General features: G+C 42.5%; 7 protein-coding genes and 1 long non-coding RNA gene across 13 annotated transcripts; 2 read left to right on the top strand and 6 right to left on the bottom strand.

The window, feature by feature from the left end:
- Nucleotides 1-11531: 11531 nt before the first annotated feature.
- foxg1a (forkhead box G1a) lies at nucleotides 11532-35407 on the bottom strand. Of its 3 annotated transcripts, XR_013121961.1 has the most exons (3): nucleotides 33835-35407; nucleotides 12918-13058; nucleotides 11607-12064 (listed from the first exon to the last, which is right to left on the bottom strand). XR_013121961.1 is itself a non-coding variant. In XM_076979083.1 (2 exons), exon 1 carries the CDS (start codon nucleotides 35075-35077, stop codon nucleotides 33857-33859), a length of 1221 nt encoding a protein of 406 aa, XP_076835198.1. In that variant the 5' UTR covers nucleotides 35078-35407; the 3' UTR covers nucleotides 11598-13058; nucleotides 33835-33856. The 3 variants fall into 3 exon arrangements, 1 of the variants encoding a protein (XP_076835198.1); XR_013121962.1 differs by lacking the exon at nucleotides 33835-35407 and adding an exon at nucleotides 18908-19086 and having other exon boundaries at nucleotides 11532-13058; XM_076979083.1 differs by having other exon boundaries at nucleotides 11598-13058.
- Nucleotides 35408-38752: 3345 nt separating this feature from the next.
- Nucleotides 38753-78103, bottom strand: sptbn5 (spectrin, beta, non-erythrocytic 5). The gene is made up of 71 exons (XM_076977724.1): nucleotides 77061-78103; nucleotides 76081-76221; nucleotides 73334-73501; nucleotides 73034-73150; nucleotides 72412-72569; nucleotides 72083-72311; nucleotides 68905-69542; nucleotides 68465-68603; nucleotides 68109-68332; nucleotides 67524-67677; nucleotides 67122-67322; nucleotides 66691-66897; nucleotides 66288-66453; nucleotides 66024-66163; nucleotides 65674-65877; nucleotides 65263-65415; nucleotides 64949-65079; nucleotides 64505-64756; nucleotides 63936-64223; nucleotides 63611-63854; nucleotides 63330-63469; nucleotides 63141-63240; nucleotides 62889-63059; nucleotides 62323-62487; nucleotides 61846-62072; nucleotides 61334-61520; nucleotides 61040-61240; nucleotides 60824-60937; nucleotides 60578-60735; nucleotides 60360-60492; nucleotides 60065-60210; nucleotides 59768-59882; nucleotides 59558-59668; nucleotides 59237-59416; nucleotides 58927-59130; nucleotides 58506-58655; nucleotides 58193-58297; nucleotides 56309-56500; nucleotides 56067-56222; nucleotides 55770-55961; nucleotides 55508-55603; nucleotides 55225-55343; nucleotides 54864-54978; nucleotides 54433-54546; nucleotides 53943-54064; nucleotides 53703-53865; nucleotides 53383-53571; nucleotides 53173-53250; nucleotides 52717-52889; nucleotides 52517-52607; nucleotides 51744-51890; nucleotides 51476-51613; nucleotides 51069-51325; nucleotides 50746-50932; nucleotides 50148-50360; nucleotides 49824-50020; nucleotides 49434-49638; nucleotides 49006-49182; nucleotides 48620-48775; nucleotides 48218-48435; nucleotides 47937-48126; nucleotides 47398-47574; nucleotides 46993-47100; nucleotides 42447-43229; nucleotides 42275-42340; nucleotides 42050-42133; nucleotides 41747-41838; nucleotides 41389-41502; nucleotides 41119-41216; nucleotides 40927-41031; nucleotides 38753-40159 (listed from the first exon to the last, which is right to left on the bottom strand). Exons 2-71 carry the CDS (start codon nucleotides 76213-76215, stop codon nucleotides 40002-40004), a joined length of 12225 nt encoding a protein of 4074 aa, XP_076833839.1. The 5' UTR covers nucleotides 76216-76221; nucleotides 77061-78103; the 3' UTR covers nucleotides 38753-40001.
- A 988-nt stretch (nucleotides 78104-79091) lies between these two features.
- On the bottom strand, nucleotides 79092-92616 carry ehd4 (EH-domain containing 4). Its single transcript, XM_076977726.1, has 6 exons — nucleotides 92171-92616; nucleotides 90927-91103; nucleotides 88862-88959; nucleotides 84365-84777; nucleotides 82935-83099; nucleotides 79092-81251 (listed from the first exon to the last, which is right to left on the bottom strand). Exons 1-6 carry the CDS (start codon nucleotides 92398-92400, stop codon nucleotides 80694-80696), a joined length of 1641 nt encoding a protein of 546 aa, XP_076833841.1. The 5' UTR covers nucleotides 92401-92616; the 3' UTR covers nucleotides 79092-80693.
- A 10-nt stretch (nucleotides 92617-92626) lies between these two features.
- Nucleotides 92627-94111, top strand: LOC143480206 (uncharacterized). Of its 2 annotated transcripts, none has more exons than XR_013121806.1 (2): nucleotides 92627-92758; nucleotides 93187-94111. It is a non-coding gene; the product is annotated as an uncharacterized LOC143480206 (long non-coding RNA). The 2 variants fall into 2 exon arrangements; XR_013121805.1 differs by having other exon boundaries at nucleotides 92627-92828.
- Nucleotides 93680-104804, bottom strand: traf3 (TNF receptor-associated factor 3). Its single transcript, XM_076977725.1, has 11 exons — nucleotides 104405-104804; nucleotides 100296-100504; nucleotides 99293-99344; nucleotides 99045-99149; nucleotides 98533-98697; nucleotides 97969-98049; nucleotides 97785-97859; nucleotides 97396-97488; nucleotides 96602-96742; nucleotides 95828-96005; nucleotides 93680-95354 (listed from the first exon to the last, which is right to left on the bottom strand). Exons 2-11 carry the CDS (start codon nucleotides 100499-100501, stop codon nucleotides 94783-94785), a joined length of 1668 nt encoding a protein of 555 aa, XP_076833840.1. The 5' UTR covers nucleotides 100502-100504; nucleotides 104405-104804; the 3' UTR covers nucleotides 93680-94782.
- A 971-nt stretch (nucleotides 104805-105775) lies between these two features.
- Nucleotides 105776-115086, bottom strand: rcor1 (REST corepressor 1). 2 transcript variants are annotated; one of them, XM_076977728.1, is made up of 12 exons: nucleotides 112908-115086; nucleotides 112751-112804; nucleotides 112051-112131; nucleotides 111718-111770; nucleotides 111382-111543; nucleotides 110663-110781; nucleotides 110322-110400; nucleotides 109477-109680; nucleotides 109252-109329; nucleotides 108991-109048; nucleotides 107846-108084; nucleotides 105776-107654 (listed from the first exon to the last, which is right to left on the bottom strand). In XM_076977728.1, exons 1-12 carry the CDS (start codon nucleotides 113062-113064, stop codon nucleotides 107613-107615), a joined length of 1326 nt encoding a protein of 441 aa, XP_076833843.1. In that variant the 5' UTR covers nucleotides 113065-115086; the 3' UTR covers nucleotides 105776-107612. The 2 variants fall into 2 exon arrangements, with proteins under 2 accessions (XP_076833843.1, XP_076833842.1); XM_076977727.1 differs by having other exon boundaries at nucleotides 105777-107654; nucleotides 112751-112810.
- A 229-nt stretch (nucleotides 115087-115315) lies between these two features.
- Nucleotides 115316-116715, top strand: ankrd9 (ankyrin repeat domain 9). The gene has a single exon (XM_076977729.1). The coding sequence runs from the start codon at nucleotides 115673-115675 to the stop codon at nucleotides 116534-116536; it is 864 nt and encodes a 287-aa protein (XP_076833844.1). The 5' UTR covers nucleotides 115316-115672; the 3' UTR covers nucleotides 116537-116715.
- Nucleotides 116716-116941: 226 nt separating this feature from the next.
- tecpr2 (tectonin beta-propeller repeat containing 2) lies at nucleotides 116942-137838 on the bottom strand. 2 transcript variants are annotated; one of them, XM_076977996.1, is made up of 20 exons: nucleotides 137662-137838; nucleotides 137040-137293; nucleotides 136815-136943; nucleotides 136414-136545; nucleotides 135490-135647; nucleotides 134379-134685; nucleotides 133981-134113; nucleotides 133150-133593; nucleotides 131576-132255; nucleotides 130525-130708; nucleotides 129713-129886; nucleotides 128299-128479; nucleotides 128073-128214; nucleotides 127504-127744; nucleotides 127124-127213; nucleotides 124318-124551; nucleotides 120793-120941; nucleotides 120303-120444; nucleotides 119387-119536; nucleotides 116942-119147 (listed from the first exon to the last, which is right to left on the bottom strand). In XM_076977996.1, exons 2-20 carry the CDS (start codon nucleotides 137256-137258, stop codon nucleotides 118996-118998), a joined length of 4041 nt encoding a protein of 1346 aa, XP_076834111.1. In that variant the 5' UTR covers nucleotides 137259-137293; nucleotides 137662-137838; the 3' UTR covers nucleotides 116942-118995. The 2 variants fall into 2 exon arrangements, with proteins under 2 accessions (XP_076834111.1, XP_076834112.1); XM_076977997.1 differs by having other exon boundaries at nucleotides 137676-137837.
- Between the last annotated feature and the right edge of the window lie 5883 nt (nucleotides 137839-143721).

Below are 143721 nucleotides of genomic sequence, written 5' to 3'. Positions count from 1 at the left end.
ATATATCCCCCCTCTCTATTGGTTAGAATTTAATTGGACCATATCAATTTATTTCACATTTTAAAATGTCATGGCTTCGTAAGAACTAACCAGATTTGCATCCTGCACAGAATGTTATTGCACAAGTGAAATAAATATATAAATCTAAATGCCAGTGTAAATGCCAAGGATTTTCGAAAGCCGCTAAAGTAGGCTTGTAAAAGCACTGTAGCCTCTTTCCTGTGTCCGCTCGTCATAAAGTTTGCCAAATGCTTTTGGTACAAGCAGTCGAGTTGGCTTAAAAGGATAGCAAACTGTGTCATGCCATTGTTACTGTTCTGACATCTGTTTTCAAACTCAAAAAATTACTCAACCTCACAAGCAAGGAAGTACAACATTGACACACAGCCAAGGAGGACAAGGGACCACCAATCTGTCTGGTAACAAACGCTGAAATATTAGCGCAAGCCCCATTCTCAAAATTATCTGAGGTCATCACATGGCAAGATGGTCACTTCACTCACTCTCCATTAATGAGCTGCAAATGTACTGTAGGAGCATGAAAATGATTTTAGCTTCAAATGTTTTTGCTTTGCTATCATCATGTGCCGACACTAACTTGTGTTAAAAGACACATAATCCCTCCGTTCCACCAGATGACACCGGCTTAAGGGGCAATCTAATATAATATCACAATGAAATGTATTTTGCAGGGCCCTTCTTCAATGTGAGGGCAAGGTCTGGAAGACTGGTATCACAGTGGACAGCGCATTTGACTACACAACCCACAGACCAACCTCTCTCCACAGACTGGAGTGAGACAGAGGAGAAAGTCTGGAGAACAAGTGAAGTTCCCTCTGCTGGCCTCCTGTGCCTCAACCACATGGCCCTTTCTGCAGCCATGCTGCCCTGGCTCCCTAGGCTCTCCCTCTCCCTCTCCCTCTCCCTCTCTCTCCGTCTTCCAGTCCATCTGGTGGGAGGGACGCTCTTCTGTTGCCTCGGAGAGCTGACTCGGCCGGGTCGTACCCCTGCCTCCTCGCTTTAGCTGCTGACAGTGGCGACATTGGCGACTCTCAGGCTTTGTACACTTGCGTTCACTTTCACTTCTCCGTGCCACTGCTCCTCGTGTCACAGCATATGCCGTTGATTTTGCATGCCCCGCCCAGCCTCTGCTAACGCGATGGCCATGCGTTCTTGTTCAAAGGTGTGACCGTTCGCTGCTTCTGTGTGTGTTGAGAAGTGTAATGGCTGATGCATTTTCCCCCCCATCACCTTATCGCTCGTGGTGGTTGCAGAGCAGTGTTTGCTTTGCGGATCACGGTGATGAGGAGGCCTAGTCCATCATAATTCCACTTAGTCCTTACAAGCCCCCTCTGTGAAGCAGTCTTAGTCTGACAGCTCCCCTGGCTGCTATAACCTCATACTCTGCTTAAGCAAACCGGGGGAGAAACTTGTATGAAAAAAGAAAAATACTGCCTGTTCAATGAGGCCTTGAATTCCAAAACAATTTATCACCAGATTAAATATCCCGGCAGAAGAGAAGGGCTTGTCCAGGGGCTGTTTGTAATTCAACGCTGCAGCAACATTGTCAAGTGCCAAGGCTCAACTAAGAGACCTATTACTCCTCTCTGACAATCCATGCCTCCAGGCCCCTCCAGGATGCCTCCTGCTTCACGGGAAAAAGTAACCTCCTGTTGTAAAACTGTTGTCTAAGAGTATTTAAAGTCATTATTGCACATTATTTACAAAACATGCCGTCAGAGGGGCTTGACATTTGACCAGCCGTTACGGCGACTGCGTACGAGTCCTGGCTGTCCAGGTGAAAAAAAAAGGCCCTCCGGAATGTGTGCAAACTCTGGGTGAAGTTTGTGTTATCATGTAGCACTCAGCAGAAATGAAGACGTGTGAAGAGAGAGATAAGGGGAATGGGAGAGCGTCCTCTCCCACATTCCGTACCTACACCTTCCAGTGGGGTACCAGCCTCGGATACACATGATGGATTACTTCAGCTGGTCTATAGCTCTGGGAAGCTCCGGCAGCTTTGAAATGGAACACATCATGGAAAAAAACGATATTAATTTAAATTAAAATTTTCAAGCAGTGAAGAACAACCTTGGGGACGATTCAGCAAGCCCCAACGCCTGCCCTGCTAAACGCCTGTCGTGAATGTTGCTCCCTCTTAGTGAAGTGGACATTCTGGGTTTATGGATTTCTTTAGGCTCAATATTTTGGGGGTCTCAGATTTGTGTTTTTCTTCTTAGTCTCATGCCTTTGATGAAGTGTTGAGGACAAATTTAGGAAAAAATAATATTTCTTCACCATCAACAAAATATTTTTCAAACATAAAATGTCCTGTTGAATGTGCCTTTTGGGGGTGACCTGATTTAGCTATAATGGTCTTATCCATACTCATGAAATCAATGAAGTATTCTAACTGTGTTTCTAAAACAGACACTCTGTACCACTGATAAGAACTTGACTCTGACATTGACTAATCAAGTAGCCGCAGGATTCTTGGTGGCAATATTATGCCATAGCTATCAAATAATATGTAATCTAGGCCTAATGAATGTTTTTAAAAATACTTTCCATTTCCTTTAGCATAGACTGCTTTAAAACGCCATGGACAGCACAAACAGGGAGATGGCTGCACCTTGAATGCGTCTGAGTTTTCTTCTAGAAAGCTATGGGTATTTTGATGGATATCCATATCTTTCTACATGGATATTTTTCCTGTAGCATGTCAGTCTTTCAACAATGTTTCTGTTCTGAAAAGTCAGTTGTTCCAGCACTAACAATTGGCCTACCAAAATTGTATTTAAAAAACAGACTAAACCAACCAAAAAGCCAACCAGAACTAAACATTTTAGACTATATTCATAAGTGAATTCCTTTACTTAGCACTGTCAAGTAAGAGGGCCGCACCCCTGGGGAAAGGAAAAGTAGCCAGTGGACATGACGGCACAGACTCCGCCTGTCAGGACTTTTATAGGCAACTCGGCTAATGCTGCACGTCAGACTGAAGAGACCTGTCAGTTTTCTGTCACCAAAGGGCTTCCCAACTGTGCTCAGCTTTTTCCTTTGTCAATCAAATGAAGGGTCTTAGTTCTCAAATCCACTATATTAGTAATGGGGTTGGGCTTTCATCACATTCTGCATTGCAGAATGCTCACTGGGGACTTTACTGTAAAGTTTTGAATTCATTTGAAATATTTTGAGGCTAATTTTCAGAAAGGCTTGCTCTGGATGACTGTAAATAGTGTGACTAGTAAAGGATACTGTCCGGGTTCTTTCCACAGTGAGTCAGCTGTGTACAGCATTAACCCAAGCTGGTTAACATTAGGCTGAATTCTCTGCCAGGCTGAAATGTAGGAAATGCGAGACAGCGACTGTACGAGGTGTCTGTCTCCAGTGCAAATAATTAGAGATCCTAAGGCGGAAGCCTCGGAAAGCTGTTACAGAAGAGACCACAAAGGTCCCTAATGAATGGGAGCCTTTGTTTTGGCCACGTTTAAAAATGAGTATGACAAAGCAACACGAATGACTCAGTCTTGTATCATTTTTTGTAATCATTTCGGAGACATGTTTAGCAACAATGCAGAGTTTGTGTCAGGGTGCTGCGAGTGGGGAAGAGGCGGCTCAAATATACTCTGCATCCGCGATATCCATCTGTTTAGAAGAAGGCTGGGGATTTAAGAGGCGGTCCGTCATAATATTTGGCCATCTCGAACCTCTCTCACCGCGAGGCCTCCCCCAACCGCCCTGGGAATCGCCCTCCATTTGCCACTACAAATAAACTCTGGACTCGTTCGCCAAGACCAGTGACAATGGGGTGTAAACTGTTGTCATCGCTTTAATAGGGAGATTTGCCTCCGCGCTCTCCAATGAAAACACTCTTTAACCAGAGCCAACCGAGCGTAGTATCAAGGAAAAACAAACAAAGAGGACCTCCTTTGTCCCATGCGTAGGTGAGGATCGGGAACCGGAGAAAATGTCTTGCTACGGGAGACGTGGTCACAAGACAGACGCACCTGTTCGTTCTTCTCTCTTTTATTCCACTCGCCTGTGCACCAGCAGAGCTACTCTGAGCGAGGGAACACTGCCCATTATTTGGTCGTCAATGGCGCTCCCTTCACAAGAGTGGAGAAATGCTATTAGCACCTTTACCGTAATTATATCCTCTCAGGTGTCATTTAAGACCTCGACTCGACATGTTTTCAGGTCTCGCCATCATGTTTCGTGCGGACTAACCCCTGTGCCGGGTGACAAAGGCAGAGGGGGTGTCCTGTGTTTGAAAAAAGTTGACGGTTCTGTGTGTTTAAAGGCGTGTTGTAATCTGCGCTGGGCCTAAGAGCATGTGAACACCCACACCTCCCCACACGCACACACACACACACACACACACACACGCACACACGCACACACACATACATATGCACACACACACACTCACAAATGCACGCACACACACATCAAGAACCTGATCTCAGCCCTTGTTTCTGTCTTTGTTTCCTCTTCTCTGACAAAGAGGCCCAACAAACCATGTTTCACCTGCAGAGAGACAATGTAAACAAGTGACTGATGGCTTCTAATAATGAATGTAAAGAACTATTGTTCTTTGTGGAGTCTTTGCCTCATGTAAAGATTTAGTGTCAGGCCCCAGGCTAGCTACCTAATGCTTGTCTCACCTTTCCTCATAAACATCAAAGAAAGCTTGTCTTCAAAAGTCACAATAAAGCCCACAGGTAGAGCTCCCGACTCTGTAGAATACTCATTCAACAGACACCCACCCATGTCACTGTGCCGCTGGGCAGACATCTTAGACGGCAGGGGATGCCCTTGCGAGGCTTGTCTGAGACACTGCCTCCTATGAAGAGCAGAGCTGCTGAAACCTGCTGGAGGAAAGAAAGAAAGAGGTTGTGTGTTTGTTGATGCAAGGAGAGCTCATCTTTTGTGGTGGTAATTGGCCAGTGTAGACACACACACACACACACACACACACTCTTTTAGGGGTTGTGAGAGTACAGTTGCATGTTTGGACTGCACTTTGTTTATCTGGTGTATAATTGCTTGTATGTGTAAGGATCTCAAAAAAAATCAAAACATGGAACTCATTTGGGAGTAGTGGAGTCCAACACAGTTTTGGATGACATAGCCAAGTAACAACATGTACATCTATATAAGGACATGTTTCTGGCCTTTTATATGTAGCTGAATTATAAAGGTTGTCGTTTCTTTTTTCAGTATTGGAAAACATTTACTAGACATGTGCATGACAGTACCATAAAAATGTGCTGTATTTAACATGGTTGATAAAGCTAATGGAACTGACGACCTCTTATTGCGGGAGGACTGTGGGTGAGGAGGGGAATAAATGCTGTCAAGTCAGAAGCAGAGGTCGCTAGAGTTCACCTCTAATCTATGCTATGGAGGACAGTTGGCTGTGGAGGCTACCTGTGTCCATGGCAACCAATGATAAGGATCATTAGTAGGGTCACCAGTTACTACGGAAACCTGTGAGATTGTGTGTGTGAGCGCTCATGTTGTTGGGGGGGTGCGATCAGATCACTGGAACACAGTACATCCTTGAGAAGATATGGTTCGACATTCCCGATATGTGTGTGCACTGTGACTGGGTAGACCCTTCCAGGTATGGCTTCTTGGAGGGAGCAGAGCACGTGGGCTGTGGTGGAGAGGGCAGAACTACACGGCCTGTGGTGGTCTCCACCTGCCCAGACATGCAGATGTGGGCAGGGCTGTGGACCGGTGCCATGCAGCAGCTCTGACAGAGACCTCACTGCAGAGCACCTGGAACGACACACAGCTTGGGAAAACACCTGCACTGTAGAGATCAGCCACACTTTGCCCTTTCTAATCAAATGCACTGGAGTGGCGTGTCTTGCTAGTTGAGTCCCAACCCTGTGGAGTTCCCAGTAGAGGCCGACTGTAGGGATTGTCTTCAGGTTTCAAGGGTGTCATTATAATATGAGGCACAGAAACGTCGGTAAGCCCACCACTGCCTCATGAAGTCTGGTAGCCATCCACCATTATGGCTTATTAACCGTTGATCAATTCTATTAAAACTTCCACTGATGTTTAGAAAGCTTCGTTATGTTGAGTTTGTATTGTTCTACAGGGTCATACTCTGCAATGCATCATCCATATTTGCGCCATTTGGGACCACATGGAATTACGGAGTCGCATGGTTTATTTCCTTTTCCCACCCGAATAAGTCACCTAGAAATGTTAACCCTGAAAAATAATGAAGGCTGGTTAGTGGAGAAGCAAATGAGGCCGTGCTAGCCAGCTCCCACTGGCACACGCTCCCCGCTAGGCAGTGCCAGTGCTCCGGGCTGCTGTGTGCCTCTATCTCAGCCTCAGTAGGGTGAAGCGTGTGCAGAAAAGCCCTCAGTGCCTCACTCCTCACTCCCCAACCTGACAGCACCACAGTGCCATGGTCTTTGTCAAGGTACAGAGTGGCACACAGCACAGACCTTCTGCCTCTCTCTCTCTCTCTCTCTCTCTCTCTCTCTCTCTCTCTCTCTCTCTCTCTCTCTCTCTCTCTCTCTCCTCCCTCTCTCTTTCTCTCTGTCTCGATTAATTTGATCCTTAAATGGATTTTCCAGTGACACAGACCTTGCAAAGTTACCATGGTGACTGAATCTGCAGCTCAGCATCACGTCAGTAAAAAGCGCTACTGACTGACAGGCGGTGAATACTACCGAAAGAATGTGAGCGAGAAATATGCACATTAGAATATGCACATAGCATTTAGCCTGTGACAGCTCCCTGATGTGTTAAACCACAATTTCCCTCCAGTTGGGAAAGAAACTGGCAATGTTTTTAAAACATGCACCCTCCAAACTAGCCGTCCATGCAATGAAAAAATGTTTAAAGAATGTTTAAAGTGAGCTAAGTCCCTGTTTAGCACAACTTTCTTCAGCTAAGAGAACAATTTTCTCCTTCACTTACAGATTGTGTTCTTCAGATAGCACAGCACATACAGAATCAACAATGAACGATTCTTTCATTCCTGTATATCGTTTTAACAACACTGTTGACAAGTGCTTCATCAGGCATTGTAACATTTGTAACTCTTCCTAACCATTTACAACCTCTATTTGTAACCTAATTTCATAGCAAATTCATTGTATCTAAATGCTTTCATGTCACTCATGGTTTCTGTTATGTTTGTTAATGAAAGATGTAATTACAGCTTATCTCAGAAACATTTTTGAACAATTCTGAGGACAGGTGGTGTCATGCACGATGCTGTCACACCCTATGCTTCATGATGAGTCTGCTTCTCTGCCAGTGCCTGTGGCCACAGCGGAGAAATGGCCTTCTTGTCTTTTTCCTGTGGGACAAAGCCTGTTGTACCTTAGAGGGTGATTTGAGGTGTATCTGGTTTCACCCCGTGCTCTCTCCCACCCATTTGTAAAGCCAAAGATCATTAGCCTCTTAGATTACTCACCCTTCAGCTACTTTTCTTTACTCTCTAAGAGCCCACTCCTCTCTCCACTGCCCTAAACAAATTAATAAACATGGTGAACGAGAGGCCATCCTGCACCTTTCCTGGAGTGTTTGTTTCCCTTCTATAACGGGGCATTGCTCCAAGGGCTCTCACTTCCTTTCTCTCGCACTCTCTCTTTCTCTTAAATGCTTGCTTGTCTTCTAAATTTGTCGAGCTGGGACTCGTAGAAATGCCACCCACATATAAGGAAACAATATCAGGGGAGGAAAGCCTTGCTTGACATGAGAACGGTGTTGCTCCCAGACCTGTGTGAGAAGCATCGTGTTATAGAGCTCCACAGTGTTCATTACAGGCAGTGTAATAGCAGCTTGCTTGGTGCTTCATGAAACTATGGTCAAGAAAGGGACCTTTCTTTTTTCCAAACAAGACCAGAAAAGACTGCGGTGTGTGGTCTGATTTAGACGGTTTTGTGATCAAGCATCACAGGTTACTGTAACAATGTTTCTCAACATCAAACCTCATCATGAGAAATGTTTGAGGGAAGAGTAAAATTCGACCCCATTACACTGGAATTGAGCTGCGTTTGTGGCCCCAAAGTGTCAGTGTTCTACTACCGAATGAAACCTATGATTTGAGGGCAGTTCTGTCCTATCAAGCTGTTAGGGTATTGGATATGTAGGAATGTGAAGGAGCTATTTGCACTTTTTGGCAGTGCCTGTGCAGTCCTGGGAACACTGATCCCTATGACGCCCTGCAGTCATAGACTTCTGTACATTCCTGGGGTCATCTCTCTGAATGACACAAAGCAGGTCAAGCTGTTTCCACTAGAGCTGAACACAGTGCTGAAGTGACACCAGCACTCCCTGTGTCAGCAGCACTCCCTGTATCACCAGCACTCCCTGTGTCAGCAGCACTCCCTGTATCACCAGCACTCCCTGTGTCAGCAGCACTCCCTGTGTCAGCAGCACTCCCTGTGTCACTATCACTCCCTGTGTCAGCAGCACTCCCTGTGTCAGCAGCACTCCCTGTGTCACTATCACTCCCTGTGTCAGCAGCACTCCCTGTATCACCAGCACTCCCTGTATCACCATCACTCCCTGTGTCACCATCACTCCCTGTGTCAGCAGCACTCCCTGTGTCACTATCACTCCCTGTGTCACTATCACTCCCTGTGTCAGCAGCACTCTCTGTGTCACTATCACTCCCTGTGTCACTATCACTCCCTGTATCACCATCACTCCCTGTGTCACTATCACTCCCTGTGTCAGCAGCACTCCCTGTGTCACTATCACTCCCTGTATCACCATCACTCCCTGTGTCACCATCACTCTCTGTGTCACCATCACTCTCTGTGTCACTATCACTCCCTGTATCACCAGCACTCCCTGTGTCACCAGCACTCCCTGTATCACCATCACTCCCTGTGTCAGCAGCACTCCCTGTGTCAGCAGCACTCCCTGTGTCACTATCACTCCCTGTGTCAGCAGCACTCCCTGTGTCAGCAGCACTCCCTGTGTCACTATCACTCCCTGTGTCACCATCACTCCCTGTGTCACTATCACTCCCTGTGTCAGCAGCACTCCCTGTGTCACTATCACGCCCTGTGTCACTATCACTCCCTGTGTCACTATCTGTGTCAGCAGCACTCCTTGTATCACTCCCTGTACCTTGCAGAGTCCGTGTATTTTATTTGCAAACAGAAGTGCACTAAGACTCCTTCAACACAAACAGTTGGAAAGGGTTCAGTAATCCAGAGTGGAATCTCGTGTTTACGCTCCGAGCCAGATTTCTGGGCCGCAAAGACACCAGGCCAAACTGCAAAATGATTTTTCCTCTTCAAAACAAAATGGGAGGACAGATGATGGGTGCGAACAGCCTTTGGCTGCAGAACGCTGAGTGCACGCGAGTGAGAGGTTTGGCGAGAATTCATGGCTTGCAACCACCAATTAATGAAACAGAATATGAAATCCCAAGCTCATTATGCCGCATCAAAGCCCAGTATGCGATCGTTAAGAGGTGCCTAAAACCATGCCTAAAAAAATAGCGTCATCAGGTGGAGCTGAAACCACGAGTGTTGCCAAATTGTACCTATATCTACACGCGCTGGTGCTTCCCAGGGTCTCAAATCTGATCAGTCGTTATGATGCTGACACGGCTGCTGAGTCTCCCAGATGCCGAGATCACGCCGAGATGGAGATGCGCTTTCCTCTAGGGAAGGCCAGGGAGGCAGGTGGCCTCTGCCAATCCAGTACTGTATTTACAGGAAAGGCCTGTGGGAACCCGGTAAACCTTTGTCTGCCTATTAGGAGGTTAATAATGAGAAGCCTGTTGTGTTCTCCTGAGGCCATGGACTCTTTCACCTGGGGTGCGAATATTTCCAATTTGTGGTATTGGAGTATTTGTTACAGTATACCACAGCCAATAGCTGGGGTTGTCTGTGAAGAAGAAAGAAAGAAAGATCTTTTTTGTTGTTACTGGTTGTCTGTTGGTCTATGTCTTTATTTTTAATCACTTTTGCTAAGTCCAATTGCAATAAAATTTTTCATTTTGGGGGTATTGTGAAGAAACAATGCATGCACCCATACAGGAAGCAAGACAAGAATATCATTATGTGGACACTCCAAATGTTCCACATATAGGAAACTACATGGGTTCAAGCAGAAGCTGGAAGTCTTTGAGAGAGCTGGGTCTGAGTGTGGGTTTATCATCAGTATGAAGTGTGATGTAGAAGTTCTTTAGCCTCTGGACTAGTGTATTTTTGCTTGTTTGTTTTGTGTGTGTGTGTATGTGTGTGTGTGTTTTTGTACCTTATTCAGCTCCTGGCCTTTGTAGAAAAGTCTATTATATTCCATGAGTAAAAAAAGAGGGATATGTGGGAATTACCATCATGGCTTCGCTAATGAGCACAGGAGGAGCAGAAAGAGAGAGCCATAGACACGGCCATTGCCCTCCAGCTATTTTCAGCGGATGGAGGAGGGGGAGGGGGAGCTCCCTCCTTGAAGGAAGTGTGTGCTTTCGTTTCAATACCTCCATCCTCAGCTTTCCATGTCCTTTCATCGCAGTCCTTGGTGGACAGGCTCAGATCTTGGATGCTCTGGATCCCTGAATGGCATAGTCCCTCTTGCTCACACAAAACCAACAAAGCCACCCTCAAAAAAGCCCCCATGACCCCAGACAATGTGAGTAAGGAAATCGTCACACATTTGCTCTTCCAGACCTTCCCTCATGGGGTCATGCCCCCTTAAGCCACTCATTTCCCCAGTGTTAGCAGCAATTAACTTGTAATGAACTGATTTACAAACAAAACCAATTAATAGTATAGGAAGCGCCCGATATGAGAGTAAAGGGTTCAGAGTTTCGATCACACCAGCACCCAACCCTGCTGCCTGTGCTCTCGGCTGAAGAAAGGAATCTGTGTGCTGTGGACGAGTGTAAATTAGTGCCCCCAATCTCCTAGTTGCCTCAAAAAGCCGATGGAACACCTTTCACCACACTCCACGTATAATGAGGCAAGCGACACAAAGCTCGGAAAAGTCTGTATAGACGCCGTATGGCATATGAATCACGAAAAACACACCATCCTTAAAAATCAGAAATTGGTTTTGCAAATGTGATAACAAATTCCTGAGAAAAATATGTTTGTCACATTTGCATTTTATTGCTCCTGAACTGTTAAATTCAGATTTATGTATCAACAACAGCAATAAGCCACAAACAAACTGTTATTCTCAAATACTAGCTTAGCATAATTCTATATCAATAAAGCATTTAATGATATTAAGTCATAATGGATTCTTAGATCTGTTGTGTAATCATTTTCAAAGCTTTTTTCAAAAGAGTTGTACTGTATCTTTTTTTTGAACAAAATATATGAAATGGTTATTTATTTAAGGTAATATGCATATCTGTGGAACGCCTAAACATTTTCAAGTCAGCCTTCTCTTCTGAAAACATTAATGCACCTCCTTCCCTGCTGTGCACACATACTCATTCTTGATCTTTGAATATTGAGTAATATAGATAAAGGCAGTCAAAGCATTTGCATTAAAAGGCACTTTATAATTTCTATGTAATAATTTATTTATACTGTATGTTCAGAACATCAAAATATTAATAGCCTAATATTAAAACTTTATTAAATTACAATACATTTATCAAATACCACTAACGTATCATACACATAGCAACACGATTCCTCAGTGATAAGATACTTGGTTGTTGCACTTGTTGTATTGTATTTAACATGCTACTGCTTTTCAATTTCAAATGGATAATTTGTGAAGAATTTTTTTCCAGGTAACATCTTTTATATTTGCAGTCTTAGCTCTAAGAAATGGGTCCAGTTTGGACAGGTGACTAGACATACTGCACATAAAATATACAATCAAAGTTCCTCAGCAAAATGTCAAATGTGCATGTTTTTAACATTTACTAATCCATGTAGTTCACTAGTTCACAGGCAAAACTACCCAAACCATGCCAGAGCTACCCAAGATGTGTCTTTCCCCGTCCCTGAAGTGGTCTTTCCCGGGTGGACGTCCCCTCGGATGTCCTCTGCCCCGTTAGCTCCTGCACCTCTCCAGGTCCATGAGTGGGACAGGTCTCGCAGCCCTAGTGTGGCCAAGTGACCTGAAGGTTAACGTGCCGATGTGGAAACGGATGAGCAGCATGTGGTTTATTTGAGTACTCTCGGTGAGGAATATTTGAGTACTCTCAGTGAGGAATATTTGAGTACTCTCAGTGAGGAATGCTGTGAATCTATGGTGAGCAGACGTTTGGACACATGGCACAGGCAGATGCAGCATGCTGTCGTCACCACAACTCCTGCTTGTGGTTGTACTGAAACAAGGAACTTTCTGACACTACCATAAATGACATTTGTGTTGTGACAGATAATTGTTAGATCTATAAGAGGTGACTGCCATTAACCAGTTGTGTAGCTTCCAGTTGAGAAAATGTCAGCTATTCTGTTCTCAGAGAAACTTTGTTTGTTTTCACTGAATTTTTGTAGATCTCGGTATTAAAGATTTAAGTGCAACTCCTCTTTTTTCTTTTTTTTACATATTTTTGGAAATATCAATATTCATCACAGTTGAAAATTAGGGTGCAAATTAAATTTCATCATTTGTTCTAAAACTTTCCCGATGGCCCCCTGGGAAGGGTCTGCTGAGCAGATAGCTAACACTTCCATTCCTGTCGTTTGAGTCTGTATGCACACACGAGGGACTGTTATTTTCAGAGCAGAAAAAATGTGTGCAAATATTAAAAATGGAAAGCAGCACACAGCCGCTCGTCGTGCGGGTTCCCATGGGGGCAGGGTGGTATTGGGCACACTACTCCAGTGTCAATTTATGCAGCCCAACGCTTCCGCCGCATCCATTCATTATGGATGCTTAATGTTGCTGAAATACAGTGTTAAGAGGGATGAAGCAATAGGAAACAGCAAGAGGGAAACTTTAATTACCAATAGCTCAATGCATGACACAGTAAGGTCCCCAGTGTGGCAGTGATGTTTCGCATGTCTGAAATGTTGTCATCTGTAGTCTTCTGAGGAGAATACGGGGCATGTTGTTAAAGAGTTCACAGAAGTCCGTTTGTCTTGAAGCTATAATAAAGGGTTAGAAGATAGATTAGTCTCAGGATGTCAGATGTAGGAGATCTTTTATTCAGTAGACAGCCATGTATTCTGAATGATGTTCAGAGCATTTCTGGTGTACTCAAAGATATATTTTTCATTTTTTTCATTTCAAGAGTGACCTTAAATTTTCTCCATTACAATATTCTTTCCCATAAAGCCAAATATCATTTATATTTCTTATCAACGGATATAAATCTACACACAACTTGGTAATAGTTATGAGAAGGATCAACAGTGTCATAGTGAGTCCAGTGCTTAAGAGAGATGTCTTTTTTCCAGAGCAACAGGGATTAGTAAAAGGTTAGTGAAAACAAGTATTAGATAAATCAGAATTATTTCTTTTTCAAATAAAGTACGCAAGCCTAAAATGCTGTCTGACTACAAAAATGAAGCTAAGTAATTGTATGTTTTCATCCTTTGAAATATTATGAAATCCACAAGAACCTTCTAGTGGCTCGAGACAGTTCCACAATATCTTGGATAAACAACAACATTTCTTATATATTTGGCATGCTATCAGGTCCCTTCATGATTCATCATTTGCATCATGCTGTATCAGAATGTTCCCTTTCCCCTTTAAGCCCTGTTTGGGTCGTCTGAGCTCTGAGATGTTTATGTCTGTATAAAGAGTCTCTGAGCTTATTTTCTTAGTGAAATCAGAGCTGTGACATCATAATTACAAATAATTGCCCAAATACTTCTCTCTGCTGATTTCAGAATAGTCTGCAACTTTGCTTCCCCTTTGACCCTTTCTTCTCAGCCATTAGCTTATCACTGGTAACAATGTTTTGCAGTGTTTGGTATCATCCTTCTCTTCTTGTTTGACGAATTCCCCACCAGAGATTTGGGAGGGGGTGTCAGGCGGCCGGCCCCAGTCTGCACCCCTCCCGCAGCCCAACCTCAGCCTGTTCTCCTCCATCAACAGCCACTCGTTCAAATCATTAGAGAGTAATATCTCACTTTACCTCCCTCGTCCTTGCTGAGCCTCCTTGCTCGGGCTGTATGCCTGGGGGCCTGGCGTGTCAGCTCCGAGTGTGGCTCTGCGCCGTGCCCCAGGTGTGCCCTGCGAGGCCGTCCTTGCACACTGTTTACGCTAAGAGTGCACGGCGAGGAGAGGACATTTAGTAACACTCGTCGGGGGCCTCTTTGTGATGCTTATGCCCAGAAAGGGCCCCTCTTCTGGACTGATGCTGGTGTTTAAGAAATGTTTGGCCAGGCACCTGAAATCTGTGTCTCAGCCTGAGCAGGGATGGGTATTGTGCTCAGTGTCCTTAGGGCCGGTTTGATGCAACAGTAAACAGTTATTATCTGGTTTTAAGAAAAGGTCTTTATAAGTTGTCCCAAATCTGTAGTGTTGCTTGTTACGCCTGTTAATTTGCTGAGCATGTCTTGTTATTTACAGGACACAAACTGATTTCCAAAACACAGCCAATTATAAACTCTGTGTTTGATTTGGAGGCCCATAATGTAGCATGTCTATTGGTGAATCATACCGAAAGAGAGAGAAAGAGTAAGCAAGAGACTCTTCCACCTGTGATCTCCCTCTGTGATGGAAAAACATTTCACTCACTTCACCTCCACAATCAGAACATGCAGAAGACTCCAATCCTTCACTGCTTTACCCTGAACATCTGGTTCCCAAAGCTGTATTTAATAACCACACAGCCTGCGGGTCCATTACATTTACATCTGGTTACAATGTGACAGCTATTTAATATAATGTAATCATATTAGACATGTACTCATACAAAGTCAATATATCAGAGCAGCAAGTCAGGAGACCAAATAATTTAGTGTTTCATAAAATGTTGCGTAAAATCTGTTTTAAATAGACGGTTGTGATATACTTGTGAACAGCACTGAGTGGTTTATAGGTGTAAAAACTATAAAAACTATAACATTAACTTTATTACCTTTATCTGCAGTGTTTGACTGGTAATACTCTCCAAGTTATATCAGAGAAAAAATATATTCTATATCTGTGATCTTTGGAGTAACGCTAGTGCATTAACATAAGAAATCTTTAACCTCTTGGATGATTGTTGTTCAGCACTAAACATTACACAATAATAAGATAGGAAATGAAAATCATACAGGATTTGTGTGCCATTTATAAGTACATACTGTAAGGTTTAAATATCGGACAGTACTAGGGTCATTTTGTGGGATATAGTATGAGGTAAAGTAAATGAAAAGAGGGTTGTTGTTACATTCTTTTCTGTGAAAAATATAAACCAAAATAATCACCCTGAAAACACTTAAAAAATGTATGCTACTTAACACCCTCAGCAGTTGTTTGGGCAACTAAATTAATTTTAGTGCCAGCAACAGTGCACTATTTCATACTGGTGACTTTTAAATATTGTGAAATTACATCTTTCAACAGTTGGGAAAAATTCTCATGTCATTCATGCAATTCATGGCAGTTTTAAAGGATGAAATGATGATAATGTATGCTCTCTCTCTCTCTCTCTGTCTTTCTCTCCTGCGCTCTATGTGAAGGCTATAAAACGAAGTGTAACAAAATGAAATGTCTTTAATGGCTCTCTCCAATAACAAAACATATTCTTCATACAATAGATTCTCCAAGTAAATCTGAATTAAGGATATTACCTGAAATTACTTTCTTCTCATAAAAAGAGTCTCCTGTCTGCAGTATGGTGTGAAAGGAAAAGAAAGCTCTTGGAATAACGGAAATTTTTGCAAATCATGCCCATTGCTCAGAACTACTGAATTATGTGCATTATGAACAATGCAAATGTTTTCAGTCTGTTGCAGAATGTTCCAAACCGACCATAACATGCATTTGTCTTTGTGTGGTTTGCCCAGAGGTATGTTGCATGAATCTTCTGTCTCACACTTAGTAAACCATCTTCGGGTCTCTGAACTTCCTCCTACATGATTTAGTCTAATGCTTAGTAGATGGTGGGCAAGTCAAACTTAACAACTTTCAATGTTGTCAAGGGATTACAAATACTTCTTGATCATTAAAATGTCATTAATTAAACATCCATTCACTGCACTTGCTTACCTCTTAGTGTGCATTTGGAAAATACACTCACTTTTGAAATGGAAAATATTTATGCTACTTCCTTGTAAAGGTTTGGTTGTGAATCTGGTGGAACTAATCAATAAAATAACATTTGTTAAATGTCCAATACAGTCGTTAGTACTACAATGGAATATATCAGTACTGCAGTTTTGATCACAATCAACCATTATCAAAGTGCGGTCTTGCTTGCTTTAATTTATGCCAAGACTGTGACATATCTCCAATAGGTGTAGTCTTTAGCCAGCTTTGCTTTACCTGTGAGCCATTTTAAAATGTGTCTACTCATTCAGTGCATCAATTCCTACTCTGATGCCCTCATCTCCAGTTTATGATCATTCTGATGTTATTTAAAACTTTATGTCACACCCAAGCACATAAAAAAACTGAGGTTAACACTGAGAATGATTGCTTTTTTATTTTACATTTATCAATCACCATTAGGGCAGATCATCATTATTATTGTGTGCGCTGTAGTTCACATAGTTTTGACTCATTGCAAATAGGTGGGTGGTTGCATGATGAGGTCCCTTTCACCATGCAATTTCAGAGCTCGGAGCCACACACATATCAGTGTCATATATCATGTGGCTGAGCTTGAACCTAATAAAACATAAATTAGCAGCCCTTCATCTGCCTGTGTGACTCTTCCTCGGCTGTGCCTGGCATGACATGGGAGGTGATGGCGAGGCAGGCTTAGCAGCTGTTGATGTAAGTAGAGGTGCTCAATAAAAAATGGGCCAACATTTTAGCTTCAATATCTAGTGTCCAGGTTGGAGGGAGCAGGCTAACGACGTCCCAGATTGATGTAAACCTGAAATGACATCCTGGCTCAGCATCTTCAAGTCATGTATTGTTCTTTACGAGTTGTGCTGCTTGTCATATTCATAATCAAATGTTTTTTGATTTGGGGAACATATGGGGATGAAATCTAAACCAAGATGTATTATGTAGCAGATTCACTTATTTGAGAACTGCTAAAGTGTGGGAAGGTGCAGCTGAATAGACTCATGTTGTATGGGCTCATACCAGGGCCGGCACCATGGGGGGGCAAAAGGGGGCATCGCCCCCTCAGGCGAGGTGTCCCACCCCCTCAATGTAAATAATAAGACCCATTTATTTTACAACAATCGCTACATGGCGTCCCCTCGCCCGCTCAACAACTTACGTTCGCCACCCCAAAATTTTCTGACGCCCCCCCACTGTATATGTTCTGGCGCCGGCCCTGGCTCATACTGTATGGACTCATGTTATATGGGCTCATGCTGTATGGACTCATACTGTATGGACTCATGTTATATGGGCTTATGCTGTATGGACTCATACTGTATGGACTCCTAAACTGATGATTCCAAAAGCCCCCACAGACGCAGAACTGCACACACTTAGTTTATCTCCATTATTTCAACTATCAGAATACTTCCAGAGCTCTGTGCTGTCAGTGCATATTTTTAGGTTTTAAATGCACTGTTTTCAATATTTTTCTGTAATGTGAAACATTGGCTCAATTGATTCAAAAGGAAAGTAACAAAGGACAAAGCTAAAAATTCATCTTTGTCTTTGGAGATATGGAAAATGAAACCTTCCAGCTATCATCATTACGTATGCTTGGTCTTATCATTACTTTGGCTAACCAGTTTTGTTCATCATAAGCACACATCACAGTCTCTTCCTCAGTCAAGAAGTCACTGTGTTTCAACTTTTGCTCCTACCGTATCAGCACCACCTCCAGAATGTCAGGTACATATTAATCTGTCAACAGTCATGTTGAAGGTCATTTAATTACTTTCTAATATATGTTTCAGTGACAGAGCGACAGATGCAAACTATTCTTATTAATGTTATTCCATTAGTGGTCTTGTGTTCCGTCCTTCCGTTAAATGCCTTTAATTACTGTGCCCTTACATCATAACCACACTGCATTGTTACTATATACATACTCTCTCTGTCTCTCTCTCTCTCACGCACGCGCACACACACACACATACACACACGCACGCACACACGAGTGTATGCTTGTGTGTGTGTGTGTATATATATATATATATATATATATATATATATATATATATATATATATATATATATATATATATATATAATGAAGAGAGAGAGATCAAAAATTGTAATAAAGTACATAAAGTTTTTAGAGAAACAGGGGGACGAGAGAGAGAGAAGGTCTATAGATATAGGACATAGGACCTCATATATATATCAGAACTCCTTGGCTTTCTTTAAATGTCCCCACTATGACCCTAAACAATATATATATAGCTATCATATATATATATATATATATATATATATATATATATATATATATATATATATATATATATATATATATATATACACATATATATATATATATATATATATATATATATATATATATATATATATATATATATATATATATATATATGTGTATATATATATATATATATATATATATATATATATATATATATATATATATATATATATATATATATATATACATACTACGGGACTTTTTGAGAAAAAGCTTTTTTAATGCTAGCGTGTCCATCTTCAAATGACCACACTTTGACCCTAAACACATTTGATTAATTCTTTGTCTATTCTACACACAGATTACTGGTATGAAAACACACACTGTGGCTGTGTATCTGAGCACATCTGCTTTGAATAAAGACATCTACTATGGCCGGCTCCGCACCATGGGGAGACTCTCCAGTCAAATCCAAGTCTAATTTTCAGTATGACACCCTGAGATATCGCTTACCGGGGTTTAGTGGAGCGGCGGCGGGTCTGTGTGGCCAGCAGGTTGACATATGAGCGCATTCCTGTCAGGGCCCAGCGCAGGTGAAAGCAGCAGGTTAAGATAATGAGCCGAGTGAAGCTGGTGTTTGTGCGCCCTGCACGTTCCTAAGCACGATGCTGCGTTGCCTTAGCGAGCAGATAAGCATCTCTAACGGACATTATATAAAATTAGGCTACGTATATATATTTAAAAAGTGGGAATCAGGTCATACGCAATAAATGACGAACTGACTAGTTTTAAAATATACATTGAGTGGGATTTCCAAGATATAGGGCCACGGTGCCTTATCTCGTGCCTTAAACCTTTGATGGTGACTAAACATAAGCACCGTACTGGCCCACTGTCTTAGTGGATGTACTCGAAGCTGTACAATGCTGAGGTTACTGAGCAATTTCGTTTGTGCACAACTGTAACCCCAACAAACGCGTCAGACAATTTCATAGTCGCAGCTGGCGTTGGTTTATCTTACTCTTATCCACGTCTTTATTGTACGCTTCATCAAAATGAATCCGTCGTGGTGTTACGCGCGTGGTTTTTTTTTTTTTTTCCTTTTTGTCCGACCAAGACAAATCGAGAGGAAACTGCTCTTGTTTTGTGGAAACCGTTCTCCCTCGTTTTCCCCGAGTCGCCAATCTTGGTGGAAGCACACAACTTCGTAAGTGAGGGGCTGCCAGCCGCCACGACGGGTAAGAGCAGGTTGCCATGGCAGCCGCAGTCGGAGGAGAGCTGCAGATTGGCAGGAAAAAGCGTGTCAACAATTGCCCTGTTGCAGCGCGAGAGGAGCCGCGTCGTCGCCTGCACTCCTGAAGGCCGCGCGCCTTGTCTGAGACACCCCATGCTGTTTAATAATATCCATTCTGAGACTGTGGATTGATCTCGGACTGTGTGGTAAAAACCAACATTTGGGGCTCCTTACATTTTCTTTCCACAAAGTTATTCTAACAAACCGTTAGGATACGGGATTTTTTAAACAAAAGGAATGCATTGCATTTATTGAAGTTATTCGAAGAAATAGGCGAGACTGGAAAATAGAACAATATAAGCATGCGTTACTAAATGGTTAAAGACAACGTGGGCTAATGTCTGCTTATTGAATAGTGACTGGGCCACTGTCGAACTTACTAAATGCTCAACCATCTAAATCAAAAGCAGTCTTTGGAGTGGCCCGCAGCAGACTAGGCGCGCAAAAATTTACTTTTCCTTTTTTTTAGGGATGGAAATAAAGAAGTCAAAAGAATGGAGGTTGGTTAATATTAAGTACTCAGTGATTCGGTGGTCTATATACTTGCTCCGAAAATTGCAACAAATATCCTTTCATGAAATGCTGACAATGAAAACAGTCAGAATGTCCCTAGAACCCGGCAATCATTTCGAATCTTTACACCTTATAAACAAAGACTGGAGGACTTTTCCTTTGTGTGCAGACAAGTGCGACTTATTTGCCGTACACCTCGTCTCTGTCTGAACACCCCCGGATGAAACTGTGAATTTGCTGTCATCGGTCTAATCACGGTGGCATTGATTTTTTTCAGGCGCTGAAGCCATGTCTGCCCTAATAGCTGAACAAACGCAATTGACTGTGGTCTGACCACGACAATCTGGTGATGTGGTTTATGAAAGAGAGGGAGAAAGAAAGAGAGAGAGAGAGAGAGAGAGAGAGAGAGAGAGAGAGAGAGAGAGAGAGAGAGAGAGAGAGAGAGAGAGAACAAAAACGTGAATCATAATTACTATAAACAACTTAGGCCTAACTATGGGTCAGTACATAAAACTGCGTGGGCTGATAATTAAGACTGTGATAAATAAGTAAACAGGTGCGTAAATGGATTTGTTTTAAGAGATAAAGCATGATCAATAGGGCTACATATAGATTATACGACTGTAATCATCAGCGGTGCTTTGTGATGAAGAATTGATCCCTGTCGCAGCCTTGGAGGGGCGCGCGGGTCTCATACAACTCCGAGACCTTCAGTAACGCAGCGGGGCTGCTGTTTGTTTAGTCAACTCCCATGAATCCAAGTAGATAATTGGTCTGTGAAATTGGTGGCAAGGGCAGCTCGGGCTCCGTGTTCCACCCAGCTGGGGAGGCGAGACAGCGTCTGCATCCTTTTATTTTCTCAAATTTTCTGAAACCGTCGCAGCACGAGCGTTGGGGAGAGAGGGGCATTTTTATTTGTTGCTCTTTCAGGTGTTAGCGCGCGGGAGAGGACTGCACAAAGGCCGCTACGGGCTGGCGGGGAAACGCGGCGGCTCAGTGGTGATCTTACTGATGAGCACAGAACAAGAGCTTTATAGCCTGACTGCTGTCCAGGTAGTTCATGGAAATCGAGAAATAGATTTTTGAGATCACAAAGCACTTTTTGCTTGATAGCAAAATTACCTTATCATTAATTATTGAGTGTTTATTTGTTTTATTTATGTAAAAGTTATAATGATTTCACACCAGGAAACTATTACTCATTTAAGATCTAAAGGCAATTCATCCACAACAGAGGGTTTGTTAGTACTGTAAACCAATCATGTGTTAGCTTGTCAGTATTCAATCTACTAATTAATAATGGAATGAAAAGCTAATTTCTTCAAAATAGCATAGGTTATTGTTAAAGACAAAATAAATATCATTTATGGCTTATTAATAAGTAAATCTAAAAATGAACATTAATTTTAATATAAAAAGTTACTTTTTTCATTTGGTCCTTCGGTGACATATGGTGTTTACGAAGAAAGCAACAAAAACCTCTCATTATCTCATTGAGAGGCAGTATCTCTCATATCCCTTTGTGTGTTAGAATGAGACATGTGGTGTTTACTTTGTTCATGTAGACACAAACTAAAAGACACCTTGAAGCGGACATCTCTAGAGATATGTCTGTTGGGAGTCAAGCCTTGGGTTGTGTAAGAGCAAACCCTTCCATGTCACATGGGCAAGCATGAAGTGGGCAGAAAAACACTTCATATTTGTTTCTTCAATGTAAATAAACACACAAAATCATGTCTCATTACAGTAGCTCCTATAACATTGATCCTTTGAGTCCTGTGTGTGTGTGTGTGTGTGTGTGTGTGTGTGTGTGTGTGTGTGTGTGTGTGTGTGTGTGTGTAGCAGTCTCAGTGCAGTGGTCCCTTGAGCTCACACACTGCAAACAACACACACACACAAACATGCACAGAAGATACTATTTAGGCATCAGTCTGACTTGTCAGTAAACTGGGAGACTTGTTGGGAAACATTGTGAATAACCCAAGAGCCTTAAAAGTGACTCGTAGATTTCACCCTTGCCAAATAAATAAATTACAACCACTGTGAAAATACTAATAATTTTCTGTTTTACAATGGAAAAAATCTTTATCTTAAAAAAAAATATCAACAACAAACTGGTAAACAAGGTAAAACTGTGTGAATGGTCATCTATGATGTGTTCAAGATAAATTAGTCCACAAATGCACAAATAGGCCTATATTATATTTAGTCCAAATCATAAAATTGTGAAAGGGACAGATTCATTTAGACATGTTCTAAAAGGATGCAAAATAACAGTCTCCGTTTTGTACAATGCCTCTGTTTTCTTTTTCTCTTCTCGTACTGACAGCAATTTAATCAAACTGTGACTTCATGCCCTACTATTTGCAAATTGTATAGCACCTCTAAAACATAAAGGCAAAACATTTCACAAACAAGTTACATGGACCTTGATTACAACTGTAAACATTCCCAGCGTGAGTGAGTAGCGCATTACGGGGTGGATTCAGGCTACTGCTGCACACACTGCCAGACATCTAGGAGGAAGACAATGACAAATTTAAGACTGTTATTTCTCTCTTTGCTTCATGCACATCTCTCTCTCTCTCTCCCTCTTTTTGGCACCAAGGAGGAATGGTGACGATAGAACAAGACAAACAGATGCTACATCGTAGATAATAGCAAGAAATGATTTACAACATTGGAGTGACTAAATATGGCTTAAAAATAGTAAGTAGGTAATTTTACGGCAGCTTTGGTTGGTGCTGAAGAAACAAAAAAAGTATTCATGTGTCAACTTATCACAGTCTAGATATTGGAACTGTGATTATAGAAAAGGGATTATTTTTTAATAAAACCTTTGGAACTACTTGGTAATAAAAAAACAATGCAAAGGTTAGTGAAGGTTCTTTTACCTATACTTAAATCTTTTATCTGCGAGAGTATGTGACAAAATATAGGAACATGGGTGTTATTTGGGTGCAGTAACTTAAATACACATTTTTTTCACTTCTATATATAATTGAAATAGTATACTGATTTTAGTTTTGAGTATATTGAGTTTAATGTAATTTCATTACATTAGTAATATTAAAATATTAATAATTAATTTGCACATGTCTTCTTCCTCATCCTGTGTAGTGGACCACTTTGTGGAAATTTTACGTTAGGTCAGAAGTATTTATGATGCTTCCTGATGGGTTTCTTTTTGATTCTCAGGACTTTAGATTTCTTGCATGATGCCTCTGTTAGAAGAAAGCCTTCTCGCACCAGTACAATTTTGCATGGGGAATTGAAACTTTGAATGCTGTTAATAGGCTAGCTCTGTGCTGTACGTCACACAGAAGTACTGTTTTAACAACAGCAATAACAATAACAACAACAACAACAACAATAATAATAACTGGTTGTTGTTCTTGTTATCTGGGTATATAAAAGTCAGCTCCAGATTTTGGTTTAAGTACAAAACATTTTCCAATTAGCCTACAAGTATTCCTGTCCCACAATGCTGTCAGGCAATTGAAGTAATGCTTGTGTTTTCCTAAACTACCCAAATTTTTTTTATATGAATAATCCTAAAAAGGGAAAGCATGTGGGGCAGATGACGTATACACATGCTGATATTGACTATAATGACCAAGTAAAATAGCCAAATAATGTGGTCTTGCTTATCGTGCATATTTGCCCCAATTATATATATTATATATATATCTATCAAATTGGGCAGTGGCTTCACATCACTTCTCTTTCCTTTTTTCTCCCTCTCCATCACTTTTTTCTCCTTGAAGTGCAATCACTCTGATAGGGATGGATGGTAAAAACTATTCAGCGTGTCACAGGCTTGTGCACAGAGCATTAGAGGGACTGAGCTTAGGTCAGGATAAGGGCTCCCCACACACCCTCCCATCCACCCAATCTGAAGACCCCAGACTCCTCGCTGAAGATAGGGACACTCTCACTTCCTCCACACACTTTCCCTCCTACATCTAGTGCCCCCCCTACACACACACACACACACACACACACACACACACACACACACACACACACACACACACACAGCAGTGTTTCCTTGAAGGCTCACATTCCTCATCCCTTAATCCAGACGCATGTCCCACTGGGCATACAGCCCTGTTTCCACATTGATATCTGCTTGATTGCTTGTGATTCTGTTGAAAGTAGATGTCACATTTTGTTGCCTTTACTGAAATCTGGCTAAGCAGCAGACACCCAGTTCACACTTGAAATCTCCTTGGGGTGTAGAATATGACCAAATGTAAACAATATTAACATTAATTATGAATACATGATTGATTTCAGACCACAGTATGTGGACAGCTCATGGCTGATGAGAAGGTAGCTATGTGAGCCGGGGTGTTTCTTTATTTCCCTCATAAAAACATATTCTTCAGCCTGGACTACTCCTTTCCTTCATCTCCTTTAATGTTGGCTACCTTTGCTTCTACATGAGGGTCCTGTGCACATCAAAACCAGCACGTCTACACTTTCTCACCATCCACCTGTTCTTATTTACCCCTAGTACCTTTCTATAACCTGGGAAAACTCCTGGAGAACAGTTCCTTCCTTTGCGAGGGAGCCCTGGATGGAGCTGGGGTTAAGGGGAGCAGTAACATGATGCAGCACTCAACGTAGGGTTAAGTGCTTCACTCAGGTACACAACAGTTGTTCTCTACACCAGGACCCTCTCATTGCCCATTCATTCTCCTCGGTGCCTCACTGGGGGAATGAGGCCGGCCTGCCTTCCGTTTGAGCTCGGCAGCCCTTCTCACAGCAAGCTAGCCGCACAGTCCAAACATGTGGACTTCCTCAGAATGCCCTTCTAATTTCATACAGTTCCTATGTCTTGTTCCCCCGAATTTAAGTCTATTCAAACTCCACTGGGTGTCTGTGCAATCTGGCTTCCAGTCCAGGTGTCCAACCCTACATCAGCATTATTAAAACATTTGAACACAGTGGGTGATGTAGAGAGACGTGGTGGGTGCGTTGGGCAGCTGGGCTTGTTTGTTGAATGGCCAGAGTCTAGTAGAGGCACCGGTTTGTGACAACGTAAAAAAGTGCCTCCTCCTCCTCCGAAGCTCATGCCCTGGTGAGATTCTCCATTGAAAAACCTCTGTCTATTCTCTTTGGATTGACATCACCACCACCATTTTACTGAACACTGCCCACTTCCAATAATCTACATCACATGTATCAGCTTCAGGAGTGTTTGTTCTGTAGCACATTTGATGTTCATGAGCTGAATCAGCAAAGTAATGTTTAAGCAGTCAACACCACAGTATATAAGATATAGTACATTGGTAAATTTAGTAAGAAATCCTTGGTATATAATTTTCATTAGACCTATAGTTAGTAATCCCAAACTTTCAATATTTTGTCTCATGACAGACAGATTAACAAGCAAACTTAAATGTACTCATAAAAGGAATGATACCTTTTAAATAAGATGGAAATCTCTTTGACTTCTAAGAATATGACAAATATGCTGTGAACAAATGGCTAACATTTACTTCTGATAATGCATTATTTACAAAGGAATATCTGATTAGCTTCACTGGACTGGCACTTCTCTGGTAAAAGCCCCACACTTCCCTCCCCGGCTTCTGGCTACCTGTCAGCTGCACCGTGTACATAACATACTGATAAAGCGGTGTGGTGGGTGAAGGTTGTATGAATGAATCTCTGTGGCACCACTAGAGAGGAATAGTCCTACAAGATCTGAAACTAATCTTGATATGTTTAACAAGCAGCTCAAGGAGAGGCCTGATGAATAATAAAGGAGCTTTTAGTGGAGCCATTTTATGAAACATTAACTGGTGGGCCATAATGGAAGTAATTAGTTTTATCTCACGTTGAATGTTATTGGACACTGCCCCCGCCGAAGGAAAACTTTTATTTTCCGGCTTAATTGTAAAGACAACGGGAGGGTAATTTTCGGCACAGGGAAAGAAGGGTGGTCTAGTATGCCACAAGGCAGCTCGAGAGATCTGGATGTTCAGGTACAACACTGTGTTTATGTAGTACTCCCAAATGTGTATCAAAGCTCGCATCCATGGAAATAAAAGAAATGTCAAACAAAACAAGCATTAGACTGCATAAAATAAAGTATGGACAAGGGGAACAGGTGAGGCTTTGTTTAGGTGGCTGAGGTAGATCAATATCTCGGCTTGCAAGCCAGGAATCTTGCCCGTTTTCCTCTAGCACTCTGCAGATCAGCTTACGGCTTGTAGACAGACTGTCGCCTATACCTCACTGACAGACAACCTGCCTCACCCCAAACGTACGGAATAGGAAAAATATCTCCATTCTTCTTCTGGGGGAGAGAAATGCAGGTTAGAGTAGTTCACCCTTTAAGAGGTATTTTGTCTTGGGTTTGGGAACACAGTAAATAAAGTGATATTTATTCAGATTAATAAATCAGTGAGGCACAATAGGTTTTTAATTATTCTTTTTTTTGTACTTTTTTTTGTATTGTATCATGCAAGATGTAAGACAAAAGGGGCAATTTAGGAGATGGTGTGCGCACATATGTAAAGAGTGGATACACATTTATGATCATACTATGTGACTAAGCCATAGTTATGGCCTATTCAAATATCATTAAATAAATGCACAAATAAATAAATAAATGGCCAACATATCGACCATTTGACTTAAGACAGAACTGAACTTGACAGTAAGTGTTTTTATATCCAAATTCAAAAACGGAATTTCAACGTAACCCAATGAGACTTCAGTTCATTTCAGTTTAACAATTGATAGCGTATCTGCAGCTCCCTGGGGTGGAAATCAAGAGGCTGAAAAACTCACTACTTGTACAAAGAGGCAAAATGTCCAACCTACAAAAAATTATCTTGTAGAGAAATCTCGTGCATAATGGCCTTGGTCTTTGTATCTGTGTTTCAGTACAACTTTAAGTAGACTTAATTAACAAAGGCTCCATGGCCACGGACTTCTTTATTTATTTTATTTATTTATTTATTTATTTTTATATATTAATGATGTCGTTGTTGTTGCTGTACAACTTAATAATAAGATATTATATTTATAGCTATAATATCTTTGCTGTACAGTATCAGAAGCTATAATTAAAATGTAGGCAATTTATAGCGTTTTTAAATATATGATGCCCGGATGTTTACAGTCAAAACATGAATAGTAATATTAAAAGAAGAGGGCTTTTATTTTTTAAACAAATGCATTCGCGTAGTTGGAGTGTGAGCCTTTCTGAAAAGAGCTTAGTCGATTAGGAACTGGGCAAAGCCTGGTTTCCTAACTATAATAGAATATCGATTAAATATTAGAAAACTCAGCATTGTAAAGCCTCGTGCCTGGTTACAGAATCTGCAGTAACATAAAGGACGCTATAGGAAGGGAGGATGGGATAAAAGATATGGAGCCACAGCTTGGACCGCTGAGGATAGTGACTTGTTATAAAACGAAAACTAAAACCCGACGTATACTACCGCATTAAAATAAGTGCTTGTTGTAATAGGTTGCTGTCTTTTCAGAGTCGCTAGAGGGAATTCATCACAATCGGGCAGGCCTTTTTGTCGGCCTGTCGGTTCCGTTTCGGACAGCCAAGCTGCACTGCGAGTGTGCAACGTGATACCAGCACAGCCGTGATTCCACGCATTGTCTCCAGGCGGCTTGCCTCAGAGTTAAAGAGTGATGTCAGCGGCAAAAAGCAGAGCTGTGGCAAGCTCAGCGCGAGCATAGTGGCGAGTTTCATAGCAAAAGCAACAGCAACAACGATTATAATAATACTAATAATACTAATATCGCTAATAATAATACATTTATGTTGCATTTTGCAGCACAACACAACTTACTGGCAATGACCATTCAATGCACGAAGCATTGAAAAATTACTTATGATGATATGGCGTCAGTATGACTCTTAAATTGATTTACGATTTGTCTGGGGGGGGGGGGGCAATAGGGCAAAACAAATCACATCAACTTTCAGATCTACTTGGTTTGTCTTGCTGAGCAGTTAAAACAACCTAAAACTGAACAGGCCAAATTACAGGCAGTAAGCAACATGCCAACGCCTTTGTATGTGGCGTAATGCTACGTAGACCTTGGCGTTTTAATAAACACATTTACAACATGCCCACAAAATTTATTCATGTCATGGATAAACAAACATGCGCACCAATAGTCACTCTCTAGTTAACATGCTGGCCTATCGTTACACTGGTTTACGCGTGTTAACAGATTTTGAAGTTGCGTATTTCGCGGTGATGGTTTTTGATTGGCATCTCTGCTAGTGATTGCACTGTATATTTTTATAATCTGAGACACCAAACGGCTGTTGAGTATTCGAGTAGCTAATGCACTGTTAGAATGATCAAGTTCAGTTAGCGCGTGAGTGAAATCGTGACTAAACGCGAGCACAGAGTGTGCTTGCGCGCGCGAGAGAACGAGCGAACAAGGAGGAGGCGCGCGCGCGGGTCAAAGGGACAAGCGGCCACTCTCAAGAGCTTCCACGTCAAGAAGTTTAAAACGAAGATAAAAGTCTCTAAAATCAAATGAATATTTGGACATGGGTATATTCCCCTTATATTGCCCTATTACTAGATCGACATCAATTATTTTGCACCACGTATTAACATTTAGGCTACCTTGAGCTTTTAAATTATGTTACAGGTTTAGTAGATTCTCTTGACCAAAAGCGGAGTAGCCAAAACATCACGATAAGGTGGATATTGTTGTATCAGCTTGCTCGATATGGTACACAATTTACCGAGTTATTTCATTTCGGAATTACATTAAATATAAAATGTATGTAAAATAAAAACACAGCATGACGACCTTAACATTGGCATATAAATCCATGTGGAATGTGGAAAACGTTTTGAGAATACTCCAACTTAAAAAAAAAAGTTAAATGATAATGCAAATCAGTAGATAGGGGGTTCATATTTGCTGTCCTTATACAAATCTAATGATTATTGTAGCTAGTATAAAACACCAAACTTTACATTTTAAATGTTTAATCGGTTTAATATTAATAGGGTTTAATAATTAAGATGTAGGCTAATGTAAAGAGTGTCAGTATACCTAAAGTTTATTTAAGAATAGAATAATATTATTTATTGTTATTGACAAAACGAACTTGTGTATGATGGACATATTGAAAGAGGCGATGAATTGGAATGACACCACTTTGCACTTAAACAATCCGATTTCGTCAGAACACACATTGTTTGTTTAACCCGACAGGTCGGTGTACCAAAGTCGCGTGATTTTCAGAGACTCATTAAAACGATTATTTACGTTCTGTCGAATGTTTTCTAAAAACGTTCACGAGAAATTCGTTTAGTGCTGGTATCGAAAACCCCCAAGTTGTAAAACAGCTTGTTGCTTCAGTGACAAAGGGACATTCAGCTAATGTTAACGGAATAGCAGCCATGATAGCCGCAGATTTTGTATAATACGTGTTGTGGAAATTACATTTTAAACTGCTACATTCATTTTGGCACACAAACATGATATATAGCATACATAGCAGATTTGAGTTAAGATGAGAAATGTTGAAATGTATTAATGTAGAACGAGGTAACGTAAACTTTGCCCTCCATCATTCTTTTATTATTAGGCTGTAATTTTTTCTTGTTAGTTGTTCTTGCAAATAATGAAATGATGCATTTCTCACAATTGTCAGCATCATCTTCCATGATAACTGCTAGTAGTGGCATCAACAATGCAAGTTGCTTATTATTGTACAGTATGTAAGATAATAATAGATGCTCGGTAACAACAACAAAAACAATACTAAAACTAATAATAATACCAATAATAATACTATGAATAATACTAATAATAATAGCATTGATTATTATTGTAGAACAAAAATATTTGTATTGCACGCTATTACCATAATTGTGTATACATTATTATTTTTGTTTATTTCCTTTCCCAATAATTAATTTCTTTACCATGCCATAGGGATAAAACGAGTTTTGGTGCATAGTAACCTGCCACGTTAAAAGGCGGGTGTCTCTAGCATTCTGTGTCACTCTAGCGCCCTCACTCTGCTTGGCTCATATTACATTAAGGGAGGGAACGTCCATTTACCATTTAGAAGGATTTGGATAGTTTACAATAATTCTCAACTTAGATTAGCGACTCTGATATATGTCCCTCTGTGGAAATGATCAGTTTACAGAGCAGTTTTCCCCTTTGCACTGGAAAGTAAAATCCATCACTAGTTGAAGAGAAATACTGCAAGGTTTAGGTCATATTTGTTAAATTAGTTTAGTCAGATTATCTAACCTCTCCAAATAATCTATAAAGATATAGCTAAGTTAAACATGTTTCTATAATTAGCAAATAAATGCATTGTGTAAGATGGTTTAGGATCGAAGAAGATCGGGTTCATGAGCAAAACGCCCCAAAAGTATTGCGCAACCATGCAAAGCGTTATTATTAGGTCGGCTCAACCAATATCCACAATAACGTATGTTAGCTGCACTTCATGTTACGCGCATATAATGTACAAAATAAATGTACTCGACAAGAGTTCTATGTAAAGTTATGTTTACATAGCGGCTGTGATTATTTTAGCATGAGAATATTAACAAAAATATGGTGCATTATAATATTTAGATTTTACACAAGATCTATGCACAACCCATAACAGATCTATTTGTATTTTCTCTTGAATTAAATGTGATTTAATTGCCTTATCCAAAATGTACCATAGTTCGGTTAGTCAGAGGACATACTGAAAACATTTACGATCATAATAAAACAGATGGTATTTACAAGGTAACTGTATTATAAAGTAGCCTATAGGTAAATACATTTCCAATCACATCACAATTCAGAACATGACCACTACAGTAAAAACAAACAAATAAGATATGTATTGCAAAAAGTCTTCTTTTTGCATTTAAATATGATTTCAATCATAATAACGAATTAATGCATTTAATTCGCCAAAAACCACTGCAGTGGTGTTTCCCTTTGTAATGCCACGCTTTATTGATTACTGTAGTGCTTTATACCGAGACTAAACCTTATGGAGGCCTATAGTGACAGTAAGTTGGCCTGGGTTGGCCAACCCTCTGCTTCCAGAGTTGGGAATCATAGGAAATCAGATATTTTTCCTTTTCCCTATATATATATATATATATATATATATATATATATAGAGAGAGAGAGAGAGAGAGAGAGAGAGAGAGAGAGAGTTCACTATCGTTTCCACGTAAATGTCTGAGAAAGAAACAAGAAACACGTTTTCCGTTTCAACATATTGTGGTCTCGTGGTCTCTGGGCCTACGACGGTACACGGAACGGTGATTCGCTTAAATCTCAATTGGTGCTTTGTTCTCGGTGTGATTGGAGGCCTAGTTTGTAGTTCAGGTACACTGAGGCAAAAAACAGGAACATGCGAACTAATTAAAACTTCAAGTACAGAGCACAACAATCACGGCTTCAAGATCATTGCTTTTTTGTCATTAAACCCCACTGACACAGGAGCATCTTCCCATCGGTGCAACGTTATTTTTTTCCACAGCTAATGTACACAGTGGCACGCACTGCGCAGGTTATACAAATATGCATGTACCAACCAACATGAAATAGAACTCGCACACCCACACATTAAACATTAATATTAGTTAATAAATACTCAAACAAGCAGCTTATTAAAAACGATAAATTTACAAATAACATTTTCTATATTTTAAACTCGCATCCACTGGTGGATTTTTTACATTTCCAGTTCTAAATTGTGTACTGCAAAGAAAAATCAGTGTGTGATTAGCAGAGTCTGGGACTATTCGCTCTGACTAAATTAAGACTAGGACAGTCTCTGTTTGAGTTTCCAAGTTCGAATGGTGCCCAAGTTTAATTACTTTAGGGGTAATAGTGTATTTCTAACATTCAGAGAATATTGCCCCTCTAAATTTAACCCCTACTCTCTTAGTCTTTGTCTTCTGAGTGGTCACCCCGTTTAACATTTGAGTGATAACATCTTGCAAGGAGATATTGAGTTCCACCGGTCCATTGTGAAAAGCAGCGAGGTTATTGCATTACAGCTGGGCACATTTAACACGATGCCTCTTTAAGAAATGAACAAATTACTGAACTAAAAGTGATGAAAGCTATGTTCTATTTGATTGCAATTGTGGTGAAACCTAAGTTCTATTTCATTGCAACGAACGACTCTATTGTCTCCTGAAAAACAAAATAATAATGAAATTGAGGACTAGGCCTATGTACTACTCAGTAAATAGTGGACTATTTAAACTATGAATACTACTAACACTATGAAATGTATTAAGCCGAAAAAAGACTAGTCTTTTTATGCCAAAGAAGCAATCGCAAGAGATTCGGGAGAATTTGGCAGAAGTCGGCGAATAGACCCACAACAAATCTCTGCGGTCACGTCAACAGTCCGCTGTATTAAGTAGCATTTAGGATATGCGGCACGTGCGGTTTAAACGGTACATTTGAGACCTTATGCTCTCCCTTGTTAGTCTATAAAATGACAAGAGACGTAACTTTGGCGGTAAAATAGGCAGATTAAAAGAATTTGGTAGGTTCACACAAATCAAGGCCGAATCTTTCGCCACCCGCAAACTGTCGCTTAAATGTCAGAACGGAGTAAACAAACATGTTTGACTCAAAGCTATTTTATTTACCTAAATTTTGGATTTGCAAAAACGACAAAATGTTCATGATAAATGAACGTAACCTATTCTTTTTATTTTGTTCGGTTAACAGTTTAAGCGACAAACACGGGCATAAGACCACAAAATCACAACCATGGAATTTAAAGACGACATAAACATTCACTTAATATTTTATGAGGCATTTACTCAACACGGTTACACTTCGCAAAGTTAACCTATAATTACAACAGGAATTGACATTTCACTAATTACAAAAATAATGTGACCTGGTGGTGACCACATACAGTACCCTAAAATATGCAAAACACAAGCTAAAAGCATTCATTCATTCTGTTCCCTTCACAATTGTCTGTCAGATGGTGAATACTGAAAAAAATGTATTTCGATACCCATTCTTTGGTCTATAAAGAAACTGTACTTCGTATAAAAGATATGTATAAAAGAATGCATCATGAATGCATTTATTCCATTAACAATAGCCTATGAAAAGGACAAAATAACAAGGAGTCATGGATTTGAACGGGTATTCTGCACTTATAGAGCACATTTATTTAAAAAAAATGAAAATAAAAATTTGTGTTAATTTGTAAAATCGTACTCCACCGGTGCGGTCATGATACGTGTAATACTGCAAACATGAAGACTGGTGGTTGATACGATGGTATTAGATATTTTTTAACATTTCAAATTAGACAAATCTGAAACCACTATTTAAATACACATTCTAATGTAATTTTACTGCCTTTCCCCCAAAAAGCTACGCTTTACCCTCTTTTTATCTTGTCACATTGCACGTTGCTGACAGTGGAATAATAAACAATTCCGCGACACTTGACGTTTGTATACAGAAATAAAGGAGAAGAATCATACAAAATACCTGGAGTTCGGCTGCTTGCATTTTCCTTTATCTCCCAGTATTTTTCCTTTAGCCTATATTTATATATATATTTATATATTACAGTGTAAATGGGTGGAAAATGTTCACTTACAGTCTGATCCTGTGGATGTTAGTTAGTGTATAAGTGGATTTGATGTTGACCCTTGATTTTGATGTGTAAAGTAGTCAGAAAGTCCGCCGGACAGTCCCGAGGAGAAACTCGGTAGGGAAGGCCTTAAAGATTCACACGGGAGCGAGGAGGCCGCTTGCGGCGACGAGGACGAGGCGGCGCGGGAGCTCATCGAAGTGCCGCTCTGGGAGGTCATGGACGGGTGAGGAACGTGGGGGAAAAAATAACTGGTTTGTCCTGCGAGAAGGTTAACCGAGCAGGGGTTCAAAGAGTAAGTCCCGGAGCAAGGTACAGAGAGCCCACATGGCACGGACGCGGCCAAAGCTGCCGCCGTTAAGTGGTGAGTAGCGTAAGGAATTTCTCCATTCACAAGTCTGTCAACACTCAGGCCATTGGAGGCCGGGAAAGAGTGGTTGTTGCCCAAACTGTTTTGAGTCAACATTGTGCTATACGACATCGGGTGACTAGGGTACGCCGACGACGTGCCATTGTAACTCAATGCACTGCTTGCCCTTGGATGATGAAGCGAAAGAAACGGCGACATTGGCCAGTATAAAGAGCCAGCTCTATCCATAAACGTAAGCCCAGTGGACGTTAGCCGTGCGCCCCGTTTAAACGCTAACTTTGCCCTGGACGTCGTGGATCTCCTCCGAAGTTTGCCCGTCGTCCCACCAATGAACACATCGTCACTAGAAGGATCAAGCATCCAGTAGTTTCCCTTGCCTGGGTCATCGTAATGCCGGGGAACTTTCACAAAACATTTGTTAAGACTCAAGTTGTGTCTGATGGAATTCTGCCAGCCCTGTTTATTCTCCCGATAGTAAGGAAAATTTTTCATAATGAACTCGTAAATACCGTTCAGAGTTAAGCGTTTCTCCGGACTCTGCCTGATGGCCATCATAATCAAGGCGTTATAACTGAAAGGTGGTTTCTCGTACTTGCCGTTTTTCTTTTCTCCGTCTTTTCCAGCTTCCCCCTCTTTGGAGTCCTTTTTGTCTTCCTGCTTTTCCTTGTCATCCGTGCAAGTCGATTCAGAATTGTCACTTTTAGCACAAGTGTTCTCCGACTTTGCATCCTGTGTTATAGGTAAAGGGATCTTTTCCTCTTCTTCCTGGATGGTTCTGTGGTGATTGTCACTTTGGACGGCTTCAGGCACCAAACTGTTTATACTGAACGATGATTTAGGAATCATTTTTACTTCTTTCCGTTCTCCCATATCCAACATCACACGTAAAGGTAGAACAGCAACAACCAGCAGCACAGTTGGATCTCAATCTCTAACGCCGCCAACTCCTTCGATAAAAAAACACAACACAACAACTATTTCATGGTCCTTGAAAACGCATCGATAAGAGACAGCTAGCTACAATTAATTACGGAGCCACAGACACTAAGCTGTAAAAAAATTGGTTGAACCTTTACAGACTACAGCCAACCACATCACCCTAAGTATTAAAGCGTCCTCCCTCCTCGCAGCCAATCATTGAGCAGTTTTTAGCGGTGTTCAAGTGCGTAAGGATACACAGGGTCCACCAATGCAATGTAGAGTGCGCTCACACAGTCAACAATGGCTCTCATTTCTGCAGCAAACTCCTACCAAGAAAATAGACCACATAACCTCAATCCATTCCACAGTTTTTGATAATTTTAGAGTGCTGTTTCAACATACCCGTACGTCCTCACATTTGTTTTCATACTGCGGGGGGAAACAAAAGGGATTCAAAGGTAGCCACCGAACAGAGGTACTACTTCCTGTATCGGACATTATTTTTAAATACAACATTCAGTGCAACATATTGCCTGCCTAAATTCATAATCTTCAGGGCACGGATTTCGCGTGCATTTTGCATTTACCCTATGTCTCTGCAGAGACATGATTGCCTAGAATAATAAATAAGTTTTTTTATTAGTAAAATCCACAAGTTTAACGCACGTTCGTTAAAATGTGTGGTTCGTTGGAGAAACAAGTCCTAATATTTAACATAGCTTAGAGATGTTTGGCTTGTTTGATAGGAATGCCCGTTATCACACAGTCACTTTGTTTTATATAGTATGCTACATAATCGTAATGTTCATCATTGAGTTATTTATTAATCAATCAATTTAACATCGGTGAAAATACTAATCCTAAAAATGTTTTTTTATTATTACAAATATATCAAAAACATATTGTTTACATGAGAACAAATTATATGGTATCTATCGACTCATAATGTATTGTATGCACAATTTTCAACTTACATATATAAATTTGAGGCTAGATTGCTTGCAATTGTAAACTAACGACGTTGTAGCAATAAAATTCTTGAACCAAGACTTGCAATAACTGCTTCTGAAAAATGTATTTTTTCCACTAATTCCGTATCTGAAAAGCAAGCGACCAACGAGCTTTTCTATCGAGAAGACGTCAAAGGACTTGAAGGACTTAAAGTATTACATGGAAAACTCAGTAATTTACCTTGTATATAAGTTCATTTTATTATGAAGTTAAGAAACCAGGGACGTTTATACTAACTTAAATACGGGAAAAATTTTGTGGTTTGATTTTTGTTGAATTTTAAATTTAATGCCCGATATGTATCCCATACGAGTCCTCCATGGGGTTCCACTGAAAGAACAAAAGACACACACACGATACACACATAATCACATGCGCCAACAAATTGTTCATTCAGAAGTGCACGCATAATAGCAAACACGCGCACATGCAAACAAGAGGTACACGATTAGAGACTACCGACACATTTGCATACTGACGTTTTTATAAGCCCCTATAGCTTGTATTTTTAATAAAAACTTTAGAAAAGGATACGCTGCAGTAGATGATAATCTATTAAAGTTTTAGAAATAGCAACACTTGTCAGTTTATTCCTATACATGTAAGTAAGTAAAATAAACGTTATACCACACGATGAAGTGGTTATTAAGATTTAATCTAATTTATTTTCTGTTGCCATTCTCTTGTACCTGCAGGAGTAGATTTGTTAAATTAGCTGTAGGTTACCAAGATAGCTAATAATTGCAGTGTACTCTAGACAAACTGAGTTTGTTATATTATTATTATTATTATTATTATTATTATTATTAGTAGTAGTAGTAGTAGTAGTAGTAGTAGTAGTAGTAGTAGTAGTAGTAGTAGTAGTAGTAGTAGTTTATGATAAATGCGTCAATATATTTTCTAGGCTGGTCGTTTGAACACAACGTGTTAGGCCCAGGATGCATACATAAACACTCTTTTGCATCAAGCTTTTGATCATCAGACGTAGGCCTACAGGAATGGTATATATTTAATATTATTTTTTGTCGCGTTTTCTTTTTTATAACCGAATACTCCAGAGGGCACAATTAAATTATAGAAATAATTAATAAAAAATTCATCTTTCTTTGAATTTTGGGAGCTTTCTCAAATAAATATGAAACATTTATGCTTTTGTGCATACTGACGTGTTGCTTTAAATACATCACATGTTTTGATATATTTATATAATTAACCACTCCTTGGACTGGAAAAATACAAGTTTGAGGTAGTTTTTGTCTTTTTTTTTTCAGGAACGCGCACGATGTCGTTGACTTTGAACGTGTTTATTCTTTTGGACGTCCAAGTGTAGTGGACGAGGGAGAAACGTTTACGTTCTCACTGAAGAAGAAAATATTTGACAAATGTAAACAGTTCCATCCTTCCCTTGCATAGTTTTGTTTCGTATGAACAGATTCGGAATGAATATTGCATTCGACTTGTGCTCATATCTGCTCTCGAACTAGAATAAATTAGATTCTAAAATGGTGTAACACATTTAATTTGTGTGTTTACCATAAATTGTGTGTTTACCATAAACCTGAACTTACGGCAAGATTTAGAAGTTTAAAGGTAGTGTTCCTTCCCAGTTTTGCGGAGAATTGGTCATTTTAATCAACATCAGGGATAAAATAAATGACTTAAAATCAGTTTCTAGCATCTGGAGGTAGGTTACAGTACAATGTGTAATATACATTTAGTATGGAACGATTCAATAATTTTTTTAAGAGCTCGAGCCGACAAAAGCCTGAATAGCAGCATCATAGCCATAGCTTACTGGCTAGGTTAATGTGCTATTTCTAGAAGAAGGCTCTAGGCCTCTATTTCACGTTTACTAACAAACAGGGAATTAGGCTTCCAGTGGTGGTAAAAATAGGCTATACTGTTTTTTTTCAGGCATGTCTCTAAATGTCAAGTCTTACTTAAATAAGAGATAACGTCGGCTCAAAGACATCGTGGACAACAGCGATGCGTAAGTTACTGGGGAGCCACTGTGTTGACCGTCCTATATCCAGTCTGACGGAAGGTTAAGTTCCTGCGCGAACTCGATATGCTCGCGCTGCACCGAGTAAACGTAGTTATAGCTTACCTCAGTGTATATACACCGAGTTGAAAGCCTTTCTCTCTGTGCGCAACTTATTTTGAAGGTTTTAAGATGTTAGTATAGTAAGAGCACCTCCCTGCGTCGAGAGCGATGACTGCATGTTGTCGTATGCGACCTGCTCGGTGCGCTCTTACATTTTGTGTGATGATGTGTGGAGTATGGAGTAAGTCGCATGATCTCATGTATTTTGAACAAAATTTTGGAATCTAAATAGTACGTATCTATCTGTGTCTATTTTATGCAATACCCGGAAATTTTAGATGTCATTTTTTTTGCGTAAATTCCACCAGCAAGAAATAATCTAAGGCATAATTACAAGTGAATTATAATAAGTCGACCTCATTAGTTAGATGAATAGCCTAAAATGTAGGTAAATTTTTTTACATTTTATAACATAAAAACCTTGGTCAGTGCGACTATATTTAAATTTATAATATTACATAAATATGATGATTCGTTTTATCTCTCCGACAAATATTACTCTGGAACACACATTTTAATTCACGTTTTGTATTTTTATTCGGCTAATGTGTTTAAAATCATGCTCAACAGTGTTAAAAAAACATTATATGCAAAACCAATTTAATATTAGCCATGAACTAGGAAAAATGGTTGGTAAACCTGCCTTTTCAAGTAATCAAGAAACATAAAACTAGCAAACAATGCGACAATTCTTCTTTTTCTTCATTATTATTAATATTATCAGACTTGTAGACTGGTAGTCCATATGTCACACAAATTACACTATATAATCTAGTGTATCCTAAAGATGGCAGGACAATAATTGATATTTTTATGATTGAATACAAATCTTCATTTATTCTGGTGTAGTTGAAATGTCACATTTGTAACGACGTGTGTAAGACTGAGAAATTTCAGAAATTGGTCGATAAAACCTCATCAACGTGGTAGGGGCAACGTACTTAGGGCAAAAAAAATCCAACATCAGCGATACGTCTTAAAAACAGAAAAATTTTAAATAAGATGTCTCCATATATCTATATATTTCTGTGCAAAGCTAACTAAAGTGAACTAGTCTTTTGAACAGTTCAAAATAAAAGCTTCAAGGCGTTCCTGGACACGTCACGATTTCCATAGTCTTTGGCGCCATCATGTGGCCAAAACATTATGTAATGTGAGCCTACAACAAGAAAAAGTCTCTGCAAAGTTAGCTGTGTAAGTAAGAGCACTCACTAATAACTTTGTTACCAAGGAAGGGAAATAAAGAAATGTCTGCATTTATGAGACTACAGGAACTGTGCCTGATTTTGTGACTTTGTGAAGAGTGTGAGGAATAAACATGGCAATATATTTACATTTGTTTGTCTAGTAATTTCAGTTATGGCAGCTGCCTGAGATTTATAATAATAATAAAAAAATTTCTTGTTATGTAATGAGGGCTGCTTTTATTATCAATATTATTATTAGAGGCTAAGGGCTATTCTTTTGATAATATTTAATGACAAAAATAAAGTTCATTTATCTCAGCATAGATCTCATGTCACATACTTGTTAACGGTATAAAACATCTGTAATTAAATAGTTCTAGTTCACATTACTCTATGATCAGTGTACAAAATATATCAGAAAACTTAAAATTGCTATTCCAAATGATTAAATGTAATATACTAATTTGATATCATCCTGCTATTATTTGATTTAGTGATCAACCCAGTAATCAGCCCAGTAATGCAATCACAGAAGTAAAGCTATGGGCTGGCACAGACCATGTTTACCAAGCAAAACTAATTATATTTTGAACAGTTTCTTGAAAACATTCTTGTTTTTGGACTTTTCCTTGCTTCCGCTTTCCTGTTGGTTTGGGGGAGGAACAGGTGGAGGAGCGTGTGGAGGCGCGGGTGGAGGACAGGAGGGTGGTTGGTTTCTATGAAGACTTCTTAACGTTTCTGAACAAAACAGTACAGATTAAAGGATATCTCAATCCATATTGCATAGCCAAAGATCGAAAGGTTTCTCAAAGGACCTTCTCTGAAGTATTTACATTACAATGGTATAAAATTCTTTATAACGTTAGAAATTATTTTTTTCATTAATTATTTTTTCATTTTATTTTTCTGGTTAACCGTTTTATGTTTAAGACATTAAGGCATACAGTATATATGTCAATGTTCTGTCCTAGAACAAATTGTTTTATATCAAATGCAGATATCTGGACCTTAAAACTCAGAGCTGAGAAACCTAGCTCACTGATTATTTGACAACAGTATAATGAAATGTGCCATATTTTTGTGCCATATTTTTGTCAATTGTGATTTTTACACCCCAATCGAAATTTGTCCTCCGCTTTTAACCCATCTGTGCAGTCAGAACGCACACACACACACACTAGTGATTACTAGGGGGCTGTGGATCACATGTGCCCAGAGCGGTGGGCAGCCCTAGCCCGGCGCCCGGGGAGCAGTTGGGGTTAGATGCCCTGCTCAAGGGCACCTCAGTCATGGCCTGTCTGGGAATCGAACCCACGACCCTCCGGTCACCAGTTCAAGACCAGTTCCCTAACCGCCAGGCCATGACTGCTCCGCAGTCATAATGAAGATGTAAACAAGCAGTTGACAAATCATAACCTGACCTGGAGCTGTGATCCTTCATAATGTAAGTGTGGTGGCTAAGAACCTGAACTTTGTAAGACCGGGAGATCCACAATTCTGCTCACCTGAGACTCCGCCCTCTCCTCCATCTGGGTAGTGGTGTTTGTCATAGTATGTGTGTGGAGGCTTCGGGGGTGGATCCCTCTCCATCGCTGAACTCTCAGTGGAATCTATAGTTGGTTCAGGCCAACAGGTTGGCGATGTGAACATGTCTACATGAGGATGCATTTCCACGCAGGCTTTGTTCAGTTCCTCACCATTTTGTAGCACTGGCTCTAGGGTTTGCACAACTATAGCATCAGCTGCAACGGTGTCCTGCTGCTTTGCTGCCTCTTCCTTTCCTACTGTGCTCATCCTGAAATGACAAAAAAAAATCATACATTTTTATAACAGTCATGAGCTGCCATAAAACTATGAGATCTTTAATCCAGTACCATATACATCTAAAAGACTTTGGCAGCTATATACATTTACACACCATACTTGGAGAGTGGCTGAGAATAGCACTTCTGTATCTGTTTGTTTACCCAGTAGGCTGTAAGAAGCTTCTCTGAGCAGTGCAGCTCTGTAACTCCTTCACCCACTTCTGCTGTTCAGCTTGGGATGATGCAGCAAACAGGTAATGGGTGCCATCATTCAGCCTTAAGCAAACAGAGCAATAAGAGTTAGGACTTTACTTCCTAATCAGAGTGGTTTACTAATATTAGTATATAACTAATAAGATATACGAGTTACACACTTATATATTCAAGTGCGGGTCAACAACGGGGCTGTTGTTTCAGTCTGTCCCGGCAACTTATAACTGGAAACACTCGTAATGGGAAATCCCAGTTGGGGTTTCCTTAACAAATGAGAACAACCACCAAATCTACTGTTTTTACTCACATCAATTTGAAAGTGTAGTTTTTTCTCCTGTAATACGTGTTATCTTTACAAATGGCTCCAGTCATAGTGATAGGTGGCCATCGGGTGCACCTCTGTAAAGAATTAGGCATATGAGATTAAATGTAAGAAATTGCCTTTAACATTTCCATAAGCTATTTTTTTCTCACAGTTGTGTTGCATTTAATACTTTATTCATAATTATGATTGCAACCTTCTCTCTTCTTATTCCTTTCTCTTCTCATTCCTTTCTTGTGTTTGCATACAAGTGGGAGTAAGTCTGTGTCTGAGTTAATTGTGCAACACCTTGTCAGCAGCGTCTTTATCTTGAAACAGGCTGAGTGTCTCTTCCTCTAGTAGTGCATAGATGGGTTCCCAGTGAGCCACACCCTGTCAACACACCAATATTCCACCATTATATCAAACGGATACTAGTACAATACAAACAAACTCCGATTACTCTGTGTATGAATCGTTGTGCTTAAGGTTAGGGCAATTAAATATGCGTTTGATATCAGTTAAATGACTTACTTGAATCCCTCCTTGTTTCAGTTTAATATCTAATGGCCCCTCCATTTTGACAAGGTCTGCTTCTGTCTAAAGAGCACAAAAATGTTTTTCCCCAAAATATAAAAGATATACTACATATAAACACTAAAGAGAAGTGTTTCCCCACAGAAAAGCAAAGAACTTCAAGCTTCACCTTGTTAGGTACAGGAAACAGCACTGGAGAATCAGCAGTAGACTCCTCGCTTACTCCCTTAGGTTCCTCAATGTCCTTCAGTGTGGGTGGAGACGATGGTGATGGTGGAGGTGATGGCGGTGGAGATGGAGGAATGGCATTCTCTGAAGCAGTACTGGAGACTGCAGGTATTCTTGCCTCGACTACAGGATCTTCTGGAGGTCCCACAATCACTTCTGTGGGGCTTAACGATCTCACCTCTCTGGGGGTGATTCTCGGTTTGTCTATATGAAAAGAGGCGAGTTTGAAGCTTTGCTCAGTTTGTTCTGAGGCATCAACTCCATGCCCAATTATGGGAGTTTGGTCTGATTCTTTGGAGAGGATTGGATGGGATCTGTAAACAGCACTAGTGAAAGCTGAAGACAATGAATTTCCTTCAGAGGAGTTCTGGCCTTCAGGAGAGTCAGAGGCTTGTTTGATAGATGGAGTATTTGTAGCCACAGCATCACTACTGTTGCCAGTGCTCCTCCTGAGTAAAGATGCCACTCGAGGAGCCGCAGAGGAACCTTCACCCTTGCCACTACTGTTTCTCCTCACAATCAATGACTTTGTTGGCATGTAAGAGGTCAGCTCTGAGCCATGGCGCCTGCCACCGCTGTTTCTCTTCATGATGGGGTTGGATACGGTAGGCCGAAAGGTTGAGGCAAGTTGATCTGATGGCTTTCTCTTTAGGGAAGTTACACGAACAGGCTTCTTCCTGGAGCCATCATCTCCTCCATATGTTTCTTTCATCTTCTGCTCTTTCTGAAATGCCACAGAGTTTGTTACTAGATTTACTAATAATGCATACTACTGTCTTCTATTCCAAAAATGTTTTTTTTTTTTTTTTTTTTTTGGAATTCTGGTTCATATAAGGTCCCTGATCATTAGCGGATGCTTGCTAACTAAATGTGCCAGAACAACCACTAAATTAGCTAACTAGGTACATAAGCACTTAGGTTAGCGAATCAAGGTAGCTAACAGTTAACTAGCACAAACTTAGTTTTAACTAGATTTTCTAGTTCACTGGTACTATAAATTAAAAACTACCACAAAATGCACTTGACTAACTAGCTAGCCAGCCATCTAAGCAATCTACTCAGCAATGTGTAATTTTCCACAAATGTTCTTTCAAATGGATTTTTAAAATGAGATCTTATTGAATTTGAGGGCGCCTGAAAGTAAGTGACTGACTATGTGTCATCATCAATAATTTAGTGTCTGTGCTTATCTTTAGTAAAATTCAGCAGTTGGCTGGGTGACTGAGTGATATTTGCTTCGACCCAGAAGAGAGGGGATAAACCAATGTCTCCCAGTATATTTTAGAGTTAAGTTCATTTTATTTCATGAAAATAATTCATTTCAATCCTGGGGGCAGCTGCCATTGGCAACAATGTGATGCAAATATCTTGGTAAATTGTACGAGTACATGGCTCTGCAGCATTCTATGGATAATTATAACCACAGATTAGAGAATCCAAAAAAATCCCTCTCTGACTTGCTTGTCTGCTGGCAAGGGTATGATTTTTTTATATGCTACTGGAAGATACTACAATGCATTCCACAAGTTATGAACATGGACATTGAGTTTTTAATATTTAATAATTAATAATGTATTGGTTTTACAGTATCAGTGACAAGGGGCAAATCAGCAATGTTTATGTTTATATCTCTGACAAGTCATGGTTGTACACTGTTGTTTGGATTGAATTTCACAGTGTAATTGAAGATAGCCAAATACAAATTGGTTGCATGTTCTATGTGTGAAGAAGAAGGAAATAAATCTCGCCTTGTCATGTCTATAGTGTAAGTGAAATACTAGAAGAAAACGACTATCTTGTATTTGGAAGCATGCTTGGATTCTACTGCAGTGATATGCTGCTAACTGATAATGGGAACTTTCACACGATTAGATGGGAGTGCTAGGGATACAATACAAGTGGCAGTCACTGGGACACTGAGAGCAGTGAACAGTTTCTTCCTGTTTGTTGATTATGTGTCTGTCATGGCCTACTTATTTTGCAACATTGGTTGTTTCACAATTAAATAAAACATTTCACAATGTTTTGCAAGACTGTAAGGCCTTTGCATTTTGTATATTCTTACAGTATTCTGTGTTTTGTTGGACAGACAATTTCAGACACACGACTTGGAGTGCATTCAGAAATGTAGGTGCTGTGTTTGTTGTGGGCAATTGAGAAAGGATTAGGGTTAAAGGAACCAAAGTGGTTTAGGGGTGAAAAGGTGCCTCCAACTAATCCATAGCAAAGTTATTTGGCAACCAAGATAGTCTTCTGATCACAGTATTACATTATACTAGTAATGTGGGGAACTACATTATATTGCCAAAAGTATTCGCTCACCCATCCAAATGATCAGAATCAGGTGTTCCAATCACTTCCATGGCCACAGGTGTATAAAATTAAGCACTTAGGCATGCAGACTGGTTTTACAAACATTTGTGAAAGAATGGGTCGCTCTCAGGGGCTCATTGAATTCCAGCGTGGAACTGTGATAGGATGCCATCTGTGCAACAAATCCAGTCGTGAAATTTCTTCGCTCATAAATATTCCACAATTAAATCAGCTGTATTATAAGAAAATTTAAGTGTTTGGGAATGACAGCAACAACAGCTGAAACGCATAGTGTGAAGAGGTCGCCAACTTTCTGCAGAGTCAATCACTACAGACATCCAAACTTCATGTGGCCTTCAGATTAGCTCAAGAACAGTGCACAGAGAGCTTCATTTTGGGCAGTTCCATGCTCCCAACTTTGTAGGAAGAGTTTGGAGTTGGCCCCTTCCTCTTCCAACATGACTGTGCACCAGTGCACAAAGCAAGGTCCATAAAGACATCGATGGCAGAGTCTGGTGTGGATGAACTTGACTGACCTCACCATGGAGTCAAGCAGACATTGCTCCAAGTAGCACTGCTAAGGTGCTGAAGGTGTGAAGGTGCTGAAGGTGCCTTACAGACTTTAAAGAACTTTAAAGTATTTATTGACTTTAAAGAGCAGGTGGTACCTGGGTTGACCAGTGCAAAAATACTACCCTGCACTGCATGGCCCATACATTAATGTCACCACATGCAGAAATGCTGGAATCTTTAGTGAAATCCAATAACGCTTTGTATCAGTGGTTCAAGGCGTTACAGACACCATGCACCCCTTAGAAAGCCAATGACAAAACAACTTATGTGCCCTTAGGGATAGGTCACTGATTTTGAATCAGTCATGATGAGATGAAGTGAAAGCCAATTAAGGTGTGGAAGAAAAAGGTCTTTATTCAGGAGGGCATGAGCACTGATGGCAACAGAAAGGCCCTCTTGTGTGGTCTGGTGGTGAGGGAACCGGTCTTGTGACCGGAGGGTCGTGGGTCCGGTTTGAAGGCCCTAGGCCATGACTGAAGTGCCCTTGAGCACCCTGGGCGCTGGGCTAGGGCTGCCGACTGCTTGGGGCACATGTGCACCACAACCCCCAAGTGATCATTAGTAGTGTGTGTGTGTTCTCACTGCACAGATGGAAAACTGTGGAGGACTAACTTCGATTGGGGTAAAAATCACAATTGACAATATGGCAACTTAAACCTTGGTAATTAATGTAGGGTAAAAACCCATAGCCATGTTGTTTTATCAGCACATGGTGGTGCCATAGCACTGGCACAAAGTATCTAAGCCCAGGTGTATCTCAGCACATAATTTAATGTGGAGTCTAACCCTGACTACGGTGCATTTTTGTTTCACAGGGTACAAGCTTTGAAAACAAAACTGACGTCCCAGAAAGGTGCTGAGTAAAGGACGGAGGGGACGGAGGAGTGCCAGGAAGCTGATCACCTTGACAACTTTCAAGGGAATATCCCATGTAAGACAACCTGAAGGCATCATAAGACATGGGACATTGAAAGAGCAAAAGACTAAACTCTGAACTGGGATGGTGCTTGTGCCTTTAACAGTGTCAGATACAATGCAATGGTACAATCTCAACATGCTGTAAAAAACAATGCTGCTCAACTAGGTAAGTTTGCTAGCACCACTAGACGTACTTAGTTTTATCATCACTGCTAATGCTGAGAGGTAGCTTTTAGCTTCCATTTTTGACGCGGATCCACAAGACTCAACTATGTGTACAGCTGCTCTTACTATCAGATAAAAGCGGTTAGCTTTTCAACTAATCCATGAAAGAAAAGTGGCTCAAAACCATGAATGACAGTTTATCTTTATACTAGACTCATAGAATTTGATTTATTTAATTGCTTTGTACCTGTAGTAGTATGATCCAAAGACAAACCTTTAGGAATAGACTGAGCTCATAATACCGATACTTAAAAAGGGCCAACTCTGAGGAAACCAGCACCAGGAATCCAAACTAACCAGTTTTGATTAAGCAGTTAGCATGGGTGGTCTCTCAAGAGAAACCAGCGACAGAAGTCCAAGCTAGTAAACACGGTGCTCTCACACATCTTACAACACAGTACAGGGTTCCAAAAGATGGAACAGAACAGAGTACAAGGTTTTGCTACTTTTTGCCTTACCTGACTTTTCTTCTCATGTAAGGTGTTAAATCGTTCGCTCTGAGCTTGTATCATGGCCTCTAGATCCTCCTGTTTCTTCATCAGCTCCAGAACATCAGAAACAGAGTCCTAAAAAAGAAACATTCCAGGTGAGTAACTACAGTGTACTTTAGTAAGATATGTAGATATGTAAAAAATTGTAGTGAAGTACAAAAGATATTTTAGATAGAGGTACATCATCAGCTGTGCAAGCAAAGTGTTTCTTAATCAATAGAAGGAGGGTTCCAAAGAAACACTTTGCTTGCACCGCTGATGAAGGACCGGTCTCTGGAAAATTTGTGTACTCTCTCCACCTCAATATATATTGAAGATTACTGATTATATATTATATTTCTAAAAACTAAAGAATCTCTGTTGCATCCTCACCCCATAATCCTTTTCACTCAGTGCATTCTCGTAGGTGTTCAGCCAGTGTTCAGCTTGCTCCAGCTCTCTCTGCAGCTGCTCCTGCTCCAGCTCGTCCTGGTACTGATCCTTCCTCTCAGCCCAACCCTCCAGAACCAGCACCTCCAGCTCCTGGAGCTCCACTATACGCTCTTCCAGCTGTAGAGCACACATGCATGTACACAGGCACACATTAAAACACAGACTGGACGCGCACAAATATGAATGCATGCACATGCACGATTGCACACATGCACACACAAACACATGCTCACATACGTGCACATAGACAGACAGACAGACAGACAGACAGACAGACAGACACACACACACACACACGCACACACACACAACCAAGCTTATTAGCGCACTACAGGCTCTGTTATAGTGGTCAAATGTAAAAAAAACAGGTTTGCTCACACACTGGACTGAGGAATACTGGACTCTCCCATCAAAGTATCACTAGAAAGTATCACCAGTCTGTTAGTGTGCTAGTAGGTGTAACTTTTCTTAAAACATACATCTTCACTCATGACGTTTCCATCCCGTATTAGACGTCTCCCCTCATTCTTCACAGTTTCTGACTTGTCCAGTTGTCGATCAAGCTGGGTACGATACTCCTCGTGCCTTTTGCTTAGCTGCGCCAAATCTTTGACCTCACCTCTGAGTTCCTCCCCCGTTACCAGAGACAGTGACTCTTTAAGCCAAGCCCTGTGTGCACATTTGGAATATTTGACAGGGCCTATGGCATATAACACCAAAGCAATAACATCACCAAATTAGAAGAAAGGCGAGGACTTGCATGAGCTCCCTCCAGTCTTTCAGATATCTCTGGACTGCTTCCATCTGCTGGAGCCTGTGTTTGCGCTGGCTGGCCCGCTCCTTCAGGCTGGCCCAGCTGTCCTCCACCTCCTGAAGCCTCTCAGACAGACTCTCCCTCACCTGGGGATGGCGCCTGACCAGATCCCTGCCCTCTTCCCTTCGGCTCTGCAGGTCTCCTTCTATGACCGCCAAATCTCTCTGGAGGAAGAAGATTGCAGGAGGTTTCTGTACTGATGTTTGTAGAACCCATCATGATGTCAGTTTGTCTTCTTACATTCTTCTGTTATCAGGTCTTTGCTGGTCTAGAGAAATGTAATCCCCAGTTGCCCATCCTCGGGTGGTCAGTGGGTTTGTTGTTCCTGTGCTAATGCTTGTTCTGTACCTCAAGGTTGGCATGTTGTCGAATCAGAGCCTGGACAGTGAGCAGGTCATTCTCCTGGTCCTCGGAGTCCAGTGCCATTTCCTTCTCACTCATCCAGCTCTTCAACTCATCCAAGTCATGGTCAAACTGGTGAATCTCGCGAGCTGACAGCAGATTCTGTGGCAACCAGTGTTAAAAATCAGAAGAACAATGCTAACATTGATGAAGTTAGTTAAAACTATGATTTAAAATATGTGTTGTGTCACTTCACATTGTTATGCATAAAATGAACAATGAAATGTCCAGGTTTTACTTATTTATCTATATTTCAAATGATAAAATCAGAACTAGTTCTGTCTGCAAATAAAATCTAAATAAAACGGTTATCTTGCATTTATTAAAGTTACCTCTGCTCGTGTTTCCACAGCTTTGTTTAAGTCCTCCCATAAATTAAGTAGTGATTTCTCTCTTTGCTGCAACTCTGAGGATTTCACCTTCTGTTTTAGCATTTGCACTGAAGCCAATTTGTTCTGACCCAAAGTGCTGACCTCAACAGCAAAATCTTCAAACTTCTTCTGCAGGGCCTGACCAAAGTGAATAACCATTAAAAATTCCAGCATCCAAAGATAATTCTACAATGCATGTTGAAGCTCAGTTTGTAATTGTATTTTTTTAGAGCTTGTTTGTTTTGAATTTTCAGGAATGTTTCCTTTCAGGAATTAAGTAACTACAGTTCTCTTCTTGGTTTGACTCGAGTGCAGATTCTATATTTGGCCACCCAATAACTTGATGTCATACATATAATACCACATATAATACCACAGGGCACAATTACCTCAACATCTTCCAGGTCATGTCCAAAGTCTTCAGATTCAGCCAGAGTCTTGTGAGAGAGGAGCCAGCTGTGGAGGTCTCGCATCTCTCTCTCAAACACATGGAGGTTGTACTGGTCCTCCAGCTGAGCACGGCGCTCTGAAGACAGCTGCACCAGGGACTCGTACCGTTCCACCATCACTGTGACACTCTTACCTACCAAGTGGCTGCAATGATGCATGTTCAGTGATGTAAATATGAATTCACAGAATGTTTTCTGTCTGCCTTTGCCTGGATTTCAAAGGTCAGTTAAATAATTTCACAATTTTTAATGCTTTTCTTCATAAATCTTTTTTTTCATAAATCCATTTTTATATTGTAGCTGGGTCAAAGCAGTCATAAATGTCTGCACCTGTATGGATGGCCAGACTGCTGCAGCTGAGCCCCAATCTCCTGCAGTGACTCCACTTCTCCACGGTGGTTCACAACCTCCAGGTCCAGTGTGTCCAGCTTTCTGAGGAGCGTTTCTGTGGCCTCCTCACTTTTCCCACAATCCCTGGACTCCAGCACCGGCAACTGCTCCTCCATCCACACTTCCTGCTCAGAAACCTACAGGAAAATATGGAGGTTGAACATAACCTAACATAATCAAACACAAATACCTATTAAGGGCAAAACCAAGTCTAAGTGAGTCTTAATAAATTACTAATATAAGATGGAGAGGTGGCTCTCTAACCTCTGAGAGAAAGGTCTGGATTTGTATTGCTTCTTGAAGCAGTTGGTCTTTATTGTTGGACTCTTTCTTCAAAGAGTTAAAGAGTTCCTTGAGTTCGGTCACTCTCTCGCTGATCTCCTGAGATGCAAAGTGCTTCCCTGCCACCAGGTTCTGTCCTGCTTCTAGAACAGCATGCACCAGAGGGGTGTGGCCCACGACTTCCTGCATCATCACCTACACAGAACAGCATTTCCCAGTCATACATGCACTACGTGTGCTTACTACCACAAAGACTTGTGTTTACGACCATGCCAGGACCTCTATACACACTATTCATTATTCAAGTTCAAGCCATCTTAAGTAATATGGAAAACTTAGTTACACATCTGGATTAAAATCCAGATTTTTATTCATTATGTGAATCATGACAAATTACAAAATTATATATTAATAAATCAGTTATTAAATTTGCATCAAATTATTACATAAAACAGGAATTTGTATGTTAACTTGCCATTATTATTCTTGCAGTAAACATGGGTATTTAAACACATCTGTATATTGCCCAATGGACAGAATATTTTGTTGTTTTAGTAAAATTATCCATTTAATTACTGACCAGATGCTTTTTGGACATAGCTTGGGCGCCTTGTGGTGAAGTGCCCCAGTCCGTTGAAGACATCGCCTGTAGCTTATCTTGAATCCACACAAGTTCATCCTCCATGTCCCTGTAGAACTGGAGCAGCAGTTGCCATGACTCCAGATTTTCTCTGCGAGCCTGCAGTGGCTCAGCCAGACTATTAAACCTGAAGGATAAACCTGTATGTAAACAATTCTAGAACTCCATAGTGTAGAATTCTAGAATCCTTCAATAAAACTTTATTTTACATTTACTCTAACCATTCTTCTCAAAGCTTAAATGACAGAAACAGAATAAAACACCTGTTGACCATGTTCCAAACTCTTTGCTGTATCTCCCCTGCCATGAAGTTGCCTTTGGAGCTGAAATCTTTGGCTGTGTCCACCAGTCCCTGGACTTTCTCCAGGTGTCCTTCCACTATTTGTTCCAACCCATTTAGTGCCTTCAGCAGCCTGCTGACCGAGGCCAGGTCCTCCCCATAATCCTCCTGATTCAATTCATCTTCTACTGAATCCAGCCAGCCTTCAACATCATCCAGAGAGCGCTGGAACTGCAAGGCCTGAGGAGATTATGGACAGAGAAGAAAATGACACAAAACATTACTTTTCAACATACCACACACCTTCAATTTGAAGTAGCGGACTATAGCAATGTTAAGCAGATTAGTAAAAGAAAAGCTAAACCAATCTAGAGTGAAATTCTTCTGCACCTGATATGCTTCCTGTAAACGCATCTTCTTTTCCTTACAGTTGAGTAAAAGCTGCTCCCAGCCATCATTGAGATCTTTGATTCTGGGTTTAATCTTGTCCTTGGCTGGATGTTGAGCAGCTAGCATCTTCTCACCTTCCTGCAGTTTAAACATCCTTGGCATTAGATTTGTAATGTTGAGCGTTCTTTCCACTTTGAATTCAAATGTCTTAGAAAAGGAGAATATTATAATAGTATGACATGTAGCCAACATCTAGATTTGACAGTACCTTTGAGAGGGCCTCCACACTATTGCGGTTGGCCAGGATCTCAGCCTCAAAGCCCTGGTGTTTCAGAAGTTTAGCCTGCAAATTGATGGGATCTCTCCAGCTCTCATCTTGAGCCACTGACTTCTTCTCATTTAACCATGAGCACACCTTAATAAAACATAAAATAGTCTACATACATTCATATAAAAAACCCAGGCTGACACACTTATGCTCCGCTAATGTTGCAGTTCCCTTGGCAACCCTGTTCCTTGTCTTGTTTTCTCCATTCCTGATCCTGTTGTTGTTTTGGTTTTCTGTCATATTAGTTTCACCTGTTTCTGAAGTCCCACACATTAGCCTGTATATAGAACTGCTGTGTTTTTCTTCATTACATTGCTGGTTTTTACTTGTAGCCTCCGTCATGTTTGTTGTATCATGTTTATAGTCTGTTGTCTGTATTTCTCAGTTTGCCTATTCCTAGTTTCCTTCCGTTACCGTAATTAGCTATCTGCATTTGTGATTATGTATTCTGGATCAGTGCACTCATAGATTTGCTCTTAATAATCTTGCTCTTCTCAGCATTTGCATTAATCTCTCAATCTCTCCTTGTCTAAAACGACAACTATTAAACATGTTTACCAAGTCAATGAGAATAATATGGACATATGAAAATACTGAAAAGTAAAATCCTGACTAAAGACTAATCCTGAGAGTTTTATTTTTTGGACTATATATACTTTATTATTTCTTTATGAGGATTTTAAAAAATCGGAAGCTCTTATTCACTTGCATACCTCAAAGCTACCTTCCAAGAATTTCTGAAGATTGAAAGATTGCTCCAAAGCTTTCTGTCTCGCTTTACTCATCTCCAGCAACTTCCTCTTTCTGGATAAAAATAACATAGTTATCATCAAGCTCATGGCGGTGCTGGACCATTAACTGAGATGGACTCCATGCTTTATGCTTCACTTGTTACGAATGGCTATTGACTGACCGGAGCCGCACAGATTTACTCTTCTTCTCGATGTTGTGCGAGTCATAATGTTTCTTGCGTATGAGCTCTTCTGCATATCTCTCCACCTCATCCACCCGCTCAAGCTGGGCGTCTAGAGAGTTCTCAAATAGAGCATGCTTCCTCTGAAGTGTCTCCACTTCTGACAGGGAGCCCTGAAGCACCAATAAAGAAAGGCATTACATTGTGCACTGTCCTAAGTACAATAGTGTCATGCTAGTTCTAATGTCTATCAAACAACAAGCTTATATGATGTATATACTCTACTATGCAGAGTGATACATAGGTCGGCTCTGGCAATCCAAAGAATTTCTAAACCATTGTTATATTATTAGTGTTTTACTATCTTCTACTAATTCTGCATCATGCCATGGTGCTTACAGTAAATTCAAATATTTCAAATATTTTTGATTGCTATCCATATAATAGAGCTCTTACCCCAAGATCTTCATTGGCCAGAAAAGCTTCCCCATTACTTAACAAGCTCTCACTTTGCTCCATATAGCCAAGAAATATCTGTATTCATTGATAATGTAAAGTTCATTACTCAAGCATGGATCTTTAGCAAATTCATTGACTTTTTAAATTATTCCTTTAAACATTATTTTATTATTTTATTAATAATGTTAATAAAGTTTGTCTGGAGACCTGAAGGTGGAGTGCCTGGTCCAGTGTGGTCTTTCTCTGGTCCCATGCTTCACACAGACCAGCTTTGGCGTCCTCGAGTTTTTTCAGAGAGTTCTTGATCTCTGTTGTATATCTATGGCCAGACTTCAGTAGATTCTGACCAAAGTGCTTCACCGAATCAATCCGCTCTCCACGTGCATCTAACTCTGCCTGTAAACACAAAGGTTGTATTAACAACCTGGAGTTAGACAGCAGGATTATGTTAACTTCTTTCTTTTCCAGCATACTGAACTGAAAAAAGTTGAAAGGCTGAGGGAGTGGAGGGGAGGGGTGGATCTTACTTTCCAGTCCTGGTGCTCTGCTAGGAGGCTTTCTGCTTCAGCTTTGCTTTTGGGCAAGCCCTTCTTTCCCATTTCAGCAGTTTGCTTCAGTGTCCAGTCCAGCAGCAGACGTTGGTTAGCCTTAAACAGCTGGAGCTGGTGGGACTCCTGTAAGTGATCCTTCCTACAATGACATATCAGGATGAATCCAATGTAGTGCCTCACCACGAAGACTTGCCCTCAATATTATTGCCTACAAACCTTAGTTTTACTTGCTTGTCCAGCTTCACTAAAGTGGCATTTACTTCTCTCTGCTTTTTTGTGAGCTTGTCAGAAAGGTCAGAATGAGACCTTAGTTTATTTTTGGTCTCCCTCTCCAGGACCTGGTTTTATAAATTAAAAGTATGTTCTTGTTAACAACATTTACAAACCACAACGATGCACTGCAAGTCCACTAATAAGACATGTCTCCATGTTTTGTAACTATACATTGCAATATGATTGCAGGGCAGCCATGGCCTGGTGGTTAGGGAACTGGTCTTGTGACCGAAGGGTCCCGGGTTCGATTCCCAGACCTGAGGCTATGACTGAGGTGCCCCTGAGCAAGGCCCTTAACCCTCAATTGCTCACTTGTATAAAAAATTAGATAAAAATGTTAGTCACTCTGGATAAGGGCGTCTGCCAAATGCCATAAATGTAAATGTAAATGATTGATCACAATCAGTTTACCAGCAAAACTTTGGATACTCACAGTGCCTCTCTCCTGAATAACCCGGACCTCCCGTTCTGTCTCTTCATGCCTGCGTATAAGGTTCTCCACACCCTCCACGTCTTCTCCATAGTTTTCACCCTGCAGCAACAGCATCTGCAAATCCACAGAAAAAACCTATTATTTATTAAACATGACTAAGGTTGTACTTGAATTGGGGCACTACAAGCATGTATGACAAAACAGGAGGGGAAATTGCTCGAATCAGATTTTCTTAACTTTTTTATTACATTTTAACATTTAGGCACACCATCAGTACATGCTTAGAATCTGCCTCTGCATTAAACTTGAATAAATTTAGGTAGGGGTAGTAATTTACAATTTAAACTTCAAAGATCATACATATCCAATAAAGAAACTTGAAGACAATGTTGTATAACAATTGCATTGTATGAAAATCCAGGTAAAGGTACCTTTTCATTTGCCCTATCCCTGACTTCTGAGAGGTCACGGATCAGAGAGTGAACCTCCAGTGCCGATTCCAGCTTCCTCTTATAACTGTTCAGGTTTCCATGGAAATTACTCCATCTGTCATCAATGATAGCGGTGAATGAACAGTTAGCAAGGTCTAGTTATACAGGGAACAGAATATATTTGGTATACTCATTAATGAGAAGAGTAACACAGATCTTCACCAAATGTGATCATGCTGTTTATAATGACTGACAGCCAGAGGGGACCAGTTGCCATTATGCAAATATCCAGTGTTCAGAAGCTTCCAGCCATTAGCCATCCTAGCATTTGTGACTGAAGTTAATATGATGAAGGTGAGACCTTTCATTCAGCTGCTGCTTGCGTTTCTTCACAGTGACCAGGTCATCACAGTTTTGCCTTTCTAGTCGAGCTGCCAGGCTGTTGATAGTCCTGATGTGAGCATCATCTACGGTCACATCCTGAAAGGTGATTCATTCTTTATAGCTTTAGCCATTTGATTCATCCTCACTATAACACTCCCCAAGGTTGATTTTCAAGGATAGCAAGTGTTTTCATAAGCCAACCAATATTATAACGCATCATTTGGGGCAGGTTGTTAAAAGGACAGTTGTAATGCACTTACCCCAAGGCTGGAGCCTCCAAAATCACTCAGCTTCTTCAGTAGTTGTAGACCATGCTCATAGTCCTCCCCAAGATCTCCCACATTAATCATAACCTCCTATAAACCAAAGCCAGGGTGGAAATTGAGACGTCAACACTACTTTATATTCTCAATCATTGTCATTGAATGGAATTTGAGTACAATTTGATTTTTACAATTTTGATTTTTCTTTTTTTCTGATAAAATGTTGATAAATCAAGATTCTAAGAGTACATTTTCTTACTCTCTGTCTGATCCACACTTCAACCTGCTCCACTTTCTGAAGGAACTCTAAAAAGTCTCTGTGGTCTTCTAGAACTTTTCCTCGGGCAGAGACAGCTTGTTTTAAAGCATCCCAGTGAGAAATTAGAGCAGAGACACTCTGTTTCACCTCTTTCGACTTGGGATGATGAAGGGTGACCAGTTCATCTCCTGTCTGATGAAGGTGAGGGAATGATCATCAGTCTAAAGAAGCTCTAGGCACAGTCAGCACAACTCAACATGAAACCCACAGAATGAAGATCTATGGAACAACCATCACCTGCTGGACAGATTCAATAATTTTTCCATGGGCCAGAATCTCTGCCTCAAACACCTGATGCTTCTGCAGTAGCTTCATTTTGGTTTGAAGGTCGCTCAGGTCCGCCTTTGAATCCTCCTGCATCTTCTGCCTGCGTTCCAACACCCATTCCTGAGCCTGTGGTACAAACAGTAGCAGATTAATTGCCTGATTACAGAATTATTTTTGGTTCAGCTAGGGTTGCAGCAGAGAGATGGCAATACCTCATCTGCATCCCGATTGAAGATGCAGAAAACTCGGGATCTCTCAAGCTCCTGCCTGCGTTTTATGGACAGATCTTTGATGCGTTCCCTCCTGTTTCTGAGAGCCTTCATCTTGCTTTTGAGGTGACTGGTTTTCTCTCTTGTCAGGCCCCCTTCTTTCAAACTGTCAGCCAACTTCTGAAGAGCAACCATCTGCAAACATGCAAACCAATTTATTCAGTATTACTTGTAAGTGTATATTTTGATATTTAATGCTATATTGCTGTAGGTCAGGCTGAACATGGACATATCTAATTGGTGAGAAAATTCAGTGCAGGTCTACGAAATGTACATATGCTTGCAGGCATGTGAAGGTGAATGTAATTAGCATGGATAATGGGTAAATTAAATTTAGATGAAACAGTCATACTCATTATGCTCTTCAGAAAAGTGTTCACAATTCCTAATATCCTTCAGTTGGTGTCATACCACACAACTTTTGAATATTATCACAAGGTTGTTCTTATTTCTCTGGGATCTTGGGAATCCTGGTCACAACTGGCTAGTAATGGATATATTTGGTCCTGTTTTGCCATACATTTTTGCAGAGGAATTTAGTTAGGAGCAATACATTTCTGACCCTTCAGTATATTGAGTAATTTTATTATTAGCATACTTGTACCAAGTTTTCAACCCCAAATTATATTCATTTTTATACCTCGTTGGTTGACGTGGTCCTGTGACATGAGGCGTGTTTTCCTTGGTCTGGAAAGATGGTATCCTGCACCATTGTACATTCCCTTTGTATCTTTTTAGGGTACATAAAAGATGCTTTTGTTTTGCTTTTATTTTGTATTTATATGTCACATCTGGTTCTGCCCCATCTGTCAGGCTGGTTGTCATGTTCTGTTTAGCCCCTCCTCTGTCTGTCTGTTTTGGTTTTCCCGTGTGTTTCTCCTGCTACACACCCTGTCATTTGTAACGCCGCCCATCCTTATTGGTTTCATGTGTTCCTAGTTTAGTTCCTTGTCTAGCTGTGTATTTATACCCTGTGTTATGTCTCCCTGGTTGCAGTTCATTGTTCATGTGCTTTGTTCTTAGTCCCTGTTGGTCTTGCCCTGGAAACTGCCCAAGTTAAGTACTGTATGTCTAGCCGTTGGGTTTGTCACTAGAGTTGGTCTGTTTCATGATCCCTCGTCTCAGTTTGTTTTTACTTTTCTCTCAGTTATCTGGTGTTTGCTTTGTTTAAGTCATATCTCTTCATCTCGGTTACTGTTCTGTGTCTGATCCCTATCCCAATATGACAGGACTGGATTTAAGGACTCTGGTTTTGGATTTGCCCATAATAAATCTCGCTCTACTCAGCATAGACACCCACCTACTTATTGCTCAATGCCCATGGCGCCACGTCATACTTACTGTGGTACTACTTTGTTGAATTAAATCTTGTTTTTAAAATGTTTGGTCATTTGGCTTGATAGTTCCTCTTAACAGCTTATATAGCATGAGTTAACTGTTAGTACACAAGCTATAGCTTTAATTAATGTACATATTTTTACTCCAATTGTGTATAAATACTTCCTTTTCTACCTGCCGCTGGATGTGTGAACTGAATATTAGCTTATGTGTAGATTCTTTGTATGCTTCAACATTAGATGTTTTTTAATCCAAGGTAAAAACGTACTTATTTGAACTGGCTTTTGGTTAGTGTAGGTACCGTATTTTATAGCCTATTTTATTTATCTTTTACTTATTCTTATTTTATTATTTATTTTCTCTCAGTTTCCAGTTTTATTGCTTTTTATTATTATCTTCTTTAATAATTTTATCATTTTATTTTTATCCATAAATAAAACACACTCTGCACCAACTATAACTGTAATGACCATGACATGAATACTGAACCTTGTCGTCCTGTGTGCTAAGAAGCTTTTCAAAGGCCTCATGACGTTTGATTAGAGTGTCTGTCTCATCCACTGTTGTCCCCACATCACTGCTGTTGAGCTGCACCTGCAAAGTTTCGATTAAATTTGTGTTCAGTCTGGAAAATGATCCATTTTCTTTTTTTGCACATTAAAAAGGCTATGAGATTCATTATTTGTTGTAAATTAGTAAAGGCGTATGGTGACTGTTAAAAGCAATCTATTTTCTTTTAAATCTGTCTTTATAACATTATTTTAATCTGTTTCATGTAATTATGTTTTTTACAGGCACTGACCTCTTGGGAGTTGGTGATCATCTCCATATGTTCAATGTCTCTATACAACACCTGCTCCGAGTAAGTGTTTTCCAGCCATTTCTGCTTAGATTCCCAATGATCTGACATTTTCTCCCTCTCATCCTGCAATGCTCTCAGTTTTTCTTGAACCTGATGATCAATATGCACATTTACGGTGCCCAGCTTTGATTATTCACTCAAAATGACCTCTTTCTATATTTCTTTTACTAGTTTTAGCATTTCCATTTACAAATATAGTAAGATATAACTATTCCTGAGCTATATTTTACTTAAGGTGCTATGTGTCTGATGTCATTAATGTTAATTTAGTGACTATGCCCTTCAGATGGGTAACTCCAACAATGACTTTGAAAGTGACAGGTGGCAAATATACTAATACATCTCCCATCTGCACACTCACCTCCCTAGTGGTATGGCTGTCCTGCTCCTGTAGGTGCTGACCCATGGCTACAGCCTTGGAATAGGTCTCCTCATGGGCCACGATCTCAGCCCGCAGTTGCTGATGCTGCAAAAGTTGCAGGTTGCATGTGGCCACATCACGAATGGACTCCTCTGCCTTCATCCCACTCAGGACATGAGCACACCATAGAGAATAGTCTTGCACCTACGGGAGCACAAAGGAAATGTGGCACAGAAACTGAGTTATGATGGATGACTATAATCATAATGATGAAAGTAATCATGGCTGTGTGTGTGTGTGTGTGTGTTACTGTGTTGAGGAAGAAGTAGCGTTGTTTAGCAAGCCTGAGCTGCTCCTCTCTACGCTCCATATGCGTGCGGAGCGTCTCCCAGCCCTCCACCACTTCCTGTTCCTGAAGTGACATCCGTCCTCTTAGTTCCGGAGAGCACTCATCCAAAATGGAGTCTGCGGCATCCAGCAGCTCCTGCAGCTGTTAAACAGACAGCAAACACAGATCAAAAACTGTAACACCATCAAAATGGCTGCCAGTCCAGGAGATATTTAACTGCATCTTACCACACCAGGTACCAGGTTTATAATTTGGAGGAAACAGTGCGGACAGTATCAGTACCTGCTGCTCATTCCCTGCGAGCTCGTGCACCAAGGCCTCATGCTTCCTCAGCTGCAGAAGAACCCCTTGCAGGTCTTTGGCAATATCGTCAGGAATGCTTTTGTGCCGGTCCTGTTGGATTCCAGCAAAAGGCAACAGTTAGCTTAATGTTTTTAATTTCTTAAACGTCTTTTGGACAGGATGACCTTCGAGTACTGTTGGGTGTAGTACCTGGATGTGTCCCTTGGCATCTGTCAAGTCTTTATAAATCTTGTGGCATTTCTCAGACTGATGCAAGTGCTCTTTACGATCTTTGGCTAAATGTTGCAGCTCATCCCATAATTTTCTGATATGAACAATTAATGCATTTTTTTTTAGAATTCTTGTATTGGTGGATGCATATTTAAACTTCTGTGCAAGAGTAAAATAGATTGCTGTAGAGATTTCACTTTTATGGCAGATGACACTGTATATTTCCAGTACAATTTATCTGTGGTCTTTTCTTAGAGTGGGTTTAGGTAAATGTACCTAAGTAGCTCCTGTGTTTCTTGAATGAACTTGCTCTCAGGATGCTTGTTTCTGACGAGCCCCTGAGCAAGCTCATTGTTTGCATGCATCCTCTCCCGTCCCACATTTAACTGCTTCAGGAACACATCAAACCGCATTTGTAGTTGCTGTAACAGAAGAAGTGACCCATGGGTACCACTAATGCATCTTATCTATGTATAATTGATCTGTTCGCTCTCTAAGAATGATTTACTTTATTGAAATGTTTTGTCTTGTTTCATATTACATGTTAATGAGCAATAACCAAGTGTCTTACCAATACATGCTCATAATCAGAGCCATAGTCACCAGAGGAGACAAACTGCCGTTGCTGAGTTATCCATTCTTCAAGATCAGAAGAGTCACGTTTAAATTCATGCAAGTGGAGGCTTTCTTTTAACCTTTGGTTTCTGTTGCAGCAAAACATGAATGCTTTGTTAAGGCGGTGCATCTAACGTGTCGACACACAGTTCTGATTTCATTTTGGTCAGTTACCTGACTGTGGCTGTGAGCTGCAGTTCACTTAGTTGAGTCCTGATGTGATTGTATGGTCTCCTCACTTCCTCCAAAGCCCATGCAGACACAGCCTGGTCCACACTGGACTTGAGCTCTGTTACCTGGGCAGCATGCACCTCGATCTGCCCCTCTACCGCCTGCATACACACACAGGACCATGTCTATACCCCGAACTCCAGTTAACACGGTACAGCAAACACCAGCATCCCACTGCCTTTGACTTACCTGATGCTGCTTTATAAGACTCTGTGTAGCAGATTCGTTTTTGCCATAGTCGGTACTGATCAAGGCTGATGTTTCACACAGGTGGGTTTCCAGCTCAGCACAGTCGAGCAAGATCTGCATGCGATTGTCTATATTTACTGCAAAGGCATATTTTATCACGGCAGTCTAGTGATCTTGAATGTGGGATTCTAGTGGGCTACAATGGTGTAGCTGTACCTGTTCCCGTGTGACTGCTTTGTTGAGGTGGGCTAAGCGTTTTTCACAGGCATCCTCTAGATCCTCCCACTCTGCTGTTAAGTGGTCGCATCTCTGGTGTACTTCCTGACTATCCCATTGGCTAGATTTGGTCATGGTCCATCCTCGCTCCAATACACGCTGAAGATACTGCCTGTGGCCATTTATCTCTGCTTGCAACTCCTGGTGCATCCAAAATACATAAACTTGAAGGACATCTTGAACAGAATTATAGGAATTGATATGGAATTGATATTATGGAATTATTAAATCTACTTTGTGTTTCTTTAGGAGGTTGGTGGCCCCAGCCAGGGTTTTGTCATAACTGCTGGTGTCTGCTACAGGGTGATGTTCAGAGATCCAGCTAAGCTCCAGATCCACATCATGGTAAAAGCTGTAGAGGGTGACGGCTGCTTCCAGCTGGCTTCTACGAAGATCCAGAGGCTTTTGGAGGGACTTAAACCTTTCAAATAGAGCAATGGTCAACTCAGTGAGAACACTGCATGTCCAGGTGTCTAACGCAGATAAGAATTTTAAGTATTTATTTCAATATAAAATAGTGTTAGTTACAATATTTAAGTCTTAAATGTTTGAGTGCTGTACATCTGCATTTATTACCAATATTTAATAAACTCAACTGTGTAATTACCAGAAAAACATTTCACAGTACAAAAAATTTGCAATATCATTTAGCATTGCACTTCACTTATTCCAGTCACTTTCCATACCAATAAATACAAGATAAAAATAATATGAAAATACACTCTGAAGCTTCTGGGATAGCTTACAATTTCAGATAGGTGTCTGTCTCATGGAGGATTCTCTGAGAGTCAAAGTGGTTTGTGGCCAGGTTTTTGGCCCGAGTGACAATGGAGTTGATTTTGTCAGCCAGCTCCTGGGCCTCCTGCTCCAACTGTTTGTGCTCCTTCAGGAGCTGCCGACTCGAGCGAAGGTCATGACCTTTCGCTGCATGCTGAAGCATTCGCTGAATTTCCTCAATTTTCACTCTGGCATCCTGAAAGAAAGCAGTCGTGTCATGTTTATTATTATTATTTTGTTTTGGGTTTTTACAATTTTTTTTATTGGTCGCCATCTCTTAAATCTGAAATGGGCCTTATTAGTTGCCATATTTCAAAACCAGAAAGTGACAAGAAGCTTCAAAAAGCTTTATGCCTCAGTATATCAGTGACAGACATGTAAAAATATATTAGGTGAAATTTCTAGGCAAAATCTTTATGGTGATGCTCAGCAGGGGTCAGACACACCTGCAGTAACTCCATGAGTTGTTCCTGCTGACCAGCCTGTCTTAGCTTGTCTCCCCTCTCCGCCATCTTCCTCTGGAGCTCACTCCAGCGATTCTTCACCTGCCGGGACTTTCTTTGGATATTCACACTGTTGTAGTGGTTCTCTGCCAGCATCCCTTCTCCTGCCTTGTTGCGTAAAACATAGTGCCGTTTAACCAGGATGAAAGAACGGTCAGTGAGAGGGTTCTGAAAAGCAGCTGAAGACCAAGGAATGATGCTCTTAACAGGACTTACTTCATCCATTTTTATTGGTGATTGGTTTGGTGTCGTTGAATACCCAGTCACAGAGTAAACATTATTATATATAAGTATGTTATTTGTGATTTCATTTTAATATTGGGCATAAATTTTGACATCACTTGCTTTAAATGGCCTAAGAGGAGATGCCAACAGCAGTGAGCCACCCACGGTGTACCTGGACTACGGTGTACCTGGACTACCTTGTACCTGGACTACCTTGTACCTGGATCACGGTGTACCTGGACTACAATGTACCTGGATCACGGTTTATCTGGATCATGGAGTACCTGAATCAGTCTGTCCAGGAGCACTTGGTTGGCCTGCATCTCCTTCTCCGCAGTCTCATGCCGCTTAAGTTTATGGAGGACATTGGTGGGGTCCCTGTACGATTCATCTTCTGCAATCTTAAACTTTTCCTCCATCCAAAGCAGCAGCTCCTCTGCGTCTCTGCAAAACTCCTACCACAGAGAAAAACAAACTGGTTAAGCCAATCTTTTGTTTATGACTCATCTTTTGTCATACCTAAGCGTGAGTAATACCTGATAATTTTTTGAGGCAAGTAATTCCAGTCTTCTCTGTTTACAGCTATCTTTGAGCTTCTTGTTTCTGTTTTCAATGTCCTGTGATCGCATCTGAATCCTGAGAAAACATGTTACCATAAAGGAGAAATACAGTAGCATGCTTTATAATAGAAAATAAATAAAACAGAATAACAGAGTTGTCCTCACTGTTTAGACGCAAAGTGACGTTTGTCGATGAGTTCCTGACATCTGTCGTGAAAGTTCCCAGTTTGCTTGTCGAGAGCTCCGAGCAAACCCTCCAGCTCATCTTGCCGGCCAAGTAAACTATGAACGCTATCCACAGAGTCCTGCACAGAAACATCAATGACGTCTCTAGAACAACATTACACCTGTTTGGGTGTAACAGTAATAGAAACTAGAATTTGCACATCTACTACCAAGGGGTGTGAAATGGAAATATATCTCCTCCTTCTAAAAGCACAGCTCACCCCGAGGTCCTTAACCTTTAGCCTGGCTTCATGACCAGACATTTTTGCTTCTATCCGGTCTGCTTCCATGTTCAGTCTCTGGAGTTCAAGACCTTGTTCTAGTCTCCGGTTTCGACTAGACCAAAGTTTGTCCAACCTGTCCCATTCCTTGTTTAGCTTGGCCAGCATTTGCTGGACATCTCTAGTGCCTCTGGCCCCAGATAGGCTCTCCAAAGACTCGCCGAGCTTCTCTATGCCTTTCAACCTGGGGGGGGAAAGCCCTATTAAACCCGTCTTTCACATGCCTCTCTTTATAAATGCAACTGTTCTCTCCCTCTTTCCAGACCTCGACCGCTGCTGCTCGAGCTCCAGCCTCAGCTCCTGGTTCTCCTTCAGCAGGGCTTGAGCTGAGGCTACGTCAGAGGCGTTCTCCTCTCCCAGCAGGCGTTCCTCCGCCACCCCGGCCCACAGCAGGAGGTCCCTGGACTCCCTGTGGAAGTGCTGCAGCCGCTGAGCCTCAGCCAACATGCCTTGCCTCTCAACGGCCTGGGCTTGGACTTGTTGCAGAAGATCTTCCAATGCATGGACCTCTGCCATGATGGCAGCGCTCTCAGTGGGGCTGCAGTCCTGCTTCCTGTGACACACACCCAGGGGAAATATAGTGAGCGTAAGTTACTGAAAATACAATTACATAATAATTGTCATATGAACAACAATCTGTCATTTTGCAACCCCCATTACTATGTGTAACACCGAGGTTTAACTAGGTTTCAGGACTCCCCCCCCCCCTTTGTATTTGTACTTGCAATCTGCATAGCACCTGAGCCTCACACAAGCATGTCAGTGTACAACCGACTCTCATGTTCTGTGCACATGACAAACCCTGAAACTACATTTCTATAAACTCTTACTCACATTATGGCTACACTTTTCAGGTATTGTATCTTCCTCTGGAGAACGTCGATCTCCCTCTCGGCCTGGGCCTGACCTCGCTCCTCAGCTTGCAAGCTGGAAGGGGAGCAGCCTGAGTCCACCACAACTAGCGGGGCCATCTTGTCCTGGAGCTGGGTCTTGACGTCCTCACAAGTGTCCAAAAAGGACTTGATGTCAGCCGAGCTAAGCAGTTCATGAGCCTTCTCATCTTTCAGAGTCTGAATGTGCTCCCACCTGATGACAATGCGTTCATTGCAAGTATGTCAGAGGAAAATAAAGTATAATAATAAAAAAAAAAAAACAGAAACTTTTGCTATGTGTCTACTATTTTTTTCCTTTTTTGTTGTATTCGGACTAGTTTGAAACCTGAGGATGTGGGTTTTGAGAATTACTGTGGTGGTTGTATAACAATTTTATGCCTCCTACCTGCGGCTGACTTGGGATTGTCTGGACTGAATCTCCCTCTTTCTGCTGTGCTGCTTTTTCACAACATCTTCACCAAGCTTGGTGATGTCATCGAGTTGCCCCTTCCCACTGGCCAGCTCTGTAAGGAAATTCTTTGTATGGAAATAATGAGTGTTTCAGTATAATTGCTTCATACGATGAATGGGTGCACATTATGTACATCTGGCAAAATCCATTTATGGCTTCTTCCCACAGTGCACTTTTTTTTTGTTTTTTTTTTGTCTTTTAATCCACTGGCTGTTTTCAGTGGGTTTCCCTTATTTGAGAACACCCACCTCGTATTTGGCCTGCACCACTTCAATGTTATCAGCATCAGAGCTGAACGTGCTGAGAATGCTCTCCTTGTCTTCCATCCAGGAGTCAAACTCCTCACAGGCATTGTAGAAGCGATGCAGGTGGGCAGTCTCATCCAGGATCTTTGTCTTTGACTACAAGTGAAAACACGGTTCATACATTCATACCATAACATTTAAAACAGATTAAAGACTTCATAAATTATTAGTGTATAATTAAGAAAAGACAATGTAGCTACATTGAAAAATACTTCTCATTCAATAACGTTAAATAATAGTCTTTTCATTTGCTTTCTTCACCCCTTTCTTCCATCAAAAAGAGAGAGAACTAGAGAGTCAGTTCAGCAGATGTGAGGCTACGTGTGAATCTAGTGGGCTATAGTGTCCGAGCACCTGTGCTAGCTCATAGAGACTGCTGAAGTCCTTCTCTAGGTCACTCTGCGTTTTCTCTATGGTGTCGTTCTGGAAGTGTGGGTCTGGCAGCGAGGCACAGGTGACCTCAGCAGTGCCACGGCGCATGGAGCGCCTACGTCGGGGCCGACTCACTGCCTGCCTCGGGCCCCTCGGAACCACATCTGCTGGGGCAGGTGGCGCTTGCTGCATTTTCAAACATCGAGTTGTGGACCACGTTAGAATAAAAAATTGTAATAGGACATATCATAAGAGATCTCATCGGATCAAATGAAAGTCACAAATTGTAATGGGCATTTTGTCGATTTATAGTCGCGTGTGGAGAGTCTTACGGTTGGCGGCTGTAACTGTGTAACGTATGTAGAAGGCACTAGTTGCTCATTTCCTTTACTGTCTCGTAAAAGCATTTTATCGTTTTTCTCTCTGGCGAGGATTGTCACCATCTCCCCACGGTCCCAAGTTAGCGTCGCCCCTGAAGAGAAAACCACATAAGCTCAGGCTTATGTGCAGCACTGTTCTTTTGAACGACCTCTGTTAAATCCTGACCAACAAGGCTATTGTGTACCAGAGTACTTTAAGAAGGTTTGAACTCTTACCTCTGTATTTAAATCTAATTTTGGCATTACATTCTTGTATCTGTGGAGAGGCTGTGGAGTGTCCTCTGTGTTTGTTTGAAATTCTTCCCTTTTGTCCCATGGAATCTCCTTCTTCTCCTGAGGAATCGCTGTAGTGGACCATTTTGATCTGCTGATTTTGGTCCATCTAAATTAAATAAAACTGCTGTTACTGTTTTTATTAAGCGAAATCATTTCTGCATAAATCCCACAAGAATAATTTCCATGCAAGGAACCACAGAATACAGAACATATTTTTACATATTATAAAATATGTATATATATTTATATAATATTTAATATTCACAAATGTTTGCTTAAGCCAGAGGCCCAGTGAGAACTTGTGGAGCGCCCCTTGTGGTGCCTTGTGGTCATTACTACTCACAGTTAATGGAGTGAGCTGGGTGGCATTCTTGGCCTGCTGCCCAAGCCTCTTCACCTCTGAAGCATAGACCTGCATTTCCTTCTCCAGCCTCTGGTGGCGCTGGAGCAGGGCACTAGTGCTCAACTCGTCCTTCCCATAATCCTCGTCAGTAAGGAGGGGCCTGCGGTCATTAAGCCAGGAGTTGGCCTCGCTTGCATCTGTAAAATACTTTTGAGGAAAAAAGCATGGAAGAGTTAACCACACCGTATTTAAATAATAGTCAAACATGCAAGCAAATTTGATATCTCCATAAGATGACTTATAAATACCTCTTAAGGCCACATACATATGTTTTGCATATTTATTTTATAATATACGTATTACAATGGAAACTAAATTAGCTCATACAGGTAATTTAAATGTGGTTCTCGGTGCCAATTAGCAACATCTACCTGTTTGATGGCGTTGGCAGCATGCAGTCTGTTCCTGCGGTGGGTCACTTGGTCCCTGAGCTGCTGTTGCTGTTTCTGCAAAGTCTGAATCCATTTCTGAATGGCCCTTTCATTGGGGTGTCTCCCTTTGCACAGCTCTTGTCCTCTGAACACAACTCCTGAGCACAGAGACTCCTGTGACTGTACTTCTGCCTCCAAACCCTTAAACATAGGTTTTCTTTATCACTGTACTGCTTGGAAACACCTTTTAATAATCAAATTTATCAATTAGCATCCAGCTAAAGTACACATGAAAATATATTATGATAACAGAATTTGGCAGACATGAAAAGTTCAGATGGGTTTATGAAAATAGCAGGTCATGTTTTGTATTTTTGCTCTGTGTTACACAAAAGGCCAAACCTTATGGTTCTGGATGGCTTGTTGAATCTGACTGAGGTCTCTGCCCAGTGGAGCTGTTTGGACCAAAATCCATTTCTCATAGATCCACGCCTCCACCTCTTCACAGTCATGGAAGAACTCAAAGAGCCTCAGCTGCCCTTCTAGTGCACTCCTCCTTTTGGGGCAGAACGTTTGATCTAGTCAAGCACCCACATCAGGTACTCTAAACATTGTATTATGTCCATCTGCATATTGGTATTAAAACTGATAAAAACCCTGTATCCTGAAGATGTTTAGATTCCAGTGAAGAGCAAATAAAAACATCTTTTGATCTTACACTTTGGTACAGATTTTTGTCTTAAGTTCTTTATCCAGGTTTTCCCTTATTTTGATCTATGTGCGTAGATGCCTTGAGCTCTCAATCAATCATATATAAGATAACAAAAGCCGAAATATGACACTGTAAAACAACTGATACACCAGCATTGCTACACCAGACTGGCTCAATGAACAGAACAACATAGAAGTTTCTAAATGACTCCAAATGGTTCCAACTACCCAACTATAAAATCTAGGCCGGGATCATATCCAACACAAAGGATTCACCTGTTCTTGCTAAGAGCCAATAGCAAGTTGTAGTGAGCGTTTAGGTCCTTCAGTCTGCTCTGGATCTGTGACACATCTCTGTGTTTCCTTCGTAAGGCACTGCTGCTGATCGCACTCAGCGTTTCGCCCTGGGAGAATATCTGGGTGTCCAGCAGGTCTTGTTTCTGTAGCAGCTCCACCACTTCTGGCAATTGCTTCCCCAGCTCAGAGGACTCCGCCTGGATCTGGCCACAAAACAACGTATTAGATTACCATTATGTGTAGCATTGTGTTGTTGTTATAATTCAGTGCACGCAGTCTTTATTATGATGGTGTACACTGCAATGAAAAGTCTGCATGATCTTTGAGAGAATGACCTGCAGGTCCTTGAGGTCCAGGGAGATGAGGTCGATGTCCTTGAGGACGGCCAGTGTGTTCACCACATCTGCAGTGTGGTCCTGTTGCTGCTGCAGATGCTGGAGCAGACGGCTCCATTTGCTGGAGATGTTTACTTGTCTGTGTCATGCAAATAGTGAACATACTTTCATTACGTTTGCTTCCAGTTAAAATAATCATGCTCTTAGATGATTTCCAATACATGGAATATGCAGCTAAAAGCATAGGTGCTCTAACTAACTGAAAAATGTTTGGGTACGTATATATATATAAAAGTATATTCAAGTGAAACATTTTTCATAAATATTAAAATATGCAATATCACCATTTAAAAGCTTAAATGTGGAAAAAAAACATCTTAGTTCCAAGTCAATGATTAACTGTAGGCCACATAGACAATTCCACCTCCACAGCGACCCACCTGCGGGTGACCTGGTCTTTGCTGTGGTAGTCCTCCCTCTCGATGACAGTAGCCATCTCCCTGAGGGCCTGGAAGCGGGGCTCATGGGCCAGTATGTCCGTGCACAGGGCCTCCAGCCGTCGGGCAGCAGCCTGGGCCTCCTCTGGGCTGGCTGTCCCGCTCTGGTCCCTCTCCTTCTGGACCAGCTGCAGCGCCTCCTCCAGGTAGCTCTCCCTAAGCGCCGCCTTGCGGATGAACCTCTGTGCCAGCTGCTCCAGGCGCTCCAGCCTCACGAGGGCGCTCTGCAGGTCGCGCTCGCGCCCGTGCTCGGCCCTCTCCAGCAGGGCCCAGCTGCGCTCGATGTCCCCCAGGGTCTGGCCCTCCGGCGGAACGTAGGGCCTCTGGTTGTTGGCCCGCAGCTTGGTGCGCAGGCTGAAGAGGTGGGCCTCAATGGCGCCTCGCTCCTGGTACTTGGGGGGCTTCTCCACGGTGCGGTACATCTTGAATGTAGCTACCAGCCTCTTCACGCCTGGCAGGGAGTTTGGGAAAGAACGGTCATCCAGCGCCACCACCTTGGCTTTAATCCAGCGCAGGAGGTCTGAAACCATGTGCTCATATTGGACTTTCATGTTGTCCAGTTCTTGCAGGAGGTCCACAATCTGGAAGTAGAGCTTGGGTAAGATAAATCAAGCCGCATGAGTCAAAATGACTCACAAAACAGACTAAACATAACCTGCTAAGAGATAAAGGGAAGAACACTGTAGGTTTCTAACTAACAAGAGTTGTGTTATACAGTATCTCATTACATGGAACGGGACTGAATTAGTAAAGCTCTTTAAATGTAACTAGCTAGCTAGATAATTAAGCCTTCAGCCTTAGCTGTTGGCCACCGTAGATCTGAGACAGGCTCGATTGCTCATCCTTAGTGTCCTTAGTGATATGTTATCTGAATTTTGTACTTCGAATTTTAACATGTTGAATTTTTGAACATTGAAACATACAAGTGAAAATGAGTCACTGAAAAATTCAAGGGTTAATATCAGAGGCAAAAAAATTCAGATACATTATTTCAGTGCAAAAAATAACGGTGCTAGAAATTCAAAGGCGTTCAAATTTCAAAATGTAGTTAGATGTATTTGCTTCCATAGTTAACGCATTGTGTACTTGCAGGTTGCCTAGGTTCCTATAAAGCTTTTGGTTGGAAATATTGGGGAACGGGAGGTAGGCCGCACAGCTGTAGTTAGCTACTTATCTGATGCTGTGTTAGAGATGGCATTAGCCTCTGCCCACTTATGAGCTGACAGACACTATAGGTGCTCGCGAATTATTATATCATTAATATAACACTGATTATTGCAAAATCTAAGACATATATAAAAAAATATGTCAACTGAACTTCGTCCTAACTAGTTTTATTCATCAAATTTCCCCACATTAGTATGTGCTGTGGGGGAGTTTCCAGGGATGTAACCAGTAATTACCAAAAGAGAAAGTGCGTTTGGACCACTGAAACACTCAAGAGCCTGAATGCAATCCATTTCAGCAGCAAAACCTCACAACGTTACAGCTGGACTGAGCTTTTCTTTAACACTTTCTTGGACACTTGTTTCTCAAACGTGCAGCCAAAATCATATCCCACAGTACATATTTTATGGTTCTGGAAGAGGTCTGTAGGCTATATCTCATAATACTAAGTAGAAACAGAGAAATTTCAGTACTACCACAAAGTAAAATAATGACATGTGGGAAAATAATTAAAATCTACCAACGCTTTTCTTACTGACAAATTTGTACGTTACATTTTTACTGTATGCCTGCAGAAAGAGATTCTATGAAGTGTTTAAGTTCATGTGACACATTTTTTGTAATCTATATTAACAATAAAAACTAAACTGTCATCTGAACATGATGACAGGAGCTTTAGGTTGATAACAGTTTATTATCTCATGTGAGACCTGCACTGTACTGCAGCTGCATTTCTGATGAGGCCATTTCAAGTGTTGAACATGCTGGAGGGACTCAATGTAACAGCCCCTGGCCACTGCAAAACAGTGCACTGACATCTAGCACGTTATACACACCTTTCCCAGAGCCGTCACTCTCCACTGTGGTTTAATAATCGCCCCTCTCATAATCTGCCACCTCAGCCAGCGACTGCTGAAAGCGCCACTGAGAGACATTGCCACCCGTTGACCTGACAAGGCACAGCAGAAACAAACACGAAGGCTCCCCGTCTCACAGCCAGACCGAGCCCATCTCGGACATGGCCCCGCTCGATCTCCAAACGAATGTGTCCGTCATTACTTAACACACCTCACTGACAGCTAGCACACTGGTCTATTTACAAGTGCGGGTGCGGTGGTGAACGATGGTGCCATTCTGTTCTCTGCACTGTTCCTGCAGAGTTGGACACTTCACACCCCTGTATCTCTCCATGGGCCTCTGACCAGCATGTTAATGGAATCTTCTGCCCTCTGAACTCACATCCGTCAGGCCACCTCCACCTGTCCGCCGAGTGGAGCTTATGGGGCCTTCTGTTTCATGGTGCAGAAAAATAGCAAAGGCTATTTCAACATTTCCCTAACTGTGCAGACTAACTCCTTCATTTGCCTGCATTACCAGAGCCGAGTTCACACTTATCTGATTAAGCCACTGCTCCTCCCTTTGACCTACTGTGAAATCCAATAATCCACAATTCCTCCTGAGTACCGCCCTCACAAGGATTAATGGATGGAGTTCTCTAAGGAGGGGGTGGGGAGTGTTTTGATTCACCTTAGAGCAAGAAATTAACCTGTCAGTGTTTGAATTTAGGTTTGAACAGTTGTGTGGTGTGTTTGACTATCCTAAATAAATTACCCCGGTGTGTGTATGTGTGTGTGTGTGTGTGTGTGTTGCACTGTCCTAGGTGTTGTCCTCTCCCCTCTCTGTAGCAGATTCTGTCTCCCAGGGGTCTGAGGTTTATGGTGTTGAGAGGACACAGCACACAATTGACGGCCTCTTCTCACTGGTGTGTGACTGGGTGTGTTAATTGTAAAGAGACCTTGGGTTCCTTGAAAGTCACTATGTACATATAAATATAACTTAATTTGTTCATTCATTCATTGCTATTAATGCCAAATCCAAATCATGCTGACTATCAATTTTAAGGAACAATTACCCATAATTGTAAGAATAGATAGAGTCTATTGGCCTGACAAACCTTGGCAATTCTCTTCTGGATGGTCTGCTCTTGCTTCACTTTAGAGAAGTAGTGGTAGTAGAGTGAAACATAAGTCATGATGGACTTCTCATCGGGATGAGGCACTACTATATCCTCCACATCCAGCAGCTGCATGATGCCAAATTCTCTCTCAGCCAGGTCAAACGCATGGCCCAGGTTTGTCCTCGCCTCGTCAGGGTGGAGTCGGTTGTAGTTGAATAGTTCTGGCCTGGAAGAGAAGGCCGCCAGAGTGTCATGGGCCGGAACTGTGCTAGTGGTGCATAGACTGGAGTGGTTTGAGTGCAGGGCGGTGTTGTGAAAAAGACTACCGATGGGCGTGGATAAGAGCGTTGAAGGCCAGCCCATCCCTCCAGCTGCTGGAGAAGTCGTGTACGTCCACGTTGGCATAGCCAGCAGTCTTCCGCTGGCACCAGATCAGGAGAGCCTCCTTTGCTGAACGCCGTGCTAGGCTGGCATCAGTGGTGTCCTAGAACAACAGTGGACCTGTGTTTATCTGGACCAGATGATCTACATATATCAAGGAGTGCATTTGGCTTATGCGGCTAAAAGCAAGGCTAAGCTATTGTATTGAAATAACACAGTGTGTTCTTATGAACAGTGTTCATAAGATCAGATGCACACAAATACGCTGTTCATATACACTCACCTGCCAATGTAGGTGTCTAGGTAGTTTGTTTCTGTTGTCATGCTCAATATGCATTATTCAATCTCTAGCCCTTCGTCACTTTCTGACCATGGGATTGCTGATGACCGCATGGTATTTGGCCAGTGTAAAATTCTCAACACAGCAATGATGACTGTAAAACTTCCAGCAACACTGCTGAGCGTGATATGTTATATCCCAAACTATGATGCTATTATGTCAGTGTACAGGTTGTGTTGAGAATGCACACCTCCTCTCATAAGAAGCTTAAGACGCTTGGGCAATACCTCATCAAGATTAATTGCTCCAATCTGGAATCGGAGAATGATGATCCAGATGAGGCCCAGGATCAGAGTTCTGTCTCCGTCCACAACATTCTCAGGGCCAATCAGGTCTACCCGGATCTAATCAGAGTATGGGCAAAAAATATGAACTTCAATTATCATTTTGAAGAGCCTCATAAATAAAGGAAATAACCACACATTGTAGGTGAAAGTCAGGTTGTCATTATTGTTTGTTTCACTTTGTTTCCAATTTGAATAATGCACATTGTGGAAGTCATCTTAAGCTGCTTTTGCACACTGCACCTTGGTTTTGAGGAAATTGATGGCTATGCTGTTGTTTTCCAGGTAGTGGACTCTGAGAGTGCGTGAGCTTGGTGTGGGCAGCCTCTCTCTGGAGATGAGCTCCAAGAGTCGCACCAGGTGCACCCCAGTCTTCAGCTCAGTGTACACGTCATTTAGGTCGACCTTTTCCTGAATACAGAAATACGCAGTTTAGCTACTTTGTCCATGCAAACCATAAATTTATAGTTTGCTTACAGGTAACTAAAATAGGAATTCAACAAAATGCTCAGCTTAAAAATCTTTATTTTAATTTCCACTTTTATTTATCATATGTAATGCACCTTTCATATTTCTAGAGATGCACAAATTCCATTATCCTTTAGGTACTTGGCCGATGTAGGAAGTTAGCTCTATTCAGGCCAAATATATCGTGTGAAAATTACAACATTCAACAATACCTAACATCCTGAGGCCAGTTAGACAAGGGCCTATCTCTGTTAGGACAGTGACTAATGAAGTCTAATGGCCTTTTGTTACAAGCTCAAACTCCCGTAGCTGGGGCTCAGGTTGAACTGACCCCTGGCACTCAGTCGAGACTCTGGGGTTAGGCGGGGCAGGAAGCGTCGCCTTCCCTGTACCAGCAGCAGCTGACTGGCTCTGCACGTTGTGTTTGGCCTGCAGCCACCGTGCTCCATTCCAGCATGACTCACACACTCCTCCCAGTGTGCCGGCTCCACTCAGAGCACCGCAGCCACTCCCTAATGCGAAGGCTGTGGGAATCGATTGGCTCTGACTGGATCCGACTGATCCCACTGGATCTGAACGAGCTTCTATCTTTCCTCAGTCAAGCTGGCATTTCTGTGCCATTCAAATTTCAGAACGATGAGGAAAACAGTCATTACAAACATTCGTGCGTTCTTTAGTTATATGGCCACGTTATCTTTATGCTGGCTGGAAGGCATGTTAAGGTGTTAGTTGCTTTTTTGCCATGCCTGAGTACACGTCTGCATAACTAACCAGGAATACGTGTTATGGACAAAAGAGCAGTACCCATGGGAGTCAACTGGGAAAAGGGAAAAAGGAAAAGGAAGCATGTAAAACCCTGTCAGCAGACCACACGCAGCTACTCATGCACTCTACTAAAATACTCTACTCATATATTATACTAATATAATATATATAATATTACATTCCTCTAACAAGTAATATGAAATACCACGTCTGTATTTTCATGTTAAGGTTCATTAGAAGTTTATCAAAAGATGTTTCTGTGGATTTGTGATTTAAAGTAATATGCATCTGTACTGTATTGACTGAAAAAGCTGGTCCTCACTCATTATTTGTTGAACACTGAAATGTATTACTGGTTATTCCCCAATGAACCTGGTCTGCTGCACAGTTGTCAGGGAAAGTGGAGCATGAATGGACCACAATGGACTGGTGAAACTTATCATGCTGTGCTCTTCCTTCCTGGCATCACCTTTGCTGAGATGTTTACTGAGGTCCTTGAGTTATGTGTCGTATCCTTTCCTTCTTTTCATAAGCCATCCTCCCTGAAGTGCCAGCAAAGGACCACGCAACTGAGCTCACAGTGAGCAATACAAAAATGGTTTCTAGGCCTCATTATCTTCTATGTCTAGGTACACGTACATGTATATGGTATAGAAAAGAACATCAAGCCGCTAATAAATGTTCAGGTAAGGATCACTCCTGACATCTTTCTTCAGAACATCAGCATTAGTCCTCTATTTGTCCTAAATAATATAAAATATTTGTTTAAGTTTGAATACATATCTCTATAACTTTTTCGAAGAATTTCAAAGAATTTTGCTTGTAAATATATGTAGAGCTTCTCACATAGTAACCTGAAGGTTAATATATTGTATTGATTTGATTGGTTTTGTATATTGAGTATATGTGAAGTGTATTTGGACTTCTCACAAGCCCAAGCACTGCTCATTACGTTCCCTTATTGTGTCGTCTGGTAGTCAGGGTGTGAATGAGGATCCATATGCAGGGTAATAGAGAAGTAGCTTTTAATAGCAGTAAGAGAGCAATGACAGGAAAACATGCGACAGAAAGGGAAGGACCAGGCTAGAGACATGAGGAGAGGCTGTAGTCCAGAGCCAGAACAGAGGAACTAAATCTGAAGAAATCAGGCAGAAGTACCAGAGGGTTTAGAGGCAAACGGACAAAATACCAGAACTAAATATTTAAAAAAACCAGGAAGGCAAACAGAATATCACTAGGATAACGCTTAGTAGGCACTCGTAATGAGGACATTATGAGGACTTCTAAGAAGATCCACTACTGTTTGCTATCATGACAACACAAAAGTTATCTACCATGTTTTCAAGACAAAGCAAATGCATCACAGATTTTCACTTCTTAACTAATTACCCTAATTAACCTACTTTCTATTTCTATGCAAACGATTGGCCTATATATCATTACAGCATACTTGTACATCAGAGTGCTGGCTATATAGTTTTAATATATGGTTTTTATAACATCCAAGTCTAAATCCTAAATGCTAAAGGTCTCACCTTTGTCTTTAAAAAATACATCATGGCTATCTTACACTAAAAATAAGAGCACATGGCACACTTGCTAGTCCCAGATTAAAGGTAGATGTACAATCTGAAGGAAAATGCACTTTGAGCTTTTATTCTCAATAAGGTTTTTTTTTATGCTAGGCCTGGTCTTGTGCTATGGAAAGTCTCATAGGAGACGTGGCCATGAAGGAGCGTGGAGGTGATTATGGCTACCCCGTTCTTGGAGAAGACGCTGTTCATCCACTTGGTGTAGGTCTTCTTCTGCACAGCCATGCGCTGCTCCTGCAGCTCCCGGATCCGTCCCTGCTCATACTCGTCCACCTCTGTCTGCTTCAACATCTGGAGCATGATAGACTGGGAATTTAGGGACAGAAAAGTGACCATTTATCATATCACTCAAAAAAATTATCACATTGCTATTAATGAATGACGGCTAATACAAGTCAGCATTATGCAAACCTGCTTAGCTTTTTTTCCACATTAGTCCCAATGGTGTGGCTATAAAACATTCTCTTATGGCTCCATGTATCCAGATAGGCTTGTTATTTCACATTAAATGCAACAGCAAGCACATGACAAGTTTAATTATTAACACATTACACATTTTACTAGAGCTTCAGCCTTCACTGTTGAAAGGTTGAGAACGCCAAACAGACAATACTATTATAACACTATTATATTATTTTTATTACAACAATGGCAAAGTGACCTTACAATTTCATCAGTCTATTTCAAATATGACTTTTTTCTCTGTGATGGTAGGAGTGTGAATGATTTCAGGGGTATTTTTTCTACCCGTTGCCCTGAGAGTGTGATTTTTGATACCACTCTGACTTTATAGACTCAGCTACAATAAAAATACTTGACATTTTATGTCACTCCTTTTACAGCTAGGTAAGATATCAGTCAACTGTTTTTTTCATAATTTTTCCCAGTGCTCCAGTAATTATCTTTAAAGATAATTAAAGTCCAGGTAGCACTCACAAAAGGAAACAGTAGCTATTCTTTTTTTTTAAATAATGTTTTAAAGGCTTACTTGGTGTGTAAAATATTTATATATTAGGCCAGAAAAACAAATGCAACATTAGGACTCATCAGTAGAGCTTTCATGACATTTCTAGCTAATTCTGCAGAAGCATCCCCCAAAAAATCAATGTAGTATTGACCAAATACAAATAAAAGTCATTACAAACCTTCACAATGTCCTCTTCTCAGCCTAAATACACATTGCTCTATGACGCGGAGGTCTTCATCTCTTAAAGCATGTCTGAAGTGAGCTCTTAGTTTGTGGCTGACCAGTGAAGTAGTGAAGTGAACTTTGAAGTCATGAGTAGTAGATTGACAGGAAGTGTCTCACCTGACACTGCGCAAAGAAGGTTTAAAGGTTGCATGTTATTCACCACTCCATGTAATGCAGCAGTACAACGTTTTAATGAAATAGTCCAACCAAAATGAAGCATTGCTAAAAGTAGAGGAAAACAAATCAGCAAAGATCATCACCTCTACTTCTACTGCATTCACTATTAGCAATGTTACTCTTCAGATTACGTACTAATGATATATACACATGGGTACACAAGGTCTCAGGATGTCTCAGACATTTCTTGCTTCTTAGGAACTCTTAAATACATTTTGAACATCCCTTAGAGATTGTATACTGACTACTAGAAAAAAGAAACAAACTACTATTGACGTCAAGCAGTGTTTGGTGAAGACATTTCCATCTTCTCCTCTATAAGAAAAATCAAGAAACTACAAGCTTTCATTGTTAATGTTTATAAACTGAAGATGATCATTTAAGTAAATTAGTTTAAGATTCCATGACCTTTCTTTTGTTGTCCACTATATTACCTTCAAATGCTCCTAACAGCATTGATTCATGTTTTTTTCTTAATGACCAACATCTGATAATATCTCAGTTACTAAGGTCCTCTGTTGACAAGTCATTTTCAGCTGTTTCTTACTAATCAGTCATAAGACCTTTGTGAAGCACCTCAGGGCCACACAGTTCTCCTCAGTGCTAAAAAACACAAGAAAGCGTGCAGGTCTTGACAGACGAATCAAACATTTGGACCATGCTGTAAGGATCAGGAATGAATATGTTATGAAATGTTAAATTATGAAATCTTTCTATGCTCTGCCAATACCAAAAGATAACACTTCATATGCTAAATTAAAAAATGTACAAAATAGCAAATAATAGAAGTTTTATACATATTCCACTTTCATATATTGCTTTATACACGAGTAACTCTGAACAGAACTGTCTTAACATCTGGTCTAACAGCTGGTCAGTGTCCACATTATCAGTGAGTTATCAGTTATCAGTAGTATCTGATCATTAATACATAAATGACTTAGGATTTCAAACCTTTTTATTTTCTATTTGTAGAAAAATATTCATGTTTCACATTAGACCTGCTCTGCACATAAACACACCACCTCCATGTTCAATTTTTAATGACGAATAATATTGGCATAACATCACAATCAGAAGTAAAATGTAAAATTAACAAAAGGTAGCAATAATGGCGTCTGTTCAGCATTAGCACTGGAATATCTGGTGTCAATATGATGATTTATTAAATAATTGCCCTGGATGAGGAAGCACAGCTCAGGTAACCTAGGTGGCTCTCTGTGGGTCTACCACAAAACAAATAAAACCTGAACAAAAGCAAATCTGCTAAGTCTCTAATTTGATTTACAACTACACTTTCTATATGTAGTAGATTACAAATATCTGTATTGACATCACCTGCATATACAGATATGAAAATACTGATTTTTGGAAATGGCCCAGTGAATCAGGAATCATGCAAACACACAATTCAGTGTGAGGGTGACACACCCCCAGTCCACTTACACACCCACAGTCCACTTCCCACAATCCACCAATGAAAACAGGCATGCATAGAGGTTTAGTGCATGTAAAACATAATAAATTTCTGACTTATCTGACTCCAAACTATAATTGGCAAATGTGTTAGAAAGGACAATATCTATTGCATAGCTTAGCGTAACTTGTGAAAATATGCATACTTTACCTAGTAAATGTTGTACTAGGTGTTTAACATTGTGTGTAGCAGATCATAAGCTTTACAGGAAATTGCTGTGGACAGTATATAAAATTATAGCTGGTTCTTAACTCCATTCAGTGAGTACATACGCGTTTACATTATGTAATGCTATCTGAAGAGCTGAGCTTCACATAATAAATCCTGTGGTCAAGGAAACACAGGTTTTATTAGCATAATGCAAGCCACTTAATTATAACAGTACAACTGATTAGATATTGTAATGAGTCAATACACGTTATAAATAACATAGATGCAGCATACAAAATACTACCTGAATTACCTAGTAGAAGAAGAGAGAGAGAGAGGGGGAGAAAGAGAGGAAACAGAGAGGAAACACAGAGAAAGTGAGCCGCAGAGAGAGATTTCTCCAATCCTAACTCCACAGTGCAACAGTGCTAGCTCAGCTCCACTTCAAATCTCCTCACAAACCCTCTACCCCTCCCCGACTCCCCTGACTTCCTTCAGTCTTATCCTGACCAAGAACTGGCCAATCAAAAGCATCCACTTACTGGCATCGTCCCATCACAGGATAAGAGACAGATGCACTCACACCTGTTACAACATTGATTTACAGTCCGTAACAACAGCTGATCACTTATGTTGGGCCAGCACAAAGAGAGACCACAGATGTGCACAGATCTCAGTGGGACCATGGATGTGCACAGATGTGGGGGTCAGTGAGCGCTTGGACCAGAACTTGACCTATGATATGAAAATTTTCACTGCAAATTTAGCATTCCTTTGGCACTTGCTTTGTTGCGCAATACAACCCATGAACAGCTGGCTATGTGACACAACCAGTGGAGGAAAGGAAATATGTCACTCTAAGTAAGAGTATAATAATAAAAAAAATACGAGCAAATTTTTTTTTTCCAAACTCACTAAAAAGGACTCACGACATTTATTCTTTTGGATGATTTCCTCAGCCACAAGGCTTGGCATCAGTTGTTAACACTGGCCAACTCCAAAATGTCTGTGTGCAGTGAGAGTCGTGCAATCATTTGAAGTTAAAAGACCTCATGTCAGCGTTGTGGAAAAACCCAATCTTCTGTGTTGTTTCTTCCAAAACCACAAGGTCAGAGAGTACAACACGCATTGTCATTCTTTGAATTAGAGTGAATAGGTAATGGACCAGACAGAACCTAGATTTGATTCTGTGTTTCTTTTGGTGTCTTTTCATGTATACATTACAAGCATTTATATACATGCATGTATAAGATACACGTGTTTATGAAGTGAATTTTTAAGAAGCAATTTTTTACTTTACTATTTGGAAGTTGCTTGTAACATCTTGTGAGGAAAAAAACTTTTGTGATGTGAGGAAAAAACATTTTAGTTAAACATTGTGATGTTTTCTTTGTTTTCAGTGTGAAACACTGTTGCAGACATACAACAGGCTGCATCAGACTGCACACCAAGAAAGGATTACATAGTAATATCAATACGGGCTAGCATTACCTGTGCTTACAGTCACCATGATAAAGTTATGCAGCCACTAATTGCCATCAGTTCAGATACAGAGTGCTTTGGGGATGTAAAACATTCAGAGGGTCTTCATGTTAGGACTCGCAGTCAATCATATTGTTATTTTTTTTGTTGGTTGTTCCTTTGATTCTGTCCTTAGCAGAACGCCTACAAAACATCAGAATGCTACTCTGCAACAGCAGCTTTCATTCTTTGTGTGCTCTGTTGGCATTGTTGGTCGAAAGCTACAAGTGAGTGCAGTTTACACGCAAACAGCGGGCATTCTCAGTCCTCTTGGTTGTTGTACAGGATCTCTGCGGTGAGGTTCTTTCTGTGGCTTGGAGGCACCAAGTGGGTGGGCAGCTCGGAGGGCAGCTCGAAGCCCTCCAGCTTGACCTTGATGAGGTGCTGGGCCAGCGCGAACTCCTCCTCATCCAGCATGCCGTCCTTGTCGCAGTCGGCCAGCTTCCAGATTTTCCCCAGCACGGTGTTGGGCAGGCGTGAGTTCATCATCTCCTTTTTAGCATTGATGCCAGTCACCTTGCCGTTGATGGGCATCAGGGTATAAAAGATCTCGTCGTAGCGAGGCTTGTCACGGCTCACGATCCAGTCCTCAGCGTCCGCGCCGGCGCTGATGCCCTCGCCGTAGCCGTGGCCGAACGGGCCGTCCCCGGAGCCGTCGAAGGCTCCGCCCATCACCATCTGGGGTGGCTGCTTGCCTTCCTCCTCCCGGATCATGGTCATCAGTGAGGAGATCTTGTTGGTCAGCATCTTGTCCACTGACTCAATAAGCTTTATTTTTAGAGAGGGGAACTTGCTGAAGTCATAGTGCATAAGTTGGTCCTGTGTTCACAGATGTGAGAAAGGAGGAAAATGACACAATGTAATATAGATTAAACATTTTTTTTCCTATTTACAGCAAGAACAGTAGCATGAGCAGCACACCACAGTACATGGGACGCAAAGACAACAAAACAACAAGGAGACAGAGTAGACCTTGTTTTAGAGACATCTGAGACTGCGCAAATGCTAATCAATGTAGACCTTTGAAGGTTAATCTATTTAGTGCACAGCCTGCATCTTAAGTACTGCCTGGAAACAGTTTCGATTGCCCGAATACATCTATTCTGGCCTATTCTTTTCTATTTTATTTCACTTCATTCTGTTCTATTTAGGGGCTTTCACTGTCAAAATTAAACATCAAAACTAATTTCTTTATACCCCACTGGTAAAGTATATCTAATTCATTAGATTGCACAAGGCAGGGCAGGTTTATTTGTATAGCACTTTTCAAACACAGCAGCAATTCATAGATTACACCATTTCTCTGGCATTATAGTGGACTGTGTACCACGGTACGTCTCCAGGCCTGCCCACTGCAGCGTTGCACCGTGGTACGTTGTCGGGTCTGCCGTCACGCCTGACCCCGCCCCCACCTGTCACTCATGTCTTTGCTTTGTTTCTCCATGTGCTAGTGTTTTGGTTTCCCATGTGTTCTCCTGCCTTGGCCCTGTCATTTGTAACCATGGCCTCTCATTATTGATCCAAGCTGTGTCTTGTTTGATTCCTCATTTAGTCCTGTATTTAAATCCTGTGTTTTGTCTTCTGTGTTGCTGATCATGGTAAGTAATGCTGATGTTGCTGTTGTTGATTCTTGTACTTACCTGGCTTACCATTCTTCCTAGTTGTACTGTTTGGAATCCGATTTACCTTGTTTTCCCTGGTTCTCCATGTTGGTTTTTGTTCGGTCTCTGATTGCCTACCCGCTATGACCCCAGACCGGTTAAATGACCCCGATTTTGAATTTGTGCTTAATAAATCTTGCTCCTCTCAGCGCCTCCTCATCACCCAACGCCCCGGGCGTTAGTCCTGCCCCCTGCAGTGTGCAGTGTTGCACAAACACCCTCAGGCGTAGCCTGGAGCACTACAGTGGGCTGCCCCGCTTCTTAGCACACAACAGCACTGTGGAGTCTCATGTCCTCCTCAGGGTTTACACCACACTACTTGCAGACTTTTCTACGTTAATTTTAGGCAGTGTGCAAAATCATTCCTGCCATCCAAACGGTAGAAGCTAAAGGGTTCAAAGTGTTGCTCTTTTTGACATAATTATACTTTAATAATTACTTTAATTAGACACAATGCAAGCTTTATTATTCAATGAATTGCAAATAAATACCATGTTTTTATATTTATGCTTTTCTTTCCTTTTTTTTTGCTCTGAATTGCTGACACAATGTATGAGATGAGATGAGAGATGAGATGAGTATGCCTTTTCCCCAGACACACAACAGCAGCCCCAGTGTGAGAAAGCAAAGCTGTTTATTTCCCCTTTAAATTCCAGGGGAATTAAGTTGATTGGCGATAAACTGTGATCAAATGTGACCAACTGTATTTCTTTTGAACCCACCCCTATTTTATGGGCTTTAGAAGTGTTTTTAGCATTGCAATTAAGGATGTTTTAAAGACATGGTAAGGACCGAAGTGCTTCAGTAATGACTGAGAGGAGTGAGTGAATATGGGGTTTACCTGCATCTTATTAACATTGGGGAAATCCCCAGGTGAGATGTGGTACTCCCTCTGCAGCATCTGATAGATCTCTGGCAAACGGCCAATCAGCTCCTCCTTCTTCTTCTCCTTCCCAAACAGAGAAGGCATCTCCTTCTTTAGATGACTGATGATGTAAGCATGCACCTATGGAGATAAAGACGAGAAATCAGACCTCGCGTTGGCTTAGAAATGTGGGAAAACAATTGTGAACCCATTATACAATCTTCAGCTATGATTTGTATGAGTAAACAGCACATGCAGATATGACAAATGTGAGATATTGGCTGTATCTCGATATTCCATTCTCTGTGCGTGCCGGAGACAGTTTGAGTTTAACGCCCCTAAAAGGTCTTCACCTCACACTCCTCTGGCTTGGCTACATAATCTGAAGTTATCGCCTGGCCTTCACCTTGAGTGTGACCCCTTTCCAAGGGAACAGTCAGCAGTGTCCATGTTTACACAACTCCATCCTTAATAAAGAGGAAACATGCTACAGGGGCTAAAATAAGACGCTGTTTTTCCATGCGTGTTCCTTCCATGGAGCACCAAAGGCCAGTGCTGGCGAGGAGTGGCGTAAACACGAAGGGTGGCAGCACACTGGAGGCAGGAAGGAGAAGGAGGAGTAGATGCCCGTTTACTCTACCAGAGGGCAACGCTGCTCGCACTGCACTCCTCACTCTCATTGCAATTTCGTGTGCACGGGAAAAGGGGGCTGTCCATACGGGGGAACTGAAAAATGCTTATAATATTCCTTTCGCACAGTAGGAAAGAATGCAAAGCACTCCAGGATTCCTGTTTGCCGTGTAGGGGGGGGGGGGGGGAAGCATTGCGGAAGAGATAAGAGGCGCGCTTGGTGGTGGCTCCGTGAAGGGGGGTGTTGGACGGGTGCGGCGCTAGGCACATCCAGGCACAGTGCTGGGATCTCCCCTGGCCCAACGGGTGGAGCCGCACAGTGTAGTCAGCCAAAACAAACACTACGGTCGAGAGTGAACAGAAAGACTAAACAGCCCTGACTTGCAGCAGCATAAGGGAAATGTTATCTGAAACGTGTCCAAATATGGGTCATGGAGTAATGGATACAAACAATACAAATACTCCTTCTTGGTAGAAAGCATTTAGTCTTAACCATGTGTAACAGGGCTGTAAACCAAGTATAGAATGACCATTCATGTTGAGCCTGTCCTTGAGGGCTTCAGCCAGTCCATATTTTGTCCCAGCTCCCACCACATATGCAACAATCACACCAAGATTTTACATCTCAAACATGTTTGGGGCCGATAAATTCTAAACTGTGGTGTGGCAATGAGTCCATAGACTGCTGATAATCTGTGGCACTGTGAATGCTCAAAGCGATACACACTTTACTGTCAAAGTTCTAGGAAACAGCCAAGATCTAGCAGCCTACTGACCTTGGCAAGTCGTGCCCTTTTGATGAGATCATTGAGCTTCCGCAGGGCGGCGTTGCGCGGCAGGGCCTGGATATCCCGGAAGAGGTCTTGGGCCTCGGCCTCAAAGAGGCGGCGGTTTTCTGTGTTCTGCAGGGGCTTGGCCCAGAAGGAGCCCAGGTAGACCCTCACCACCTCTGGGGTGTTGATCACCTTGCCCAGCGACCACATGAGGGCCCCATAGACCCGCATCAGCTGCTGAGTGTCCACCTGGTCAGCCTTGTTCAACACCACACGGATCTTGTCATCTTGGCCACGCAGGGCCTTGATTGCCTCGGAGAACTCATCCGAGATGTCCAGCTTATGGGCGTCGAAAAGGAGGATGATGCGGTCCACACGCTCACCAAACCACCGCAGGACTTCTGCAAAATCATAGCCTGAAGAGGAGAGAGTGGGAGGGGTTAAGAGAAGCCCTGCTTTACACCCCATGGGTTGAGATAACACCAGATATGCTCATTATGGAAATATCATTAATAATGCTCATTCATTAGGAGGTTTGAGCACAGACAGAGTTCCAGGCAGGAGATGGAATATTACACAGACATCTGTGTAAGACTGCACCACGAAGACAACTCCTAACCCTAGCTAAATGTAATTATTTTGAAATATGCTGTTCTGCTGAACCTAATTATTTACTGCAGTAATTAAGTGCAATGATATATGACGTATATTTCAGTACATTATATTATGTAATTATATAATATTTCTAGACACATTACATTCTGGGGAAAGGCAAAGGAAGAAGTGAATCAGACCAGCACCTGGACAGAACACATGCCAAAGGTTCTTCAGAGAAATTCGAATGCTTTTATAGTACTTCTATTTGCAACTAGAAATACCCGACACAGTCAGTGAAGTAAACATAATGCAGGCTTTGAATAAACCTAATAACTTAATAACTTAAGAAGGCTATTTAAACAGACGTTAGTCTGAGAGGGTGAGGGAGCGGGAGTCTGGTTCAAAGCAGCTGTGCTGAGAGATTGCAGGTTTTTGTATCACATTGTGATATGCAGCACAAAGAAAATCTGTTACCGCCACGAGGGACGCGTGTTCCTCAGAGGAAACCCATTCCATGTATAATGGACATATTTCATTTTGAGCAAACTACTGCTGCCTCACCGTCAGCACATCAGTACATCTGCTGATGTACTCAGACCATAATGTAACAAGACATCCATCCACCTATTCTGAGGCCATGAGGAAATTACAGTGTGCAAAACAATGGCATCGATTACATATCGCTAGAGAAATGTTCGAAAATGCTGCCAAGGTCTTACGGAGGAGGAGTTGGGAATGTGGAAACCATTAAAGTTGTTCTTCGGTATTTAAAACAACAAAACAAATCTGTCTCTTTTAAAGGACATTGACATCTAATCCAATGGGGAAGAAGCACTTCACAGCTACTGACACAGTCCTCAGCTGTAACAAGCAAACATAAAGTATGTACTCTGTTTCAGTACATGTCCATGCAAGACAGACAAATGTGCAAATCAGACTTTTAAGGCATATCCACTGCTTGCGGACAGCAATGAATAAACCTTTTTACCAACTAACTTCACCAATTCACAAGGATAACAGGGTGGAGTGTTTTTCAAAGGAAACCCATAGAAGAACTTGAAAGCAGTGCTCAAGTCTAAAGTCATCAAACACGTGACCAGCTGATGTCATCAGCCGAGAGGAGGGAGGAACGCTGGGGGAATCCAGGCACAGCTGAAGGACAAAACAGGGACAGATGTGGAACGCCCATGGAACACTGGCCCATGGGCCAAGAGCAGCATTGGAGAACATCTGTGAGACTTTGCAGCACCACTGCCCTGGTGTAATCTATGGCAGACCCCACCACAAGCGTTAGCCAGGCCTCTGGGACATTCTGGTGCCTAGACGTGGTAGGATAGGTCTCGCACGAATGTCCAAAATGTCCTGGTGGACTTCAGCGGTGGGTCCGGACTCATTCCTCACTCACACAGCTTTCATGCTAGTTTCAGTGATGTTTGCTGAATTTTTCACAGCAATTACTTAGTAATGCCTTAAGATAACTGAAAAGCAGGTTTTGAGTTTGGGATTAAGGCAACTTGACCTAATTAATGATCATAATAAACAGCATGTGGGAGTATGAAAGCCTAGCTTAAATGCTGGGACCTGCATAGTGGCCTTGAATGACACACAGTGTTGGCAATGTTGATCTTGGGACAACAGTGGAAATTATTGATTGTTCCAACTTTCTTGGCCTGCTCACCTGACACTGGCTAGTGTGCTAGCTCCAACAACACTGCTTGATACTGCTTGATACATGATCTTGTATTCATGCGTCTATGACACTACCGCATCAGGGTCACTGCAGTGTTGAGCACGCTACCATCTGGTCAGCACTGAGGGTAGCTAACAAATAGGGAGGGATAAGCAACACATAGCCAGCTGTCTGTAAATGTACACCAATACACATATATGCCAAGTACACAGATGCCCCTTGAGTGTATGTTTTAGTAATACAGTGAGAGGGGTGTATATATTTAAATAAATGACTAAATGAAGGAGGCACAGAACCTTTGGGTTCTCTTCTATAGGGGAAGGGCATAGGTAAACAGACGCTCTATAAAGATTCCTATAAACTCAGCATCACGCACAGGACAGGAAGATCATAAAGTTAGTTTGTAAGCACTTCTTCCTTTAAAACTGCCACTATTACTCCAGTTCATAAGAAGCTCCTGCTGAATCTCAATATTTTCTCCTTCTCTTAGATCTCAGCACTGCTTTTGACACAATATGCTAATCTCTCATCTCTCATATACCAGTATCAAGGTTTATTTGCCCGTTTCAGATTAGATCTCAACAACAAGCAGTTTTATTGCCACTAGAAAACACAAATGCGCTTCTGCTACTGTGACATAAAGATCTGTCCTTGAACCCATATGTTTTTCCCTCTTGACTCTTTACCCGTTTTGTCACACAATTTATCCCCATAATCTTAATTTCCACCTCACCCTGGGTCATTTATTCATGACATAAAATTATGGATGAACTCTGAAGTTCTAAAAGTGGTCAATAATAATAAAACTTATGTTTATACTCTTTGGTTTCAGCACCCTAGTTGAAGGATTCGCCAAACAATGTCATTGGAATTAAAGGGAATTTGGTCAGTCCCATCCCTGTAGTACTGAATCTGGGCAGAAATGGCCACTGCTCTCATACTTTTGAGTCACACAATAGGTCAGTAATCAAAACTGCTCTTTCACCTTCATAGCACTGCCCGTTTTCACCATTCACCATATAACAAAGACTTTTATGTCCATTCATATATCATGACTCAACTACTTTAATTCATTGTACAATGGGACTCTGATACACACTACATTCAATGAGAAGAATAATGGTACATACCACGAGACCAGCTCACAAAAAACTTGGAAACACCGTCCTAACAAGTTTCACCGGCCACCATGGTGGGCAGCTCTTTCAGTGTTTCAGTTACTAAATTCTGGTTTGATCTTCCACCTAAGCCACTCCTTTTTCAGTAGATGAACATCAAATACAAGTTTCTACCATTGTATCATATGTTTAAGAAATAATTGCAATTTCAGAAATGTGCAGAAATTAGGTCAGATCAGAATGATCATTATGATCAGAAAATTAAATGATCAGAAAATCATTAGCACCTCATTTACTGCTATTATCATAAATATATTTAATTAGAGGCATATAGTAGTATATAATTGTTCATTGTACATGTAGGTGCAACATTGTTTGCCGATGGGGTCTTTATCGGTATTGCACTTACTGTATACCGCTATACATGTGTGTGTTTTATAGACAGGATACGCTTTATAGACCAATAAACCTCTAGAACACAATTCACACCTGAACAATCACAGAAAGGCATGCAATGCTTATTATTTGGGTACAAGTAGTTTAGACCCAGTGGCATTTGCAGATAAATGAAACCAAACCTGCGAATGAGGAACTGAAAGCGAGAAGTGCTGACTGCACATGGCCACAGCCCTGGGATCAGCCTGCTGAGCACGTCCTGCCCTGCCCACAGGATGGACAGCAGGGATGGAAGTAATAGCTCATCTGGTGAATAGGATTAAAACTAATGACCCAAGCACATATTGGCAATTATATTCCTACAAGACCCAAGTGGCAAATCAGGTTCTGGTGGACAGGGTTGAAGGATTCTGCCATGCAACCATAACACAATCAGGGTCACTGGCTGGTCGTGTGACATCTGTTCACAATACAGAAATTCTTTTTTCTGGAAAACATGATTCTGCTCTCTAATTTACATCTAGAGAAACACTAGTGAAGGCCATGCGAAACTAAAAGGCTCTGTGTGAAGACAGCAGATATTATATCTGAATACTGTTAGCACCCATTGCTGCGTGATCTTCAGAGTCCTATAAACTCCTGCTGGACAAGTAGAACGCTGGTGGAGAAGATGGCATGAGACCCACGACAGCCACTTACCTCTGCTAATGCGCTGCTTTTCCCCAGACAAGATCCCTGGCGTGTCAATTATGCTGATGCTTTGGAGAACTTCATTGGGCATCTGAGAGCAGAAGAACCTGTTGGTACAGACACAGTCGGCTTGCTGAGGCATATCAAAACCAACAGGTAAGGCAGCACAGCTGCTAGTTGACTGTAAACACTATGTTTAAAATACAGGGTAGGGACCCAGCTAATGTCCCTCCTCCGTCATCATTTTAACTTTCGCTTTTTGGTTGAAACATTTTGGCTGGTCAATATTAAACTTTGCTGGATCTGTTACTGACTCAAATGTTAAATATCAGAAATAACACTACTTAAGATTTTAGGGTTACTTAATTAGGGTAAGTTAATCTAATGATAGAGATTAGGGTTAGGATTAGGGCCTAGTTCGAGTCATGTACATCCATACAAGGAATGCTTAAAATGTTCATTCTGTGCTCAGTAGTTGTGGAATGTAATAAACATTATTCTTAAAAAGTGATAGTAACTGATAGTTACTGACCCTTTACTATACGTATTCAGTGTTTTCTAAGAAAACGCATTACAAAACTGTTATAAGAAAACTGTTATAAATAAAACAAAACTGTTATAAGAAAAGCACTGCAAAAAATTTCAATTATGAGATTTTATAATAATAAAATTGTATAAGATTTATAATTATTTGGTGATTCTTAATAAAGAGAACATTATATCTACCGGTACAATCAGAAATTAATTGCATCATCACCTAAACCAGTAGTGGAGGGGACCGTTATAATAAGGTTCAGCTAATGCACTGCTTAAGTTTCATTCTCTAGAAAATGACACTTAATGATTTGATCAACTGACCAGTTTCTGGAAAAAAAATGTGTGCGCATACACACTCACACACACACACACACACACAAGCTGTCACTCCAAAACATGCCATCGTACGACACATGGAGTGGTCCACAGGAAATGAAGTGCATTGTTTCACGTTCCTTTGGAGAAGAGGAGATGCTCTGGTGAGTGTGTCTTTGACCTCTGTGGCAGAAACTGTCAAAGAAGCACTTACCCATTTCCCCCCATGCATAAATATCCAGCGAATCAGATCCTCCTCCTCCCCCAACTGTCTACAAGCTAAAATTAAACATTAAAAAACAGTGGCGCCACAAACAGCCATTTCCTGTACCTCACCTCACTTGTTTATGGAAAGTTCATAGGAAGAAAGACAGCATACCACCTAGTGAACATAACAACATAACAACATTATATATATATATATATATATATATATATATATATATATATATATATATATATATATATATATATAGAGCATATGCACGTGTGTGTGCGTATGTATTGATCATGTACACCATTATTACACCAACAACAGCACAGCAGAAACTGAAGAGTTTAACTGAACTGATCAAGCTTTAATATTCTGCATTTGAATTCCAAACTTTAAATGAATGAGTGGGAATATACCCTCACCATGCCGTTCCAAACTGGATCTCTGAGCACTTCTACTCAAAAACCAGCAGTCCCTGAATCCAACTGTGGATCCTGTTTTGACAGGAGCTCGGGTAGGTATCACGCCTCTTCCACTAACTACCACCACAGTGAGGGACTATACCTGACGCTACTCTAGACAAACAGACCTGCGGCATGTATCCTGGGGCGGTTCTTCAGGACAGGCTTTGACTCAGCAGCCTTGAAAACAGTGAAGGGAGAGTCCATAAATAGAAAATGACTCAATTTCCACTGAGAAGTCTTTACCAGCACAAGTCCTGAGAGGCCAAAGCTTTGCTTGTGGTCTTACCAGTTGGACCCAGTAACAGCCAACTGTCGAATCTTTTTTGCGAGAGAAGCAGTGGACTGTGTGCAATGCCACCACGGCCCCATGAACACATCTGTGAGAGTGTGAAAAATGTTCTCTTCCACTAAGGCCCACGTGTCAAACGGCAGTGTCCATACACCAGGCCCATATACTGGGTGGATTATCATGAGGTGGGTGACCTGGAAGGCCAATGGAGGTCAATGCCGTGTCCAGGGGGGAGAAGCCACGTGTTATTATTACCTGTTCAGGAAGGCATTCCCGAAGGCATTGAGCTTGCGGAACGGTTTCTTGGGATCCACAACAAGGGCGTTGCCAGGGACAACCCCCTCGTTGTCGCCATACATCACAGCGATGAAGCCATCTGTTGTTGGCTCAGGCCCGATCCGCATACCAGGAAAATCCTGTTCCAGGAGATACCTATAGAACATAAAAAGTGCTGAGTAAAAATTACTTCCACCAAGAGGTTTTAACTGCCTTTAAATGTTCAAAAAGTGCAAATCCTATACTAATTAAAAGCTAAGTTTTGAAGGAGGAAAATGAGGGGTCATATTTTGGCTCCAAGAGTAAACAGCAGAGTCATTCAAACTTTAAGTTCATCAAATTAAATACATACAGTAATTGTTTGGTCGTACACACTAAGGATCATTAAAAACTGGGACCAGTAAGACTGAATACCTTCAGCTGACAAGTATTGGACAGTTACAAAGAACAGATATCGCTCTGCTCTATTAATCAGCCTTCTTGTAACTCCCTTGCCACAGTATTACTCACTACATCCTGCAAAAAGAGGAACTTTGTGTCTGTTAGTAAAGACACAATTTAATTTTCCACGTACAGTTTAACGAATTAGCACTGGCCTATAACTTATCAATAACGAAACATAAGATTATTCATACAAGGAACAATGCAAGGGGTCTTTGGGCTTAGGGGACTAATCTTTTTAGTCTTTTTAATCTACTTCTTTTTTTAGATTAGTCTTTTTTATTAATTAGATTTTTAAAGAGTCTGTTCCGAGTGTTCAAATGACATTATTGATTAAATAACGTGGTGTTCGTCAGTAGCTTCTCATTTCTGGAGGGCTGAATACTGAATCGCCGGATTTCCAAGATTAAAATGCTCTGTGCCTAAATGTAAGAAACTAGTGTGAGTTGGCGTCCCAGTGGGAAGCGCCACAGGACCGCTGACTGGTAGCTTTTCATGTTTAGCCCACGCTTCCCTCATATTTACAACGATCAAGGGCAGAAAAGGCGACTGACATGAGTGTTATGGGTACTTACACTTCAATTACCCTTTAAACTAAGCATGGCATACCAAAGTGTGTTACAGGCGATAAAGTGCAGTTCATTCAATGTTAGAACATGTCTGCGCTATTGATTAGTGGGAACGCGCCACACACTCGGGAAATATAAACTGGTGCCCAAACACTCAATGTTGCAAAACATACTTGACATTTCTCACACGTTACCAAGTGTCAATATCATTACCTTATGAAAGTAGTTTTCCCTGTGGAGTACTGTCCCACAAGAAGAACCATAGGCTTGCTCTGAAAATCCGCTTCTTCCAGTGCTGGTGAGTGGAAGTCGTGGAAAAAGTAGGTTTCTTCTAAAGGTAGTAATTTTTTGGTATAAAGACTCTGAAGTCCCTCCGTCACTGTTTGAAACATGTCGCCTTCCTTGCTCCTACCGCCGTGCTCCTTGTTGGCCCAGCTGAACATAATGCCGCTTGTTTTAACCGACTGGGTATTGCACAAGCTTACTTCACTTTTTGCTATTTAATTGTGGCCAGCGGTTACGTTTCTAGTATCGTCCTCTCGCCTCCACGGAACCTGTTCCCAGTGTAACCGGCTGTTTGGTGCGCTGTCTCGGCCGTGCAGCTGTTTTCTCACCTGGACTACGCCGCCACCCGATACGTGTATGAGGGACATGAATATTCAAGACGCCGCAGCAGACCGTTTTGCGCAGCAAAGCTCACAGTCGTGCCGGCTAGGCGGGGTTTCGCTTATCTTAGTAAAGCTTACACCAGTCATACTTGCTGGCGTAAGACCAGGTTTACACCGTTTTACCATAAACAAGGTAAACATGAAGTCGAAATCTAAAAGTGGCATAACGGAGACGTTTGACATTCTCCTGTCCTGGCGCAAAGGTTAATTATTTACGAGCTTTTCGCTCGACTACAAAACACTACTTTAAAAATCAGAGGTCATTAGACACTTAATTATGGAGAAGTCCCGTTTCTATTTCGTATGCTAACGTTTTTCATAAGAAGTTTCCTATATATTATTTGTAGACAAGCCCTACAACAGAGGCGTTTAAACAAACGTTGAAAGAGTGAACTATGTGCCAAAAGGGGTATTAAACCATATTAAACTATATTTTATTTAACATTTTTTTTAATGTTTATTTAATATATATACACCCCCCATGTGGCACTAGGTGTCTTTTCTTATAGCGACAATTTCCTGGCGCTTTTACAATGCCTCCGTTATCGGTCTTGTTTGTAGTCTAAAGGTCCCACGCCACCCGCCTTCCTGTCAATTGTATGTTTCCGCCATCTTGTGGTCAAAGAAGGAAGGACAGTAATTGGGAACCTTCCTCAGACGACAGAACCGGACACTTTTACCCAGGTACACGCTGTATGTACATAGATTGCATTGTTCTGCATTCATTCTCTCGACATGTTTTTTTTTAACCTCACTTTAGAAGTTATACAACAGGGAAAATATGGCCAGTGGCATATTAGAATCCATGGGAAACTGTTCCGCATTACCCAATTTTGATTTCCACCCACTTTTGATTTCCGACTGAAATGAAAACGCCACCTGCTGAACTTCACATCGAAAGGCACCCTGGTGAAACACGAGACTGGCAGAAGGTAATCATAAGAGAAAGTTGATGACCTTAGTTTATGTACCACCACAAAATACAGTATGTTAAAATGGTTTAAACATTTTATATTTATATACTTATACATTTGTATCACACATTCAAAAAACAATAATTGTGCAAATGTTCTCCTCCTTGAAAAGTGATCTGGTTAACTGTATATGTTTTTGTCAGCATTGCTGTTGGTTTAAAGTCTAGTATTTCAAATGGTGTTAAAAAAGAACAATATATTCCGATGCACAGCATCCATCAATGTTTAACATTACAAAAAATAATGTGTCAAAATAGTAAACACAGTTTGGAGGTTAAGTCATGTAAGTATTGTAGGTTTACATGCATAAAAAGCAAGAGGTTTCTGCCCCTCATGAGGGAGCACTTATCCGGTTACTGTTTAGTGCCCAACGTACGTCTTCATGCTCTGTAGCCCAGGTCCTTTACAACCAATACACAAAAACAAAGGTCTACCACCACAGTGCCCGCACACACACACACTTCCTACTCACAAAGTTCTTCTCTATAAGAACACGACACGTAAAACTGTTTTTTACCCACCGAAAAATTTCCACCAAAATTTCACTGAATACAATCAAATAACAAGGCATTTCTTGTTCATCAAATATGAAGGCTTGTCTGCCAGATCTACAGCCTGCAATACAGATGGTCTGTTAGTTCTCACTGTGCTGTTAAAAAAAATTCATCTAATGTCAGAAACACATTTAAGAGCAACACATCAATTAAGGCGAAAAAATAAAACCCAACGGATCCTTCTCGCAGCCAGTGATCAGGTCAAGCTCCTCACACTGGCAGCGATACCTACTGTGTCATTTTCTTTCTCTTGCCATGCGCCAGCTCAGACGCCAACCCTTGCTATAGTCTAGAGCTGCAACATCGTTTGCTCTTTCCGGTCCCTGCTGAACACTGTGGAGACCTCACCCTACCCCCCAGTCAGCCTGACGCACGCTCTCTGGTCCGGCGCCACCTCAGGCAGTCTGCCAAAACTGCAGACTAAAGACGACCGTCTCACCGGCACAAGTCTGACTCCAGGGCCCGTCCGAACGCTCACGCTTCCATCGTCCCTCTAGTCGGATGCGGCTCCTCGTTCTCTCCGCTCCCTCCCGTCTGCGCTTCGTCCGCAAGTGCCCGGCCCGTCTTGGGGGGGGGCGGCGGGGGAGGGTCTAGGGGCGGGGCAACACAGCACCTCCCCCCGCCTCCCATCATGGGTCAGGCAGGTCGGAGGTGTCCACCGTGACCTTTATGAAGATGGTGTCGTCCTTGATGTAGGTGCCGTTCTCCAACACGGTTTGCGCCATGAAGAGCGGGCAGCCCGAAGCGATGTTCATCTCGCCCGTGGGCCGCCGGAAGCTGCTGCTGTTGGGGTCGGGCTTGAAGGCGTCGAACAGGTGCTTGCGAGCCGGGCCCTGGTCCATCAGCATCAGCGTGACCTTCTGCTTGAAGGGCCACGGCAGCAGCGCGTCGTACTCGCCGCGCATCACCACGAAGAAGAGCGACAGGTGCGTGCCCTTGCCCATGCCGTCGCCGTTCAGGTAGACGCGCGCGCACATCTTGTAGCCGAAGTAGCCGGTGTAGAAGGGCTGACTGTAGAGGGAGAGCGTCTTGGAGGCCACCGCCTCCTGCTTCCGCCGCTTGTAGTCGCGGATCTTCCAGATGAGTGTGCCGTTGAAGCTGGCCGTCTCCAGAACCTGCAGCTTCAGGTCCATGTCGGCCAGGCGGATGTCGTGCACGCTGAGCATCTTGTCGTGCTGCGACAACTGCGTCTCCAAGGAGGCTGGGCGGGAGCGATGGAGGGATGTGGGTTAATGCAGAACGAACTTACAATGGCTCTATTGAATGAGCTGCCAGTCGAGGTCACGGGCAGTTATCAACTTTCTGTCTCCTGGTGTTATGATGACAGTATTTAACACAGTGTATATCGGTATTCTGGATGCCCGAGGTCTACTAAAGGACATTAGATTAAAGGTGCAACTACACTCGGGGGAACGTATTGTTCAAATCACAGATATATGTGAAAGTGATTGGATGGAGAGATTGAAGAGTATTTACAAGATGAAGGGGTTTTCAAACGCTCCGTTAGATTAGAAGGAGGTCACGCCACCAAATTATATCTACATCATGTGATCTCATAGTCTGTGAAACTAATCTCTGCATCTCTGAAACCAATCAAAATATGCACACTGAGTAAGATGTATGTGTAGCAAATATGAGGTTTATGACGTAGCGGTGTGCTGTGTGAGCACTCACCGAGCGTGTGTGTATTAGGACCAGTGCGGGTGGAGTCAAGGGAGGCCACCACAGAGCACATGTTGTCCACAGCACTCCTCAGGGCCTCCACCTCCTCACGCATGGCCCGCAGCGGACGTAGCTCTCGTAGCTCCATCTCCACCTCTAGAAGCTTCTCTGAGTGAGTGCTCATCAGTTTCTGCTCATGCACACAGACACACACACACACACACACACACACACACACACACACACACACACACACACACACACACACACACACACACACACACAGACACAGACATCAGTACTTCTCTCCATGCTCCAAATGTTTTCCGATACCAAACATTCGCTATGTGTTAAGCGACAACTGAGAACTTCTCCAGAGATCTAGAATGTGAGATTAAAGTATGTGAAATAATTGGGCTGTGATCCTATTTTTAAAAGTTTGATCCAAAATCGAAATCTGGCTTTCATGCTTTCAAGCCAGCAAGTACGCCATCTGGTCAGCCGAGCAAAATAAAATAGCTGTTCAAATTTTCCCAAAATGCCACAGTGATCACATATGCTTTCCATTCAGTGATTCTGGGCACTGTGATGAGGCACGCCCATAAACCAGTCTTCATTTTAAAGCAGTTGATATCTCTCGTTTTTTAATGTTTAGGTTCCCTGTTCAGTGTGTGTCTGCCATCTGTAGTACTACCACTGCAAGCCTGTGTGGTACTAGCACAGCAAGCCTGTGTGTGTGTGTGTGTGTGTGTGTGTGTGTGTGTGTGTGTGTGTGCGCCCCCTCACCTGCATGGTGGTGAGCTTCTGTTCAAGCTGCCGGTACTTCTCCCTCAGTTCCTCGTACTGCACGTCCACTTCTGTAAGGCGAGTGCTGAGGCTGGGAAGGACTTTGTAGCGTTCTAAAAGCTCACTTTTGACATCCTCCATCTACACACACACACGCAAACTTGAGCTAATCACTGATAAACACACCAAACAAAAAAACTCCCCAAAGCACAAGTGAATGATACAATCATATGAAGCAGTATTGTCCGCATGTTTCGCTGTGGAAAACAGACTGCGTTGTGGTTCGCTGCATGACACGAGCAGGTCACCATGTTAATGTCTGACCCAAACACCACAGAACAGAAAACACTCATGCATGCCTCACCCTGAACTACAAATCCCAATTTACTACAATCTCTAACTGCTACTAAACCACAGACTCCCTAGCCGTCGCACACGTAACGTGTCTCCACGTGTGGCTACAGAAAGGCGGACGTGGCTACAGAAAGCTGAAGGTGGACGTGGCTACAGAAAGCTGAAGGTGGACGTGGCTACAGAAAGCTGAAGGTGGACGTGGCTACAGAAAGCTGAAGGTGGACGTGGCTACAGAAAGCTGAAGGTGGACGTGGCTACAGAAAGCTGAAGGTGGACGTGGCTACAGAAAGCTGAAGGTGGACGTGGCTACAGAAAGCTGAAGGTGGACGTGGCTACAGAAAGCTGAAGGTGGACGTGGCTACAGAAAGCTGAAGGTGGACGTGGCTACAGAAAGCTGAAGGTGGACGTGGCTACAGAAAGCTGAAGGTGGACGTGGCTACCTTGGCTTCTAGCACGCTGTTCCTGGCCACCATGAGCCGTAGGTGCTCTGCAGCGAAGCTCGACTCGTGCTCCCTCAAGTCCTGGTTGAGACCCTGAGAAGCAGGCAATAAAAAACCAAAACGTTTTTCATTGTGTACATACATATTATTGATGTTTTTTTCCCCCACTTTGTCACATATTTATGTATAATAAAAGACCTTTGCCTTAATTTTTTAATTTATTTGCTCTTGTACTGGTGTGTTGGATATGACAGAACTAAAACTATCCTGAACTAAAAGCTTCGTCACTGTTCATCTTTAGCGGCATTCCTGCAGACGTAATTACAGGAGCGCTGCAACATGTCTAATCAGCATACAGGACACGTGAGAACAGGAGGAGCCTCGTTCACCTTGTAGGAGCAGCCGAAACGAAAGAAGGAACACGTGACTTGAGCTTTTGGGCAGTCGTGCTGATGACTGGACAGCTGTGGAGCACATAAACAACAGCTCCAGTGAAGATCACACATACACAACATCACCACACCTCTGGATTCAGTACACAGACACACATATTTATTTTAAAACCAGACCTACCTCACTCCTTAGAATGGATGAAAATGAACAGAGATTAGGACATGGTACTGGAAATGCAGGACAGACCGTTTCTTTGTGTTTCTGCCAACAAACAGAGAACCTGCAGTGACTTGATGGTTCTGAGTGTGGAGCACCACAGTCAGAAATGCTACAGAACCTTAAAGAAGACCTAGATGATCCACCAACAAGTTCTAGGATAATAAACCAGTCACCCAATAACCCAGTCAAATCCAGGAAGTGATTCCTCAACCTCAGAAAAACATCATGACTATATGCATTCCTAAAATGGCAATTTGCTACAGGAGATTCCCCTAAAGTTCCCAGCTCAGTGTCGGGCCGAAAAGGTCATGGGACATTTTTGGCACTAAAGGAAGGGAAATACTCAACATAGAGGAAGTAGTTCATTGATTACCACCAAGGATTAAGACATGCAGAATACTGTACTCTTACGAAAACAAGCCACACTTCCACATGAAAGAAAAAACTATTACGAAACTACACGAGTACTTTCCGTTTCTTGCATGGCCAGCTGTGAGGCAGGCTGACGAGGCTGTGGGAAGGTACCTGCAGGTCCGTCAGGGCCATTTTGTGTTTGCAGAATTCACACGTGCTCTCGCGGTGTTTGCATTTGCGGCTTAGGTGCTCAGCCATGTCCTTCCTCATGATCTTCTCCTTACACTTCCCCAGGGGGCAGGGCACCTCAAAATACTCACACGTGTTCAGGTGCTCCTGAGAGAGAGAGACAGATGGAGATAAAAACAGAGAGAGAGACATGAAGAGAGAGTGTAAAACTATTATCTTACTCATTAATGAAAATCAATAAAGTATATTTATAGTGTATAGGAACTGCTGTAATCATAATGCTTAAATGTATTATATCATAGGTGCTGTCCTGTCCTTAAACGGCCTTAAGCAAGGCATACACTTTATTAATTAAACTATGCAATAATCATATCAGAGCTGTTTCTTTAAAGGAAGAATACAATTAAAATTAGCTACTGTAGTACAATTGAACAAAGTCTCTCCAAGCAGTGCTGTGTATATTCTGCAACGGTGCTCTTCAAAAAGGACCTTACCATAACCTGCTGGAGACTCATCTGTTCTTTACACCCATTCTTGGCACTGCGGCAGTACACCTTCAGTGTTAAGATCTCTCTTTGGCAGCACACGTCACGGAATACCTGGCAAGAAGGAACCTGGCGGTTAGAACGTAGAGCTCCAGTGGCATCAGCCTCTGTCTGCTGTGCACAGTGCTGTCTGGTGGACGGTGTCTGAGATGTCTGTGGTAACGGTTAAGGGAGGGGGCAGGAGGGGAGGGACTTACCTTGTCACTGAAAAGTGGTTCCAGGTCAGCTGGACATACTGGGTTAGGCTTACTGCATCAAAGTGAAAGAGAGAGAAAAAACAAAACAGACGTTTCAGTTCCCTGGGGCTAAAGGAATCTAGTACAAAGTTTGACTTGTGTAAATAATGAAAATCACTTAGAATGGCCTCGTTCCTATTCTATTTTATATACACTTGCGTAGTCATGTGATTTGTTGATTAAATCGCTGAATAATTTGCTGTAATATTTATATGAACACTGAGCAGCATCCTTGACAAACCCACTGTTGTGGTAATTTATGGTATTAATCTTACTTGAGCTGACTAGTCATGTCAAACCACAGTTTCATAAATCCTTATCAAAACACAAGCATCCCGATTAGAAATCTGAGCTGACAGCTAATAGCTCAGCCTGACATATTTGTTAGGACTATAGATAATAATGGAAATCCCAGGTACTTCAGAAATAATCTTCCTGGTAATTTGCCTCTAGAGGAACCTTGAACTGAACCCTCAAGAATGTTCTATTTAGTTTTCTCAATAGAGGCTGTACAGAGAAACAAAAGAGTTAAGACAGCTAAAATGATGCACCTTTTCTCATCAGATAACACAACAGCCTTCTGCTACAAGTGGGCATTTTATGCTGCTTAAACCTTCTATTGTTATTAGAACTGGAAGCTAACAATTTTAATGAAATAAAAATGTAAATTATCTGTTATTCAGTGTTGCCTATCCTTGTCTGTACTTTTGAACTTTTCCTTTTCTAAAAGTCCTAGCACAATACCACCAATCCCATACTAGCACAAAGCAATATAGAACAGGTGAACCACACCCACACGTTTTCCCAGGGTTTTTTAAAAAATTCCAACACTCCTCTCCAAACGTATTACAAACATTTTTAAAGATCACTGTATCATCACTCTTAAGGTGTTACTGTGTCACGTCACTGCCCCCCTCCCCACGTGCTGATGCCCCGCCCCTTTACAGACGCCCCGCCCCTTTACCTAAGCAGCTCCACCATGCAGGTCTCGCAGAAGCGGTGGCCGCACTCCGTCTGCCGCGGCTTGCACAGCACCAGGCGGCAGAACTCGCAGCAGTACTTGGACTCGGGCGGCATGACGAAGTGGTCTCGAAAACCACCGCGCGGAGGGTGAAAACACTGCAGGGCAATCTGCTGCTCCCGCCCTTCCACAGTGTGGCCCGCGGACATGACCTGCACCACACACACACACACGTACACACACACACGTACACACACACGTGTCACGGCCAGCCAACATGCCATGCCAGAACTACATGGAGGTCGATTCAGTGACAAAGAAGCGTTTATTTACATATGTCATCCCAAATGCTAATGCATCAAACAGCAAATAGCAGGCTAGTAGACACCAGTTATGGTCATGCTAACCGGGTGGCACTTTTTAACTTATTTTTGGAGGGTTTGGAAACATTCTGAAATGTCCCAGTTCTACAAGGACAAACGTGCTGACCAGAATTCATCATTTCTGCTTTAACCTGGAACACCATCAAGTCACTCACTGATTGGTAAATGATGAGTGGTTATTTTGGATGGAACGAAAGTGACCAGTGATGAGCACAACTGATGTCAGCCATGCAAAAAGCACCACATTACACACTCAAGCCATATCAAAAGTCAAACAACATTCCAGCAGGACCGCACCATTACAGTGTGGTATTTTCCAGAGTGATGCCCTGCAAAATAACTCAAGCTTCCTGAAACTACATATCAGGGTCCCAGTTCCCTGAAACATTGTAGTGTTAAGGCCCTCTTAAATGAGGCAGAGCGTTTTATAGTGATACACTCTCTACAACTAAACAATGTTTTATGTGTTACGACAGTTTTGGGAAACCTGGCCTGGATCATATTTCTTCTGCAGTTTTTTTTATAATAACAGTACTCCATTTGACTGTTATCTGTATGTTAACCAAGAAGTCCCTATTGTTTAGTTTCATGTTGAGAGTTACCGAAATGAATATATTAACACATACTTTAGCCTAGTTGAGTCAAATCAGTGAGCAGGAAAAGTATGACCCCCCAGGACCAGAGTGGAACCCATCTGCACGCAGCTTAATGAAGCCAAAAGATGAAGGAACACAGAGGAAGAGGCAGACACTCCGGTGTCTCTCGTCCCCCTCCAGGCTGTTGGAGCTCAGCACGGTTACAGGTTACACTCGGCTCCTGGTGCACCTTCATATGGAAACGGATGGTGGAGTCACACCTCCACTCACACCCTGGCCCCGTCTGGCCACACCAACAGCTCCCGCCTGGCAGCGGGCGGCCCGGGAAACCCCTTCATAACAGGCATAGCTCTCTGGCACTAATAATATCTCTCCCCTGAGCTAAGCTCCACGCTAACCGCGCGTGCGTGCCGGAAGGTTCCGGCAGTGCCGTGGCCTTGGGTTCGGGTTACGTTTAGCCACAGCTGTGGCACGGGTGCAGCTCCAGTGTAGCGCCCCCTCTCTTCTAGTGCCGCAAACAAACGAGCCCACAATTACAGTGTTCGACTAATTCACCGGAGAACATGGAGAGCTCTGTGGGGAAATCGTGGGGAGGGAACCAATAGGAAATGACTTGTTTGTTTGTTTACTCCTAAAGTACATCATTTATTTTAAAAATCTACGCTTTAACTAAGACTGAATGGGCTGGATCACACTCTGAATGGTTAGGAGAGCTCATCAGTGACCCCAACAAAGAACTGATGTCATTTTTACAGCAGATGAAATGAGTTTTACTTAATAACAAACCGTTCTGCAAACACAGCATGTAAATGGTGCTAAAAATATACACAGTTGTATTCTTTGTGCCAGTCATAAAGAGGATTTTCTTCTACCCCTCAGAGTACTGTACATCACAAACACTGGACCGGGTAACTATGAGGTGATCCTCCCTAAAGCACTCACCCAGGTCTTCTCACAATGCAAGCATCAGTAGCAGTAGCAATTCAAACCAAGTGAATATACATGCTGTCTCATTAAAAAGAGGCTTAATGATATTTTGGGACACCACTGTGCAGACAAGCGCAAGATACACCAAATCAATCAGACTGATGTAACGATTCTTCAGCCAGGAAGACAGATGGCAAACCACTGCAATACGCCATCTACATTAAAAAGTGTCCACGTTTTGATTTCGGTTCTTTTTCACTAGTGGTATTTGCATCTCTACAGTCATTCTCCTACTGCACGTTTGTTTTTTTTTACACCAGAGGTGAAGTATTGAACTGCCTGTGTAAGAGGGCACTCAAGTGAGACCGAGACCACGTGAGATACCATTCCCCTAACACCGGGCTGACCTGCCAATCAAAGCCAGCCCAGGGAAGTTGGAACACTGGTGACTGACCAATATGTGTAGTTCTCAAGGAACTTCCCAGAATATTTAAGGGGCTTTTCCGACGTGCTGCTTCATCCCTGTACGCTGACACACAAAGAAACATACACACTTTAATAAAAATGTTAAAAAGCATTCCATAACCAACTGTAAAAACTGGAACATCTCATGAGATGCTATTATAAATGACTAAACTACAACAACATACTTCAGAGGTGTTAACCATAAGTCTGCCTGAAAGAAGTATTGTGTAATTTACATCTTACATAATAATACAAGTGCCAATTCTTTCTTACTTTTATATCCAAAACCACATCTAGGATTTACACCAACCATGGAACAGAGGCCGTGACCCCAATTATTTATTTATGTATTTTTAACAGACCAGACAGAAACATGCCTCAAACGTAGACAGGGCAAGAGCAAAACCTCAGATGCAGAAAGACACTTTACGCACCCTCACACAAAGCTTCGCATCTCAGCCCTATAGAACCCAACACCAGAAGGAGCTGGCGGGCGATGTGTGTAACTCAATACAGCGAGAGTGTAAGTTCAGGACTGAGTGGCGTCCAGGTAAGGAGGTTTCTTTGAATGTGCGTGCCTGCCTGAGAAATCATACCAAAAATGAAACAAAAGTCTAAGGGGGAATAGCAGCCAATTCTCATCTGACCTTTCATCAGAGCAGGAGATAGAATATGACTGACACAGCTCGTTAACGGGAAGAAAAGGCACGTTCAAATGCTGACAGATGAAAATGTGACTGTAAATATGATGAGGTGACAGCAAATCTGGTACCTACCAAAACACCAGATTTGTAGTAACAAATTGTAATAAGATGTCTGTTATGATCCTTTGCTGACATCCAGAACAAAACTTTGTGCGCACTGTAGCGTATCAAGGGGTCTTACCATGTTATTCCGAGAATGAAACAGATGTTGGATTCAAATAGTCTAGGTTCTGAAGTGAATCGGTTAAATAGTACCCAGTCTTTCGAAATGACCATACCATATCATTTTTATGAATATAATACCTTTGAATCTTTTAATTCAGCAAAACACTAGGCTATGTTTAACACTATGCTGTGTGTCATCATGGTTTTTTCCCTCAGTAGCCCACAGGCCTTAAACAGATTTTCCTAGGTTAGGTAGGCTACCCAGTAGTGCACAGTAATGGTAGAGGAGATGTGTGGTAGTCGTGCACTGCATGCACCATTAAAAAGGTGAATTTAAAAACAAAACAAAACAAACAAACTGTAAAAATTATACCCAGAATATAATTAGGCTGGAAAATCTAAGCATTCAATCAATAGCATTTTTACAAGTAGGTTGTAATAGCAAATTCCAAGTGTTTTTATGGTGGAGAAAGTTCTCATCCATAAGCCTGGAGGCAGTGAATGATGTAGGCTTACTTAACATATTACTGTATACTGGAAGACACCGTACAGATCATGTCCTAGCTATGTTAGCCAACTATAGTTGAGGACAGATTGGGTTTAACCTAGTGATTTTGGTGGGGTCTTGGTTATCCCACTAGCCCGGTGACCAGATCTAGTCCCTCTAAAGAAATCCTGACCAATATAAGCGGTAGTCCATCTCCAGAGGCACCTTCAGACGGCAGCTAGCCACACATCTTTGTGGTGGACGACTGTATCTATCACAGACCTTCAGGCTTGCCTTCACACAGGTTGGTGCTAACCCTACCTTCTACTTACATATTAAAGCCAGCAATATTTACAATATCACACATGTGATTTGCAGTACTTACATGAATCAATTAGGAACGTCGTCCAAGATCCCAGCAATGGTTTATCCTCCTGAACAATGTAGGCAGTAGACAGAGAGCCTTGGAGGACTGTCCACTCATGAAAGACACCGAGACTAAGCCACAACCACTAATTTACACGGAGAAAGCGGCTTCTGTTGATTTTTCAAACGGGCAGCAAGTGCCAAATGATCAAATGTTTTCATTGTCGAATGTCCCGGTGTGAGAAATCGCGCAGGTCGAATGTGGAAAATATAAAGGCACCAGAATAAGACCTTGTGCTGTTGATGTCAATTCTAGTGACTGGAAAGCCCCCTCGCTCCGACTTCCTCAGGAAATCCCCGTCATGAAAAACGTAGTAAATGGACGCCATTGAAGTCAGGGAGGGACACACGGCCACTAGAGGGCAGCATACAACACGTGTTTCAAAGCGTCTACACTGGCTCCATATTTATAGAAATTATTAAGATTATTTGACAAAAAAAAATTGCATGCTAAATTTGTTCCTCATTATCTTATGGGACTCACAGGGAGTATGCGTGTAACTCAGTGTAAGGCTCAGATGGTGGAATGAAAACTAACAGGAAACCCATAAAAAGACTATTAATGACCAAATTGGCTACAATTAGCTAATAGGCTATGCATGATACATTTAGAAAAGAGGCCCTTTGAAAATTCATATCAGTAACATGTTGCTTGATAAATCATATCACATGAAAGCACTATATCTTTACGTCAGTTTATTTTCACAAGTACAGGAATCATTACACCTGTCAGGTTAAACCGGTTTTAGTACGCTAGAGCAACGGATGTAGGCCCAAAACGTGGAGCAGTATCGTGGCACTTCTTGGTCTGAACCAGAGACCGTATGAACGCCCCAACTCCATTTTAAAATACGCCGCATTAATACACTGATAAAAAGATGTTTTTGTGTTCATTAATGTTCTCAGCGATTAACTGAATAAACTCAATATCTCATTTTGTTATGTATGTGCAACTGTTTATTAACTGGAACTCGATTATTGAATAACCTAAATAATTAAATCAACAAACGTACAAATTACGTCTTCTCGTGGGTCCACTTTCTTGAGAAAAGTTTGCAATCCACTGGCCTAAAAAATACGCATACATCTTTTCAAGAAGCTTAGCAAAAACAAACCCAAAAAGGTGCTTTACCGCTCAGGTTTACTGTTAAAATATTGAGTAGTCTATTAACACCACTGACTCATAGTAAAACACTATCTTCAGTTAAAATGTATACACGAAATGATCCGTTTATAAGCAAGCAGATTACACGTGCTTTTCCCTCATAAAGAAATGCCCTTAGACTAGTTCTCAGTTCAACAAACTGCTCAATCCATCAGAATCAAGAAACATAAAAGCATTGCAGTCTGAATAAATCTGTATTTTATTGTGTCTGATGCACTGAATTGATTATATGGGCAAAGCATGTAATGTCATTAACACACGCACACACATACATCCCTTTCAAAATATTAACTTTGGTACTGGTACAGTAATAAAAAAGTGAAAGATGAAGATTAATTGACCTCAGGTTTTATCTAATTGTAATTTAAAGGACATTCGCAGTGCTTTTACTGTTTATGGTAATATGAACATGGACATCCAGGTATCCTCTTCTCTCAATTCATTGGCATCTACACTATTAAAGTTGGGCCTAGACTGCCTAATTATTGACTGTGCATGCAAGACAGAGCTTAGTACACATAAAGTAAAAGAAAAAAACACCAAAAAATACTATAACCCACAACACTTCAACAAGAGCCCATACTTAGTCAACAGTCCTTGATAGGAAACTTCCATGAACACATAATGGCATATATATTTCTTTCTCCATCACCCTCACCACCTTACCCAATGGTCCATTATTAAGCACGTATCTTAATGCATTACATAAGAAATTCAGTTAAAACAAGGTTCATTAAGTGAGCTAGAAACCACCATAAATGGGTACGAAAAAAAAAGTTTTTAAAATCTTGCAATTTGCATCCAATGATTGAACATCTTAAAGGGGCAGTTCAAGACTTAAACTCACACCTGTATTCTCATTTTCCTTTGATGATGTTGCTAGGTCCTGGTCCACTCAGCATTCCAGGACCCAAACTCACATTTGCACTAGTCTACAAGCACAAGCCACCCCAGCTCTCCTAATGATGTTATTTCTGTACAGAATCATTATGCAATTGGAGAGCGATTACTATGAAGTTACGATGAAAGAAGGCAGTAAAAACTGTCTTGAGTCTGGCTTATGTACACAGGGCACCCAGCTGCTTCTGAAACACACTCCACTCTGCTATGCGAGGGCTGGTATTACAGCTTAGTACAATTGTTGAACATGAATGACATGAAACTGAGAGTACTGACAACAAATATAATTCTCACCGGTAACCCAAAGGTCTACATGGGCTGCAAAACAACCAAGGTTATTCTTCTAACCTTCAAGTAAGTTAAAAAATATGTGTACAGGTGTCAAAATTCCACACAATATACAAACTTAAATTTTTGGAAAGTTTGTCATTTTCTTGAAGCTACATTGTAAGCAAATAAATAGTTCATAGCTTAACTCATGATAGAACAACTGACGGAAGTCACCTAAAACCACAAGAGACTAAATCTGATTACTTTATAAGCTCAAGAAAAGAAAAAAGAAGAAAAAAAAGACTGATTCACTACTCCTGAGGGGAGGGAAGCACAAGGGGAATTCTTCAGTCAGAATCTGATTGCAGGGAGGCAAAACAGCTGAGATCAGACATCTCTTCACACGAACTAACAAACTATTCACGACCATGAAGCAAGTTTAGTGAAACTGGGATGGAAGTCAAGCTGCGTGTGTGTGTGTGTGTGTGTGCTCCCCAACCATCCTCGACATTCCCAGCATTTGCTGCACCACACATAACGTTGACCTGATGGACACGCAACTTCCTGTTTGAGTTGGCAGTGACAGAACATAAAAAGTGAAACGATTCTTATTCCTCAGTCAGGCCCGGTGAGGTTTGTGCCTCCAACTTGGCTGGGGCTGTGGGGGGTGGGGGGGTTGACTGAGGTCAGGGGAGCAGGGGGCCAGACTGGTATGAAGCGACTACCCTTGCGGTGGGTGACTGTAAAGGCTCTGGTGCCTTTCCAGCACAGCAGTAACATCAACTGGACTGCGTTTGGGTTGGGAGCAATCACCTGACCGTCGCATGGCCACTCAAGAGGCCGCATGAATCTGTGGTTCTGTAGCTACAGGTTCCTGAAAAAGAGAATAAAGAAATATTCAAAAACTGCTAGTTCCTTTGAGGAAATACATCCCAACATAATGACATTTTGGATCTGTTATACGAGGGGTCGAGCTCTTGTGTTTCTGATGAGTGACTTGGTGGAAATTACTAAGAGCCATTAGCAGCATGAGCAATGCGCTGGCGTGGGGAAAAACCTTCAGACCTCCTTCTGGTCCTCTGGTGGTACCGGGGTGGTGGTGCCCTCCTCAGACGACACCTCCATTTTCTCCTCCTCTGAGCTCTTGGAGCCCTCCACGCCGTGCTCAGCCTCCCACTCCTGGAGCACCTCGTCCAGGTTAAAGCGACGCCGGTAGTTCACAAAGAAGTTCTTCACCTGCACCACTGACTTGTTGCCAATGACATCGGAAATGGCCTGAAAATCCCTTCCATATTTCCTTATAGCTAAGAGAAGGAAACAAGAGAAGATAATACCCCTAAATACTAAAATTGCCAAATAAATAAACAAACAGATGACTTTAGCATACTGCAAATTTGATCATGCTAACAGACCCTGATTAGTTTTGACTAATCATAAGCAGTATATTAAAAGCCCCAGGGAAACCAAGTCTGTAGTTTCTTTCTAATTAGGTTATTCTCGCTCTTCTGGGCATAGGGAACATATACAAAGTGTGTCCTATGAATATCATTAGAAGTCAAATACCAATTTATTCACTGAATTTCTCCTTTTCCATTGCAAAATGGGACATACTAATATTGAGAAATGCTTACCTAAGATTGACGTAGGGTACACTGACATTAACTACTCGAGACTAGGCTCAGTGCTAGACTGTTATTCTGCATTACAGACCAAGACATTTCTCACTGACCACAGAGCTAGCTGTTTATGTCTACGCCTACAGTTTCATTTTCATACTGATATAAAAGAATAACCTATAATTCCTTCAGCACAACCAACGGGATGCAGGAAATTCTCAATTATTGCCCAAATTTGCCAAGTTCCTCATTGGTAGGTTCTTGTATGTTGAATGAGCCTATGATTACAATTCTCCCAGCTTGCGCCATAATAATCAGCGCCGCTTGAGCATAGCTGACAGTGTCTGTGACAGTGGGATGTCAAGCAAACATGCTCATTGGAATAGGGGTGAAAGGTCAGTTGTGTTGGTTTTGAGCAGTGTTACTATTGCATTAATACAGAACTTTTATTCTGCAATGTTTTACAAATATTGCTTAAATAAGCATTTGTTCTGTTCTGAAAGTATAGAAAACTCCTCCCAGAGTTGGGAAGAGACACATGCCCTGCTATAACTTTTCTCAATGCCATGCAGTACCCATAATGGAAAAAAAGACCTTGTACTGCAAAAAGTTGCTCCTCTGTAGTCCAGCGCGTGTTGAACTTCTGATTCACCTACAAAAACAGTGAACTTCTATTACACACAGGAACTGACCAGTATACACAAACGAAGACAGAATACCTTCAGAATCAGAACACTTGTTTACAGTTAATTGTGTTTTATGATGTTTTTTGCTACTTTTATTCCTCTTTGGATCCTTGTGAGAAGCAGACAAGAAGTCTTGGTCTTTAATGCCATAGCTGGGCCGACTGATTACCTCAGGAGGCCTGAACTCCTCCACTCCTGGATCGAGGGTCTCCCTCAGAGCACTGTTGTTCTGTTTGATGCTCTGGATCTGCAGAGACGTTTCACAGGGGCAGGATTACGACTTTCAGCTTCTTAACAACCATGTTCAATATTTTTTTTATTTTTCTATGCTCAACTTGACAAACAACGGACTACTTCAAACGAAGGAGCCGATGGCGTCGGAGGAGGATCCAACCTGTCGTTTAATGGCAACAAGCTCCATGTCCAGCTGCTTCAGGACGCTGGCTGCAGCGGGACCGCTGCTCGACATGGCCGCCACGTCACCCTGGCTCAGGTGCATGCCTTTGGGGGGCTTCCTCTTAGCTCGGTGAAGGTTCCTCCCAGTCGGACCCTGCGCCTCTTTCTTAACATGTACTGGCTTCTCCACAAGGGCTACAGGCTGAAAAGGTGGTCCAGAGTAGTGTCCCTGTCAGTTTATGCCTACGCCCATCTTAAAAGATGGCTCATCAAGGAAAAGAACAGACTGTGGGAACACAACCAAAGTCCCAACAAGTGTGAAATACTAGCAAGCACCAATCCAGTGCAGCCGTTTGCCAAAAACGTTTCTATTCCCACCTTTAGTTTAGGCTTCATTTAGCCTAGAAAACAGCCTGAGACCTTCAGAAAAGGCAGAGGCTTGTTGAGGCAGAGCATCAGGTCTGCTAAGAATCCAACTACAAGGCCTTTCCTGTGCAGGCTATAAACTCTCATGAGATCTCCACAGGCAGATTAGGACTACGGGTCATGCACATCTAAAGCGTACATTGTGTATTATTTGTGATATTCAGTTGACTGCACCATAAGTTGTATATTCAGGCCTAATACGGGTTTAGTGTTCTGCAAACACTGCACACAAGAATCACACAATGAACAGCAAACAGCCCCAAACAAACACTTCCTTCATTCGATGCCCATGAATGCTTACGCGTGCAGGATACTGTTCTAGGACATCATCACAGACCATTATTTGTAAACATGCAAACTTACCACCATCAGCACCTTACAGTACAGACTAAACTATTTTAACTAGTTTAAATCTACCTCTTTTTTCTCCTCCTTGCTGGGTTCAGCCTCTGGATCAGCAGGAGGGGTGCAGCTCGTCTCTGCAGGCTCTTCATCACTAGAGGCAAACGGCACGGACCATTACAGCTTCATAAAATGAGCCTTCAACAGGCCGTTCCTCTCAATACACATGCGTTTCAAATGACATCACACATGTGATCAAGGTCCTCGCACTGTAGTGCAAGGATAATAGAGATAAGAGAACCAGCACTTATTTGTTACAATTAATTACAATTATTAATTTAACATACAATACACATGAATGCAGGGAGCTCCATCGCACTGAAACGAATTGGGAGGAATTTTGGGAAATGTCTGACCTGTCCTCACGATCTCTCTTCTGTTTGCGTGCGTGCCGATCCATCACACTAGTTTTGCTGCGCGTTTTCTTCCATGAGTAATAAAACCTAACCAAGCTTGCAATAGACTTGTCTGGGAGCTGGACAAAAACAACAAACAAACAAAAGCAATTTACACTTTAATATGTCTGACAAGATCACTAAGATTGCTAGTCATATTCACAGAAGCACAAGCATACTTTACCTAGATATGCTAACTAGGCTAACAATAAATACAACTGTGTATACTAGTCAGCACAATTTTATTTCTTTAGTGCCAATGGGTTGCTAGCATTTTTAGAATGCCATCACCTTTATTTAAATGATACATGTACTGTAGTAAATATGTAAGTAGTCAAAGCAGTAGTGAAGTACAAGATTACATTTGGGTCAGAGGTACTTCATCAGCTATGCAAGCAAAGTGATTCTCAAGATCGAGTATGTGAAACCAGTTTGTGAAACCAGCAGGTTTCCCTGCAATTTTGACTCTATAGATCCATTTATCCTTCTGTACACACAAATATATAATCTACGCAAGCAATCAGTCACTCCTTCAACGCAATTTCAGCTCAGTTGTGTAGTAACTGCCAACACATTTTCAGCATGAGACTAAATGTCTGGATGTGCTGAACTCTTTTGGTGTTATAGGAGCACGCCCCCTGGTGGCCCCCACCCAACTGTGCAGACCAACAGTGGCTCACCATTTGCTGAATGCGGTGGAAGGTCTTTCCGTGAAAGCTAAAGCCCTGTTCAAACAGAACTCTGTCCTCCACTGTCCACTCGTCTGGAAAAGGGGTGAAGTTGGGCAGGTCTGCCAAAGACTTTTCTATGTTGTGTTTGTGCCAGAATAGCATGCCCAACGCCTGTGAAGGAGAATGAGTATCATAGCAGACCTCTGGACAGGTACTGATAACCCCAAATACAGCACTGGGCAGAAATCAGGTGCATAGACAATATTCATCTGGCAAAAAAAAATTCTAAAGAAACGTTATTTCTTCATTCATCAGAATTGCCGAGAGCAGTTCTTTTCATTTTACCTGCTCCATATTGTATCCATGTTTCTCTTTGGCAATTGCAATATACTCATCCACTAAAAGAAAAATAAATAAATAAAAAGTGTAAGCAACCAACCATAAAAGCAAACAAACTGTCAACACACAGGTGATTAAATAAATTTTCCCCATTGACCATTTCTCGTGCTCCAGAAAAATCACAAGACTCATACATAACACACATTCATATATAGGTGCTAATAATTTACTTAATTCTGGTCACTGAGACAAGCATAACAACAATATAGATGTAAATATATACAAACTGCACAAAGATTGTCCTAGCTGATAGCAGAATTTAGCACCGTTAGCACTCACGTTTTGCCTCTGCCAGGTTCTGGCTGGGAATCCACACCAGCATTCCCAAATTCTCCCTCTCTTGGCTGGCCTTTGCCACTTCTAATAAGAAAACAAGAATTACTTACACTATACCCAAGAGAGTGAATCCAGCATTTTCTACTGCCCTTCTATACTAGTGCTAAGGCCAGAGTGGCCAGGGACAGGACACACTCTTGTTCAAGGGCGCCGTTTGAAGGACAAGACAGCAGCAGAGGAACATCAAGAAATGTACAGTCTGCAGCCTTCTGGTACTAATTTAACATCCAGTAGCCTTTGTGGCGATTGGACTTGGTTTCAGTCTACTTTAAACAAACAAATATGGCTATATTAAATTAAATGACTTTCAATTAACATGTTTTCCATCGTTGATGTTCACAACGCAATTGGGATCCTCAACGTGACAGTATTCTCACATAACCATATTACATACTACAGTATACTTGAGTCAAACTTCTCTCGTCATTCTCATTAGCCAAATATCTGCACGATAATACACACATTATTATCATGTTAATATTAAATCACCAAACACAGCTTGAAGAATAAATAATACATTCTGTATGCTGAGGCAGATCCGATCCAACTAGAGAAACTACTTAAACAACGGCGTGTGTTTGAGGCTCCTACGCCCTGAAACCTGTTCCATCATTGGACTTGGTAAGATTGAACTTCCACGCACCAGGGTCATAGTCCGGGACGACCGCCTGGTACTGCGGACCGACTCGCATCCCACCTGCGGCTTGGAACAAGTACAAATGACAATCAGACACACAAACCACCACCAACTAAAGTGTATGAACTTATCACGACAGACCGAGGCTACCATCACGACTTACCATGCTCGTCATCACTCGAGGAGCCCGAACTTCCTTCCTCCCATGAATTGTTACTGTTCCCGTTCGAGGTGAAACTTTTGGTCGGGTTATTCACCGAGTTTCTGCCCCTCCTCTTACCAGATATCTCGGCGCTGCTCTTCTCCAACATCGCGGGCATCTCGAAAACGGGCACCGCCGAACGGCGGAGGAACTTTAGCCAGCTACGGGACCGCGCGGCTAGCCAGCCGAGCCGCCGCTAGCTACCGTGGCTGGCCGCTGGTGCCGGACCCTCGGTGGCGGCTAACGCGCGGCTAACTATCGAGAGGGCTCGCGACGGCCTCCGCTGTGGAGAACTCACAAATGTGAATGTCAAACCACAAATGGCCAAGTTTTGTTTTTTTTTCAAACTACACTCAAACAACTGAACGCCAACTAAAACGACTTGGAAACTAGATATTTGTTGGTATTTTGCTAGCAGTTAGCTACACCAAGTAGCTAAGTTAGCAGCTTACCCGGAACGGTGCGAAGATGAAGTAAACGGGTTAGCCAGCTAGCTAACTGTGAGCACTGATAACCTAGCCAACTAGCGTGCTAACAAAATACCATTAGCTAACGTTAGTTTTTTATTTTACACATTTCTACACAATATCAATAAGCCACTACTGCCCTTCGGAGCAGACGTTAAAGTCAATTCGCGACGAAATGGCGATTTTGCCGTTAAAACGCAACTCCACACAACTATGAGCCGCTTCATCAGATGCGACTGGTGAACTTCTCCTCACTTCAACTTCCACCGAGGGCCCGAGCTGGTTCAACAATGAATGAGTACACGTACACGTACACGTCGAGCCTCCATCCTGGAGGAGACGTGAGGGGGGATGGAGGCTGAGCGCCGTTGGCGAAGTCAAGGCAGAACACGCAAGGTTGCCAGTAGCATACAAGTTAGGCAATCGATTTATGAATAACTTCCACATGAAAATCAGATCGACGTGATGACATCGTATCCACACACAACCACCTTATAAGGATTCCAAAGTTGAAAATAATACCACAATAAAATGTTTATTTTTTAAGTCACTCACAAACAGAAAACGGTATTACGAAAATATGGAACAAATAATAAAAATAAGAGAATTTAACATCCAGTGACTATACTCAATAGCTTCTGTAGTAGTCAGGACAGCTCTGAAAGCTTCGTTGTAGTCTTACAATTTTTTATACAAAATCCTCGCTTTACAGTAGGCCTAAATTTAACCAAAATAGAACATCTGGCAATAACGTATTGCAAAAAATATAATGTTCCTCAGGTGCAGCAGGATCTTTACAATGTCTTCTAAATCATGGTTTAATCTTCAGTCGAAAATATAATAAAATATTCTGAGTATTACTGGAGTTATCATGGAGTTTATATACTGGAGTTATATTATGGAGTTAACTAAGTTGAATCCAAGTTGCCTTCCCCGAAGTAGGCAGATGCAAGGGTGTGTATATATAGCTACAAAATGTAAGTATCCTGACATTTTAAACTGAGCATAAAACCATTAAACAACATCTATTTTTTCCTAATAAATTGGTATTTTAAAAAACGCAGTACTGGTTTATGCTTCATTTCGTGGGATCAGGGACAATTTGGCATACCGTTGTCCTACATTTTTTTACTTTTACTTTCAGTGGACTTCAGAAATATTTCTGGTATTCTTGCCTACGAGATTTTTAAAACGTCAGAAATGGACTGATATTAAATGTTTATACACTAGGTGGCGTGGTTAAGCTTTAATGTCCATCAATATATGCTTAGATAAGAAGAGTGCCCGCAGCGCGGCATTGACCAATATTCTCGAGGTCAGTTGTACTGTCCTTTTCACAATTGTTTTAGGCTACACTGTACTATTCTACCAAATAATAGACGAAGGGACCGGCGAATTTCAGCTTTTCTAGTTCATCAAACGGAGCATCAAACAATGAACACATTTACTTACTTACTACTTAGTTGGTATTATATCAGCTTGTTAATAATCACTTGCTACTAATAATAAACGGCAGTTAAACATCACAACAGTCTGTCCTTTTGTCAGATTAAACACTGCACCCATCGTTTGTTCAGACTGCGGAGGATTATATAACCCGGGCTGGTGACCCGTCGATGTGCGTCCTCCACTGACATGTTCTCAATGTACTGAATGCAGCAGGGTCATTTGATAGCGAAGATGATGTACAGAGTAGATCAACACAGTCGCTCCAAACAAATAAGGAGAGGTTTGAGACATTTTAGACCCTTGCGACGTTACGTCTGCATCGTTGTAAGTGTTGGTGACCAATGAGGTATATCACGGCTTAGTGCGCAAACCGACGTGGGCTGTCCGGAGGGGAGTTCCGTGGTGGTCACGCTGCACTGGGATATATAAACTGTCGACTGGTGTGTAGGGGGGTTTGACGGCGGACGACAGAACCATCGTACTAAATAACCCGTTCATTTCTGATTTAACTATACAGGCTATTTACATTTAAATTTATGGATCTGTTTAAACTATGAGTTGTCGTTACGGTTTTTTACACTGTAGTAAATGACTGTAGCCAACGACATATGTCAGGATAGACACAATCTAGCAAACTATTGTGCAACAGCTATAGGCAACCTGAAGTATTTACTGAAACTGATGTTTCATGGTTATACACAGACTGTACTGAAAGTCGGGCTGTGCATTTACCAAAAGATCTAAGTACCAAAGAAAACTTTATTACAGAAAAAGACCATAAGTTGGAGAAGAGTTGCAGAGAAAGTAGCAATGCCTTTGGATCTGGGAATGTATGGAGGCAATGCGGATTACAAATCCGAAAAGCAATGCCAAAGAACCTCCTTTGCGTTCTACCAGGCTGTGCGTGACTTGTTACCGGTGTGGGTCCTGGAGGACATGAGGACCATGGAGGTGTTCCACTGGGAGGAGGACGGGCGGGCGTGCGCCTTCTCTCCGTCGGAAGCGCTGCTCTACGCGCTGGTCCATGACCACCAGCAGTACGCGAGATACCTGCTCAACACATTCTCTGTTCGCGCGTTGGAGATGCCAAGCAGAAGTTTCTGTTGCTGTCAGGCATCCACAATACCACACCTTACAATCGCTGTCCGCTACAACCGGACGCATATCCTGAAAATGATCATGGACTCCGTGAAAGACTTCACAGACAACGAAAGACACTTGTTCATAAACCGCCACGGATGCGTCCATGTTGACGGCAGCAAGACTGCGCTGCATCTCGCGTGTGATCTGGTGCGCCCGGAGTGTTTGATAGTGTTGCTAGGACATGGAGCGTGTCCCTACCTGACAGACGGGACAGGGAACACCCCTTTGGACTGTCTCCTAAATCAGATCGGCCAGAGCGACTTAGACATGCGGACCAAGCACGTCTGCCTCGGCTACCTCATTTTATTCATGCCGACATTTCGCTTCCAAATGAGGAGGAAACTCCAGGAGGACGCCGTGCTGTGGAAGCGCCTTATTGGGGAGCAAGCGCTCCAGTGGCTCTCCGGACAGTCCCCTCCATCTCTTTTTGTCAAGTCGATGCAGAAACTGATTCAATCCATTTCCACTGAACAACTGGACTCTTTGCCTGACTTTCTCAGACCACTCGACTTTAGACTATACCAAGCCTAAGTACAAAATGGACAATCTATGCGCACTAATAAAGATTGTTAGCATACAGAGAAAAAACGCTGCAAATATTAATGTTTATGTTCTATAATAGAATACCCCAATGCTATGAAATGTCAAAGTTTTAAAATGTCTGAAAATACTGGTTCGAAAACATTAAAATTCTATTTTTGCAAAAAATGCTCAAAGAAATTACCAAAGGTTTTTTTTCCTTCTTCTAAAGTTCACATGTTGCACTTTCACACTCACGGTCACCAAATTTTTAAAACAATCAGCACATAATCAACTTATATTTTAGACAGTGAAGAACAAAAAGCCCTTTTTTGTAAAGACCCACTCAGTTTTCACTTTAGTACATTCTAGGCACATGATGACTATGCAACATAAAGAGGCTCAGGCAGGTTTTGGAAACATTTTTTAATTTGGGAAACTTGAATGGACTATGCATGAAATAAAGACAGCTAAGGATAACGGATGGTTCATGTTAACTTTCAAACCACACAGGCAGAGCATCTCTAGTGTGTGTCCAGTCCAATAGTACCCAACATCCTACCTTCAGAATAGAAGTGGGTAAGTACTCAGGCCCTGCAGGAGCAGAGTGGCCCTCGAGGGCCCTAAAGAACAGATAGAACTTCACATGTAAATTGACTGAGGGGAATTGTGAGACCACCAATATAGCACTGGTGAGACTAATTGGATGATATAGTTGAGGTGTCTGTAGTCAAGAACATTAGGAGGAACTACACAGACGGGTCACAAAATGAAACAGTGGGAAGAAAGGGATAAAATAATATCAAAACAACATACCGTTATTCTGGCTTTGTAATAAATGATCTAAGATATGCTTATGTGTTCATTATCAAGATACATTCTCTATACGGTGTTGCATGTAATACGCTTATCCAGGATGAAGGCTTCGATCAATCATGTAGCATAGAAATATGGCATAGAAGAAGACTGTGTGAACAGCACTAAACAGTCTACTAAGTGAACTAAATTACAGTGACAGAGCACTTGAAAATGCACATTCCCATTCCTGCTCCACACTCTTCCTGACATTCATATGTGATCAAATGTGATATCGGAAAACAACAGGTGCAAGAATATCTACACAGGTATGTCCTATTGCTCCTGTTCACATGGGATTAAAATGACTGGGGTTCCTTAGCAATTTTCATTATTTTTATTGGCTTTTAAAATGATGTCTTTGGTAAATATTGGTGAGCACAAAAGATATACAGATGTATACAATAATTGCCATTTTATTCTTGTAGGGGGTGCCTTTTTGGTAACTATTTTTGGATTGCTTAACCAGAGTATTGGGGATTTTTCATAGTCAGGGACATCAGAATGACAGAACATCAGGAAAATATTGGCATATATGACTAAAGTCCATACGGCTCATTAAAAGAAACTCCAGTGATTTTACTCCTGTGTTAATAGGAGATTAGCTAGTGATTTTAGTCCTTTTAGCTTTTGATACAAAAAGCTGTGAAGGGGTGTATTTGTTTTACTTGCTATTGTAAACGTATTTTGCTGGACAGCCCCACTGAGCACCGAGCACCATGGTGACATCTCTGGTTACTTCGCAGGCCGGGATCATTGCTTCACTGAACACAGAACACCATTTCCCAGAACATAAACAAGGCATCAAATGCTGTTTCTAAGCCATTATCTGATAGCTGTTACTTTATCCTGTTTAGCAAAATTGTAATTCAAAAAATGACACGGTGCTCTTTTAATGTAAACAGTAAATGCATGTTAGTATAATACATTTGAGTTGCACTGTCCTTGTAAATGTTCGGTACGTAATGCTATCCTGGTGAACATGGAGGTAAGAGACCTGTAAGTGCAACATACGTGCCAAACACCAACATAATTTCACTTACGGTGAACATTCAACCAAGGTTATTTACAACTTTCCACTTTCTTCAGTGTCCTTCTACAGACCTCTGCGGTCCTGCTTTGTTAAATAACTAAGGTGAAAACCATATCTCACCATATCAACATCTCAGACATTTTTGCCTATGTATCTCACGCTTTTAATGAACATTGGCCCAGGATTTGACAGATCCTACCTAAATAGGTACTAATCAGAACTATGTACACATGAAGCTTCTAAGTGCACTGGCTTACTGACCAGGGCTTTCAGCATCTTCAAAACCATGAGTTAATTGTTCCTGCAAGTTTACATTTAAAAATCTGAGGGCTGGTTAAATAAGGTTAATAAAACAAATATTCTGGTCATAAGGTGCACTGAGACAGCATAAACTGACCCTGTTAAGACCATCTTGCAAACGTCAACCTTCAAAATTGCTACCACAGCACTGTGCAGTCTGTCGGTCCTCTTTTGCTTCTGTACACAGGTTAATAAAAAAAGAGTAAAGTGCCCACTAGCAAACTAAAGAAAATGTTTGTTTTTTACATGGACAGGTAACAGCGCGCTGTTACGGTCAAAGGCTCTAAATGACCTCCCACTCCTCCTCTAGCTCTTCCCCGCTGAGAGAGGCGGTGTTGCCATGGTTTTTGCCGGTGTTGTGTGGCAGGGCCTTAGTAAGTCGCTGAGTAAGAGCCCCAGCTGGAGTTACTGCCCAAAGCTCGTCCATTGAAGTCACTGCAAGAAAAAAAGGAACCATGCTAACTTACAGGGAAATTTGAGAATCAACTATAAATTAGATTAGCGGCCTTGGACCCCTCAACAGTATCAATGTTGCTGAATGTAAAGAAACTCCAACAGACAGCAATTGGTAAATACCTTTATGCTCAATGTTCTCAACTAACATAGATGCATTGCTAGCAACACTTACATTTATAACAAAGAAGTATTTAAAGCAAAGTACATTTATTACTCACCTGCAAGCCAGTTGACCAGACCTGGTACCTTCTTCCAGTAGTCACCGGCCGGGTTCTTGTCCGAGATCCCGTAGCGCCGGGCCACCTCACCGTTAGGGCAGCGCACCCAGACCGTCCTGCTGCTCAGCACTAGCTGACTGGCCTGGAGCCCTGAGGCACAGGTACACGGGAGGGGTTGCAGCATTCATTCTGTTAGGTGAAACTACATCTACAGTATTGCGCAAAGGTCTTAGGCCACCATTAGATTTGTTGCTTTAGCAACAGTGTAAAGACCATATCTAAGTATTTCTCAGTGTCTTTGTTAAGACACAACCAGAAAATACAGGAAATTTGCATATAGTGCCCATTGAGGGAACACAAAATACTGAATATTATCTGTAGAAACATTTTGTTCTGAATTTTTTTCTGTTCATATTTTAAGTATTTTCCCAGCCCGGCACCCCATGCTGGAAGCCAGTGTGGCACTGCAGCTGAACTCAGGATTCAGGTTGCGCATTCATAGCTAACATTCTTAGCATGGATGTAGAAACCCGGTAAAGGGGAGGTGAAGAAGTAGAAACCCAGTAAAAGGGAGGTGTGGAGGTAGAAATCCGGTAAAGGGGAGGTGAAGAAGTAGAAGCCCAGTAAAAGGGAGGCGTGGAGGCAGAAATCCGGTAAAGGGGAGGTGAAGAGGAGAAACCCAGTAAAAGGGAGGCGTGGAGGCAGAAACCCAGTAAAGGGGAGGTGAAGAGGAGAAACCCGGTAAAGGGGAGGTGAAGAGGAGAAACCCAGTAAAAGGGAGGCATGGAGGCAGAAACCCGGTAAAGGGGAGGTGAAGAGGCAGAAACCCGGTAAAAGGGAGGTGATGAGGTAGAAACCCAGTAAAGGGGAGGTGATGAGGTAGAAACCCAGTAAAGGGCAGGTGAGGTGGGCGTACCTGGGATGTGCTCCCAGGCCGTCCCCACCGGCATCTCCTCAGTGATGCCCGTGCGCACGTGCACACTGCCCCGGCTGTCCAGGGCCCACAGCATCCGGTCGTTAGGGCTGGTGTGGACCACCACCAAGTGCACACCCACAGGCTGCTCAGGGAAAGCCAACAGGAGAAGTCATCCTTTCAGCCTGCTTCTGAAAGCTTGTGTCAACACTCATTTAAGCCAAAGACCACAATAAATCAGCTTAGAATAAATCACTGTATTGTCTATTTAGGTTTGGCTTTGTAAGGCTAATTCAGTGATGGGATTAAAGGACCACAGCTTGTGAAACAGAGACGTTCCTCATATGAAATGCTGCCAGTGCCCTGGAGGCAAACCTCTATGTGGCATTCAGTCAGCGCCGTCTGCGCGTCTCTCAGCGATAACCCAGTAGCTTTGTGGCATCGGCCTGCACGTGCTGACACGTGCCGTGCTTTGCTGAGCAGAAGGATGTACCTGCTCGGGTGGTTCAATGTAGATCCAGGCTGGAAGCATCATGCTGGGATTTAGGGGCTGCGTTCCCACCCGGAAATACACCATGCCATTAACATCACATGCCCAGACATTCTGGCTGCCACAGGAAAAGCTCCGAAGTCTCACATGACCTGCACATATATATATGAGAAAGAGAGAGAGAGAGAGAGAGAGAGAGAGAGAGAGTGTGTGTGTTGTTCAAGGGAATAAAATACAAGTTATGTATTTTAAGTCGTATTTTACCTCACATTTTGCCTGTGAATTGATTCTATATACAGAGCTAAATATTAACATGTCTTTTTTTTAGCCTGACATTAGCAAGTCTTTTTTTTTAGCCTGACATGGTTGACAGATCACATTCTAGAGTGGCCCGTCCATACCTTAAACAGTGATCATGCCCGACTGGTGCTGCATAATCTTGTGTTTATACCCAGACTAGCCCTGCATGCAGTTTTCAGGGCGAAGTTTTACATATCAAACAAAACACTAGGAAACATTACCACAACAGTGTGGTACACACAGAATGCCTGTGGTGTATCCTCAGTGAAATGTCTGTAGTGTACCCTCAGTGAAATGTCTGTAGTGTACCCTCAGTGAAATGTTTGTAGTGTATCCTCAGTGAAATGTCTGTAGTGTACCCTCAGTGAAATGTCTGTAGTGTACCCTCAGTGAAATGTCTGTAGTGTACCCTCAGTGAAATGTCTGTAGTGTATCCTCAGTGAAATGTCTGTAGTGTATCCTCAGTGAAATGTCTGTAGTGTACCCTCAGTGAAATGTCTGTAGTGTACCCTCAGTGAAATGTCTGTAGTGTACCCTCAGTGAAATGTCTGTAGTGTATCCTCAGTGAAATGTTTGTAGTGTACCCTCAGTGAAATGTTTGTAGTGTACCCTCAGTGATAGGTATGTAGTGTATCCTCAGTGATAGGTATGTAGGGTCTCCTCAGTGATATGTCTGTATATGCACATAATGCTTTCTTCTTAAGGTTTCCAATGGCTTCCTTGACTTTAAAACCTTGTATTAATGGAACGACTTAACAGGAATGAATGGCTGGTGTGGTTTCATGTGTCTGGATAACCTTGCTGTGACTCTTGATGTGACTCTCATGCTCCATCAGTCTAAGAGCTGGAACACCCAGAACACATTGTTTGGGAGTCCTAATCAGACAATGATAGTAATGCTGTCGTCACACTGTCATATGATACCCTGTACTTTCTGTTCGGTGCATAATCGGCAATCAACAGTGACCCCACCAAAGGCAGTTCGAGGGTCTAATGAACAAAAGAGCAGAGATATGCTTGAGTGCTCTGTGACTGGCCCAGAGTCCCGCCCACCTCTGATATGGCAACGTCAGGCCCGGCTGAACCCAGCACTGATTCCATCATCCTACCACATCATCACAATCAGCTGTAGAGTCTGGCATTCTTCTCCATGACTCATGGCAAGCCTGGATTTAAACGTACATCCGATCAATAGCAGTAGAGCAATCTAGGGCAAACACGTCTTGAATAAGCGAAGGGGATGTCATCAGCCTTGTGTTCTTGGACCTTTAACCTGTGACTGTTTGCTAGCTCAACAGTGATCTTTAGGTGTTGAGTAAATAATCTCACAGACGGTTTTCTGCAGGAACTCACAGTGCGCTGAAATTACAATAATTAAATCAGCTCATATATTTAAATTTACATAGACTATTCAGTTTATTTACAACTGAATTACCAGCATAAAAGTACTTTAATATGCCATTTTGAAATCCTGAGCAGTTCTTCTCCTATATATTTAAAAGTACCCCGACGTCCCGCGTGCATTCTAAAAATGATCCTGCACCCTCGAGCTGTTCCAGCACGACTTGTATTTCAGCCCCACTACACGTCTACACCATCCAAAACAGGCAGAGATACAGCTGCCACCATCACATGACTCTGGCTATTTGTACACCACCTACTTTCACAACACCCCCCACCTCCAAGAGTAACACAAGCTCCATAAACAAATCCCACACACCAAAGGACACCATAAGGAAAGAGAATAAAAACACGGTTTTCCCCAAATCCCTCTTCTGAAGTGTGACTAGAGGCATTGAAGTTCATTAGTGTCTTAATGTCCTATGACAGGTGACATGCTGGGCTTATCATGGGTGTGAACAGGGCCTTGATTTAGGCAGCGGTTTAGTGTAATACATTCCCAAGATGAAACTGAGAGCAAAACCAACAGGCACACTGTTGCTCTACTGCTTGAGCTAAGCAAACACTTACAAGTAAAAACATGTAACAATCTCCAAAACTGCTGGATCTCCTTCCAAGTTTGACGTGCTTGTTTCTTAAAGATGAAGCAGAGTTTTCAGGCAAACTACAAACACTGCTATAGCACTTAAAGACTGGGTATTATCAGAATCTGGGAAACTAGCCCGAAACCTTTGAAGTGGTGTTCGTAGTGTTCAGGAAGCGCAAAAGGTCGTGGGTTTGACCCCTGCCAGTATCTACTGATATCACTGAAGCTCAAGTGGCTTCGTGGTGCTGGTGGTGAGGGAGGTGTCCCTATAGCTTGTTAATTTAAACCTGAATAATACCTCATACAAACAAAAATCATGTTTTCATCAAAACTACATTTTGATGCATAGATAAATTTTAGCAGCAAACACTGATGGATTGCTTTAGTGTAATCCTTTTGTCTGCTTCTTAATATTGTGTAAATGTTTAAGAGATATTAAGAGACAACTGTAGAAGTGTTTCTCTCTCTCTCTCTCTCTCTCTCCGCCTTGATCCCTGACCCTGGGTCTGCAGGAATCATTAGTGTTATGCAAGAGCCACCTGCTCATATAAAAATATAAACATGTCCCACTATGACAAGCGCGTCGGCCACGTGAAACCCTCACTCGGTGGCCTAGAGCGTCAATGTCCTGGGAGTCTGTCACTGCACAAATCAGAAAATGACCTGCTGACGACAGGTCTGGGGTTTGGGGGGGGGGTTGCACCTAACGATGGGGTCACCCATGACTAGTCTGGTACACAACAACATTAGATGTGCAGAAACTCAGGTCTCAGCTCAGCACAGGATGGGCCAAAGAAGAAGCTAAACCCGTGGGATGTTCACGTGAGCCTTGAACTGCAGCAGTGCGGTGACGCTGGGTGGAGTTAGGGAGGGAGCTGGGAAAACGAAGGAACACGTCTCGACACTCTCATCACATTCGTTGCTTGTAAACAAGGAAATCTCCATTTGGGTATGGCCAACCAAATGGGAACAGTAAGTCTAAGTCCAAGTGTAATCCTAACTCCTAAACCCTTAACATTCTACAATGGAATAAACCACTTCCAGACCGTTTCAACTATTCTTTAAGTCATTAAAATGCCCTGGTGGAAAAGGTTTGGTGAAAAACCACCAAAGCCAAAGCTGAATACACCAGTCAACTGAACACCTTTGTTAAGAGGGTGCTGGTTGGCATTGTGCTGTTCCAAATTCAGCCTGTTAATGATCCACCGATGTAGTACGTCACGAGCGCTGGTTCTACGTACCAAGCTGACTGAGGTCCAGGGGCGTCCAGTGTATGCCGGTGGGGCAGCTGGCCGACAGGGTGCGGATGTGGACCCGGCCGTGTTGGTCCAGGCCCCAGAGCGCATCTCTGCAGGCCGACAGCAGGACCATCTCCACGTCTGGGGGGAGCTGGACAGTGAGGGGACGCATTTGGAGGTCTTGGTCCCAGATGCAGAAGAGGTCTTTTCTGCTCTGACCCAGCCATAAAAAACTCCCTTAAGAGACACACGGAGAGACATTGTTATGTAAGATTGCGCTGCATGGTAGATTCAATGGATGTCTGTGAATGTGATATCAAATATCAATTTCATATTTAAGTGCTGCGATATACACAGGCCTGCTGTACTTTTCTCTCACTGCGTGCAGTGATGGAGTGGACGAGGTATTAACCAGTCTGCTAATTAGTATGTGGTAGGGGTGTAACGGTAGACAAACTTCACATCACGGCATGGACCCCAGCGTTCGGTACGAATTCAGAATGGTTGGGGAAGAAAAGGACGAGACTAGAGCTCTGTTCGAAACAACCTACTACATACTACTAGTACATACTACTAGTATATACTACTAGTACATACTAATAGCAAACTGATTGGGCCCCAAATCACTATCCAGTTTGCAGTTTGACCAAAGTGAATTTTTCCAGGAAACAAAAGATGATTTACTACATCTGCAAATATTCTCATACAGGAACAGAGCATATCTTCACAGCGGACGCTAATGTGGAGAGAGACGATGCATACATGTATACTTTCATATAAATATAAAAGAAAGCAACTACTCACTTGTATTACTCACTGCTTTAAAATGAGAAAATCCACTTACCATAGCTAGATAATAATCTGTGAAACATTATTTGGCTAGTTAAATGGTGTTTTAATGCCTGTTAACTAAATTTCCAATCAGAAGCTACTATCAGGATAATTTCAGTATTAATTATCAATAGCATTGTTCATTCTAAACATATTTACTGGGTATTACTACAGTAAACTGACAAATGCATATTACAGAGGCGTACAGCCTTGCGAGCCTCTATCAAGGTTATTTTTACAGAGGGACGCAACACTGCACAAAAGGCATTTGAGTAAGTGAACGCAAGCTTTTTTGCTATAGATCCATGTTCTGAATCAGGGCTGGTCCAAGGATCAGAGCTTCAGGGGTGTAAAGTTCAACATTAGCTGGCTAGATAAAAACGTCAGATAGCCACATTCCTACCTTCCAATGACAACATAAATGAGAGATTGGTGGTTCAGTGCAGCAAAAAGAGGGAATGCTGTTAAAGTTTGGAATATGTTGGTGCAGAGATCATCTGTGTTATTTACTGTATCCACTACACCACAGTCATACTAGAGTGTGTGTGTGTGTGTGTGTGTGTGTGTGTGTGTGTGTGTGTGTGTGTGTGTGTGTGTGTGTGTGTGTGTGCTCACAGTGCTGCTTCAGGAAGAGGGCAGGAGTAGCAGAGGAAAAGTGAATCATACCATTTGCGAGGCAATTCCTTTGTTCTTGTTGTTAAATTTAATATTTAATCATATGTGTTTTCTGGTGTTAACATTTCCCAGCTTATTAGAGACAAACATCCGTTACAAAAACAACATTTAACTCATATTTTTAGGGGTATTGGGACTCAATATTGGTGTGCTTGACCACCCCTAAAAAAGGTCTAGACACACCTATGTTCTGAATCGATCGCAAATAAAGGTAGTCATGATTTTTTCCAATACTGAAACTAACAATATTCAGTATATAAGCAATGTTTATGTGTTTCATTCATCTTTTTTTTTTTAGAGTTTGTAAGAGTTCACAGGCTCAAAGTCAAAATTCCTTAACGTTGAATTTCAACACTGGACAAGAACGAGTTGATCATAAAATACTGTAAATATTAATACCAGTTATTTTGTATGCTATTGGTATTTAGCCATGTAGTGCTAAATGTGTGCTAGGCTATTCTTTGCTGCCTAATAAAGCTCAGTAGGTTCTCAGTAGGTAGTAGGTTCTGTACTAGAATTAAACTTCTATTCCAAAATGAAAGCTATAACTGTAAAACTGAAAAGTTTGAGCATTTCTCCTCCGCCAACTGAAGCGCTAATCTTTGGTGTCATAAGATAATTAGCATTATACCTTCACATGAGCACGTAGTATGGTTTGCTTTTGGCGAATACTGGATATTGTACTGTATACTACCACGAGGACAAGTATGCCATATTTGTGAGATACACTTAGCAATGTGTACAGTTATGGTTTCCGGGTGCAACTCGCCAGTGACCTTCAGTTCCACATTACATTGACTGGTCGTGGCACGTAGGATGCATGTACTGAGAATCCTCCATGCGACTACGTGCACCGAACCGTGAGCACCATATTGTGTCGGTTCAATACGAATACATGTACCGTAGCACCTCTAGTATGGGGAGATGACTATTGGCATCTTGCTTTTTGATACTTAGTGACGTTAGAGTTCATTTAAAACATTCACATTATCTTAGCTTATCACTCCTACTAGGCAGTTGTTACATACACATGGTGCTGTTACTAGGCAGGCTGAACATAAATAGTACAAAAAAAAACAGCTTTAGCAGCCAAACTGTAGGCATTAATGAACAAACACTGTGTAACTGCCTCATGTAATTCAAGAGAAGATCAACTAAATCAAACTAAAGTTTTATTTGCAGTCTAATGAGTTAAAGGTAGTCTCCATGTGAATGCAAAAGCAGGTTGTTCAGTACAAGTTTCTGTGACTTTAAGGTGAGCGTAAAGGAACTCCATCACAACCAGAGTGAGCTGGGCACATACCCTCTTTGGCTGGAATTGCAGAAGAGAAAACGTAGGCCCACTTAGTAGCAGATGGCGTTCCTCTGGGTACAACAGCTCTCCAGTAGGTCCCTGGAAGAGCAGGGAGAAAGGAGACCCGTTAAGACTCCAAAAACAAACATGGAAGCTAAGCCAGGACAGCCCTAATGAAGAACCCAGGAATCCAGAAAGGACAGTCAGTTCTATGCCTCAGGCTCATATCTTCAGGGAGAAGATACATATGAAGACCCTCGGAGTGCACCTGTATTGCATGGATGTGTGTGTTTTCACCTATGCTAGCACACTCTCTCGATCCCAGGATGGGGGGTGGAGGGGTGGGTGGGGGTGGTGTGGTGGTGGGGAGTCGGGTGGTGTTGCTGTACCGACGAGGCTGCCCTTGGCCACGTGGAAGTCGTTGCGTCCGGAGGCGATCCAGACTCCGCTGCTGGCGGCGCTGACCAGGCTGGGCTGGCACTGCGAGTGCGGAGAGAGGAAGGCCACGCGCAGACGCTCGGCGACCCGCTCCACCGGCGCCCTGGTCACCGTGGCTACACTCTGGGTGGCCTGGATCAGCATGTGGAAGAGGCCACCTTGCTCAAACACCACGTAGTCCGTGATGCTCACCTGTTGGGGAGGGGGGTGCAGGTAGAGGGGGGAACACAGGTCAATGGCAAACCCAACTCAAACAATGCAGGACATTCACCAGCCCTCACAGAAACAGTATTTTCACAAAGCAGCACTATACAGGCCCATTACACGGGCCCATTTACCAGTACCAGTAGCTACTGCGCTGATGCCCAGGCAAAGCAGGTGTTGAGAGCATCAGAGCAAGTGCGTGATGCGAGTGCGTGATGCGAGTGCGTGATGCGAGTGCGTGATGCGAGTGCGTGATGCGAGTGCGTGATGAGAGTGTATGAGGCTCTCCGCAGTGTATGAGGCTCTCCGGTGGTACCTGCCACCAGTGCTCATCCTCGCCCTGGGGTTTCTTAGCCGTGACCCCCGTCCTAAACCACAGGCTGCCGCTGGTGTCCAGAGCCCACAGCGTGTTGTTCTCACCCAGGGCAATGCAGATGGCCTCCAAGCCCTGACTCTCACTGCAGTTACACACATGTGTCAGAACAGCAAAACCCAGAATCCAACAAGCTCTGAGTGGGAAGGCTGTAGAGGGGCCCACGGACCTGACTTGGTCATATTTCCACTGTTCACCCTCGGCGCAGTAGCTGCTGAGACCCTCCCTGTAGAAGAGCGCTCTCTGCTCACTGAGGGCCCACACCACGCTGCCTCGTGCCGACATCTGGGCCATGGGGCACGGGCAGTCCACCTTCACTGCCCGCGCACACGGCCGATCCACGCTCAGGCCTGAAACACACGCACGTGCGCACACACACAGGCTGGTGTTACAGGTACGGTGTGAAAAGAAAATCTACTTCACACTAATCTGACTTCAAATGCTCTCGATCAGGCAATATATTATATATTATTATTTCTTATTAAAGCAAAAACCACCATCTTGAGTGTTCATTTTAAATATATATCTCAAAGGCAGTGAGGCTACATGGCTGCCTGTACAGTTGTGTGATAAACTATGGCACTTTAGTGTGGATAATGTGAGTGTCAGAAACAACTTGGACAAGTATATCAGGTCTTTTTAACAACTCACTGCAGTCTGAAGCAAATCTTTGATTATTTCTGCATATTTTTAATTACACCAATCTCTAATTTTGAGCTGACTTTACTTCTTAGCAACATTATCCTTGAAGCTCCAGTAGAAAACCAAACAATTTAGACACAAAACATGTCTTGGCTGACAGGACACATTTGAGGTAAGTGGAAATTCCTTTAAACATGTCCTGGCTGTACGTAAGGGGAAATTCCTCTAAAGGCTGACTACTGTTAACTGTTATTCAGTCCTTACAGCTGCAATTCCAATGGCATCCAACACTGGCAGTTCTGTCCTTGTCCAAGTGACATTAGCTTCCTCGGAAAAACTGCACACACAGCACGTGATCAAACGGTCCCGACGAACCAGCCAGCCAATGGGCGGCCGGCATGCGGTTTGAGCGTACACGCCCATCACGGGAGGGTTCCCATAAACACGGCTGGAGGGCGTTTGGCGTGCGCGGCCAGGGAGCAGCTGTGTTCCATCACCCGCCACGCAATTATGCAACGCCGCGCCGGCAGCGAGGCGAAGGCAGCAGCGTGGGCCACTCCAACGGACACATTCTTCCCACTTACACAACTACGTCACCACCCAGCGTGCTGCGCGGGACTCGCCGAGTCTGGATTCGGCACTGCAGTGGGAAATTTTCAGCAAATGCATGCGGCTCCCTCTAGTGGTCAACTGGTGGAGTGGTTTTCTTCTGCACAGGCCTTTCTCCCTTTATGTTTCAGTTCTTTGCACTATTGTTTCATTTCAGATGCCTCACTGCATTGATATGATCCAACAAATGCAAATGGAAACAATCATGCTCAAAATTGCAGCATCTATGGATCACCAGGGCATTTAAATACACTGTGGTTACAGCGTGTGTTTCAGAGACTGCATTCCTGAATTTCTCCACTACAACAGCGTTACTGTGTGTCCCACCCAACCTGTCTGCAGGTAGAGATCACCGCTGGTGCGGATGATCCAGGCCGCGTCGTCGCTGAGCGTGACGAAGGCCGTCTCATCCATGGCCTTGTACCAGTGCCTCTTGCCCTTGATGGTCACCTTCCCACAGGCATAGGCAGTCATGGTCTTCTGCTCCACCTTCCACAGCAGAGACCCTATGAACACACACACACACACACACACACAAACAAACACACACAAACACAGACACAAGTCTTAGACTTTGGAGTCTGTGTTTCCCCCGATCATGCAGTGGCCAGTTTCACTTCCACAGCTTGTAAATGCAAGTAAATCATGTGATTACTCTCCCCATGTGGCCATATGACAGAAACTGATCATTAATTACATGAAGCTGGGGAAAATAATTCTTTTTTTTTCTCTTTGAAGAAAAGGTATCCTACTGATATTCATCTTTTTGTGACAAAAATGCACACAAACAAAGCTGCAAATTCTGATTTTTGTGACAGACTACCAATTTGACAAGCAATGGATGCCCACCTGTGTCTGGATCTATTGATGAATAACAGCATTCTTAGAACCCATAAAAATCTAACCAATTTTTAACCATTACAAAATATAATACATCTAATGAATAAATTCCATAGCATTTAGTTCACATTGTACAGTCCAAATGAGATTACACATGCAACTCTATAGGATTCTCCAAGACTGCATGATTATCAGCCTTTGATGATGGGTGGATAAGGTCTGATTCTTTCCACTGTAATTCCAGAATATCAACTCTACCAGAACAGGCACTGCAGCACCTGAGGTCAGCTAAGTCTCTGCTTACCTGAAGGGGAGAGCGCCACCTGCTGGACGTTCTCCTCAAACTTCTGCCAGCTCAGGCTCCCATTGGGGATGCCAGTGCAGTACAAGCTTCCTTTGAAGTCCAGGCACCAGACATGGCGATCGGTCACCACCAGGCTGAGGATGCCACAGCCAGGCCCACTGTAGCCCATCCAGCTCTCAGCCAGCTACATCACGGGCACGGAACAAGGGACAGACAGCAAAGGGCCGGGGTTCAATACTGCAGCGTTTACTGTACTGCACCCAGTCATTAAAGGAGACCTTCAACTCTGATTTTAAGATTAAGTATAGGTAGAGTTTCTAAACCAGAATGAGAATGATCCAAGGTGGTTAACCGAGACTGAGAAAATGTTAATAAACAAATCACAAATAGCTTATTGATTTGGTCAACTGAAATTCGACCAAAAGCAGGAACAGAACGAAAAATGGGGTCCTTAGACAACGGGGTATCAGGACCCCACCTCTTGACAAAATTACATGTACATATCATATGGAACAAAAAAAAGGTTCCAAAGCATTAACTTCAAAGCTCCAAGACTAAACTAATAAAGAATACGTCTGACATCAAACATACCCAAGATACCGAACTACATTTGGGTTAATTAGAAAATTGTAAAACCTTCTTCACTCAGTAAATGTTTACCAATAACTATGGTTACAGTTATTACATGCCTTAGACAGCTAACAAAATTGGGTGTAAAACTATTCATCAGATTAGTAAGGATTTAGTAATACCATACAACTTGAAGAATTTTGCAAGTCAGTCAGTCAAAGTGACATTTCTGACAATGCGAGTCACGGGTACACGGCTGTAGGTGTGAGTCAAATAGACACAACTGTACATTACATTGTCTTATATACTAATTATCATTTACCAAACAGCATACAGTCTTCAGTCCCCAAGGCCTTTGCAAATTAATTAATTACTTAATTTCCCACTCGTGGTAAGTTTATTATTCTATGACTGTATACAGTCGTCTGCATGGTGTACCCCAAGCTATGTATTGCCAATCCGGAAGCGGTCTGGCTCTCACCTGGTCTGCTTTGTGAAGCCGGGTCTCATCCAGCCCCGCCATCTTAGGGGCACAGCCCTGAAGAGTCAGGTTATTGAGTCCATCCCCCAAACTAGTGCTAGACGGCATTCCGTGTGCATATATATCCTCCTCGTCACTAGAGGGCGACGGCTCGGGCTCCGGCTCTGGGGAACAAGCCAAGGGTCGGATGGGATCGTATGATAAGTCCAGGTCAAAGTGTCCCTGTGAGTTTTGTTGAGGCTGGCACTCTAGATCAAGGGGTCTGCCGGCGTCGAGCACAGGCTCCTCCACTACAGCCTTCTCATGCACGTAGGAGAAGGTGCATTCCAGAAGCACGTCCACGTCCGGCGTGGCCGCCCTCTGCTGTTTACCGTTGGACTCGCCGTACATCTCATACTCCATGCACTGCAGCGGGAGGGAGGCGGGGCCAGAAGGGCTCTGGACGCATCCCGATTGGTCCTGCGGCGGGAAGGGGTCGGCCGTGGGCGGGTCGACGCACACGGAGGCGTCTCGGTCGGGCGAGCCCGTGCTGTGGAGGTCCAGGCTGCTGCACATGAGGCTGGTGCGGTCAGAGGGCGGCTCGCTGGCAGGCGTGGAGGGCAGCGCCTCGCTGGCCGGGCCGTCCTGACTGAGCATGTCCTCCGACCAGCTGCTGCGCTCGCTGACACGGTTCCCGCTTTCTGCACACGCACAGATATGAACACGCACACGCACGTACGCACGCGCACACACACACACACAGAACTTTTACACTATGCCACCTCACCATATCATAGGCCAACTTGAATGTTACATGCCATTTTTTCACAAGGTGAATGACAGTAAGGCAGTGAACACGTCCAGTAAGCGTGTAGAGACAGCGTGAACGTTGCGTATGCTGTGTGGAGACAGCGTGAACGTTGCGTGTGCTGTGTGGAGACAGCGTGAATGTTGCGTGTGTCGTGTGGAGACAGCGTGAACGTTGCGTGTGCCGTGTAGAGACAGCGTGAATGTTGCGTGTGTCGTGTGGAGACAGCGTGAACGTTGCGTGTGCCGTGTGGAGACAGCGTGAACGTTGCGTGTGCTGTGTGGAGACAGCGTGAATGTTGCGTGTGCCGTGTAGAGACAGCGTGAATGTTGCGTGTGCTGTGTGGAGACAGCGTGAACGTTGCGTGTGCCGTGTAGAGACAGCGTGAATGTTGCGTGTGCCGTGTAGAGACAGCGTGAATGTTGCGTGTGCTGTGTAGAGACAGCGTGAATGTTGCGTGTGCCGTGTAGAGACAGCGTGAATGTTGCGTGTGCCGTGTGGAGACAGCGTGAACGTTGCGTGTGCCGTGTGGTGACAGCGTGAACGTTGCGTGTGCTGTGTGGAGACAGCGCGAACGTTGCGTGTGTTGTGACGAGACAGCGTGAACGTTGCGTGTGCTGTGTGGAGACAGCGTGAACGTTGCGTGTGTTGTGACGAGACAGCGTGAACGTTGCGTGTGCCGTGTGGTGACAGCGTGAACGTTGCGTGTGCTGTGTGGAGACAGCGTGAACGTTGTGTGTGCCGTGTAGAGACAGCGTGAACGTTGCGTGTGCTCTGCAGGACGCACCCTGTCTCCTCCTCTTGCCCTTCCTCTTCAGCTTGACCGGCCTGACCACCAGCTCCTGCTGGAAGTCCTCCTGGGTGATGGTGCTGTAGCGGCTGGACGACAGCTCCGACGCCTCCGTGGTGCTGGCGGTGGAGAAGCCCGGCGTGCTCTCCCACGACGTGATGGAGCTGCTGCGGCTCCGCCCGTCTGCCGGCCCCGCCCCCCGCTGCCGCCCCTCCCCCTCCTCCGCCACCTCCAGGGCCTCCAGCGCCTGACTGAACTCCTCCTGCACCTCCTCGGACTCGTCCACGGGGGAGCACTTGTCCTCGGGGCTGAGGCCCGCGTCACGTTCCGTGATGATGGGCATGGTCCGGATCGGCTGGGCCGTCTCAACAGCGCCGTTGGGAGGGAGCAGGATGGTGGGGGTAGAGAGAGGGGAGGTCAGGCGGATGGAGAGGTCCGTCGCTGAGAGACAGATGGAGAGATGGAGAGAGAGAGAGAGAGAGAGAGAGAGAGAGAGAGAGAATTATGGAAGACAACAGTTGGAACAAAACAATAATGTAGTCAAACTGGGGTTCTCCAAAGATTATATATAAAACTTAATAATTACATAGATAACAAATTATGACAACCAAACAATACTGAGACACAACGCTCTTTAAATTTAAATCCACAAAGCATTATTATTATTATTACATAATTATTCAACAGAACAGAACTAGCCATCATTGAGTTTCAAGATGCAGAAAGAACACTGCTCTGGGACATTAAAGCAAACATAGGATCCGAGTAACGTTTCTAATAAAATACTGGCATTACTTGAAGAGTCAGCCCACCAGAGATCAGTCTCACCATTGGACAGCAGTCCCTCGGGGCAAGTAGAAACGCGCATAATGTCCCGGTCGCCTTTCAGGATAAAGATCTCGTTTTCCGTGCATGCCACAGACACTATGTCTCCACTGCTCTCCAGCCCACCAATGATGACCTGGAGTAAACATGCAAACAAAGAAACTCCACAGGTTTATTTACCACCTGCTGCAGCAAAGATTCAGAACTACAACGCAACAGGAATCCTTTGTGCACACCACCACGAGTACACAGGCCTTCCACATAAAACCAACTGCAACTTGATCACAATGGCAGAAATCTGTAATGCTATGCATATTGACTACAACAATCCCCCCCCACAAAAATACAGCAGCACTCATATCAACTGACCGACCACCACAACAACCCCCCCACCTCCATACCTGGTTGGTACAGTCCACTATGTAGACGCTGTACTCGTTCCAGCTGAGCACCCAGCCCTCCTTGAGGAAGCAGCTCACCACGCCCAGCTGCCTGTCGCTGGGTCGGTAGGCGCCCGTGGGCCCGGAGCGTGGGAACAGCTGGAACTGAGGCACGGCCTGGTTGAAGAGGGGCTTGAGGACGTGCGTCTCCTGCACGCGGCCGCGGACGTCCGTCCTCCAGAGACGCAGGCCCGGCCGCGCCCCGTACACCAGCAGGTCGCTCTGCTTACACAGCGCGGGCTGGAAGCAGGCGCCGAACCTGCCGTTGCTGGGGGGGGAGACGGAGTGGCCATCATGTCCAGGCTCCAAACGTGAGGTGGCAGTAATGTGAGTGCTGGCCGGGATTGTGAAGCAACGTCTATGAAGTGCTCTTGTTTAAAGTAAAGGAGATGCAACGAACAAAACTGAACTGACCTTGGGACCGCATGTATATGTGTGTGTGTGTGTGTGTGTGTGTGTGTGTGTGTGTGTGTGTGTGTAATGTTATTACAGTCGAGAAATGTGATGCATCATTCATTGTAACATATTGTCTCGTTAATGGAGACAGGATGTACAGGATATTTGGCTTTGCTGATCTGGATATGATTCATCCGGACCAAATACCCGGCCCCCCTTAAATGCCCACGACCACAGCCTCCCACTACTGGGATGTCGCAGGTGGGTTCACCATGTCTTATGGGTGTCTGGTTCCGTCAGGCTTTATCTTCTTGTTTTGCAGTACACCTTTTGTTAAGTACTATAGTGATTTGGGCGCACACATCCAAACTGTGCAAAAATTAAACACACCAGCTGAGCTGTGTATATGGAAGATACTGGTGTATGATTTCAAAAAGATATCAGGCCTGGTTATTTTAGGGACACTGCAGTCACATGACAAGTTATTTCTAGGATTGCACAAGAATATCATATTTCCTCACCGCTTCCAATGTGTTATATACTTATTAAAAAGTAAATAAATGCATGATTTGACAATACCAGTTTCCAGAGTCCTGTAATCACTAATGAAATGCTGTAGGGAACAGATGAGAGTAGCCGTAGGTGGAGGGCAGGGTACGGTCGTGGGAGGAGTCACCTTTTCCTGGGTTTGGTGCCCAGCTGCACTAGAGACTGCTCCTGGGTGTTGAACAGGAGAGAGCGCTGGCAGGTAGAAATGAGCAGCACCTTCTGACTGTACTCCAGCTGGACTATAGCTGAAGGCTCCTCCAGCAGCACCACAGGGTTACACACACCCTGGGACACACAGGCAAATGGACACGTGTGACACACACATGCACACGCAAGCACGCACACACGCGCGCAAGCATGCGCACACACACACGCACGCATGGGCACACGCACGCACGCGCACACAGCCTCAAGCAATGTAGTTACATTTTCAGACAGAACACTATGGCACCCTGCTTTATTATTTTAAACTCTGTTTTCTGTTTGCCCAGGAGAAATCTGTGAGTTTGAAACCTCCAAGTCACCTTTCAGAGTTTCCCTTTAATTCTTTAATCCTTTAATTTAACACAAGTGATAATTGTGGTACAGCTGTGGGGACCCTGAACAATCAAAATGCCTGACAATAAAGCATCCAAGTCCTACGGTCTACCGCATAACAAAATGTTTTTCCCCCAAATCTTCTTTTTTTTTTAGATGAGAACTAAATTGAAGAACACCCTCTGCAGGTCAGACATGGTTTCACAGCTTAAACTTAATCATACAAGGACACAAAGCCCCCTAAAGGAAAGCTCTGAACAAGAACAAGCAACAATTTCCCTCCCCACAGATATCCGAGGAGCATCCGTCTGCTACGAGTGTGCTGACAGTACAAGACAATACAAATAATTCCCTATCTGTCCCTGAATAGTACCAGGATGTGACAAGGCCATCTATAGTCTTGGGTATGTAGTGTAGTGCTTCTACCAAATGTGGCACTGCTCAGACTCGATCTCATCAACATCTCCAGTAATGAGAAATACTTAGCCCAAAAACCCAACCCCGGCCAGCCTACCTGGTCCAGGTCCACAGCAGAGTAGACCACTTTTCCTTTGTCATCTCCAGAGAAGAGCTTCATGCCATTAGCGCTCCATGCTAACGCTGTCACTGTGCTCTTGTGCAGGCCAATAACATCAAACCGTCTGAGCTGCAAGCAGAATTTTCATAACCACAAATGACGAATGAAGTATTCTTCTTATGAAAAATGAATGTATTTTTGTCAGATAAAAGGGCAACCTGAAGGACATCTTGCTCTCCTTCTACATTTATAATAGTGCATATGCATGCGAGCTGTCTACTTCGAAATCCACAATACTGTGTTTGGCCTGGGACCTGACTGAATACTTTCCATTTTCAAATAAAAAAATGAAAACATCAATCTAATCCAAACAACCATTCGAACCATGTGACACGCACCTGTTTATTCCTGCCCGGCAGCTGGGACACGAGCTGGAAGAGAGCCACGCGGCCAGACGCCGTACCCACCGCCACCAGATCATCAAAGCAGCTCAACAATTTCACCACAGTGATTGGCTCACTTTTCCCCTATGACAATACAAGCACACCAAAAATGCCACATGCAAAAAACATCCCTGGAAGCCTTCACACAGTGATATGAATGAGCTGTTGAAGGCACCATACCTCCAAGTTGTATTTGTTCATCTGGCTTACTCTCCTGCAGTAGAGATATAGCATGCCGATGCTGCTTCCTACGGCTATGTAGTCGCTGTTGCTGTCCAGGGCCGTGAGATAGACCAGGACAGAGCGGAAGCCCTTTTGCACTTTTGCAGGAATGGCGTTGAGCAGGTAGTAGAGGGGGCAGAACTCCCGCAGGGGCAGTGATGGGGGATGCGTTGCCATGGCTGCACGATGGCCTAACAACCCTGCTGCTGATGCTGATGTTAAACAAACAATGACAGCACATATTTTACCGTGATGAATATTCAGTGCAGGAATACACAACTCACATTACATCGCTCACACGATGAGGGTCCTCACACAGTACCAAGGCGGTCAATAATACATAATGACATTTTAGTCGAAGTATGCGGTGTGGTACGAAGACAGATTAAGCGGATTAAAGAGTCCGTAGCACGACAAACTGAGCCCTTATACATCCAGGCCTACACAGTCTAGTTGGACACAGATCACACTAAACATTAGATCACACCATATATCACTCCTGTTTACATGGTGCTCCAGCTAACTCGGGTTATCCAGCTAGCGTATGAGTGGCGAGCTAATGGGGGCAGCAGTAACTTACCACTCTCCACTTACATTGAAGCTGCGCTGTTATCCAGTTACGAGACGAAAAAGGACAATATGAGTATTGGGTTCTCACACCGACACCTGTGTTTTGACATTTGACAAGAATAAATCATAGACATGTCTGCTCTTGTTGATGTTCTCTAAGGACTTCTTCTTTGTTACAATTAGTCAAACGGGAATGAAACAACACCGCCGCCTACAGTGGAGGAGTCAGAGTGGCGTTACTAAACTCGAGACATCGCATTCAATTTTGGGGGGATTTTCTTTTTTCTGTATTGATGGCTCTGTGAGCTGCTTGAGCAGTGATTACAACTTCTGAGACATCCTCCTTCGATGTAAACTCCTTTGTTTACTGGACATTAGCGATTTACATAAATGTTTTTAACTGTCTGGCTGTAATATTCTGATTCTAGATGTGTAGTTCTCCTGAGGACTACCAACATTTTAACTCTACACTCCCTTCAAAAAGATAAAAAAAACAAAACAATGTAAAAGTAAATGAACAAGTTTACCTGGCACATTCTTCACGTCAGAAGCATTGGATCTAGACAGAAATTTAGTGTAAAGCTTAATGTTTACAGGCAGTACATCATAGCTGTTGCATCCTTGTTTACTATTACTATTTACCAGGTTTGCTCTGGCCATGTAATCATATATCATCATTGTGCAAGTAAGAATGAGCTACCCTTTTAACAACCATCTCTCTTTGCTGACCCTGTTTAGTAGTGCATGTCTACTCCGAAATGAAATTATTCCATGTAAGCTCAGAAACAACCTGCTTGAAGGACATTGGACACAAGCTGTGGAGACAGAAATGATCTTTAGTAAAGAAACAGTTCATGTCTGCCATCCCCACTTACATTTCAATTTACATGTAGGGCATCTAGCAGACGCTCTTATCCAGCGCGATTTGCAAAGTGCTTTGCATCTGTTCACAGAATTCTAGATAATAGCACAGATGGGCCAGAATTCAAGATACCCTTGAACTACTAAACTACAGGAATTTGGGGTGGTCATAATCAGGAACATAATCTGCCTTCTTCATACCTCCAGCTATCAGCCTGAGTCTATCAGTCTCTTTACTGTGACCCGTCTTCTCTGACCACTGTCTCAGCCTGTATCCTGAGTGCTGATGGTCACTGCCAATGATTTGTTGCTCTTTGTATTTTATAATTTGGCTAAAAATTATACTTAGAGTATTAAGTTGAGTCTATTAAATTTTCCCTTGGGATGAATAAAGTATTATCAACATAAATGTAACATTACATTAAATTATAAGAAATACTAACAAAAGCAGGGCAAAAATCCACATGTAGATGTTGTTCCAAACTGTACTGTCTTGTGCACTATGAGAGAAAAGAACTGAGAGTCCACAAGTAGGCTTGTAATACAATTAGATCTACAGAAGGGGGCGCTATGATAAAATGAAAGCATCAATCATCTCAAAAACCATTTCTTTTCAGATGACACAAAAGGCTATTACAGTAAATAATGTGGTGTTCTACTTTATCAGTTGAACAGACAGTAGATCAGCAAAGATTTTGAACGTTATTGAAACAGCATCATTGTAATTAGTACATTTATGTAACAGAAAGCATAAAGTGGGATATTGCATTGACAATAACCCTAAATATGACGGCAACAGTTTTCTTGGAAAACCAAGGCAGCATCTGTAGAGGAACAGAAAGTCTCCTCACTGTTATGATATGTGTCTTCTAAGTTTGAATTTGCCACATCCACAGGAACGAAACTGAAGAACTCCATTTTATTCCTTTTATTACAAGCAAGCAAGCAAGCAAAACAACAACAACAACAACAACAAAACAATCATTTTCCAACACTGTCTCATGCAGAGACATTCCCAGAATACAGGTCCTTGCAATGAGACAACAAACCAATATCGTTGACTTTTACAATATGGCTTTGTATTGTTAACAAGACCCCTGACCAGGTGCACTAAACCCCAACAATCACTATACAGTTTGTGATTAAGCTCTGTGCTTATAAAATGAATTGATATCTCTTTATGGTACTGCACAATTGATGGATAGAGGGAAATCCACTGTTTAGTATTTGTAAACACATTAAAGGCTGATAAGGTGATTAGCAGTGTGACAGCAAACCGCAACATTTAAGAGGGTTTGATGGGAAGAGTGGCTGTGCATCTTAACAGGTATCGATTGTGCTTTTTATTGACAGAGAGCAATTGCAAGAAAACCAAGTCTGATTGATCCAGAGAGTAGGAGGGTGATGTCACTGTTTGTTATTAACGAGCTGTTGTCAGTTATTCTTCTATTACCATATCTGACAGTAAGTGATGTTCCACAGAGCTCTTGATTTCTGGAGCAACCTGTATAAGAAATTACAGTTTAATTCATCTCTGAAACAGATTTTACTTGATTTTTTAAAATCAGTTTGTTAACTGGAACAGGTGGGTTTGTATAGTGTCTGGACCAGACACTCTTAGACTGCAAGTCTGTTGTGTGTGTCTAAGCCTCCTGAGCCACACATACTCAGGGCATATTGAGCACCATCCTCAAGCTCCTGGATGTGGCACTGCTTTGGGCCACACCAGCAAAAACAACAGCTGCTCTCATTTAGCAGCTAGCGAAATTAGCCGCATGCCTCCCACTGTGCTGCGGAGGGTCAGTGTTGTGCACCCCCACCATCCTGTCACACACACACCCAAATTCCCCTACTGCACGCTCTCACATGTCTCCTAATCCTAGTCCCAGAGCCCGGGTCACCCAACCCTCTGCTGCCTTTCATGCTGGCTGGACGTGCAGGTGGCTCGGTGAGTCATAGGATCATTGCCATCTGTTTCAAGGTTAATGTTTGGTCAATAGTGATGATAAGTCTACATTTTTCAATGTTGGACTACATCGCATCCAGGATTTATAGTGTAGTTCTTTTTAAGCTTTCATGTTGACTGTCCGCAGTGATTCATAGTTCCACAGTTAAACAATGCACATAATCAAATGTTCCACACACACACCATAACACAGATGATCAACTCCATCTCCACACTCAACCGCTACACTCCACACTCTACCTCTATACTCCACCACTACACTCCACTTCCATACTCCATCACTACACTCCACCTCTACACTCCACACTCCACCTCCACACTCCACCTCCACACTCCACCTCCACACTCCACACTCCACCACTACACTCCACCTCCATACTCCACCTCCACACTCCACCACTACACTTCACCTCTACCTCCACACTCCACCACTTCACTCCACCACTACACTCCACCTCTACACTCCACCAGTACACTCCACCACTACACTCCACCTCTACCTCCACACTCCTCCACTACCTCCACACTCCACCTCCACACTTCACCTCCACACTCCACCTCTACACTTCACCTCCACACTCCACTTCTACACTCCACACTCCACCACTGCACTCCACCACTACACTCCACCTCTTCCTCCACACTCCCCCTTTACACTCCACCACTGCACTTTACCTCTACACTCCACCTCTACCTCCACACTCCACCTTTACACTCCACCACTGCACTTTACCTTTACACTCCACCTCTACCTCCACACTCCACCTCTACACTCCACCACTGCACTTTACCTTTACACTCCACCTCTACCTCCACACTCCACCTCTATACTCCACCAGTACACTCCACTTCCACACTCCACTGACCATCAAATCTCTGGAAAAAAACAAACAAAGCTGTCAGATCTTACAAGTCTAACATGTACTGATTTGATTTTGAGTAGCTCCTGAAACACAAAAAAACATCTGTGGAAAGAAATCAAAAGCTGGATCAAAAAGCCGGGGTTTAATAATTGCCCTTTTAATAAAAAAAATAGACCTCTTGCCTTTATTTCAATGTACACACTTCATACGTTTATATTTAATTTTCATTAAGATTTAGTAAAGTATTTTCTAAAGTAACTCTTGGTGTTAAAACAAAACCACTCCATTATCTTCTGATAGTAAAATGTGAGGAAAAAATATTCAACAGTCAGTGCTGTTATCGTAGAGCTTTTCTTAGAGTTATTTCAGAGGCATTTTGATTACATAATAGTACCTAAAAGAAAAAGAGTAGTACAGCAATTAAAACAGAACAAAATAATATAAAAAATGACAGCTTTGCATCATTGTTAAAATGTAATGTTAATTTAAATTTTTTATGTAAATTTCAGCATTAATTTCTGCCATTTTTGTTTGTAATGTAAGATATGTCATAAGGAATGTAACATGTGCTGTTCATCCTGAGCGACTTGATTACACCAATAATAAATGGGCTCATCTTTCTTTATTGATCTCACTGATCCAAACAGTGTATTCATGTCAATTCCTAAATGAATTAAATAGATATTCTTCATACAGTTAATTAACACTGCTCCACCCGTGATGATGACAGACATCCATGTCTCCCTCCACTCCATTCCCACCTATGACTGGTGTGGATTCTTGAGTTACTACGCTCTCCTGAGTTCTTGGGGGGTTTTGATGGATGCATGGTGGATCAGTGAGGTCACAGATCACTTCAGTGCACACTGTAAAACACAATCGGCATCTGATCGGCATCTCTGGTGTAAATCAGGGCACGGTCACCCGATCTGGAGAGCCGTCTTGAACGTGCAGAGCGAAGCTCCTCACATTGGAACTCCTCACCCTCACCCAGGAGGAGGAGGAGAGGATGGGGGATGAGTGAACATAATTTATGACCCCAGGAGCTTTCGAATGGCCAAAACAAAACAGCGTGCTCGTGTTTCTGCCATCAATTTTTCAAGGGTTTTCTTTTACAAGGTCACAGGCTGGCACCCTACACTGGACAGTGGCCTCGTCCGCCCACGTCTCTGACAAACAAATAAACAGCCAAACAAATAGAAAGAGAAGAGATGGATCACCTCGAGACATACGGCAGAGAAATCCGGGGTGCGGTTCCAAAGAGTCGTGACATTGGAAGCTAAACCTTTGGTTCCTTTCATGCTGGGCTTGAGTGACCAGTGGAAAAACCCACTGGGTTTAAGACTTGAGGGCATGTGAGTTAAACAGTCTGCTCCGTCTCACGTCCACACTCAATGACGTGTTCCGGCCCGACCTAAATGACAGACCAGAAGTCTGTGTATAGCCTTTACTGATGGTTATCCAAGGTTAGACAGACATCTCCATGACACAGTTTCGAGTTTGAGAAGTCTCTCATTGATGAATATCATCCTAGTTTTTAGGTCTTTGGAGAGGAAGCTGGGTATATTCGAGGTGGCCCAACCAAGATCAATGCTTGAGCCTCCCAAAGTCATTCTGCACGTATCAAACACACAATCCCCAAATCATATGGGCCAGGTAGCACAGTGTGGTGCTCTGACTAGTGAAGCATTGTTGTGCATGTCACTTTTAAAAAACCTCTCCTCCATCTATGAAACATTTAAGATATCATGAATCTGAAAAACAAGTGTGTAAGCATTTGAAACCTTTATCTGCCATCGAGTTTTGTAGATGTTTACTTAGAGAAAACCTAGTCAAATTAGAACTAACTAAGGCTACAAACTGGGCAGGTTAAAAAGTGTATGCGCATCTCTATGTCTGTATGCATGAATGGGGTGTGAGCACATCTGTATGTGTGGGGTGTGTTAATGAGAGTATGATGGGTCTTTGTGTTTCTGAACCCAAATTTTGTGGGGTGGGGGGCTGCCGCTCTCGCCCCTTCTTCAGACATGCCGTCATTGCAGCCAGTGACATCACCCAGACTGTGTGCACGTGTGTGTGTGTGTGTGTGTGTGTGTGTGTGTGTGTGTGTGTGTGTGTGTGTGTGTGTGTCTGTGGGTGTCTAAAGAAATCTCGCCCACCTCATCCCACCAGCTGTCTCGTCCACCCCCCGACCTGCCCCAGACATCCCAGACCCACATCCGTGACACCCAAACTGGGTCAGGTGGGAACCGGAGCAGGTGGCTGCAGACACACGAGAGGAGCGAAGACAGCTCCTACCATCCGCGGGGGTCCACCATAGATCCTAGCCAAGGCAGCTGGGCTTGGTGGTGGTGTTGTATGCAGGCACGCCCGTGTGTGT

The sequence above is a fragment of the Brachyhypopomus gauderio genome, chromosome 17 (assembly GCF_052324685.1).
Source record: "Brachyhypopomus gauderio isolate BG-103 chromosome 17, BGAUD_0.2, whole genome shotgun sequence".
NCBI lineage: Eukaryota > Metazoa > Chordata > Actinopteri > Gymnotiformes > Hypopomidae > Brachyhypopomus > Brachyhypopomus gauderio.
This window is presented reverse-complemented; position numbering and strand designations above follow the sequence as displayed.

Coding starts and splice junctions, on each gene's coding strand:
- foxg1a (XM_076979083.1), bottom strand. CDS start 35,077: ATGTTGGATATGGGAGAACGGAAAGAAGTAAAAATGATTCCTAAATCA.
- sptbn5 (XM_076977724.1), bottom strand. CDS start 76,215: ATGCTCCAGATGTTGAAGCAGACAGAGGTGGACGAGTATGAGCAGGGA. Junction 63,060..63,140: donor TTGCCTCAAAAAATTATCAG/GTATTACTCACG, acceptor TCTCTGTGGTAG/GAGTTTTGCAGAGACGCAGA. Junction 41,217..41,388: donor AGCTTCTTACAGCCTACTGG/GTAAACAAACAG, acceptor TTGTCATTTCAG/GATGAGCACAGTAGGAAAGG.
- ehd4 (XM_076977726.1), bottom strand. CDS start 92,400: ATGTTCAGCTGGGCCAACAAGGAGCACGGCGGTAGGAGCAAGGAAGGC. Junction 91,104..92,170: donor GGGAAAACTACTTTCATAAG/GTAATGATATTG, acceptor TATGTTCTATAG/GTATCTCCTGGAACAGGATT. Junction 81,252..82,934: donor CCAATGTTAATAAGATGCAG/GTAAACCCCATA, acceptor CTGTGAACACAG/GACCAACTTATGCACTATGA.
- traf3 (XM_076977725.1), bottom strand. CDS start 100,501: ATGTCCGCGGGCCACACTGTGGAAGGGCGGGAGCAGCAGATTGCCCTG. Junction 97,489..97,784: donor GTTTCGGCTGCTCCTACAAG/GTGAACGAGGCT, acceptor CCTGCTTCTCAG/GGTCTCAACCAGGACTTGAG. Junction 96,743..97,395: donor ACAGCGTGCTAGAAGCCAAG/GTAGCCACGTCC, acceptor GTGTGTGTGTAG/ATGGAGGATGTCAAAAGTGA.
- rcor1 (XM_076977727.1), bottom strand. CDS start 113,064: ATGCCCGCGATGTTGGAGAAGAGCAGCGCCGAGATATCTGGTAAGAGG. Junction 112,811..112,907: donor CTCGAGTGATGACGAGCATG/GTAAGTCGTGAT, acceptor ACTTGTTCCAAG/CCGCAGGTGGGATGCGAGTC. Junction 108,085..108,990: donor GCAACTTTTTGCAGTACAAG/GTCTTTTTTTCC, acceptor TCCTTCTCTTAG/CTATAAGGAAATATGGAAGG.
- ankrd9 (XM_076977729.1), top strand. CDS start 115,673: ATGCCTTTGGATCTGGGAATGTATGGAGGCAATGCGGATTACAAATCC.
- tecpr2 (XM_076977996.1), bottom strand. CDS start 137,258: ATGGCAACGCATCCCCCATCACTGCCCCTGCGGGAGTTCTGCCCCCTC. Junction 134,686..135,489: donor GGCACCAAACCCAGGAAAAG/GTGACTCCTCCC, acceptor CTCCCCCCCCAG/CAACGGCAGGTTCGGCGCCT. Junction 124,552..127,123: donor TGCAATTCCAGCCAAAGAGG/GTATGTGCCCAG, acceptor GTGTCTCTTAAG/GGAGTTTTTTATGGCTGGGT.